The sequence below is a fragment of the Onychomys torridus genome, chromosome 16, assembly GCF_903995425.1.
Source record: "Onychomys torridus chromosome 16, mOncTor1.1, whole genome shotgun sequence".
NCBI lineage: Eukaryota > Metazoa > Chordata > Mammalia > Rodentia > Cricetidae > Onychomys > Onychomys torridus.
The window spans coordinates 45,613,662-45,757,840 of record NC_050458.1 but is presented as its reverse complement, the minus strand read 5'-3'; the positions used below and the strand labels follow the sequence as shown (position 1 = coordinate 45,757,840).

The following is a 144,179-nucleotide window of genomic DNA, read 5'->3' as shown; positions in this document are numbered from 1 at the left end:
CATAGGGCCAACAAGATGGTCCAGTGGGTAAAGCTCCTTGCCACCAACCCTGATGACCTGAATTTGACCCTTGGGACCCACATGGCAGAAGGAGAAACAGGCTGTCCTCTGTTTACATGCATGCACATACACATGCATACACACAAAATCATATATTTTAAATGTAATAAAAGTAAGTAAGTAGAGCCAGTAAGATAGCCCAGTGAGTAAAAGCCAAGCCTGATGCCCTGCGTTCAATCCCTGAGACCCACACAGTCGAAGGAGAGAAGGGATTCCTGCAAGCTGTCCTCTGACCTCCACTGTGCCCTGTGACACAGATATACAACAAACCATAAACACGCACAAAGACAAATAACTAAATAAATAATCTCTACTGCACTGCAGTACGGATCAGGTGCCGGTGCTGACCACAACCCTTTTATATCATCTGATCTGTCAGTGGACCCACACCAGCTCTTCTTACTTTATTATTTCCATTTTATAGGTGAATGAATGGAAGCCCAGGACAGGGAAGTAACTCACCCAGGTCACACAGACAACAAGTTGTAATGGCAGAACTGCACTTGGTGTCTTTGTTTTCCCTTACTGCCTTGCTAGAGGTTGAAATAGATGTCAGGCTTCCACTGGAGTCAAGCTCTAGAAAACTCCCTAAGTCCATGTGGCCATTTTAAGTCCACCTTCCCTCCTTCTTTTTCTCCTTGTTCTTGTTTAGACTTAGGGTCTCCCCATGTAGCCCAGGTTGGCCTCAAACCTGCAGTGAAGCTCAGGTTAGCCTTGAACTCAAGATGCTGCTATCTCGGCCTCCTGAATGCTGGGATTGTGAGTATGCACCACAACAGCTGACTTAGATTTAAACAAGGAAATTCTTGGTTATACCAAGAGTCTGTCATTGCTAAAGTAATTACCTCTTTTCAGGTAATCATTGTACGTGTGTGCGTGTGTGCGTGTGTGCGTGCGTGCGTGCGTGCGTGCGTGCGTGTGTGTGTGTGTGTGTGTGTGTAGAAAAATAAGAATATCCACTTTTCTATTTTTTTTCTTGGAATTGCCATAGGTTGATCTTGTCAAACTCCTGGGCTCAGGCGGTCCTCCTGCCTCAGTGCCTCAGCCTTCTGAGTAGCCAAGCTTGTAGACGCATGCGTGTGCTCTCTTCATTGGGCTCTGTGGAATCCTGCTCCTTTCCCCGTTCTTTATACTGGAGAGTTGGCTTACCAATTCTCATTTTTTATAACAAGACAGAAGTTGCTTTTTTTTGTTTTGCTTTGGGCTGTCAGGGCCTATATGTTTCAGCATCCACATGCGTGCATGTGTTTATAAGACCTGACATCAATCAAGTCCTATTTAGTTATTCTGACTTTACCTCCAGAGTGATAGCGCTTACTGTAGGGGCTGAAGGGCCAGCATCATCTTCCCTGATATTTATTTATTTTTATTTGCAAGGCAACTTTGTTTATCCTGCCTCGGGGATTTGCACAGCGGGGTCACAGTCAGTACAGAACAGGGGCAGCTTGTCATGTAACTCAAAGGCAACTCCAAAGTCTCTGCCAAAAGAGTAAGCCTTCATCAGCTGGGCGGAAGCCAGAGTGCTGAGCTGCACCGAGCTGCAGAGGCCTGGGGCCAATTCAGGAGAACTGCAGCAGCCCACAGGAGCCCCTCAAAAAGGGTGTAAATGAGTCACCCGACTTCTCAGGTTAACTGAGATAACTTCTGTAGATTCTCTTTGAATCAAGTCACATCATCAGCATCTGCACATTGGGCATAACGGGAAGAAGACTCCTTAACAGTCTGGACCTCAGCAGGGTGATGATAAGATGTAGGGTTAGATGTGACTTTGCAAGAAAATTACAGGCAGTGCATGAGTCCCTTGTGTGTGCTGGGGTGCAGAGGCAAGTGGGTCTTCTTGGGAGAAAACACAGTGTTCCTGGAGTGAGTGTCTTTGACATAGCCCCATTGGTACATCAGAAGGCAATGCTAAATTGTCACACTTTGACCTCATATTCTGGGAAAAGCACTTGCTTTTTAACATTGAGTTCCCAGGATAATCAGATGAATTACTGACAACCTGTTTAAAGCCTTGAGTTTTAGGAGTTCACATAATTTCTCTGGCCTCAGTTTCTCTCTCTCTCTCTCTCTCTCTCTCTCTCTCTCTCTCTCTCTCTCTCTCTCTTTCTCTCTCCAGATTCTCTTATGTAGCCTGTGTTGGCCTTAACTCACAGAGAAATCAGCTGGCCTCTGTCTCCTGAGTGCTCGAATTAAAGGTATGCATTGCTCTGCACAGCTGTTTTCTCCTCTTTAAAATGCAATAACGCCACTCTTCTATAGGGTAAGATTAAGTAGGAGCAGTGCATAGGAAGGGCCTGGGTGGTATCTGATAGATAGAGTGAAACTTGTATTATGAAGTACATATTGTTAAGGCAAATCAGTTAATAAGAGCCTGGAAAAAAAATAAAAAAGAGCTGGTCCTCTCTTAGGGTATTTTCATAATCATGGTCCTCAGCAATCCTAAGCCGACAGCCAGGAAATTCAGAACCTTACATGACAAAACTAGTGATCCAAGTCCACAAACAGAACTTAACTTTAATCAGCCAAGACCGCCCTTCTTTGCATGACCATTATTTGCATAGATCTGACTTGCATGCTGGAGATTATGTAACAAGAAATTAGGAGCACAGCTCATCTAACCTTCTAGAACTGTCACCAGCCAATGTGGACTGTTTTCTTTCATGTGGCACAGATTACATGCCAGGGAATGGTGCAGGAGAGACCCTGACTTAAAGGACTTTTCCCACATGGAGATGCCACGGCCCACTACCCTGTATTTCACGTAATGTGTTTCATATAACCTGCCCCTTCTAGAATACTCAACGGATTTTTCTCTAGTTGCTGCAGTAGCTGATATCAGCTGGCTGGATACATCTTTAATGAGATAATCTAATATCTGCTAGGGGAACATCCCCAAACCTATTAAAAACAGATGCTTGGCACTGAAGTCTGCAGTAACCCTTGAAGAAAGGGTGCGCTTAATGGAATACATGGTTTAATCTCTGAAGAGGGGCATTTCAGGACGAGCATCTCTGCACAGTGGGCAGGAAGGGAGACGAAGGTTATGTTGGCAGCAATAACAGCAATGTCACTGAAGAGGTAAGTTTCGGAGTGCCACACAGAAGGCAGGTAGTAGGGGCAATAACTCTGAAATAGAATCAAGAGATGGGTCTAATGTAATCAGAAACTTTAAAACTCCATAATGTATGCTATTAGTGACTCAGTACTGCATAAATATAAAAAAGCCAAGAGCCAAATCCCTGACCTGTAATCACCTTCTAGCAGCGGCCGTTCTTATGAAGGTGGCTTCAACCAGTAATGAACCATTTAGTATAAAGATATACAAGGAAAATGGAAAGAGCATAATGCTTTAGGTACTAAGACAGTATGTCAAAATTACCTTTGGATGAGGTCGAATCCTAGCAAACCGCCATTTTGGGGGGCTAAAAATTAGTCAGATTTTATCAATTTCATGCAGCTCCACCCAATACATTGAAGTTCATTGACACTAAATCAAATCACTTATATGACCTTGTCTTTTGTTGCCTTTTAACTATGACCATAAAATGAAATTGGCCAATTTTATGTCTTAGCCTCTTTGACCTTCCAGAATTTTTCCACACTAGATGCTAAATGTGTGCTTTTTTTAATTAAGTGGTATTTTCTGTTATCTCCTCTCAAAAGCTAGGTCTGAATTTTGCTGTGCTACTTAATTCTGAGGCTGTCCCTAAACTATAATTAATAAAGTTTTGGCTTCATTTCAGTTCTTATAATTTAGATAAATCTTTCCTGTTCCTTGTTTGGGCAGCTCCAGGAAGCTAATTAATATATTATTAATATATTTTATAGGCAAATAAGACCCTGCTTGCTCACACAGCCATGACAAGAATAAATTCAGGTCAGAAATTTTTTGGCAATTATGGGAAAATGTTATTACAATCATGAAAAATTATTGTTTATATAGCACAACTCTGCGCATTAAAACACATTATAGGCTAACAAACAAGGTGAAGGGCAACCAGGCAAGCTCTTTCCCAAAGGTGCCAATTACTCAGAGCCCAGCTGGAGCATCAGCGCGCCTGGCAATGAACTCAGAAAGATAACTTTTGGGCATCTCGGAAGAACTTTATTATTATCATTTGTCATTATTCATAAAGGGTTTACTAAGAGTTGTGGTTGATTCCAAACTCAGCAGCAAATTCTGTGGTAACTGAGGTGGTAGCATACATTCCTTTTCCACTCACGAAATAAAATGCTCCTGGGGCTGGGGAATGTAACTCAGTTGGCAAAGTGCTTGCCTAGCAGGCGTGAAGTCTTTGGTTTGATCCCTAATGCCGTATAAACTGTGTGTGGTGGTGCACACCTGTAACCTTCACCTTGGGGAAGCAGGAGGATCAGAAGTTCAAGTTTGAGGTTATCTTCAGCTATATAGTGAGTTCCAGGCTAGCCTGGGCTACATGAGACCTAGTCTCAAAAAAGTGGGGGTGGGCCTGGCAGTGGTGGTGCACACCTTTAATCCTAGCACTCAGGAGGCAGAGGCAGGTGAATCTCAGAGTTCGAGGACAGCCTGTTCTATAGGGCAAGTTCCAGGACAGTTAAGGCTGCATAGAGAAACCCTGTATCAAAAAAAAGAAGAAAAAAGTTTGGGTGGACTGGGAGTACATAGCAAATATCTCAGTGGCAGTATGCTTGCTAGCATGTGTGAGGCCCTGATTCCACTTCCCAGCACATCTACAGTGGTCTAAGAGATGTGGACTGGTCAAGGAAGGCTGACAACCCATGAGTGATATATAGCACCTCTCCTGGACCCCAGCTCCCCCTTATTTGTTAACTGCCTCCTAGAGAGCATTCATCCTTTGTGTCACTTCTTCTTGTAAGGATAAATGGCAACATCTTAAAATGCTGGGGGAGCCCAAGACAAAGAGCAGATTATTGGGGTTTGGTTGGCCCAGAGCTGGGACAGCAGCCATGCCACACACACAATTCTGAGAAAACAGAATTGCTTTCAGTTTTGAAGAGAACCACAAACCCCTCTATGTCTGGATCCCTTACATGCATCAAATCCATCCGCAAGAGAGAAGCCGAGACACCAACAACCTACCCATTTGAACTTCTCCCTCAAGGCCAAGGGTTCTCCTTGGCTTTTTCTTTTTGAGACAGGGTTGCTCCATGTAGTTTCGGTGCCTGTCCTGGATCTCACTCTATAGACCAGGCTGGCCTCGAACTCATAGAGCTCCCCGTGGCTCTGCCTCCTGAGTGTTGGGATTAAAGGCGTGTGCCACCGCCGCCTGGCTGGTCCTTGGATTTTTCTGTTCCTTTCTGGGCAGACCATTCACAATTCTGCCTGATATGTGCCATTCCATGAGATCCCAACCCCAGGTCGTGGGCTCTACAGCCACACGGGCAATGCCGATGATGATAGCTTAGACTGTCTGTGAGCCAGAACAGCTCCAAACACACCTAGAGCTGAGCAGTTGGAGCTGGGAGAAAAAAAATTAGTACAGTTCAGGAAGCAAGTTCCAGTGGTTTTGTTCAAGAGCTCTGATTCAAGTCTACAAAGATATGGAAAATACTGATAGAACTAGGTAATTCTGCGTTTCCCTTTTGAACTCACTGAAAGCTCCCTGATTTGAGGAGTTTGGGGGAGTGTCAGAGAACAAGAAGCTGTTGGCAGGTGATGGGGAGAAGGTGTGTTGTTAGGAAAATTGGCTGGGGTTTGAGGTTAGGGGTGTGCCAGGACTGTGTGACATAGAATTATTGAGGGCTGGGGATGCTGCTGCAAAGGCAGGAGCCGTGCTTCAGAAGTTGGCTCGTCGTGTGGGCTCTGGGCCAATCCTTTCTTACAGTAACAAGGCAGCTCTAATCCAGCATAACAATAAATCCCTCACATGAGTGCGTACCCCATCACGACCAACATAAGCACAATCTGTTCTCAACAATGCCGCTACTATAATACCCCTGGATCTTTTCTCCAACTTTCCATTTCTGAAAATGATTTCTAATGTGGACCAAAAGAGAAGCAATCAGAAGCCATTCTTGTCGGTTGCTGTTTTAAATAACTGAAGTTATCCTTTGTTTGGGAGTATACATGTACTGAGCACATATCATGTACTTGGCAGTCGTTCTATGGTTAATCTTTTAAAAGAGGAGGATTCCTTAAAGAGTCACCTGGCCAAAATAAAACATCTGCTTTGTTAATGCACTAAAATAATGAAACAGGGAAGGGGAGATGGCTTAGTCTTTAAAGCGCCTGCTACACAAACGTGATGCCCAATATCCATGTTAAATCCAGCTGTGCCTATAATCCACCAGCTGGGGAGGCAGAGAGACAGGAGGCTCCTGTGGCTTCCTGGTCAGTCAGGCTAGCTCAATCAATGAGGGCCAGAAAAATGAGATGGAGAGCAATTGAGGAAGACACTCACCGTCTTCCTCTGGCTTCTACTTACACTGTACATACACATGTACACACCCACAACCAACTCAGGGGTTTCCTTTCAGGTGTGTGTGGAGAGGATCTTGTGATTTTGTCCAGGCTGGCCTTAATTTGTGCTCCTCCTCTCTTTGCCTCTCAAGTGCTGAGACTACAGGGGTGCACCATCACACCCAGGTAAGGTGTGTGTGTGTGTGTGTGTGTGTGTGTGTGTGTGTGTGAGAGAGAGAGAGAGAGAGAGAGAGAGAGAGAGAGAGAGAGAGAGAGAGAGTATAGGTGTCCTCAAAGGCCAGAGGTGTCAGATTCCCTGGAGCTGGACTTCAGTGACTGTGAGCTGCCTCATATGGGTGCTGGGAACTAAACTTGGGTCATCTGAAAGAGCAGTTCCTGCTTTTAACTGTTGAACCTTTTCTCTAGTACCAGGATTATTTTAATTGCTAAAAATTAATGTTTTTTTTTCCCCCTGCAATCTGTACAAGTTCCTTTCAGTAAGGGAGCAGTGCAGCCTCAGAGCCCATGATCCCATGGGGTGCCACGTTCAGTTAGATAAACCACAACAAAACTGGGAGGCAAAGGAAGGCGCTCACAGTTCAAACTTGGGGAACTTTTAAGTTGAAAACCAAGTTACAAAAAACATGTACAACTTTAACTTTTAGATCTAATATGGTCTTTTTATGCTCAGCCCCAAAATAGAAAATGCACAGACAAGCACAAAGAATGATTTTTATGTTTGTAATATTTGTGTTTCTTTTGGAGACAGGGTCTTGCTATATAGCCTAGGCTGGCTTGGAACTCATTATATATGTAGCACAGGTTGATTTTGAATGCTGAGACCTTTACGTCTCTGTCTCTCAAAATGCTGGGATTATAGGTGTGCACACCACCACATCTAGATTGTTTTTTTTCTTTTAGACAGTCTTGCTGTATTTCCTGGATCGGTCTGTCTCACCCTCCCTAGTGCTGGGATTAAGGGTATGCAGCATCATGCCTTACTAGTCATAGGGTCTTATGTCTTTATTTCATAGATCCTGTTTGTTTCAGAGGTGGGGGTAAAGGTAAAGGCTTTCAAATCCAGGACCAACTCTTAGGGAAAAGCCCTTTTGTAGGACCCCTTGGGTCAACCCAGTTTTCTCTTTTCACTGATTGGAACTGTTGACTCCATTTACCTCCATTTTGGGGTACAGGAGCACTGGGGGGTTAAGGGCTGCGGCAGACGGAGAGCCCTCTGTGGACCATCAGCATTCCACAGCTGGTTCAGAAGTGGTACATATATGCTCAGCTGTCACGTAAGACTGAAAAGACCATCAAGACAAACAGAATCCTTCAGTCTTGGAGAGGGACAGGAAGAGGGCTTGAGGCTAGCTCTTGAGGCTGGTGAGGATTTTGGGAGGTATTGTGAGGGTGGGGGTGGGGGTGTTAAGCAAGAGCAGAGGCCCTTTGTTCTGGAGTAGTGAGCAGATGAGTTCTCATCTGTGTGTCCTCAACTCCATGGGTGTGCTTTCCACTGTCAAAGCTGTTGAGAAGCCTGCCGTTTATGGATGGAAAGGTCACTGTCCCCAATTCTCTCATTTTCTATTTCAATTGGGCTGTGGAGGGAGCCTTGCTGAATTTTATATATCATCCAGTGGCCTCCTAAACCGTAAAGTTGTATAATACTGTCATAATTTCTTTTGGAGGGCATGTTGCAGTTTACAAATTGCTTTCTTTTATACCCATTATTACATTTGCTCCATATGACAGCCCTGTGCCATCCCAGGCGCATCCCCACGAGCTCTGTCCTTTGACAGCAACTGCTGGTTCTAAACATACCCACCAGAGAAAGCAGAACTTTCCACAGCAGCCGTGTTGCACTAGAAGCTTGGGCCTGCTGAAGCCAGCAATCCAGGAGGGAGGACCCAACACAGACACTGGGAGTCCCCGGATGCTGAGGTCAGAGGGCACAAATGCAGACAGAGGATCCTTAGTGTGGTGCAAGTACACAGTAGGCACATGCCGAGTGCTCACCTCAGCTACCAGAAGGGCTAGTGTGTAGCTTGAACAGTGCCCTACAACAATTCAAAATTTTCGGAAACATATAGTTTTGAGACAAGGTCACATGTAGCCAGGCTGACTGAGCTTGCTAGCTCAGGCTGGCCTTGAACTCCTGACCCTCCTTGCCTGTACCTCCCAAGTGCTAAGATTACAGGTGTGCACTACCACACTCTCAAAAAGAACAACTTTTTTTTTTTATAATCATGTTAGGGGCTCAAGGACTGGACCTCAGGATCTGTCCAGAAAAATGTGCTCATATCTGATGTATCTGCCTTCTGTCTCATTCCAGAACATTCCATCTATCATAAAAAGCCCATCCTAAAGCGGTGCACTTTGGCAACTGCTTTGTGAAAGGGAAAACAATCAGGACGCTGTTATAGTTGCCATTTAGCCAGGATAAATCTGATGGATGTTGGCAGCATCAACATACCATTAAGCCTGCCGAAAATCAGTTTACTTTCCTACTTAGAGACATGATACGAGATGAGATTAATCCAGTTGCTGTAGAGTGAATTCAGCCGAACAAATCCCTCTGCAGCTCATTTGAATCGAAACCCACATGGCAGGTGGAGTGCTGTCTCTGGTGCCTGAGCAAATGCATTGATCTCCCACTTACAGTGGAATTCACATCAGAGCCATTGCTGACGACAGCGAACTCTTCCGTCCTTAGAGGAGGGTCATAGGAAAGACATTCGCAGGACAACCAAGATGTTGTAGCGAAACTTAGCCTAAGGATGATTGTACCGGGTGGACTATAAACTCAGCCAAGACCCACACTCCCTGGAGGAAGACGGCAGAGTAAAACCCAGCAAAGCTGTGGATGCTCTTTTCCTTCCTCGCTTCACTTTCCACGGTCAAAGGGGGCAGTCTGAACACAGCACACATTTAATAAATACGTTTTTGGTGGTAACACTCGCAGGCAGGCAAGACTCCAAGGGGGTCCAGAGGCTCACGAAGGGGTGCAAAGGCTGGCGAGAGATGCTTGGGGCAGCAAGCAAATGGAACTGAGATTCTGTAACCTGACCAAGGGGCTAGGGGCTGCTGCGTGGGGTGTAGTGGGGGTGGGGCTGGGAAATATGAAAGAAAGCTGCTCTGGTGAGGGCAATGTGGGGTCGGGATCCGGGACACTGCGGTCACTTGGATGGATTCTAAGGAACCCATGGGTCCTTGAGAAATCTTTCTCTGCAAAGTTTAAAGCTGAAGGGGAGACGATCTTTCTGAGATGTCTTAACTTCTCTGTTGGAGGGACATGACCTGGTGGGGGGGACCTCTCCAGTTCTCTCTGGGCTCTTATTCTGTGGCTTTGCAGTAGCCAGGGTTAGGACTCAGCTTGCTTTTTGGCTGCCTTTCTCCACAGCTGGGAGCACTCGACCCCTTCTTGCAAGTCAACCATATTGTGGACTCAGCAGAAGCCTCTCCTTGATGAGGAGGCATTTAAGAAGCTCACTGGACCTGAACGCTCAGCTGACCCTGCCTGGGGTCACCCTCTGTGGTTGGAGTGGCTTTGAGGCGACCCAGTTTTATTTAGCCAGTGGATTGTGCCTCCTCAAGTCTCTTCTTGCTGGATTTACCTGAAATCCCTCCTGCTATTCTCTGCTAAGGCTCAACACACTCTCTTGTTTTTCAGGCCTTACAAGATGTTGGGATCATGAGAAAGTATCCACTCTACTGCCTGCCCCTACTTTCCATCTCTCCATCCCATCCCATCCACAGCCCTTCTGTAACAATCCTCTGGCATAAGTGATTTGCAAAGACCTAGTAAGGCCAGGGTAGTTTAAAGCCAGTGATAGACACCTTGAGAAAAGGCTATGGACACTGGGAACATTGAAATCTAGCAATGTCGTAACTAACAACTCTCTAAACTCTCAAAAATGCCACAGGGGAGCCGGTAAACTGTGTCAGGATGCAGTGTGGGCAAACCCAGGTGAAATCTCTTCTCCCTACCTCGGGCCTTCCCAGAGGTGCTACTGTGCACGGGAGTCACCCAGAAAAGGTTTTTGAAGTTCAAAGTCAGATTCAGGAGGCTTAGGAAAGAGCCCAAGAGCCTCTCTTTTTATTCACTTATTTATTTTCTGGTTCATTGGAGGGAACTGACTTCAGATCTCTTCTCTCAGGCTCACAGAGAGAGAATCCTACCGATCTTGGATCATGTCGCTGTGCGAAGCACAGAGGCTCCAGGTCCCAATCTCTCATGACAGCTGAGGTGAGCTCTTCAAGACCACAAGAATAAGGTTAAGATGTGCATTAGAAGGACAGGTCAGACAAGTGGGGATGTTCCCTACTCCTTCCTGCCCTGAAGCCAAGTGTTCTCGGGACGTTTTGCAACAGACATTTGCATTAGCTTGAATTTATACGTTGTATAAGTTACCCATGAGCTCTCTGTTTCAGCCTAAAATGATGATCTTCAAATTTCTAGTTTGCTAAGATGTTCAGAGGTTTCCAGGAGTCGGACAGTCCCCGAAGCTTGAGATGTTTGGCGTCCATGTGTTGCTACTAACAGAAGAAGGCAGGGTTGGGATATGGGGTAAGTGGGGAAGAGTGAAGACAGCCTCTCAATGGAAAGTTTGTATTATTTAATTCATTCTTCTTTAATGTGGTTTGGGCATTGTTTTTTTCTTCTTTCTTTCTTTTTCCTCCTGAGTTCTGGGGATGGAATCCTACGGCCTTGGGCATGCTAGGACGGTGCTCTGCCACTGACCCACATCCTAGCCCAAAGGAGGTGTATAGATATATAGATATGTTTGTGATATATATATATATATATATATATATATATATATATATATATATATATATATAATATGTGTGTGAGTGTTTTGTTTGCATATATGTCAGTGTATCACGAGTATGCCTAGTGCCCACAGTGGCCAGAAGGAGGCACTGGATCCCCTGGAACTGGAGTTACAGATGGTTGTGAGCTGTCATGTGGGTGCTTGTGGTGGTATTGTGTTCCCCAAAATATTGTGCACCCTAATAAATTTATCTGGGGTCAGAGAACAGACAGCCACTAGATACAGAGCCAAAAACGGTAGCTAGAAAATGGGTCAGAGCAAGCCATAGCAGAAGCTGGGCGGTGGTGGTGCACGCCTTTAATCCCAGCACTTGGGAGGCAGAGCTAGGCGGATCTCTTGTGTGTTCAAGGATACAGCCAGCATGGAGATACACACCTTTAATCCCAGGGAGTGATGGTAGAAAGTAGAAAGATATATAAGGTGTGAAGACCATAAACTGGTTAAGCATTTGGCTGGTTAAGCATTTGGCTGGTTTAGCATTTTGACTAGTTAAGCTTTTAGGCTTTGGAGCAGCACAGTTCAGCTGATAGCCACTGGGATGAGGACACAGAAGCTTGCAGTCTGAGGAAACAAGACCAGCTGAGGAACTGGCGAGGTGAGGTAGCTGTGGCTTGTTCTGTCTCTCTGATCTTCCAGCATTCACCCCAATGACTGGCCTCAGGTTTGATTTCATTAATAAGACTTTTAAGATTCATGTTACAGGTGCTGGGAATTGAGCCTTGGTCCTCTGGAACACCAGCCTCTTGGCTGCTGAGCCCTCCCTCTTGCCCAAGTTTAGACGCTTCATTGCTTAAGGTATTACAGCTCTTGGCTGGAAGTGTTTGTGAAGTGTTTGCAGCTGTAAATAATGAGGACCCGAGCTGGGTCTCTCAGGACCCATGTGAAAGGCTGGGCATGGCGCCCTGTACCTGAAATTCCAGCACTAGGGAGGCAGAGACAAAAGAACTCCAGGGGTTTGTTGGCCCAGACAGTCTAGCCAAATTGGTAAGCCCCAGATTCAGTAAGAAACTGTCTGAAAATATAAGGTGGAGAAGACAATTCAGGAAGACACCCACCATTAACCTCTGGCTTCTACAAACATACATACATCTGTACACACCTGTACACCTGTGCATACATACATCTATATATACCAGTGTGCACACACATTCAGGAAGATAGATATCTGCCATTAACCTCTGGCCTCTGCAAACACACGCACATCTGTACACACCTGTACACCTGTGCACACACTCAGATGAGAGAGAGATTGTAGTTCTCTTACTTTTCACATAAATCCAACACCAACCCTATCTTCCTTTCTTTCTTTTTTTTAAATACATGGTCTCACTATGTAGTCCTGGCTGGCCTAGCATTTGCAATGTAGAGCATGCGTGCCTCCACCTTCCAACTGCTGCCTATTTTCTTATAAATCTGGAACCCCCAGTCATGTTGGAGAGTCTCCAGGCACACGACAAAGAGATTCATCATGGAAATTAAAGTACAGAGAGCTGGTGCTTTTGGCCCTGGTTACACGAAAGCCATTCCTGATTCACACGCTCTTTATACTATTCAAGAGTCAGAATCAATCTCATAAAGAAGAAAGGCCTTATGGCATTTAGTCAGTAAAATTTACTAAAAAATTATATTAACCCCACACAATGTTATTACAACACCAAATCGGACCACCCAGTCATACCTTTATAGTTGCTCGAATAAATGCCCACTAGCTGTAACACGTCGTGATAAGGGTAATCAGATCTTCTGAGTGCCTAGAGCCCACACACCATTTCCCCTTCTCTCACACTATACTGCCTGAGTTAACACTGACTTTGGGTTTTGTACACACCTAAGTCTTTGCGTAACCTCGGGAAGGAAATGGCCACTCACATTAGTAACTGTTTTAGAGTGTGGTCCCAGCCTGTCTAAAGACACAGATTTCTCCAGGACTGCGGATGACTTACGGCTAGGAAGGAGAACACAGTTCTAATGCCTTTGAGGCCAGGGATCAGCGTGAGATTAGCTGTGCTGCTACACTAGCTGATGAATACTCGCCTCCCTCGAGGGAGGGAGAGCTAATCTGCCTGTTCTGGAATATCCTGACAGGTGGCTATCACTATGATCAAATGTAATAAGGATAAATGTCCCTTTTAAGCCTCTGTGCCTAGTGTTCTCTGTCTCTGTCTCTGTCTCTGTCTCTCTCTGTCTCTCTTTCACACACACACACACACACACACACACACACACACACACACACCACACACGGAGAGGGAGTGTAGCAGGAACAAGGAAGATCTCAGCACATGAGAACTCGGGGGTTCTAACTGACCACAGTTTCAGTATGAGTCAGCAGCGTGACATAACTGCCACGAAGGCCAATGCAGTCGTGGGCCGTATTAATAGGAGACGAGGGAGGAGGTTCAGGGAAGAATTGCCCTGTGGTGTTTGCACCATCAGAGCTCTGTTCCATTTTGGGCACCTTGGCTAAAGAAGGGTTCTAAATTGGAATCCTTCCGGAGAGGGCCACTTCAAATGATGGCAGCATGCAAACCTGCGTCCCAGGAGTTAAAAGAGCCAAGGATATTTCTGTTTGAAAAAAGAAGACTCCAAGGGACATGATGAAGAAAGGCTCCTCTGTGAAAGAGCTCCTGGTTGTTTACAGGCGCAGGAACTTAATTTCTGGATCCCCAATGTAAAATACCTCATGAAGGCCTTCTCATATTTTGCTCGCAAGATAAACATTTTCAGCAAATTGCACCCCATTTTCCTCATGATTTCCTTGATGTGTAAGAAGTTCTGGATGGGGCCAGGGAAATGGCTCAGTCAGCAAAGTGCTTGTCTCTGAAGCACGAGGACCTGGAGTTCAGATCCTCATAAAAGTCACACATAGAGTCTGTAATCCCAGCACTGGGTGGAGCAGAGGCAGGAGGATCCTTGGAGCAAGTTGGACAACCAGCCTGGCTAGTCAGTGAGTGGGCCAGAGAGATGATGGCTCAGTGGCTAAGAGTGCCTTGCTCTTCTTGTAAGGGGTTCTGTTGCCAGCAACCCTGTGGGGTGGCTCACAAGTGTCACCCCTATAAATAATAAAATTTAAAAACAATGTAGCGAGCAACTGAGGAGGACATCCAACGTTAACCTCTAACCTACATGCTCTCTCTCTCTTTCTCTCTCTCTCTCTCTCTCTCTCTTCCTCTCTCTCTCTCTTTTGGATACATCACTGCCTCCTTATGCCTCCTCCAAGAAGCCTTCTCTAAAAATCCCCACCCCCAGCCCTTTTCTCTGCGGTCTCCTTGTCATGGACTACTGTAGCAGCTTCTTCCGCTTCTCCTACTTTCCCAGGGATTATTCGTTCTCCAGTGAAGAGGACTCTTTAATCGTTTTGATTTTTATCCTCCTAAATGTTCTCAGGTCATCCAGGTCCCGATCAACAAGAGACTGAGGGAATTTCTGCAGACAGCAGCCAAAAGATGGATGGAAGCACCTGGACAGGTGATCTTTTATAGCATCTACATGACAAAACATCACGGCTACTCTCTTGATGCTACTAACTGAATCAAGCCTCTGGTTTATGATGTGATGGGAGCTGACAAAGTTGGCTGTGGTGTACATCTTACTCCCTTACATCTGCATTTTCACATGCAAGGTGCTCGTCCAGGCTGCAGAGAACTAGCCTGTCTAAAAGCTGCCTCTCCCAGGCACCAGGGACTTCTCTCTAGCTATGGGGCTCCCTTGACTTCACAGTTACCCTTTGTTTATTTGCATATTTGTGGGGTACTGGGTGTGACAATGCTGTATGGATCCTTGGTTCATAAAATGTATTGTGATCTATTTATAAATATTGATCCAAGAAATCAAAATGCCACAGAATGAGTTTGTTTAAATAAGAAAGTAACTTATAAAATATTTCCCCAATGAGATGGTACATGTTTTGCAGTCTAGAAGAGATACACAAAAGCTTTTGAGGCAGTCATGCATGAATCTTCCAGAATCTCCTGTGAGTTGGGTTAAAGAACAGTGACACTTTGTTCAAGGACAGAGGCCGGTGGATGAGGCACCCTGAGCCACCTGAGAGGCTGAGAATAGAGTACAGCAGCCAGGAGCCCCACACCTGTAGGGTGGAGTGTTATCTCCAACAGTCCAAGGACCTGGCACGGTACAAATTATATGCCGATTTATTCGGAAGATGTGGATATGACCCCACAGCCTAAAGTCAAGTTAGAAACTTTAAAAAGCAGGATGACTGAGAAACACAACCTTGACTTCCCACCATCAATGGCAAATCACAAATATAGGCAGTCACCTCTGTGGCTAGCCAGCCTGTCTGTGCCAATAGCCCTTGGGGAAGGGATCTCTACGTCCTTCTTTGGTCTTGGGGCTTTTGAGAAGAGAGCTCATGATTCTTCAACTGCCTAGTCCATTTTAGAGATATTTAAAGGATGTGTATGTGGCAGGGGACAGGGATGAACATGTCCAGGTTTGAGCAAGTGTGTGTGTGTGTGTGTGTGTGTGTGTGTGTGTGTGTGTGTGTGTGTAGGCTAGAGGTCAATGTTAGTGTCTTCCTCAGTTGCTTTTCATCTTATTTTTTGAGACAAGGTCTTTCAATGAGCCTAGAGATCATTAATTCAGCAAAACCAGCTAACCAGTGAACTTTATGGGTTTTTTATCTCTTCTTTCCCAGAACCAGGATGCTAGGCACACACATCTACACTTAATCTTTTTTTTTGTGGGTCCTAGGGATCCAAGCCCAGGTCCTTTGGTTTGTGTGGTGAGCCTTTTCCTAACCTGAACCATCGTCTCAGCCCCAAGGATATAATTCTTAATGAAAAATCATGTGGAAGGCATTGTGTCCTTCCAAAAGAACAACCTCTTTAGGAAGACAGGGTCTATCAGCTCTAAATAAGTCCATCAGCATTACTTATGTCCATGTTGCACTCTGAACTGCCCGTGAGGGATAATAAAATAGTGTGCTACAGAGCACGGGGGTCAGAAGATAATTGCTGGAAAATAGCCCTGCAGCAAATGAAGTGCCCAGCAGAATGACACACAGTGGCCTGCAAAGGCACTACTGATATTTATTGTTCCTAATAAGATTTGGATCTTGCAAAGGAATCCATCAAGATAGAAACAGACGACAGCTCTCAAGACTTACAGGGAAGGGTTGAGGGGTCTTGCCATATAGAACAAAAAGAGTCATTTACTATCCGTTCCCGATGGGATCCTTAATTCTCAACAGAAAACCAGAGGGCATCAGAGAATGCATGCTATGACCTCTCCCTTGACCAGAGGAAGCTGAGGCCCACCGAGGAAAGTTGTGACCTGCTCAAGGTCAAGCAACTGGTTCTCTTAGGTAGAGCCAACAGGTCTGCAGAAGCTGGGAAGGGTTCCTGTGACAGGAAACTGGAATGCCTCAAACAACATGTGGGAAGAGTGTAAGGCCCGGCTGATGTCGGCCAAATCACCTTGAGTGAGGCACTTAAACTTTGCTTTTGCCTCTCTGCAAGGTTCAAGGTAAGATATGTGGTTTATCCGCCTAGAAGACCTTACCTAGATCAAATGAGATAGTGTGCGGAAACCTGTTTTTAAAATCCCGTCGGGCTCAGAGTAAAATAAATCTAGAGAAATGTTCCTGTTGGGCTTATATGAATGGACACTAGGGAAAAATCTGTGTGAAGGAGTAGGAGGCTGAGTGTAGCATGGCCACTCAGCCCCTCACCCCCTAACACTCCCCTCCCTCACCCCTCCCACCACTGAGAACTTGGTGCTGTGGGTATCAGCGTTATTTATAGGCAATTAAAACATTGACACATAAGGTTGAAATTTGCCAGTTTTCCTAGTTTTAATGTATGTTTGAGCTCTGCTTGCTGCAACCACTTAGTGATTCAATAACCCACCTTTTGGTAACAGTTCTATGTAGGGGGAGAGAAGTTTTTCAGTTGAGTGTGTGTGTGTGTGTGTGTGTGTGTGTGTGTGTGTGTGTGTGTGTGTGTACAGACATTAATGTGGTTTCTAGAGGTTAACATCAGGTGCCTTTATCAAGTGCTTTTTAAAAAATATATATATTTATTTATTTTATGTATATGAGTGACCTATCTTCATGCACACCAGAAAAGGGAACCAGATCCCATAAGACATGGTTGTGAGCCACCATGTGGTTGCTGGGAATTGAACTCGGGCCCTCTGGAAGAGCAGTCATTTCTTAACCATGGAGCAATTTCTCCATCCCTATCAACTGCTTTTTATCCCATTTATATTACATAGTTTGAGACAGGGTCTCTCACTGAACCTGAAGTTTGATTCTGTTAGGCTGGCTGGCCAGCAAGTCCCAGGAATCTTCCTGCCTCGGCCACCCCAGCTCTGGGATTACAGATCTGAACTGCCGAACCAGACAAGCTGGGAATCCAAACTCAGGGCCTCATGCTTCTCGAGCAAGCACTTTACCCATTGAACCATCTCCTCACCTTGACTTCACACTTCACCCCTTTCCCGAGGACTAAAATCTCCAACTTTAAAACGATGAACAGAAATCTCACATTACCAATCAACCAGGTTCTCCCCCATTCATGTTCTCCCCTGGTAATAAGTCTTAGTTATTTAAGTTCTTCCTGAAATTCGTACTTAACAAGTGAATGATCTATTCATTATTGACTGACTTCCCACAGATTTCTCAGCAGTTTGTGTCTACGATTTTCCCATAAAGCACTAGACAGAAGACTCAAATCATAAACCATGTGTAGGCTGACACAGTAAGCCCGTGGTTCTGGAAGGCTGATGGGTGGAGGGAGTGGGGGAAAGCCCAAAACAAATGAAAAAGTATTCTTTGTGATCAATTGATCAATTAGACTGCTTTTCATTAAAAAACATGAAAATGCAGAAGCAACTTAGCAATGATGGCCCTAGGAATGCATAAAAGCATGACGAAGGCTGGATTCCTTTGACTCACTTATTTTTTGTTCTCTTTAGAAAACTACACTTGAGAGCCTTCTGTAATGGCAATTAAGGGGCAGATAAGACCGACATAGCCCTGGAAGGGCTTGTAATGCTAATGAAAGGCTGAGACCAATGCTTAGCTGGGGAAGCCTTTTCTGGATAAAACTGTGTGTTTCTGAAGACGCAGACTGACGTAGGCAAGGTCTTGAGTGCCTGAGATAACCAGCCGCCAGCATTACTACCAACAGCAGATATCCATCTTCCTACAAGGAAACCCAGTGTGGCCTTTATGAATTGGACAAGGTTTCTACTCCAGTGTTTTAGTGCTAAAATCTTTTACAGTACAGCAATGTGAAAAAACGAGAAGGACTCCCCCCTCCCAACTCTATCAAAATATCATGTTCTGCCCTGAGGCTCTGAGGTCTCATAACTCCTCTGTCTTTTCCATTCCTGCTCCCTGCCTGCTAGTTCTTCTTCCTTCCCACTCGTCCAGGTTCTTATGTTCCTTGAAGAAGGTCCTAAGCAATGCAAATGCTGTCGGTATACCAATCTATGCTTCACAGAATGCCGTTCTTATTGGAAAGACCAAAGCTTACAATGTGTTTGGGTAGCCACGCTAGATTTTCAGCTTCAGCCCTGAGCATGGGGTGGCCCTTTTTGCTACTTTCCACGTACCTCTGGCCCATCATTCCTCTTTCCACACCAGTCATCACAGAGAATGTTCTGGAATCAGACTGCTTGGGATCCAACCCTGGCTCTGCTCTGGGTGGCCTCATGTGAGGTACTCTGACCTCCTTGCACCTTAATTTTCCCATACGTGAAGATACGATATCGCTAGTGCTTTTTTTTGGCTGCTCCAGGAGAAGCAAACAATGTAATGCCTGCGAAGGGTTAGATTGGCATGTGAGGTCCTGAGGTGGCATTTACAAGCAATAGGAGAGGCAGAGAAACAGATTAGCCAGGAGGCAGTAACGGTAACAGCAACACCACCACCAACACACTGTTTTGTACAAATTATTCAATCCTCTGACAACCCCAAGAGTACCCTCATTACTCTCCCTGTGAGGCTCCAGAAACAAAAACAGAGACTGAATTTTGTTCAGCTCACCCAGCAAGCAAATGGTGGGCTGGGCTCAGATTTAGGCTGTTTGGCTCCACAGCAAGTACTCAGGGAGTGTAACATTATTATTACTGCTATGTGAGTCTAGGCACTCAGATACCTCCAGTCTGTCACTAGTGCATGTCTCATGCATCTTCAAAGTGTCTTAAAAACAGATATGAGCACCGATGCGATATTGATTTAGGTAAAGACGAGGACCTAAAAATCATCAGATGGAAGCAGTTGGGAACAGGACGTTAGCACAGTGCCAAAGTGTCAGCCCCTCCGATTCCTTGTTAATTGTAAAAAGAAACAAGTACTTTTATAATGAGAGAGAGAGAGAGAGAGAGAGAGAGAGAGAGAGAAATCCCCAGAGCAAAATCAATGGCCAGAGCCAGGATCAAACTTGGCATTGTGAATGGTGGAACAATCTAGAATGATGTGCCTCCTGATACAATGCAGTATGGAGCACCCCATGGCACCTTACGAAAAAACGTCCAACCAGAATCTCAACATGAGCTGGCCAGAATGGGTAAAGATGCTTGCTGCCAAGCCTGACAACCTGAGTTCAATGCCTGAATCTCACATGGTAGGAAGAGCTCTGAGTCCCACAAGTTGCCCTCTGAGTTCCACGCCTGTGCTGTTACATGTGCATCCACACACGTACACACAGAGTAAAGAAGTGAACGGAAACACCCATCTTGATGTGCTTTTTTTTTTTTTTTTTTTTTTTTTGGTTTTTTTGAGACAGGGTTTCTCTGTAGCTATGGAGCCTGTCCTGGACTAGCTCTGTAGACCAGGCTGGCCTCGAACTCACAGAGATCCACCTGCCTCTGCCTCTTGAGTGCTGGGATTACAGGTGTGCGCCATCACCGCCCGGCTTCGATGTGCTTTTAGTCCTAACATGGTGTTCACGTGAAAAGCAAGAGGCACAGCGACAGATGAGCAATGAGGCCACAGCCAATTCAGAATGTGGGGCATTTCTGCAAGATCACTGGCCTAACCTGGAAAAAAAAATCCCCTGTTGAATAGAGAGATAATCTGGATTCTGGTTTCTTGAAATAATGGGATAGATGACAGCTGGGGGAAAAATTGGGAAGGTTAATATGGACTAGCCTTTAGGTAGTAGATATTAAGGTCTTCTACTTCCGTAGCCATAGTGATGGCATTGTGGTTATATAAGAGAATGTTCTTGTTTTTGGGCCTGAACTGAATTATTCAGGAGTCAACTGTCATTCAGCTGTGACTTCACAAGAAATCCAGAGAGGAACACAGCAGTCAGAGCAAGCGCGGAAAAGGTTATGTTAGTAAACCTAAGTGGGGCGTGCTTAGCGCTTCAACTTTCATTAAATTTGCAATTTTTTTTTTTGATAGGGTCTGGTGGCCTTGAACTTGCACCAATCCTCCTGCCTCTGCTTCCCAAGCACTGGGACTGCAGGCGCATGCCACCAGGCCCTGCTTAAATCTGTATGGAAATTCACTTTCCTCGTGAGTCATTTCTATCACTGTGTGTGCTGTTGCAATTTCATTAAATTCTCTAAAACTTTTGACTATGCTTGTACACTTAGAAAGAAAATGACTTTTAAATATTACCGAATCCTTATTGGCTCAAGTCTATTGAAACCCAACGTGAATTTTGTTAAGAGTCCTTGTCACCTTAGTGCAGGGTGTGGCACTAGTCCTGGCCCAAAACAATTGCTCAATAAATGTTAGGAAAATATTTGTTGAATGAAGCTGTGATTTCCTGAAAATTCTCCAGCAGTATAATAATATAATAATGAAGGAAAAAAGGCAGAGACACACAGGATTGAGGTGCCTCATTATATAAAGAGATATGAGGAGCAAAGACTTTGGTTATACAAAATGGGGCTAAACTATTTTACCTCTTGATTCAAATAACTATGCTAAGCGGCTACTCTTGGACTTTTAAAAATATTGGCTTATTATTATTTTATATCATTATTTACATATGCACCACATGCTTCGGCATGATTGTGGAGTTGGAGGAACACTTGTAGGAATGGGTTCTCTTCTTTTACCATGTGAGTCCCGGGGACTGAACGCAGGGTGTCATGTCAGATTTGGTGGCAAACATCTTTGTTTGCTGAGCCTCCTGGCTGCCTCCCTTCAACAGATTTTGAGCTTGCTTCATGGGAGCTTGAAGATTCTGTCCCTTGAATCAACCCAGCAGCAACTGTGACTTAGTGAAGAAACCCCAATGGAATCACACTTAATGGCATATTTGTGAACAATTACAGACTTTTTGAGAGCCAGGAAAAGGGGTGAGTTTTGCTCAAGTTCAGACATGAGCCCTTTAAGCCACCAACACCAGCGGGTGTTACTCTCTGGGAATCAATAAATACATGGAAATCAGGATCACCAGCAGCTCTTCCCCCAGGCAGTGGGTCCAAAAGAGATTGCTCTGGGCAGCAAGAGACGTGTTTTGTACAAGAGGTAGGAAGGAAAGTGATCAAGATTTAGAGAAATAATAATGTTCCCATCATGCATTTTCATAGCGCCTTTCCCTGAGGTACGTGGTATTTACGTTAACTCTTATTTTTATGCTGTCCCTATGAGGTGGATATAAAACAACTGAAGGGCTAAGACATGGAAGCTATTGTTAGCAACAGAGGACATCCCTTCATATTGAATAGATCAATCACCTCCTTCCCCTCTGCTTCAGTAAAGCCATTTATAAAGATGAAAGCTATCACAATTTAGGGAGAATAAGATTACAGCTCACTATGTGGGAGACCCTCCGAGTTGTGTCTAATAGGGTCGTTTTCTTCAGTGATGTGGGGCTGCCTCCTTTTTACAGAAAATCCTAACACAACACACACAAAAGTTCTCAAAAATGCTACAAGTCTGAAGATTTTTTTTAAAAACTACGCATGGAAAGACACTACTTCATAGTGACTGCTTACTTAATAGTGACTGCTCTTTGAAGTAGGACCTCTCTAAAATTAGCCTATGAACATCAAGATTTGTAGGCCATGGCGAGTCACTAAAGGAGACCGCATTCTGAAATCAAAAATGAAGGGGAAAAAATAAAGAAAAGGAACTCACTAAAGAATCAACAGTTTATGACAAAAACTGTTGGCACCATGTTGGCACCCTCTGGCACCATGAGCTCATGATTGCTTTTTCCCTATGGTGTTTTAGATTCTAAGCAGCCCCCTTTAATTTGACTACGGATATGTACTTATAGTAATATGCAAATGGTTATATATGCCTTATTAACGAGGCTGCATTTGAGGTAAGTAGACACGGTCATTTTTAAGCTGGTGGAAACCTGGTCTTTGCGTCCCTTCCTCACATTCTGGAACAGATGGGGACGGGAGCAGAACTAGAGATGGCCTTAAAGATGCCACAAAACTATTAATAAAGAGACATAAAGGGAGCAAACGCCGTCAGAACCAGCAGTTTGAACTGGTGCAGGAATTGAGCAGGAGACAGTTCCTGACCTCAGACTCTGGGCTCCAGTCACTGATGCTCAGTCTCTGCCACCTCCCACTCCTCAACTTGGATTAAACGCCGAACCTTCCCCGTTGGAGGGAGATTTTTACTTCTGTGACTCCAACATCCAAAGTCTTTTCCAGACTTGTTCTGATTTGCTACAAGCCCAGTAAAGATCGAGTCTTCTCTAGCTCATTTGACAGGAGTTGAATCCTATCGCTACCAACACAGGCAATGTGGATGAGACCTGGGCTGGCAGACTGAAGTTTTAACAGCTAAGTCTAGAAAAGCACTGGGACTAGCTCTTACTTGATTCATTTGGTTCACAGAGAACAGAACCTTAACATGCTCAAGGTTCCTAGAGGGTGTGCCCCCACGCGGCGTGACATACCTTTTGGAAGCGAAGAGGTTGAGTGTCTATCTTGGCTTTGACGAGTTATGGGAATCGCCTTTTGCAAGTGGGAAGTTGCATCCGAATGTCAAGATTACTGCGCTTCAGTGTACAGCTCTGCCTTGTGCTGGCTGGCTTCTGAGTACCACGTTGTAGCAGGGTGCGAGCCCCAGATCCATCAGAACAGCTTCCTCCTCCCTGCCTCTTGCTCTCCCTCCAAGCTACCCCCAGCCAGTCTGTAGGCAAACCACACAGGAACTAGCAGACACCCAGCTGCACAGAGTTGGGTGTGAGCCTTAGATTATGTGGTTTTGTTTTCTTGCTGCTAGAGTCACAGCAAAAGGCAAGAGGTTCACCGAAACGCGCGTATGCTTTTTTATGTTTCAGTTTTAAAAGTACCCCCCTGCCCCCAACGCTCCTATTCACATGAGATAACTTCAGATTCTGGATATGGCCCGTTAGCAAGCTGCTGCTGGCTTCAAGGGAAGCCCTAGCTAGCTTCAATCCCTCCATCCAGAGAAACACAAAGGCGGCTGGGAAAAAGTCCAAGTCACCCTGGTCCATTGCAATGTTAAAACCTCAGAGAAATTGCTTGCTTAGTGTATCCAGTCTATCACCTAACCCTTAGCTTGTGATTAAAATAAATGTTGACCCAAGAAAGAAGAAAGGGGGAGGGAGACTCTCCGAGTGAGGAGTTCTGTTTGCCACATGCACTAACCCACTGAGTTAACCAGCCAGTGAGCTAGGGGTTCTAAGCCCAGGTTTGCCACTATCACGAGCGAGGATCTTTCCTTACACCCATGGGACTTCACATTCTCTTGAGCAAGATGGACCCACAGCGACTGATGGTTTAGGATCCATCATCTCCCCCAGCTTTCCTAGTTCTGATCTTGGTAGTTCTAACCTGCCCTGCCCCCCACGCCACCTGCAGCCTGTGCTGACAGTGGTGTCTTCCTCTCTCTTTGTTCTCACACCTTCTGCATAAAAACGAGACATTTTTCAAATTGGCTGAGCAACACCTTTAGAGTCTGGAGGCCGGGCCCAAATATTGGGGTTTCGCTGGCATGAATCCTTGGGGGAGTTTTCTCTATTCGAAGTTCTAAAATTTTAACTTATTCTCCATTCCTGCCTCTGAGGGGGTTATCTCATTGCTTCTTTAAACGAGGAACTTTGCTGAAGAGTTACTTTTTAACCTCTTTCTCACTATAATTGCTCACTTTTTTCTTTTGGACAGGTTTTGTTATGTCATGTAGCACAGGCTATACCTGGAATTCTCTAACTTCTTGCCATAGCCTCAAGATGGGTCCAGCCTGCTCAAGTGCTGGGGCTATAGATGTGTGTTACCATAGCTGCTTAATCAAGCATTTTAGCTGAAATAGGAAAGAAGCCTGGCATAGAGCTGGCAAGCTACGTTGGTCATTGTAGGTGCTCAGTAAATATTCATCAAGTGAGCTAGAAGAAGTAATTTGCTGCCCCCAACTCTCTAGTAAAGGCACTTTAAAAAGATTTTATTTCAGTTTGAATTATGTGCATATGCGTGTAGGTCTGTGCTTATGAATGTGGGGGCCCATGGAGACCAGAAGACTGCTGGATCTCCTGAAGCTGGGGTAACAAGGCCGTAGCAAGTTACCAGACATGGTTCTCTGCAAAAGCAGTTCATGGTCTTCCCTACGGGGTCATCTCTCCAGCCCCTTTTCTTATTAATAAAGTCTGTACAATTTTCTTAAAGCTAAGTTGATTGTGAACAGGATGCCCATTATTTTCAAATTACAGAGAATTTTAAAGGGAACATGTCTCTGCTTTTACAGCAGTTAGCACTGGCGTCAGGGTCCCGCCTTTGTGATCTAAGGACTTTCTTGGGTTCCATCATTACATTAAAAAGCTCCGCTGCCAAGTTTCTGAGCTCTGAGAGCTTCTGGCCAGCATCCTTCTCAGTGGGAGTTCCCAAGGCAACAAACAGCATGCTACAGGTTAACCACACTTGCATGGCTGGGGTGGGAGCCAGAAGGGACAATGGCGAATGGTTCTATCCAGAACCTCTCAGGGGGCTTTCATCATGCACCCTAATGTGGAAGCTACTTTCCCACAGGGTACTGTTCCCCAGGGAACAGAATCCCTCCTCTTACAAATAAGAAGCTGAGTACAGAGCTGAAGAACCCCAAAGAGAATTAATTTTGCTAGCAAGTACTGGCTGACCGGCAAGTGTGATAGCACACAGGTTAGGGATGAAGCCACTTCAATGTTTTACTTCACCACAGCTCTGAGACTGAAGGAGGACCAGTCACAGCTTAGGAATAATGACCCTGATGTGAGGACATCTGCATTTCAGCATCAGCAGTATCGCCATCAGGAGATACTAAAAAAAAAAGCAAGTCATTGGGAGGATTCAGGAATGTGTGAAATCCCACTTATCCTCAACGGAGACAATTTCCTTAAAAACCACACTTGCTTTAAAAAAAAAAAAATCCAGCAACTCCTTTTGAAGGGTCATTTTTTTGTAACAGAGTTTATATGCAATTGTGCTTCATTTCATTTTTGCGTAAAATACATACTTCTGATTCAACAGAGTGCATTCAGACATTCAGTCCTTCAATTGAGTTTGGACACCTTCTCCATGCATGGCTCTAGAGGCAGGCTAGAAATGTACTGTAGGTGATCATAACACTGCCCTACCTGGCTGGACACTACGTTCTGGTAAAAGCAGAAACAAGGCCACACACTGAGGAAGTCAGCCCAGTGGAGATCTGGGGGAACAAGGACCCGCAGCTGTGAAGCCTCAGGAGGAGAATGAACTCGCCACATTGAATCAGGCAGAGAAGAGGGTTCACAGGTCAAAGAGGGCAGAACACCAGGCAGAGCCTGGCTGGCTGTGGCTATGCCTTGAGATTTTATTCTAAGTGCAATGGGAGCCAGTGGGAGACTCTGAACTGAGTGTAAGGAGAGCTGGCTTGAGTTTGGCATTACTCAAGGATTCCCCGTGACTGTCCTGTGAACGCTGTCCTTTGAGCCTCACAGTCATGGCCATCTTAACCAGGGCAGCTGTGATCACAGGCAAGCAATCCTCAACACCTAACTTACTGGTGTTTCTTCATTGCATTAATGAGGGGCAGGGATGGCCCTTAGAAGGGTCCAGTTGTTCACTCCTGCACCTGTCCCCTGAGCTGTATGGATGCTGCCCCAGCTGCATGTGGTCTCAGAAGATGAGCGTTTCATCAAAGGGGGAATTCCATCTATGCAGCTATGGGGAAGTCATGGTAATGAGACTGTTTCGGGGGTGGGTAAAGGGGTGGGGGCGCATGTTTCTGTCAGTAACCCCTCACTCATGGGCCTGTAAGTCAGCGATTCTCAACCTGTGGATTGCAACCCCTTCGGGGTGTCAAACAACCCTCTCACCAGGGTCACCTAAGACCATCGGGGAAACACAAATATTTGCACTGTGATTCATAACAGCAGCAAAATTACAGCTATACAGTAGCAATGAGAATAATTTCATGGTTGGGGGTCACCACAACATGGGTTGCAGCATTAGGAAGGTTGAGAACCAGTGCTATAAGTAAACCACATGAACTCACAGGTTCGCCAAGCTCAACTTGGGCAGAATATTTATTTTGGTCTGTTGTTGGCCCCTATGTGAGAATGTGGGGTAACAGATATTTATATTGTTCCAGGAAAGGCTTATATAACAAGCACTATACTGTAAGGCAGCGGTTCTCAACCTTCCTAATGTTGCAGCCCTTTGACACAGTTCCTCACGTGGTGACCCCTAAGCATACAATCATTTTAATTGCTATTTCATAGCTGTAATTTTGCTCCTGTAATGAGTTGCAATGTAAATATTTTTAGAGACAGAGGTTTGCCAAAGGGGTCATGGCCCACAGGTTGAGACCACTTCTGTAAGAAGAGAAGGAAGAGGAGGAGGAGGAGGAAGAGGAGGAGGAGGAGAAGGAGAAGCAGCAGCCCAGCACTGCCCAGGATGTTACTGTAGCGGTCCAGGTGGGAGTGATGGTGGCTTAGTGAAGGAGAGGGGTCAGGGGACCCCTGGACTCTGCACACAGACAGTGATTATCAAGTTTAGCAACAGACAGGTGTAACTGTAACTCGGGAGCCCAAGGCAGGAGGATTGCCATCAGTTTAAGGACAGTTTGAGGTACGTTGCAAGGCTTGGTTCCCAGAACCCACGTGGTGGCTCACAACTGTCTGGAACTCCAGCTATAAGGGATTCAATTCCTTCTTTGACCTCCTTGGGCACCAGGCACTCTTCGGTGCATAGATGTACACGCAGGCAAAGCACTCAGTGATGAGGCTTCTTGAAAGTATCTCACTGTACTGTGTTCACTTTTTTTTTTTTTTTTTTTTAAATACAATGCCTGTTTGATGGCAGGAAGTGAGAGGAGAAGGCATAGTGCAGTAGCCTTAGAGGAGCAGGCACTGTAAAGCAGATTTAGGATACCTTGTGGTTACTTGAACAAAGCACAGCCATGACTCAACAAGCCATCTGATAGCCATTACATGACCCATGGATAGGTAGTACATACAACCTACATACATTTCAGGTCCCAGGTGGAATGGAACGGGACATCCAGAGCATTATGCTATCAAAGTGGCATTGAATTTAAACTTTATGATTTTTTGTCAGAATTACCCACTTAGTATTTCTAGGTTATAGTTGATTGTGGGGAACTGAGAGTGAATTTGGAGCTGTGGTGAAGGAAGTACTGTATTTCTGTCTCAGGGCCTTCTCCGTTTATTCCCAGAATCCCCACAGCATTCTGCCCTTTCAGGTCTTCTGAACACATGCAGAAGACATTCACTCTAGAAAGAGAACACTGAATAGTTTTTAAAAATTACAATCTCAGGCCGGTGGCGGCGGTGGCACACACCTTTAATCCCAGCACTCGAGAGGCAGAGGCAGGAAAATCTCTGAGTCTGAGGCCAGCCTGGTCTCCAGAGCGAGTTCCAGGACAGCTAAGGCTACACAGAGAAACCCTGTCTTGGGAAACCCCCCCCCCAACCTTCCCAAAATTTTGCAATCTCTGGCCTCGCAAGTCCAGCAAATAGAATGGTGAGTGGAAATCTCAATGGAACTCACAATCAAGGACGGAAGATTGTTTTTAGATTGGGGGAGTGAGGACAGAGCAGGACACCAGTGATTAGGGTCGAGGGTCCAGTTAAAGCAGTGGATATCCTAAACAGTCCTTATGTACTCCTACAAGCTCTCCTGCTCCAGGAAGTCTTTTCTTTGCTCCCATTGCACTCTACGGCTGCCTTTGTCATGGCGACTTTTTATGCTGGTGCCTTTGCTCAGACTACGATTTCCCTGCATGCATAGCACAGTGACTGGCCCACAGCAGAGTCTTAATAATAGTGAATGCAGTTACTCGTATGTAAAGTAGGATGATAATGACCCATTTTAGCAGATCTTTGGAATGTACATAAGATGTATGTAAATTATAATGTAATGTATAAGGTTCTCATTTATTCCCTCAACTACTTCATTGGATAAAATCTAAATATCTTCGAATGACATCCAAGGCTCCAGACAATCTGTTTTCCAGGCTGCCTTCCCAGGCTGCTTCTGGCTACACCTTAATTATATTATTTCCAGTTAAGTAATATTTCAAACACACCAACTTCTTTCCGACCTCTCAGGATTTTATATTTTACTTCCTTATCAACATGTCAGTATCAATAACGTTGGCTGTTACAATAATTGAAGCTGTGGAGGGTAAAAACAATCAAACCTCACTTTTTACTACTAAGTATTTTCCCTACCCTCTGAGTCTTTCCATCATCGTCAAAATTTCATTCGTTAAAATTTCATTTTAAAACCAACGCGTTTTAAAACATGGACTCAATTATGCTGTCAGTGTCCCTAGGGATGAGACTCTCTGGGACTTGCCTGTCACTGACTTTCCCCCACTGTTGTCCTACTAACAGCTTTTTCTACAGTCGCGGTGACTAGAGGACTTGCAGTTTTACTGAGATAATAAGTGCTCACGCTTTTGTGTCTTTATACACGATCCATCCTTTGTCTCTGAGGCCCCCCTTCTTCCTCTACCCTGTGAACTCCCTGTCATCCTTCATGGTTTAATTCAGATGTAAAGTGTTCTGTGAAATCTGCCCTTAAATACACCTTGGCAGAATTAGATGCTCTCTCCTCTCTCATTATGCAATACACATCTTGTCACAATCTTCGATGACTGCGCCTGTCACCTCTGCTAGCCTGTACACTCATGCGGCAGGGAGCTATGCTTTATCTCTGGGTCCGTCCTGCCTGGCACAAAGCGTGTCCTCACTGCTGACGGGCTAAATACATCAAAGACTAGCCCTCGGTGAGACCTGGAGCTGTCCTTGGAGCGACTTCATCGCTGACCATTAGATACACTGGTTTACACCTCGAGGCTATTAGCCGCTTTCACGTCTTGAGGTGGCAGTCGGTGCTCGGAGGATGGCGTTTCTGGTCCATTTACAATAGTAACACAAATTGTAAAAATCTAGAAAGCAAAATCAGAACCGCGCCAGTGACCGAGATCGTATAACAAGGCCGTTTGCCTTCGATCTGTTTGATCCTCTCCAATCAGGACGAATGAACCGGCTGGAGACACCTGGCTAGAGGCTCTGCAAGTGGTGGGCACTAAGGGGCCGGAAGTGAGGAAGCGGAAGCAAGGAAGCGGAAGTGGGCAACGGCGTGGGCGCGCTTGGGTCTCCTTGGGGAGGCCGAAGAGCGTGGGGTTTGATTTTGATGGGGAAAAGGTCCCCAGGTAGGTGACCGAAGGGCCTGCTGCATAGTAGCCCTAGTGTGGACCAGAGAGTGGGTGGAGGGAAGCCGGTGGTCTTCCCGCCTAACTTTCCTGTCGCCCCCATTCAGCCCAGGGCACAGGACAGCCAGGCCGGAGGACTCTGAGGCTGCCGCTGCCACCGGATACCATGCGGCCCCTCTCACCTTCCAGAAATGTCCCAGTGACGTTCCCTCTCCATCCGAGGAAACTGTCCATTTTTGTGCAGTCTCAGGCTGGGTCTCTTGTGTGACGCAGTGACCTGACTCACTGTTCTGAACCCCCAATTGAAAAAAAACGGGGTGCCAGGAAAGACCCCGTCTAGTGGAAGTTGACTCCCTCAGACTCCACCCTCCATTTTTCAGAAGTCTCTCCAAATCCTTGCCTGCCTTCCTCTCCACAACCCAATGCGGTGGTGTTCTTTATGCTGTAAATGAGGGAAATAGACTCGGATGTCATTGATTGGGGAATGGACCTCAAATCCGTGCCGTTGGATCCTAACTGCCCTGAGGCGACACCTGCCAAAGCTGTGGTGTAGCCATTTCTTTAAGGAGGGTAGGGTGGGGACTGTGCCTGGTGCATCTGTTTTCCTCACCCCCTCGGTGCCTAGGATGGAGGTTGCCATGTAATAAGCTTTGGGGAAAATCACCGAACAGAGAAAGGGCTCAGAAAGTTTCTCTGCCTCTTTCAGTGTGGAGTTCTTGCCATCAAAACAGTAACCCTTTTCAATGCCACAAATATTCTCTGTAATGGTTTGATTAACAATACTGGCCAGAACCGATTTCCTCCTGAGCCAAACTCAAGTCTGTAGGCAGAACCCAAATGAACAAGAACTGCGCTTTCTTGCTAGACCTGTCTCAACTGTGTCTTTGCAGAGATGCCGTTGGGTGCAGGGTCTCTTAGATGTTATTGTTATTATTGTCCTAAGTCTTTGGGTAGTTCCTCTAGGGTTTTGTTTTTTAAGATTTCTTTTCTTTTTATTTTGTGTGTAGAGCAGTCAGTGCTGCTAACTACTGAACCATCTCTCCAGCCCGTCCCTCTAGTTCTTCAGTCCTTTGTTTTCGATTGTGAAATCTGAAGTTTCGAAGAACAGTTTCCCCTTTTCACCTAGTAGCGAAATCTGAACTGAAATGAGGTCATTTATAACCTCTGTACCAAATATCTACAAGTTTTTGTGGCCAATATGTTGGTGGGGTTTGTGGCTCAGAGTATCCCTACCCCTCACTGCGTGTGTTCTGTAATGGACGGTACAGGCACTGCAACGCCTTTTGGAACCACAGCAAAACTCCACAGTTCAACTGGCCTCAAGGAAATTGTATGGGATTGTGGATCACTGTCTAACATCACCTGACAAATGCTTTCCCGTCACCTTTCTGACAAAAAACGGCAGGGAAGGAACAATGTTGGGGAAGCGTGCAGATCACAAAAGAAAACCAAGAGACTTCCAGGCCAGGTGCGCATGACACATACACACACATACACACACACACACACACACACACACACACACACACACACACACACACACACATTCATGAGAGGGAGAGAGACAGATTTGACTTCATCATGTGTGTGCTTCAGAAATGTTTAATCAAGAAAATTCCTTAGCTAAACAGGAAGTTTTTGACCATAGGGAACGCAATGATTTACATTTCTTCACCAAACCGAATAAATAGCTCTCAAGAGATATTTGCTGATTGCTTCGAAAACATTTGCTCAAATTCTAGGCTTTTACATACATGACAATTACAGGAGCCAGATTTTTTTTTTTTTTAATGTCATATTTGAAATAGAAAGTTGTGGGATCATTTCCAGGTTATTTGCAAAGCAGGATCATGCAGTCATTTGGTTGTTCACTTCGCAAAGCAGGATCATGCAGTCATTTGGTCGTTCACCCCTCACGTGTGTCCCAGATCCCCACTGTGGCTCGGTAGTCCTTAGGTATAGGAATACAGTAGTTAGACAGTCAGATCAAGGTCTCTGCCCTCTGGGAGCTTCTAGTCTGGTGTTATTTGCTACAACCAAACAACAAGTAGTTAAGTACATATTAATTTAAATGTCATGAAAGAAATCTAAATGCCAAGAAGGAAATCAATTGGGTGTTGGAAAGGATGACCTTTACGGAGACATGGAAGTCAGAGGGATGATGAATCTGGAGCATGAATTGCCTTCTTCCTTCTTATTTCTCAATGTGATGGTGACGTGCATAGCCAGATGACTGAGAGTCAAGTGTGGAAGTTTGCCTCTTTGCCACTGATTTTGTCTCAGATGCCATATAGTCACGAGATGCTTGATGACAGGGGCACATTCTGAGATGGACACTAGTAGGTCTGCACAAACATAGAATGTTCTTACCCAAACTAAGATGGCTATGCCATCGCTAGGGGATATAATTCTGTGTGGCCACAGTCCTGTATGACATCCTTGACTGAAGCACCTGGGCAGCACATGACTTTAATTACAATCTCTAGGTTACCTCGGGGTATGAGTAAACAGCATCTCTCTACAGTTGAGTGTCTAAAACATAATAAGCTCACATTATTTACAACTGACACCAATTACTGAATTCCTTATGGTAGAATGGTGGCTCATTATGTGTTCATGTCACTATATGTGAGTAAGTGATATTAATTTAGCTACCTAGACTTTTTTCTTTGGGGCATTTGTAACAGTTGGGAGAGTATTTAGTTTTGGCGGGGTGTTGGGCACATCCATTATAAACTACTATTTTGGGTTAGAAAGCTCCTAATTTTTTTGGTGGGGGGAAGAAGAAAATTTGTCTAAGAAAACACTTTAAAAATTTAAGGATGCAGTTTAAAGAATATAGGAAAACTGAATAATGAACACAGTCTTTCCAAAATATAGATAGGTAGCTATAAAAACAAAAGGTTTTTAACAACTGTTCAATTCCAGCAAGTTATGATTCTAAGACAGTTTTTTTTTTTTAAAAAATAGATTTGTGAAGACACAGATCAATATTTGTTGTTCTATGCCAGTGATACAGTGCAGCTCTGCGATGAGTGAGTTTGGTAGAGGGGGAAAAAGGACAGTAGAAATCGAAAAGTTTAATAGCTTATTGAAACGTTATAAATCAGGTTTTTGCTGCAGGAGGAAGTTAGACAAAATGCTTGTGTTCAGGATGCAAAGGAGACATTCAGAAAGTCACAGACACACACTTCTCTTTTTCTTCATAGATGTGTTCTCTTTCTGAGCAATAGTAATTAAATTGATTATATTTCATTTATTCGAGAGTGCATTGGGTTTTTATCAAAAAGGGGCAGTGCAGAAGGGCTAATGATCTCCTGTTTTTAAAAAAAAGGTTATAGTTCATTTACCATGCATCTGAAGATTATGTCTTCCTTCAATACACAAATTAATCAGGCATGAGCTAGGAGCTGAGGAGGCCAAGACAACAAAACTAAAAATAACAAACAGTTGTTATGGATTTGATTTTTTTCTTTTGTATGTGTGCAGCTTCGATAGTAAAACCTGATTATAGTTCATCCAGGCTTCATTGGGTCTGGATGCTCATCAGGGCTTGAAATCAATTTGGCACAGTGCCTTGGTAGCTGTCGGAGGTGAATCACTAGAGGAATTGCAAACTAAGTGACTCACCTTCCTGCAGAGTAATGAAAAAGAGGAAAGGAACGGTTTCATGTAAATTATAAACTGGTAAGTCACCAGCATCCTGCAGATTCTCAGGGCTGCATACCCCTTTTAAGTTTTAAAGTATTTTTTTTTTAATTAACCTAAAAACCTTCCTTTTGGATGTATTTGGGAAGCTGTCAGACACATGTTAGCCACTGCAGATTTTAGGGAATACCATCACTTTGACACTGGTGAATTTAAATTCCACGCCTTTCTCCTGAACATGAGTAAAGAAAGTAACCAAACCCCTCTCTACTTTGCTAGCCTCATCTAGGCTGAAATATCGGTTTTGGGTACTGTGCATTAGTTGTAGGCCCAAGGAGGCCGAAGTTCTTGTCTTAGTGCCGACTCCCTGGACAAGAAAGTAGAATCTATGTAGGTTTGATTTAGTGCTTTGTAGTTCTAGAGGGAAGATGGTTAGGGTACTAGGAGGTTCTCACACTGTTTTCACCACCATTTAAATCATTTCAGGACACGATATTCCTGTAATAGCAGAATATGTTAAGAGGTGGCAGGGTGCAAATCCCTCCTTAAACACTCATTTGTCTGCTCTCTGTGTAAGCCTTTATACTCATTGTATATTTTCTGCCGGAATGTGTAGGAACAAATAGACTACCTACATTTCTTTGAATAGTGGAGGTCAACCTTGTGAGGGATTTTCCTATGCCCATCCTAAGAACATCTATATAGTCCCCTCCTCCCTAGACAGGCTACTTGGAAACTAAATCAAGATTTTTTTTTTCAGACTACTTGGTCTCCTGTAGAGATTTTGTTGTTGTTGTTTTTTTTTTTTTTTTAAAGGAACTTAGACATTTTTTGCACTTCCTTTGCAGGAAATCGATACTTTGTCATGTGGAGATGAGTCATTTGTGTTTGAGACCGGCAGAACCTGGGACAGATCTCCTGTCAGGAGCCCTATAAACCAGTCATTCCGGTCCCATCCCTCTCACTGCCCTTCACCCTCAGACTCACTCTAGTTATGGCTTTCAGAAGGCAAGTGAAAAACTTCATGAAAAATTACTCAGAGGCGGAAATAAAAGTCCGAGAAGCAACTTCCAATGACCCCTGGGGTCCCTCTAGCTCGCTGATGTTAGCCATCAGTGACATGACGTTCAACGCGGTCTCCCTCTCAGAGATCATGCACATGTTGTGGCAACGACTTGGTGATCATGGGAAGAACTGGCGCCATGTGTACAAATCCCTCGCCCTGATGGACTACCTCATCAAGAATGGCTCCAAGAAAGTTAGTCATTGTTGCAGAGAGGGCTTGTGTAACCTTCAAATGCTAAAAGATTTCCAACACGTAGACGAAGCTGGAAAAGACCAAGGTAACAGTTTGTAAAGAATTAGACAGTGTGCCTGTGAAGACAGGAGCGCTGGGCAGACTGTTTAAACCCTGAACTGGAGCAAGGTGGTTCTGGATTTTGAGAGTGTCTTGTTATGTGGTCTAGGCTGTCCTGAGCTTGCCCTCCTGCTCTAACCTCCCACCTGCTAGGATAACAGGTGCACACCATCACATTGGGCTTGAACAGTTGTTCTTCAATGACCCCGCCACCTTCCTGCTTGACGGTCTGGTTCTCATTTCTGTCCTCTGTGTTGACTGTGGCACCTGGGAGAACTGTGTTTGTTCAAAACACACTGATCCAGTGACACCTCACAGAAAAGCAAATACAGCAAATGAAAGGAGGTGGCAGGGCAGTTTGTATATTGATGCCACTATAATTCGGAATTATAACTAGATTGGAATTTAGTCATAAATTAGAGAAGTGTTTCTGGGGATTTGGAATCTTCCGAGGCTATTGGGATGAATGTACTTAACAGAAATTCGGGTCATGAACTAATTCTGGGCGTGGAGAGATGACATAGGACAGAGCTGTATAGAGCATTGAAGTGGACTGGTGCCAAATTATTTGCAAAGGTGAAGAGCCAGCGTTCTTTCCTTTGCATTGGAAATGGGAAGTTATAATTTATGTTTAAAGTGATAGGTTTTAAACCATGAGAGAAGAGTAAAGTTCACTATATTCTCTATAGTTACTGCAGTTTAAAACTATATATTTTTTTAAATACAAAAATTATACAAAAAATAGTTTCTACATACCCTTCTCCATCTACACGAACTATCTCTAATTACTAACATCAGTGAGGTACATTTGCTGCAAGTGGCAGCCGATATTGATAATGTGCATAGTTTATATGCGTCACACAGTTCTGTGGGTTTTGGAAGGGCATAATGTCCTCTGTCTACCACCCAGGGTTAAACAGACCCTTTCACTTCCCACCCTCATCCTCTTGGCCTGGGTACCATTGATCTTTATAGTTCGGCCTTTTCCAGATGCCATGAGCATCTCCTAAAACTTCTTTAGAGTGGTTTCTTTCACTGGCAGTATACCCCAGAGTTCCTCCATATCTTTCCATAGCTTGAGAGCTTGTTCCTTTTTGCTTTCCTCTTTATAAAAAGTTTTTTTTTTAAATATAAATCACATACCATACAAATTGCACACTTGGATATATACATACATATATATAATATGTTTTTATGTAAGTTACGTCTAATATATAATTATAAGGTTATTATATTATCTTAAAATATTAAAAATCCATTATATATACATATATATATATATATATATATATATATATATATATAATTTGTTCATTAGTACTGATTTTTTGAGTCAGAATCTCATGTGGACTTGAGTTTATTAAGGAGCTGAGTTGAGTTGACCTTGAATTCCTGCTCTTCCTATGCCCACCTCCCAAGTGCTGGGATTAGTGGTGTGTGCTGCCACGCCAGGCTCATGTTTACCTGTGTAAGTGTGCAGTTTGGCGGCATTAATTACATCTACTGTGTTGTGAAGCCATCGCCACTCTTGTTTAAACCCTTTTTTTAAAGTCACACTGTCAACATTAGGTAATAACTCCTCATTCCCACTCCACTAAGCTTCTACTTTCTGTCTTGATTAGCTTGACTGTTAAGTCCACTCATGTATAAGTGGAATTTTATTGTATTTTTCCTTTCCATCAGGTTTATTTCTCTCACTCTCTGGTCCTTGAGGCTCATCCATGTGGTAGGATGAATCAGAACGCCATTTTTTCATGGTTGAATAACACTTTATATTCTGTGCTTACCACATTCAAACAAATCTGTTCATCATTGATAGACTTGTGGGGTGGTTCTACATGTGAGCTCTTGTGAATAATGCTGCAGTGAACATGGTGTGTGTCAGCTCAGGCCTCTGCTGTCAGTTCTTTGGGGTGAATACAAAACAGTAGAATTGCTACAACACATGTCAGTGTTTAGTCCTTGGAGGAACTGCTAAATCTTTCCAGAGTGACTGAACTGTCTTACATTCCTGTCAGCAGTGCAAGAGGGTTTCATTTATGCTGTATCCTTGATAACACTTGTTTTGTCCATCTTAAAACTATTTTCCTGTGACCAGCAGCCCTTTGGTCCTAAATAAACACACAGAGGCTTAGATTAATTACAAACTGTTTGGTCTGTGGACCAGGCGGCAGCAGCTTGCAGCATCTCCTCTGACCCTGTCTTTCTTCTCCCTGTATCTCTCTTGGATTTCCTGCCTGGCTATAACCTGTCTTACCATAGACCAAAGCAGCTTCTTTATTAACCAGTGGTTACAACACATATTCACAGCACACAGAAAGACCATCCCACAGCACTTAATCTTGCTGGATATGACGTTGGACCTTGCTGTGCTTTTGATTTACATTTCCCTAAGAATCATGAACTCAAGCACCATGTTCTTGCTGGAGATACATCTGTTGTCTTTTAGAAGCATCTTTACAAGTCCATTGTCTGTTTTCAAATGAGTTCTTTTATTGCTGAATTTTAAAAGTTCTTTATATGTTCTGGGTACAAGACCCTTACCAGATAGGGGACTTAAAAGTGTCTTCTGCTATTCTGTAGGTTGTCTCTTTGTTTTCTTGATGTGTCTGTCCTCTGATGCACAAAAGTTTATTGTTATTTTAAAACAGAGTTTTACTATGTGGTCCCTAGCTGACCTGGAACTTTGCTGTGTAGACCAAACTGGCCTTGAACTCCACCTGTCTCTGCCTCCCTGGTGCTGGGATTAAATATGTGCACAACCACATCTATCTAAAAGTTTTAAATCTTCATGAAGTCCAATGTATCTATTTTTCATTTTGTTGCATTACTTTACATATCATATATAAAACAAATTATTGTCAAATACAAGGTCATGAAGGTTTACACCTGTATTTTCTTCTAAGAGTTTTGTAGTTTTAACTCTATGTCTTAGTTGGGGTTTCTATTGCTGCAATGAAACGCCATGACCAAAAACCAAGTTGGTGAAGAAAGCGTTTTATTTGGCTTGCACTTCCTTGTTCATCACTGAAGGAAGTCAGGACAGGAACTCAAACAGGGCAGGAACCTAGAGGCAGGAGCTGATGCAGAGGCCATGGAGGATGCTGATTACTGGCTTGCTTCCTATGGCTATTTACGCCTTTCTTATAGAACCCAAGGCATAGGCATGCACCACCCACCCTGGGCTGGGCCATCCTCCATCAGTCACTAATTAAGAAAACCCCCTACATCTGGATCTTCTGGAGGCATTTTCTCAATTTAGGTTCCCTCTTTCAGATAACTCTAGCTTTTGTCAGACTGCCATAAAGCTAGCCAGAACATTGTCTTATTCAGAGCTTGGATTTCTGTTTAGTTGATACTTCTGTATCTGAGATAGGAGCTGTCTTAGGGTTTCTGTTGCTGTGAAGAGGCAGCATGACCATGACAACTCTTATAAAAGGAAACATTGAACTGAGTTGGCTCACAGTTTCAGAGCTTTTGTCCATTATCATCATGGTGGGAAGCATGGTGGCATGCAGGCAGACATGTTGCTGGAGAAGAGGCTGCAAAAGGAGACTGAGTACTTGATGGTGCTGTTTGGGGAGGCTTAAGAGGTGTGGCCTGCTGGAGGAAGTGTGTCACTGGGGGAAGGCTTTAAGAGCTTAAGGCCGCACCCTTTGTCCAGTTGATTCTCTCTGCTTCCTGCGTGTGGTCGAGGATGTGAGTTCTCAGCTTCCTGCTCTTCACTGTGCCTGCTTGCTGCCGTGTTTCCCCATCATGGTGGACTCTTATCCTCTAGAACCATAAGACAAAGAAGCCCTTCCTCCTGTAAGCTGTCTTGGTCTTGGCGTTTTCTCCAGCAATAGTGGTGAGAGTAGACAACCCTCCCTTGTTCTGGCTTCAGGAGGAAAGGTTCCAGGCATCAAACATGATGTTAGCTATACATTTTCTTTTCTTTCTTTCTTTTTTGTTTTGAGACAGGGTCTCACTATGTAGCTCAGGCTGGCCTGGAACTCACAGTCCTCCTGCCTCAGCCTCCTGAATGCTAGGATTAAAGGCTTGTGACACCGTATTGGTTAGCTGTGGGCTTTATATTTGCTCAGGTCAAAGAGGTTTTATGTTCCTGATGTGTTAAGTGTATTTCAAATTTATTATTATTACTACTACTACTATAATGTGTGTGTGTGTGTGTGTGTGTGTGTGTGTGTTCTCAAGCATGCGTGTGTGTTTGCATGTGTGCCACAGCATACATGTGAAGGTCTGAGGACAGTTTTCAGGAGTCAGTTCTCTCCTTCCACCATGTAGATTTGGGGGATCAAACTTGGGTCATCAGGCTTGGTGGAAGGCTCCTTACCTTCTGATCCATCCCACCAGCCCTTGAGTGTATTTTAAAACTAAGAAACCATGTTGGCTTTTGTCAAATGCTTTTTATGCATCTACTGAGGTGATTATGTGATTTAAAAATCCTTTTAACTTGTAAATATGGTCTAAGACCTTGATTTTCTGCATTTCTAGCATAAGTCAGATTTAATTATGGTACACATCTTACTTTTTAAGTGTTTATTTAGACTAGGTTTTTGGCTTAATGATGAAATTGGAGAACTCTTCATGAGTTTTCATCCTGCTGTGCTGATTCATTCAGAAATATTTATATAAATCAACTTTCATGAAGATTAAGTTTTTATTTGCTTATTAGATGAGGTCTCACCATGTAGTCCAGGCTGGCCTCAAACCTACAATCATCTTGCTTTTGCTTCCTGAGTCCACAGCACCAATACCTCCCTCCACCCCTTTGCTGCAGTTAACATATGGCCTGAGTGTTCCCTGGGGACTAGTGCGCTGCCTAGACTTCTTCAGTCTGGCAATGCAGATGTGGTGGGATCTCTAAGAGGTAGGCCAAGTGGAAGACTTACGTTAACATGGGAACATGCTCTTGCAAGGGACCCAGCAATCTCTGGCTTCCTGCTTGGAGAGGGATTTATCCCTCCCAGTTTTGTGACTCCAGCTTCCATGAAGTCTTCTCTAGGGGTGTTGGTACCTCACTTCCAAATCTCTAGAAGTGTGAGCTAATGCACCTCTTTTCTTTATAAAATTAGTTGCCTTTGGTATTTCATTATAATAATAAAAATGGGATTAATATTTCCTCCATTTTCCTTTTTTCTTTTTTATATCATTATTTACAATGGTCATTTGAAATTGTTATAAATAATGAAACAATTTTTAAAAGGCAACTTCCCCTGCCCATTCATATAGTCCCTTCTTTGGGCCTGTAATAAGGAGGATGATGGACATTGGGACAGGGGCTGGGGCTGCCAGAGGAGCACTGCATCCCTACTGGGCCCCCAGGGAAGGCCACCCTAGTGAAGACCTGCTCTGAATTGTCTCAGTGAGAGCACATGTCCCAGGAAATGCAAATAATAAAAGGTTCAGTCCTAACAGTATTAGACTGATGGTTCTTCATGTGGCCGACTCTCAAACACGTCTCTAATCCTAACTACCGCTCTCTGGGCTCACTATGACGTCCACTTCACAAAAGAGAACAGCGCGGTCTAAGGTGATGAAGAAACTCTGCCCAGAGTCAAAGCATCGGTGAGCCAGAGAGCGGAGATGGGCTCTGTAAAATGACAAACGCGTACCTCCATTTCTTTGACTGACCTTGGCTTATGATCCAACGCTATTTTATTTGATGAGAATCCAAAGTGAGTAACTCTGTTGACACAGCACTGGCAACATTCGCCTGCTTGCTCTCTCTTTTCTGTTTGCCTTCTCTGTCGTTGCTGGGCACAGTAAATGAGGAGTACAGTGGGAAGACTAAATAGTTGGGTGAAGGTCACATTTAACTCTAAATGAATTCAAGTCTTGCTTCTTGCTCTCACAATTACCAATCCCACTATATTTGTCGAAAGGAAACAAAGGGCTAAAACATGACACTGTGTTAAGTAAAGGTACTTTGTTTAAATGCACAGTGATATAACTTAAAGCCACAGGTTCATGATGACCTAAAACCTGTAATGTGTTTGTCAGAGGGAATTATTTGTTCACAGAAATGGCTGTTCCAGGAAATCTCATAACTTAACTGTTCTATGTACTCAGGGAGCCTGTGTTACCTGGCCCACCGCCAGTGCACATCTCCAACTGCATCTATTAGCCTGCAACCACACGTCAGGTGTATGCTGATGAAAGTTTTGACTGGTGCTGTCTGACAAGAGTAGGGAAAAGAAAGTCTGGTCCACTCCGAAGCTAGATAGTTTTCCCCACAGTGCCTCGCTGTTGCATCATCTGGCTGGAAGCCATGCTGGAGATGTCAGCTCTCTGCAACCCCAGGTCTAGACTCCTCTACTTGGAGCAATACTCCCGAACTGCAGTTGTTTGCTTTTATAGCCTTGACTTGGCGAATCACATCTAAAGTAAATACTCCTGCATCTAAAAGACATTTTTCTTGCCTTTTTGGTAGTAAGCCTGGCTTTTAACAGCCAAGCCATCTTTCTGCTATGCATAGTAGCATACTTCTTTAATCCAGTGCTCAGGAGGCAGAGGTTGGGGGAATCTCTGTGAGTTCAAGCCAGCTGGATGTTCATAGTGAGTTCCAGAGCAGCCAGGGCTATCTAGAGAGACCCTGTCTTAAAAGAAAAAAGTGGCCAGGCAGTAGTGGCGCAAGCCTTAATCCCAGCACTCAGAAGGCAGAGGCAGGCAGATCTCTGTGATTTTGAGGCCAGCCTGGTCTACAAGGCCAGTTCCAGGACAACCAGGGATACACAGAGAAACCCTATCTCAAAACAAACAAACAAAAACAACAACCAAAAAAGAAAGAAAGAAAGAAAGAAAGGAAAGAAGGAAGGAAGGAAGGAAGGAAGAAAGAAAGAAAGAAAGAAAGAAAGAAAGAAAGAAAGAAAGAAAGAAAGAAAGAAAAGAAAAGAAAAGGAAAGAGGTATTTTTCTTCCTTTCCTTGAACTATTTGTGACCAGCTTGGGTCTTCCGAGCTACTACAATTGCTCGGAAAGGCTGCGGTCTTAGTTACGCCTTCCCTCCTGCCCACACTGTGTCTAAACCTTTAAGGAATCAAATACCTGGTGTGTTCTTTCCTTCTATGGGGTTCTGAACCCAACCCCCTACACACACACACACACACACACACACACACACACACACACACACACACACATACATGGGAGGTGGTAAGAAAAACTATTTTGTCTAAGAATAGCTTCTTCAAAGACTCATATCCCATGATTAGGAAAAAAAGGCAAATATAAATATGTACCACACTAATCAAAAGCATGAGTAGAAGCCTTAGAAAGCATAATTAATCTCAGACACATCAGACCAAGGAAATTTATCTAAGGTAAGAAGAGTACTGCATGATAATAGATGTGGCAGTTCTCCAAGGAGACAGACAGTCCTTAGTTAGTGTCTGCACACCAAACTAGAGCCTCCAAATCCACAGAGTAAGAGCTAATGGAACAGACATTTATAGGCTACTTCATTTTCATCAAGCTCACACAGAACATTCACCAAGACAGGCCACATTCCAAGCCAGGGCACATGTCAATACATTTAGAAGAATATAAAAGTCATAACAGTATCTGTTTTCAGACCACAACAGAATTAAACTAGACATCAGTAAAACTATAGCTAGAAAATCCAAAAATATCTGGAAATTAAACAAGACACCTCTAAATAATACATGGGTTAAAGAATAAAGAGAGGGGAAAGGTAAATTAGATTAATAGAGTGAAATTAAAATACAGCTTATTAAAGTTTGTGGAGGTGCAGTCAAAGTGGTGCTCAGAGGAAGTGGGAGCCTCCTACCTCCCACTGCTGAGCAAAGGGAACAACAAATTTAAGGGCCAACCAAGCAAGCGACACGTCTTAGTTTTTCCCGCAGAATTTGATGTCTTGATTTGTGTGTAGGATAGACTTCCAGTGCAATCACTTGGATCACTAAAGTGTGTCCTAGTACTTTCTCGGTGACTTCACACCATAGCTCTTCTCTATCCAGCAGCAGCATCTCTATCCAGCAGTTTTCAGATGATCACACAGCTTTTTTCCAGGTCTCTCCTTTCTCCTTTTTTTTTTTTTTTTTTAAATGTGCCAAGGTCTGAAGGTAAAAAGATGACTAACTCATGGCATGTGCCCTCAGAATCTGGTTAAGGAAATTATATATACATATATATATCACATATATACACACAACATGTCACAAAGGCACCACACTGATATGAATAAAATAGTATAGCAATTACTCTTTCTCAGTAAGGGAAAGAACAATGGGCTCACACAGGAAAAGCTCTCTGAGCTGAGATTTGAAGACTACATAGGAATTCATCAAACAGTAAGAAGTGAGTATTCTAGGGGAAAGAACTTCTTAAGTCAGTACAAAAAACACATGAGCAATGCTAGTTACAGAGCAACCTACACTGAAGGCTGGTGAGAGAAAAGCACCAAGACAGGTTAGAAGCCAAATGCTCAACTAGACATCCATCAACGACACCTTCCAGCACACCCACCATCCTCACAGGGGCACAGTTCAATAGCAACTGAGTTAGGTCAAGAGCTCCTCTTCTACAGTACAAAATGTATTGGAAAATAAACACTAAAAGGGAGATATAAAAGATAAGTTAAGATCCCCCGATGTAATTGTTTTCATTCATTAGTAAATATTCAGTTAATAAATGTGACATGTGCCGATGCTGTCAGTCAATGGCTGATACCCCTTCCAAAAGAACAGATAAACGCACTCTGCGGACATGTCCACTCTGATCTGCTCTTTGTTTGCTGTTTCCATGATAACCAGTCACTGAGAGAACTCACATTGTTGTTCACTTCGCTCACATATTTGGTCCTGAGCTCAAGGGTGAAAGAATCTGGAAAACCTTTATAAAGATGGACTTAAACACACATGGAGAAGCTCTAATGAATGTGTAAACAGGTCTGTCTGCATATTTGTAATCCTATATTTTTTCATTTCCTTCTTCAGAATAGCTCATGAGCTCTTTAGAGCAGGGACTAGCCTCTCTGCTTCAGAGTCATCCAAGTTCTTAGTCTACTGACAAAATAGCAACTCTGGAATTTTCAAGGGAAAGCCTGCAATTTTTAATTAGCATTGTTTTACCTTGTCATAATAAATTTATATCAGGATGCTCGTGACTTCTTTTAAAGTTTGCCGATCGTTAGTGCCAGTGACCAAGACCATTTTATTGTTTGGAGATTTTTTTCTTCTATAAATTTGCTTAATTCTTTCCTCTCAGATTCTGCTAAGAACATTTAGGGATTCACTTAATTTAGATTTATCTAGTTCAATTAGCAGTTGCAAATTTTATGAAAACTCACTCATACATAGAGAGGCATAATCTAGTGTTAAACGGCATTGTATAAATAACAAAGAGCTAAGTGGCAGGCAGTCAACATTCAGATGTTCTAATATCAAAGAGAGGACTTTAAAAATCAAGGCAGGAGTACGGAACATTGGTAAGTGCATCTAGGCTGGGGATATGGCTCAGTGGTAGAAGATTATTGCCAGATGTGTGAGGCCCTGAATTTGATTCCAGTTCACAAAAAGAAATGCTAATAAAACTGTCTCACTTATAACTATCTGGCCAATTGATGCCGTAGACAGATTCTTGGGATTTAGAGATTAAACAGCTGAGATTTATCAAGTAAAGTCGTTCTCCAAAGTTTAAGTCAACACACATGTGTATGTGTCCTAGTAAAAGTGTCAAATAGGGTTTTGAGGAAGTTGCTTGCTGTGCAAGCATGAGGACCTGAGTTCAATTCCTCGCACCCACATAAAAAAAGCCAGGCCTTGTGGCATATACCTGTAAGCCGAGCACTGAAGTGGAGACAGGAGGGTAATTCCTGGGATCCACTGGCCGGCCAGTCTAGCCTAATCAGTGAACTCTAAGTTCAGTAAAAGTCCTTATCTCAAAAAATGAGGTGGAGAGTACAGGAATGATGGTCATGAGCCATATATTTGGTACAAAGAGCACACTGTAAAGCTAAGCTATTGAGATGTGGAAGCAGAAGGATCAGGAGTTCAAAGCTAGCCTCAGCTACATAGCAAGTTTCAAGTCTGTCTGGGCTATATGAAACCCTGTCTCAAAAAACGAAACAACAAAACCCAAGTACTCTTGGAAGGCCAGCCTTAAAATTAAAGGGTGTAAGGCTAAGAGAGAACCAAGAGCCTCTACAGCCTTCTGTGCCTTCACTGTCTTCCCTGCACTCTGTGGCAGGCTCGAACATACTGCTGACACTGTTCTCCCACCTGCTCTGGGAGGCCCAAGGCCAGGGCTGCAGGAGAGGTAGGGCGGCTGGCTTAGCAGCATAGTGCTCCAAGGAAGCCCTGGAGCCCAGGTACTACAGGACTAAAGGGAATTTCTCCACTTTCCCAGGCCCCATTCCTTCCTGGTGTGCTGGGCACATGGGGGAGTATAAGTAGGGTACACGAGGACACATGGACATGTAACTCCATGATTTGATCAAGGAAGAGCGGTTTGGAACCTTCAGCCCTAAACAAAGCCCTCTTTGAGTCCAGTTCCTCACCTTCATTGTTTCCTTCTCCAAGAACCATCCTCTGTAACTCCCCCAGAACCTCCTTCGGTGGAGCTAGCTGGACCATATCGGACTCTGCCTTTAAGTCTCACTCACAACCAAGGCAGTGAAGACGAAGAAGCCACTGGAGGGTCCTCACCTCTGCTTGGTTACGTTTCCCCAGGTAAAGGAAGGGCCTCAGCCAGTTCCGGGCTTGGCCTTCTTTCCCTCCTCATCGGCTCTCTTTCTAATACAATACTAACAGGACTGTAACCTGTCACCTATAACTCCCTAGTCTCGTTTATAGAAGGGACAACTGCCTCCGTACTTTCTCAGCAAGAAGACAGATGTCCTAATGGGACTCCCATTGCAGTACCCAGAAACACGGTTTTGATGGTTGATGATAATTCTGAGCTAGCTCAAATGCCTCATTTTTCTTAGTGTGTCTGATTCACAATGCTCCCATTATCCCCTTACAGAATTATCTGGATATGTTGTCCAGAGACATTATTCCAATTCCCGACTTGTGAAGAGCCCTTCTCAATCCTACAGAAAAGTAGTACACAAGTCATGTTTGATTTTTCAGTATCCAACCACTGGACCCCAGAAGTTCAGCTCTGAAAATGTGAACATGTCATTGGAGTTAGGTGTTTCTTAGAACTCAAGCAGAGGGGCTGATGAGTCAGGGAGCAGAAGGTACCCCAGCTCTCACCCCACAGCTGAGTCCAAGGCCTCAACTCTAGAAGCGACTGGACTGTTAGGTCCTAAGAGAATTTTTCTATCCCAAGTATAGCGACTCCACTGAGTAGACTAACCAGTGTCCACTCTGTAAAGAGGAGGATCAACAAAGAGGAATAACTTTGTCCATATTTCCAAACAAAGCCACAGTCAATCAAGGCTTTGACTTACTCTCAAAAGGCTGAACTACTGTGAAACTAACTAGAGGAGCCAGAGGCTCTTCCCAAGCCACGTGGCCCCAAGGACCAGATTCTCAAGTGGCTTCGACAAGAGAACAAACAGGTTAATTTTGGTCATCTACATGGACTTAGACACCCAATGGGAGACTATAGCCCAAGTGATTGGTGTGGTTTGTTTTTAACAGTCCAAGGAATCTCACGCCACTGACAGTAGGCTTAACCATGAAAGATGATATTTAGACAACTATTCCTCACTAATAATTTTCCTTTTTAAGAAAATATTTATTTTATGTATATGCATGTTTTACCTGCATGTGTATCTGTGCACTATGTGTATACAGTTGCATGTTTTGTCGCCATGTATGTCTGTGCACTATGTGCATACAGTTTCTGCAGAGGTCAGAAGAGGGCATGTGATCCTCTTGAACTGTAGTTACAGACAGTTGTAAGCTGCCATGTGACTGCTGGGACTGGAACCTGGTGCTCTGGAAGAGTAAATGCTCCTAACTGCTGAGCCATCTTTCCAGCCACATAATTCATAGTTTTCTTAATAAGGAAAATGTTGCCCAGATATAGGACATCGATGACCTTGGCTTAATTCAATACTGCAGTACCTACCTACAGCTAAAGGAGACAGGCCTGCTATTGACTTCACCTCAAAATCAAGTGATGGTTACATTTCTCCTCTCTCTCTCTCTCTCTCTCTCTCTCTCTCTCTCTCTCTCTCTCTCTCTCTCTCTCTCTCCCATCTGGGGGATCTTACACTGTGCTTCTCCTATTTTTCTACAGTGGCTCTAGGTATAGGTTTGTTGTTCCTGGCTTTGCATGGTGGTTGATTCCCCCCATCCTCCTTTTGTAGTACAGGGAATGGAACGCAAGGCCTCTTACTTGCTGCAAGCACTGCCATTGAGCCTTTGGAATTTTTTAATTAAATTTTTTGGGTGGTGGCAGTGAAGCGGCTTAGTGGGTAACAGCACTGGCCGCCAAGCCTGGTCACCTGGTTCAAGCCCAGATCCCACACAGTGGGAGGAGCGAACTGACTCCTGCAAGCTGTCCTCTGTCCTCCACACTCACACCATGGCCTCTGGGCATGCACATACACACACCAAATACATATAATCAATTTGTTCTTTTTGTTATTCCACCATGTGGATCCTGAGGCTAGAACTTAGGTCACCAGGCTGGCAGCAAGCTCCTTTACCCATTAAGCTTTCTCAATTGTCCACCTTCAGATTCACTGTGACAGTCTTCTGTGTCACCCTGGCTGGTCTTGAACTCATGGTCCTCCTACTACAGCCTCCTGTGTGCTGGGATTACAGATATACACAAGTATGCCTGGAAGAAGACAATTGTTAATGTAATGCTTTATTATTTTTGAGTACTTCATACATACATACAATGTATTTTTACCATATTTACCCTTTTCTCCTTCCCTTAACTCCTGTGGTGGCACAGACCTTTAATCCCAGCACTCGGGAGGCAGAGGCAGGTGGATCTCTGTGAGTTGGAGGCCAGCCTGGGCTACAGAGTGAGTTGCAGGACAGCCAGGACTACACAGAGGAACCCTGTCTTGGGGAAAAAAGGAGGCGGGGGGCAAACAAAACTGAAAAACTCCTCCCAGAACCCTCCAGTCACTACTCCCTTCCCAACTTCAGCTCCTTTTTCTCTTTAATAGCCCGCTGATTCCAGTTTGTGCTAGGTGTTGGGTCTTGCACTAGAATGTCTACCTACAAGGGACCACACCCTGAAAGAAAACCGACTCTCCTCCCCAGAAGCCGTTAGCTGTCCCTAGCTCCTCAGTTAGGGGAGGACTCATGCTTTCTTCCCGCCTCCATGCTGGGGTATTGAGTGGCTTGATCGTGCACAGGTCTTGGTCAGGCAATCACAACTATTGTGAGTTCACGAGTCCACTTGTTGTGTCGAGAAGGTATCGTTTGTTCTCCCGGTCTCCTCTTCCTTGACGACCCTTGGGAGGAGAGGGTGTGAGACAGATGTCTCCTTCACGGTTGAGCCCTCCACAGCCACTAGTCCTCTGCACTCCATCAGTGTGCACCTCTGCACGAGAAGCTTCTGGTGAGCTCTGAGAACGGCACGAATCTATGGGCATAGATAAATAAATTCAGACGGCATTTGGATACTCTTGTCGGTTTAGTAAAATAATAGTGGTAGGTTCCCCCCTGGGCTCTGTGGATTCCCCAGCCTGGGATTCTTGGCCAGATCTGCAGATGATGACTCATCTGTGATTCCCAGGTCTTGTCTTTCTGAACACTGACTTTTTAGACTCTCTTCTTTGAGGCTTCTGGACCAGTATTGGGGTCTTGCTGTCTGTCCTTTCTGACTTTTAATTACTTTTTCTTGTGGCCTCTCTGTTGTACTTTGAATACATTGGTGCTGTTTACCTCCAACCAGTCTCTCTTCAGCTGTTTAAGTCTAAGATGTTGAGGGTGTTTTTGTTTTTGTTTTAATCTCAACTTTTACTGTAGTTCCATGCTGCGATGCTTGTTTGATTCCATCAGACCCATCTGTTCTCATTTATGCTCATTTTTTCTTTTGTTTCATAACTCCATGTTCTTATTTGTGTATGTGACTCTTGCATTTTTAAGTGTGTGTGTGTGTGTGTGTGTGTGTGTGTGTGTGTGTGTATGTGTGTGTATGTGTGCGCACATGCATGTGTGTGGAGGTCAGGACAACTTTTGGGATTCAGTTCCTTCTTTTCACCTTGTTTGAGGCAGGATCTCTCTTGTTTCCATCATTCTGCGTTGCTGTACTCCCTGGACCATGAGCTTCTAGTTGATTCTCCCGACCCCCTCATCCCATCTCACTGTAGGAGTGTTGGATTACAGATGTGCACTACCATAGTTCGCTTTTTATGTGGGTTCCAAGGATCAAACTCAGGTGTTAGGCTTGGGCAAGAAACACTTTTACATACTGATCATCTTCCTTGCCCTGTGTTAATTTCTCAATGATTTATTTAGGAATCTTTTAAGGAAAAATTTAAAATCCTGTAGGATATTGATTCTGTAGAAGATCGTATAGACACATTTCATCTGGAGCAGAATTAGTCTTATTGACTCTCTAATGTGCTTTGGAGAGATGGCTTCAGGCTCGTTGAGTAGGAGGTTCTTCCTACAGTTGTGCATGCTCACGTGGCCTTCATGTTGGCTGCTCATTTCATGTACCCTGTTCCCTTTCAGCCTCCAGTACAGACCTTATCAAAGTGACTTGGAATCTGAGCCCTGCAGTTAAAACTAAGGTGTTGCAGTCCAAGGCTTGAGCCAGTAGGTAACTTACCTCAGTTCCGTGTGTTAGACTATGTGTCAGACCTGCTGCCAGGTCCAAATAAATATGAGTGGATGCATCCCAGAGAGCAGTGAGTGCTGTCCCTCCCTCCCTGTCTTTTTGTAAATACGGACGCCTCATTATCAAAGGGAGAGCACATCTAGATCTCTGACACCTCAGTTGCTGACATCCTAGCTGCCAGATCAAGAGCCCAGCAGCCCTGTGGCTTCAGCCACGCATATGGCTTTCTCATTTGTATTTCTCTGGGGAGTTTTTTTGTTTGTTTGTTTGTTTTGAGACTGGAAGTGTCTGTTACTGTTGGCTGTTTGGAGTAGAGCAGAGCAGTGCTTTGAAGCATGAACCTCTCTGTGCTAATACCATGGATGTGGTTTTGTTTTGTCTATCTGGTTTTGCAGTGCTGTGGCTAGAAGTCAGGACCTTGAGGATGCTAAGCAGGTGCTCCATTTGAGTTTCCCTCCCAGCCCCTGACTGAAGGGGATTTTGTTTTTATATAGAAATAACCTGGTCATATACTGAAGTTGAGATGCTTCTCATTTTCTTCCTGTCCCTGCCTCCTTGGGGCCTATTAGAAGGTAGATTAGGAGGAAGATGAATAGGTAAATAATTTAAGCTACCATAAGCAACAAACTATCTGAACTAAGGGAGAAGAAGGATAGATTTAGAGGAGTTGGTTGGTAGACCTGATTATTGCATGGGGAGGCATTAAATGTTCCTATTCCTCGCTTAGAATATACATACAATTCACTACAAAAGGAATACAGGAAGAAGAGTGGATTTGGGTGGGTAGTGGCTCAGGAAAGAGACAGAAGTGTTAGCATATTTCCTAAGTGTTGTTAAGGCAGACGCGTCTTTCTACAGCTCTTATCACGCATTCTTGTAGTAACAGACCTCAGGGCCTAGGACTTCTGAGTCCCTCCTCCCCCAGCATTTGGGGAATGTTTCCTTGCCATGCTCATCCGTCCCACACACTTGTTAAGTGTTCTGAGGACACGCAGGTGTAGTTCTGGCCTTTGTGGATGTCGGAGTCTGGTGGAAGGACATCTATCAGATGGGCAACTCCAAACTGGCAGGACTCATAGGACGCTCTTGGCATGGCTGGAAGGAGGGCATGGCCAAGTCTGAGGCCAGGGTAACCTCCTCACTAAGACTTGCAATGACTGCACCCCACATTCGTGCCCATGTCACCCTCCCACACTTTCTTTAGAAAACTTACTTCGGCGTGAAATCACCTTCTGAGTCCTCCCCGGGTGTTTCACCCAAAAGAACCCGAGTGCGCATGTGCGCACGCACACTTGTCTCTTCCTCCTGCTGGTGTCCTCGGTGCTCAGAACACTTCTGAGCTGTTTGAGAGAAGATTAAATGACTGCAGAAGCCATGTGTGGACTCTCGGCTCTTCATAGCCGCCCTGGTGATCCTGTCTCCCAGTCTTTTACCTTGTGTTTGAGAGGATGCCCCAAGGTGACCCCTGTCCGATCCTCCTCCCGCCATATCGGTCCGGCCCTCCTTCTAGGTCTTTATTACCTTTATGTCTTTATTCATTAATATTTTGTCACATGTTGTCCTAATCTTTTCAAAAATATTTATCATCTTTGTGTGTGTGTGTGTGTGTGTGTGTGTGTGTGTGTGTGTGTGTTTTGCCTGCATGTATGTGTGTGTGCCATGTGCAGGCCTGGTGCTCAGAGGGGCCAGTGGGAGAGTGCTGGATCCCCTGGAACTAGAGTTTATCATGGTTTGAGCTGCCATGTGGGTGCTGGGACCTGAACCCGGTTTCTCTGCAGGAACAGCCGGTGTTGCTAACCACTGAACAATCTCCCCAGCCCTGTGCTGTGCTTTTCCATTGGGGGTTGCAGACTGTAGCCCCCACCCTCTGTCATGACAACACTTGCGACTTCTTCAAACTGGATCAGTCAGTTATTCTCATGGATTCTTTCAGTTCAGAGGAAGAAGAGGGAGCCCTCAGACTGCAGAGCATGGAGTGAATCTTGTTCCAGAAAGCCCATGTTTCTACCTGCCCCATTCCTTTCTTTTGTCGCTGCCTGAGTTTGTCTCCTGGACTGCTCTGGCTTTGCGCTGTGTCTGCCTTTGTGTCTTCTTGGAAACATACTTCGTAGTAGTGAATGGATGCTGCCCTGCCATGGCTGTTGTTTGTTTATCTCCTCCTTGAAACAGACCTAGGGCTCTTCCTGGCTTTCCTCACTTTTCACTGTGCTGCTTTAGAGTGGCCAGGCTGGCACAGAGGGCAGAAGAACGGGAGCCTGGGGAAACAGGCAGAGTTAAGTGAGATGCCCATTTCCAGGTGATTTCCTTCTTGTTTTGGCCCGAATGCAGTGGCCTGGCCTTCCTGAAGCTGCTTCTGCTCCCTTGGGGCGTCTGGTGCTCTGAGGAGGAAGTCTCCACCAATGCAGCCAGCTTTCTGCTTACTGTGCCTGCTTGCCACGTGGAGCCAGTTGGCTGCCCCACCTCCCACCAATCCCCACAGACTCCAAGTACAATGTTCCAAATCTAGCCCATAATTTCTAGTTTCTAATTGAGGGTGTTGCAGGAGGCTATTTTAAGCCAAGCAACTTTCTCAGGCAGCTAAGTTGTAAATTGGCTCCCAGCATCTTCCAGCAATCTGCTTCATTTACACCATAGCAAGGAGAACATTGGAAACTTTTTGATGATGTTTCTTTCCTGACTCATTCCCTCAGTAAATATTTATTGAATATATGGTGTGTGCCACTGGTGTCTGCAGCGAGACTTCTCTCATGGGGTCTGTATTCTAGGTGAGGAAGCAAACAAGGGAACACACCGGAGATAGGAGGCTGTGACAGATGCCACACCGAGAAGCTGAGCAGAATGAGATATAGGATGATGGGCGGAGCTTCTTTAGAGGGCAGCAGGAGGAAAGCTGCTGAGGAGAGACCAGATGAGTCAGGGATGCAGCCATGCAGAGTTCCTGGAAGAAGCAACAGCTGCCTAGAGTTCTGTGTTGTTGGCAAGAGGCTCAGGGCTGCAGGGTGAGGTTCTGGAGGAGGAGAAAGGAGAGGAGGCGGGCTCCTGAAGTTGAGAATGTGAAGACATGAGTTCCTCACCTCCAGATCTAAACTCTGCCCTGTTCCCAGAGCAAGACAGTGCCTGATATCATCCCCAAGGGCTCTGCCTTCCATGAGACTGAGTGGGTCCAGCACACAGTGAGCCTTTTCAGTTAGGGCCTGTGAGTGTCCACCAGAAATTAATGGTGTTTAGAAGAGAGTTTGGAGCAGTTACAGAAGAAATTTGAAAGGAGGAAATGGCGAAGAGATGAACGTGGGGAAACTAACCTTTGTGCACACAGTTGCTCCTCTGCGTAGGTGCTGTGGAGGCCAGAGGTTGCTTCAGGGCGTCTTCCTCAGTCACTCTCCACCTTACTTTTGTGAGACAGCATCTCTCACTGAAGCTGGAGCTTGCCAGCTTGGTTAGACTGGCTGACCAGTGAGTCTCTGGATCCTCCTTTCTGGGTTCCCCCAGCACTGGGGTTCCAGGCATACACTGCCACTCCTGGACTTTATGTGTTTTCTAGGGATCTGAACTCAGAGTCTCATGCTCCCACAGCAAATATTTTACCCACTGAGCAAGCTCCCTGACTTCATACTCAAACCTTTGCTGTGTGCCTGTGTAGTGGATTTATTGCAGAGTATGGATGGCTTTCCAAAGAAAAATCCAGTAATGCATTTAAAATGAAAAGTGTAATGCCAGAGAAGATGCAACTTCATCATGTGTTGATGATTTATTTGCTTAGTGGACACAGAGAGGAATGTGTTCATCAACAGTCTTCTACTTGTCTTCCCACTTCGCTACATTTCAACTTTGCTTTAATTTTATTTAGAGTAAAATTAATTATAGTGCTAATCCATTTTAAAGCAAATTCTTGGCTGTTTTTCAGGTCGCTATATCCGGGAGAGGTCTAAGCAAATCATAGCTCTGCTGATGGATGAGCAGCTGCTTTTTAAAGAGAGGGAAGTGGCAAGTTGGACAAGACAGCGGATCTCCTACTCCATGACATTTCCCAACAGATTACCTGCGGCAGGGAACTCACCCGCAGCGTGTGCTTCCGTCCTCATCCCAGAAAGCCTTACCTCCGAGAAGAAGCATTCACTCCTGACAATTCCGAGTCTACGTAATAAAAGTAGGTACTGTGAGCAGCGGCTTACAACATGACAGGTGTCTGTTGAGAGCAGCTAGAAACATAAAACACCAGGCACACACCAGATTGCCAACACCACATCAGCAGGACTATCCACGATTAGACTTCATATGCAGGGACCACAGACGAAGGAGGGTATTCAGTGGACAACTGTACAGATGTTTTCGGAATGCGTTGCTTCTGCATTCACACAAAATGGCTTTCAGCTAGAACTGTTAGCCTAGTGGCTATCCTGTTTGGCATCTTTATTCAGTTTAATATTTTTCCCCTAACTGAAATATGAAGGAGGTTTACTTTTTGAGAGTAGGGACCTGGGTACATGGGCATGTTTCTTTAAATGTGTTTGAAGATTCTAACATAATTTAAATACTCTAGCATGATTATTTGTAAGGCTTTCCTTTGTTTAAAACTTGAACTCTGTATTGCTGAACTCTAAAACCAAGGGTGGGAGGAGATATAATGCTACCAGGGAAATAGAATGATCTTTCTGATTAATCTTGTTACTCATCCAACAATGTCATCTTGCCATAGCTTCGCCAGCACCCACTGATGAGCTGTGCATAGAGAGGGGCCGTTAGGAAAAGAAGAACACGGATGAAATCTGACTTAGTTGCTTTTTGAAAGCAACTAAACTCAGGGCTGAAAGTACATCCGGGGGTTTCAGAGATCACTTCTTAGTCTCAGCAGCCATGTCTATAGCAGTGGACTGAAGGCTTGCGAGTGCGTGCCCCCACCCCCCATGTGGAAATGTAATTCCCAATGTGATGACCCAAGGTGGGACCTCGGAGAGATGGTTAGGTCATGGAGTTGAACCCCAGACAGGATTTGAGCCCTGAGACCCTAAAGAACCCTCCTGCTTCTGGAGCTCCTTAGGGCCTGACCTTGCAGACACCCTGACTGAAGACTTCCCGTCTTCCAGGGCTGTTTGGAATGATTTCTGTTGTTTCTGAGTCGCCCATCTTGCAGTGGTGGTAGCAGCCCAAACCCACAAAGACCCAGAAGCACTACAGGACTTCAATATGAGCAGTGAATTCTAGTTGTTAGTGAAGCGCAGAAACTTCAAAATATCAGCAATAATATTAACACAAACCAATCCTAAAATCATCCTTCCTTGTCTTTGTCAAGCATTTGTAAATGTTCACTCAGTTACCTGTGGGCCAAGATGAAGAAAGATGTTAGAAGGGGGTTCTTTATAATTGTAACAGCAAACACCAAATCCTTCTAGAAATGGTGGAGCATCTTTGTTAGGGGACCCATTTATTTTGGATGAAGTCCTCCACAGCAGAAACGAAATCCTCCACAGCGGACACGAAGTCCTCCACAGCGGACACGGAAGTCCTCCACAGCGGACACGGAAGTCCTCCACAGCGGACACGAAGTCCTCCACAGCGGACACGGAAGTCCTCCACAGCGGACACGAAGTCCTCCACAGCGGACACGAAGTCCTCCACAGCGGACACGAAGTCCTCCACAGCGGACACGGAAGTCCTCCACAGCGGACACGAAGTCCTCCACAGCGGACACGAAGAGCACAGTACCCATCTGTGACTCTTCAGAGTTTCTTCACCCTTTTCCTGTGTTCTGTCCTCTTTCTTGTTCTTCGGTGTGTGTGTGTGTGTGTGTGTGTGTGTGTGTGTGTGTGTGTGTGTGTGTGTGTGTGTGTGGGGTGTATGTACATGTTCATGTAGGTGTGTGCATGTTGGGAGTACATGTGAATGTGGAGCCAGAGGTGAATGCCAGTATCTTCTTCAATCAAGCCCCACCTCGTTTTTTCTGAGACAGGGTAGCTCACTGAGCCTGGAGCTCTCGGAGTCAAGTAGGGTGGGTGACCAGGGTCAACTTGCATCCGCCCCACACAGTACCGGGGTTACAGACTGGCCTTTTACAGGGCTTATGGGACTCCTCATACTTGGTGTCTGGGTGCTGACTACTGAGTCCAGCTCCAGACTGTTGGCCTTTGGCCCTCCATCCAGCCCTGTGGGACAGAGGCGGTTGTTCGCCGGTCATAAGTATTGTGTAGGCCCTTCCTGCCACTTCCTGACTCACTCTCTTCTCGGGCTTCAGTCCTTGACATTTGAATGGCCAGAAGAAACTTGGAGCATCTGCGGTGTAGGAGTCAAAGTTCCCTTCATCACGGAGCTTATGTGGCAGAGGCCGGCTTAGGGGCACATATGTACAGAATAACCTGAACCATGCCAGATGGTAATTCATCCTTACCAGAAGGGAAAGCAGTCAGGGACAGAGTGACAGGATGATTTTTGGGGGGGCAGATATAGGGTGGGGCAGCATTTGGGAAGGGGAATTTAAATAGAGACCACGCTGCAGTGCTGAGGCCTGTGGCCTGGGGAAGGAGCAGCAAGGTCACATGCTCCTGCCCTGAACCGGACACAGCCTGAGTGACAGCCAGCTAACAAAGTGAGTCCCTGAGTCACTGCAAAAGTAACTCATCTCTGAGCCATGTTTTTGAGGCACACAAGAAATTCCAGTTTGTTACTTTGTAGTCATAGAGTAAGTTGTTTTTAAAACCAAGTGGCATCTTCCAATGTTATGACACATCTCAGTCACTGGGAAGAGCTCTGAATGACTTGATTTTTCTTCCTGTCATGAACCCAAGGCACAGTGGCCCACAGCTGAGACCCTAGTACTCAGGAGCCCAATCAGGAGAATTGAGAGTTTGAGGCTAGCCTGTGCCACTCAACTGGACCTGTCCTCAAAGGAAGAAAGTCACGGAGCTTTGTTACAGTGTATTTAGTAGCACACCTGTATGAAGAATGGCCTGCTGTCTTCCAGGCGCTGCACTAGGCAGGGTGGGCAAATCCTATGTTTCTGCTGTGATGGAAGTGACAGCGGGAGATAAACTGTGCCCTCAAGTCAGCTTCACAACACCAGGCTCCAGGAGCGGGGAGGCTGTGGGAAGCACTGCCGGAAGTGTGTGTTCAGATGCCGAAGCTGCTGCAGCCCTGTCAATAGAAACTCAGCCAGATTATCTTTCCTTCTGTGCTAGATACAGAGATGTATGCACTTATGTCTAGAAAAGAGCAACTAGGTTGAGTAAGTTTAGCTGTAGTATCATTTCCATAGTCCCACCATTTCCATGAAAGTGTTGAATCTCAAGCTATACTTTAAAGGAAGAAATAAAGCAGACATTTTGGGGTAAGAATGAAGAAAAGAAAATGAGTTGGGCAGGAGCCTCTTTATGGGACAAGGGAAGTAGCAAATGGAAGCACAGAGGTGGAGAGATGCTTCTACCCTGGGTGGTCACAAGTCTCGAGCAATAGCGGGAAATTCTAGTGGCTTTACCGTAGTGGGGTTTCCTTTCTTCTATAGTAATGCAGTAGAAGTGTTTGAGAACTCCTAGGGCTTCCTGTGATGTCAACTGCTCCAGGTTCTGTCTGTCTCATTGCTAAACCAAACTCACGATGCATAGCTACCTAAGTGCCAGCCGCCACACCTGCCTTCTAGCTAGGAGGAAGAAAGATGTATTGAAGGTATGAGTGCTGCATCCTGCTACGCCGCCACATCTACCATTTTGGCTTACATGGGGCCTATCACTTAGCCACATGGACACTCCTAGTCGCAAGGGAGATTGGATAGCTGTATGTTTATTTAGAAAGAAGTCAGAAGGAGGAGGGGAGAATACATAGAGGAGACAGTAAAACAATCTCAGCCACAGTGGGGAAGAGTACAAGCAGAAGGTGGATTCAGCGTGTGAGACCTGCTTGTGTACTAAATGGAATAGAAACTGAATTTGAATATGCAGAGACATGTGGGCAGATACTTGAAAGTTTTCCGAGCAATTAACAAAAGGCAAAATAAATGGTATTTGGAAATTTCAATTTGCTAGGAAGCAGTTCAGGTCTTGAACAGGAGGGTGTTTAGCTTAGTCACAGAACTTCACTTTCTTATTACAGAAAACAGCTGTTTGGGGGAGATAATTCTTAGTGCTTTGTGAGGAAATGGAGGAGATGTGGGTTGTAGGGAGACTTCGAGGGATAATTGTTTCAGTCTGGGCACAGGACCTGCTCTGGGCGGGAGAGAGGAGGGGACAGTCATGTTTGAAGACAGCACCACATAAAGAGAGGCAACAGACTAAATGGATATCATACTGGAAAAGAAAGGGAGCAACTGAAACTGACTCCCACATCTGGGTTTGAGCAAAGAGAGGTAGGCAATGGCAGCGTGCAGGTAAATTCCCATCCACGGGGGTTTAAAGACGTCTCTGCCTTATTTAGTTACAGCAAGATGTGAAAGAGAGAGAGCATCACTAGAAAGCCTAGAGCTGAAGCAGCTGCTCTGGCTGCTTCCAGGTAAATTAGCAAGGGAAAAGAGCACTCTGAAGAAGCCTTTCCATCACCACTTCTTGGTTTTCATTCCTACTCTTGGATGTTTCCCCTAAGTTTTAATTCTCGTCAATTGCTTGGGTGGTTTTTGTTTGGAAGGTTTTGATTTTGAAGGAAGTGATGCACTAAAGGCTAATTGCTGAGTGATGGCGAGCAGCAGGCTGCAGAGAGCATCCCCAACCCAGCTCTGGCTCTGCGGGTCACTCAGGGTCCCTCTCTCTAGAAGCATTGCTTACCCACGCTGACACCTGAGCTCTCTGGGAGGTGTCATCTTTGTGGTACAGGTTCCTCTGTACTCAAGGAGGATTCCTCTGAGCAGATGCCAGAAGTAACAGCATCATATGTCTTGAAAGCATTCCTGTGCAAATGACACATAATGGCTGTGGAGTCAATGACACTGCTGTCCTCATTGTGCCCTTATAGTCACCGCCAGAGGCATGGATGCCACTGTCTGTACCGACAACCTTGATGGAGAGTCAGGCTTGCTCACCTCTGCTTACACACAACAGATGAGGGGTCTCATGACACACACTGAGTGCCACTGAAACACTTAGGCTGATGAGCCTGCCGGTGAACTTTGCCATTTTAAAGGTAAACATAAAACCCTATCATCTATGTACTGCCTTCCCAAACCAACAGATTTTACTAAGAATACTGACTTCCAGTCTGCCTTTCTTTGGTTTTTGTTTTGCAAAAGTTACTTTGTTCCTGTAAAATGACACAGGCTCATTGTAAAGATCTGGTCACTTTGGACAACCCTAAGTAGTCATCAGTACTTGATGAACATAATTCTAGGCATACATACACATAGAGTGATTAACAAGACCTATGGACAGCTTGAGAGGAGGGTCTTTTTTTTTTTCTTTTGTGGAGAAGAGGAGTCCAGTCTCACTGTGTAGACTGCTTACCTTGAAATCAGTCCTCCTGCCTCAGTTTACCAAGTTCTGAAATTACAGGTGTGCACCAACCCAATATATGCTAATTCATGGTAAGTTTTTTTTTTTAAATGTCTGCTTCTAGCAGTAACTCTAGGGGCCTTCTACTGCATGATCACCAGTGACCATAAAGGATGTGCGAGGATTCACTGTCCCCACACAACTATGGGAATCCCCAAGAACCTTTACTTCCAAACGTTAATAGTAAAGTAAGAAGAGGATGTGCGAGCTGAAGTCAGGAGGACAGGGAGTTGGTACCAGTGGCCCTTTAGGGACTGACTCCCTTTTGAGATCATTGGTTAAAACAATGAGTTCTCTGTAGGCCTTAGGCGTGGAGAAGGAGAGTCTTGGGTGCCTTCCCAGGAATGTGAGAAGCACTGAATGCAGGCCCTCAACAGGAGCTGCAGAGAAAGGCCACCTCGGGTTCACAAGCGAGTCCCTGGGATTTTCACAGGTGAAGTCAAGCAGTGAACCGACAGGCCAGCATCGTCACAATAAGCAAGGGACACTCAGTCCCCTAAGGATAGTCAGATACAGACACTGCACAGACACGTATTTAAACACACACACACACACACACATACACACACACACACACACACACACATATATATGTATATATATGTATGTATGTATATGTATATAAAGGATAGAGTCACACACAATCAGTTTTAAAGAAATTATAAGGACTAAATGGATGATTTTTTTAAAAGAACTTGGAAAAATTAAAAAAAGAAAACTACTTTCACAAATTATATGTTGAAAAAGAAAAGTAATTATTTCAGAAGCAAGGTTGGAAAAAAAGAATGATGAATGAATGGTAAACATGTATACAGAATTAAATATTTTCAGTATAAAATAATATTGCTTAGCTTTTTAGTTAAAAATGACAACTGAGTCCCAGCACTTGGGAGGCTGAGGCAGAAAGATTGCCAAAAGTTTGAGGCTAGCCTGGGCTAGGATGAGAACCTACCTCAAAAAAAAAAAAATCTGAAATAGTGGGTGGCTGTGGCACCTAGGTCGAAGGTAGCTGGCTCTGAAGGTCCTTGCGTGGTTCTGAGAGTTGAGAATGACTCCAAACCTTCACAAGTGAGTGTGTAAGGCGAGCTCTCTAGTACAAGTTCCAAACAGAAAGAGAATGCGCAAACTCCCACAAGTGAAAAAATGTAATAAGAAAAATTAAAACCTTTACAAGTGGAAGAAGCACACGTTAAGTTGAGTAGAAATTTAAAAAGTAAACTGATACAATTAAGCTTGGATATATTAATCAAGACAGACATCAGCAGATGGAACTCCGATTTGAAAGCAGGGACTATCAGATGAGAGCAAAGAAATCCGGACATACGCTGTGATTTAAGTTCACACTGAGGGTGAAAGCAGATGGATAGAAAGAGATACCATTAACTAACTAAAATAATAAGGGTGAGGAAAAGCAGGGGCAGTTGAGATGGCTCAGGGAGAAAAGTGCCTGTCACTAAGCCTGGTGACCACAACCTACAATGTAGAAGGAGAGAACCAATTCCTGAAAGTTGTCTCTGATCTCCACATTCACACAGTCTCACACACACACACACACACACACACACACACACACACACACACACACACACAAATGAATTCAAACCAGTATAGTTATAGTAAGATCTGGCCGAACAGAGTAAGAAAGGTAATGGAAAATTTTCAATTCCCCAGGAAGATAAAAAGCTTTTAAATGTGAATATTCCCAGTAAAGTAACTTCAAAGAGTGGAAAGAAAACTTTGGTAGGGTTGCCAAAGGAGACTGAACTACTATCATGGTATAATTTCCAGACATACCTTTGAATTATCTATAAGGGGAATGCATTAGATATTCCAAAAAACCTGTATCATGCAATCCAGTTTTCCTGACCAAAATGCAATTAAATTTGAACACAAGAAAAAAATAGACATGAAAAATTTATATACATTTGCTGTAAAAGTATTTCTTTAGGGTAGAGCAGAGAGAGTAACTCCATCCTTCCTGCTAACGTGGCTTTGTGTTGGGGGTTCAGCCATCACAGCAAACAACAGAAGTTAAAGCGGGCACTGGAAATGGTAAAGTGCTTGCCAGAAACCTGTAACCCAGTGCTGGGGCAGCAGAGACAGGAGAGGGGCCCCCGTGGCTCCAAGGCAGCCTGTGCAGCTGAATCAGTGAGCTGCAGCTTCAGCGAGAGGCCTTGTCTCCAGAAGGTGTAAAGTGAGTGAGGAAGAAACTGGGTGCATAATGTGGTGCACACACATCCATTGGTGAGCGACACACACAAACACACATGCATACACATGCAAGAAGTTAAATACATGAAGGAACAAACCTTTCCATGTAGAAAACTAGAAAAGTCTACAAAAGACGAACAAAAACAAGAGCTTTGGTAAGATGGTAGTTGCAATATCAAAATATATGAAATATCAAATAAAAATAATAAAAACAAAAAACCTATCTAGTGTGTGTCTGTGTCTATGTTTCTCTCTCTCTCTCTCTCTCTCTCTCTCTCTCTCTCTCTCTCTCTCTCTCTCTCTCTCCCTGTATGTATGTATGTATGTATGTATGTATGTATGTATGTATGTATGTACCTACCACATTTGTCCAATTCTTACAGAGGCCAGAAGAGGACATCAGATTCCCTGGAACTGTTGTTACAGACATTTGTAGACTGCCATGTGAGTGATGGGAATTGAACCCCAATCATCTGGTAGAGCAGTTAGTACTCTTCAACACTAAGCCATCTTTCCACTCCCAATATGTAGGGACATGGTGTACATCTAGTGGTCAGACAGAGGACAGCTTTTGGGGGATCAGTTTTTTTTTACCATGTGGGTTTCAGGAATTAATTCAGGCTGCCAGTCTTGGTGGCAGGTACCTTTATAGATGGCCAAATACACATATTTTTAAAGACACCATTTATAATTTAAAAATCATGATTACTTAGGAACAAATCTTAGAATCTATGAGATCAGTACATTGTGGATTATAATGTGTAATTGAAATACATTAAGGAAGACCTGTGTAAATGGGAAAATATGCCATGTTAATTGGAATAATGTAAGGATGTCAGTTGTCTCCAAACTGAAGGGTTGGTGAGGGTTTTTCTATCTTGGTACCACTGTTATTTTGATCAGGTTGATTCTCTTATGACTGTTGTACATTGTAGATATTCTCCTTGTCCCCCACCCCCAGATGATATTGGTACATTCTTTACTGTTGTGAGAATCAAAAACGTCTGCAGACATGGCCAGATGTCCCCTGTGGGCCAAAATTGCCTCCAATTGAGAACTACCGATTCAGTGCAATTACAATCAAAATTTCCAGAAGGATTTTTAAAACTGAACATGATGGGCTGGTAATAAAATGTATTTGGAAAAATCAAAAAGTCAAGAATAATACATGCCCCACATATGCATGCACATGTGCATACACACACACACACACAAACACACACACACACACACACACACACACACACACACACACACGTACACACACATCAAGAATAGCCCAAACAAACCGTGGTTCATGGTAGTTCACATCACATCTGTAATTTCAGTGCTTGGGAGCCTGAAGCATGAAGATCCTGAGTCCCATAGTGAGAGCCTGTCTCAAAAAAGAAAAATTGAACATTCCCAAAGAAAAATAAGCTTCCTTCCTAAATAAAGCTAGAAACATGGTAATCACAGCATGCTATTGAGGCAGGCAGGTGTGTATACAAATGGGGTAGAACACTGTGCCCAGAAAACAGCTGCGTAACTGTGCAATCCTAATAAACTGACAGTGACGTAATTTCAGATTTATGGAGGAAGGATGAATTACTCAATAAATAATGCCCCCACACACACACTAAAGAAAATGAGGTTAGGTTTCTGTCTCAAATCTTGCACACACACAAAAATTGTAGATAAATCAAGGACTTAGAGGTATAAAAGCAAAAATTTTAAATGTTTAGAAGAAAATTTGGGAAAATGTATTTTCTGTAATGCTAGGCTAGAGAAATGCTCTTTTTAGACATAACAGAGAAAGTGGGAATGGGTTCTTACTTCCACCACGTGAGTCCCTGGGGTTGAACTTGGGTACTCTGGCTTAGTGGCATGTGCCTTAACCCACTGAGCTACCCAGAGGGACAGAAACTGTTTTTTTCTCTTCTGTGGTTCTGGGGGTTGAACTCCAGGACTCATCCATGCTACACAAGCACTTACTTCAGAACTGTGCCCTCAGCCCTAGAAAGAGTGCAGATTATAAACACGACAACAAAGGAGTTAGTGAGCGAGCGAGCGAGCGAGCGCTGTGTGGTAGGCGGTATTCTGTGTTAGCCCAGTGTCCTGTGTTTCTGTCTAATCTCCCCCCACAAGGGTAGAACCTGTGGATAATTACCCCTAATTGCTACGTTATATGGGGGAAATTATTCAGGTGGGCTTAATCTACCCACAGGACTCTCGGAAGCATAGCATTTTCTCCAGCCAGTGTTAGAGGACAAAGTGAGAGGTTCCGAGTCGGAGAAGGACATGGCACACCACTGCTGGCCTGAAGATGAGGGGTGAGGATAAAAGTGGCTTCTAGGAGCTGCCAGGAGGCCCCAGTTACCAGCTATCAAGGAAATGAGGCCTCAGCCAAGAGCGTTTAATTCCACCAAAACCTGAATGGCCTTGGAAGTAATTCTTCCTCAGTCTTCATGGGGATTCTGCTGGACTGACACCTTGATTTTGGCCTCAGACTCAGAAACAGTTCAGTGTGAGGAAGTGTCTCCTTGCTCCTCCTGCTGCTTTTGTGTTGAAGTCTGAGTTGTGTTGATTTTTGCGCTGTAGTGAAGTCGGGATCTTAGTTCGTTCTTCTGCATGTGAGCATCTGGTTTTCTCAGCCCCTCTTACTGAAGCACCCATCCATCCTCTCCATGGTGTGTGTTCTTGGCACTGTTGATGCTCAGCTGACCGTAAGCGTGTGGACTCATTTCTGAGCACTCTGTTCTGATCCATGCATCTATATGTCTGGTTTGTTCTAGCACCAACTGTTCTCATCGGTTTCTGTGGATTTTTCTGTAGTAGACTTTGAGATTAAAATCCACCATATAGAAAATAGAAAAAGCATGGGAGATCTTTCCATTTTCTTCTTTTTTAAAAATATATTTATTTATTAATTTTTTTTTCATTTTACACACCAACCCCAGTTCCCCCTTCCTCCCCTTCTCCCGCCTCCTCACCTCCCTCCCACTCTGCCCCCATCCACTCCTCAGAGTGGGTAAGGCCTCCCATGGTAGTCAACAAAGTCTGGCATACCAAGTTGAAGGAGAGCCTAGCCCCTCCCCATTGTATCAAGGCTGAGCAAGGTATCCCACCACAGGGAATGGGCTCCAAAAAGCCAGGTCATGCACCTGGGATAAGTCCTGGCCCTGCTGCCAGGGACCCCACAAACAGATCAAGCCACACAACTGTCACCCGTATTCAGCAGGCCTAGTTCGGTCCCATGCAGGTTCCCGAGCTGTCAGTCCAGAATCAGTGAGCTCCAACTAGCACCAGTCAGCTGTCTCTGTGGGTTTCCCCCATCATGATCTTGATCCCCTCTCTTCCTCCTCCTCCTTTTTTTTTTTTTTTTTTTTTGAATGCCGAATGCCGTTTATTGAAGGAGGGAGGAGGTCTTGAATATAGGCTTACAGCACAATGGGAGAACCCTGGAGGGCAGAAGTTCACTTCTGATTTTTTTTTTTTTTTTTGAGCTGAGGATCGAACCCTGGGCCTTGCACTTGCTAGGCAAGCACCCTACCATTGAGCTAAATCCCCACCCCCCCCCCCCCGCTCCTGATGTTTTACAATCTTGCATCTAAGCTGGTAATGCCCAATATGCTGGATACACAGACAAGGAGCTTCCCTTAAGCATTCAGGAGGGTGGAATCTCGAAAGGAATTAGCATAGGGAGGATATCAAGATCAAGGTCGGCAAGCAAGGCAACAGTTACCCAAAATGGGGGCCTGGGTCCTACAGGTCCCCCCTCCCCCTTTTACTAAAAAAATGAGCTTCTGACTTAGGTTGCATGGGACGTCAGCAGATCACCTTACCCATCATGGAGACACCTGTCCAGGCCACACAGGTGCTCTGTCTTGGGTTGGTGAGCGCCCCCCAGGCATTACCCATCTCTGAATACTCATTATCATACAGGCTCAGTTGTGTGAGAGCTGCAGAGTTGACTGTTGCCAAAGATCTCTAAGTGGCGCTGGGCTTGCAATCTGTGTGTTCGACACAGCAAAGACCAACAGAAGTCTTAACCCATCCATAGCCGCTAGGCTAAAGGCAGCTGAGCCATTCCCTTCCTTAATGAGCCTTACTGAAAATTGGAGTCCTTGTAAGATGGTATCCCGAGAGCAAATGGAACTTGAGTTTGTAAATTTATAACTTTCAAAACCAATCGAAATGTATATAACTATTGATTTAAATTTGTCCTGTCCATTTTCTAATATCTTCTTCACTTTCTTTCTTCAGAGACTTAAAGTTCTTATCATACAGATCTTTCACTTGCTTAGTTAGAGTTACCCCAAGGTATTTTATATTATTTGTGGCTATTGTAAAGGGTGATGTTTCTCTGATTTCTTTCTCAGCCCCTTTTTCATTTGTATATAGGAGGGCTACTGATTTTTTTGAGTTAATCTTGTATCCTGCCATCTTACTGAAGGTGTTTATCAGCTGTAGGAGTTCCCTGGTAGAATTTTTGGGGTCACTTATGTATATTATCATATCGTCTGCAAATAATGAAAGTTTGACTTCTTCCTTTCCAATTTGTATCCCCTTGATCTCCTTTTGTTGTCTTATTGCTCTAGCTAGAACTTCAAGTACTATATTGAATAAGTATGGGGAGAGTGGACAGCCTTGTCTTGTTCCTGATTTTAGTGGAATCGTTTTGAGTTTCTCTCCATTTAATTTGATGTTGGCTGTCAGCTTGCTGTAAATTGCCTTTATTATGTTTAGGTATGTTCCTTGTATTCCTGATCTCTCTAGAACCTTTATCATGAAGGGGTGTTGGATTTTGTCAAAGGCTTTTTCAGCATCCAATGAGATGATCATGTGTTTTTTTTTTCTTTCAGTTTGTTTATATGGTGTATTACATTGACAGATTTTCATATGTTGAACCATCCTTGCATCCCTAGGATGAAGCCTACTTGGTCATGGGAGGGAAGGGATGGCCAGACTGCAACCCACAGCTCCAGAGAGGCTAGCTAACAGGAACAGACCCTAGGAGGGACACATGGATGACCCTGTGAAGGAGAAGTAGATGAGATCTATATGAGTGGACTGGGGGGGGGGGTTGGCAGAGGGCAAGGAGTGGGGATGAGAACATAGGGAAATGGGAGGGTCAAGCTGGCACAGGGACAGAGTGGGAGGGCAGGGAGGAAGATACCATGATAGATGCAGACATCATGGGAATAGGAAGAGGCAGGGTGCTGGGGAGGCTCTCAGAAATCCACAAGGTGGACCCCACCTTGGTCTGCTGGCAGTGGTCCAGAGGGTGCCTGGACTGGTCTACTCTGGTGACCAGCCTAACAAATAACCTAGCTGTCATCATAGAGCCTTTGTACATTGACTGATAGAGGCAGAAACAGAAATCCACGGCCAGGCACCAGGCTGAGCTCCAGGAATCTAATTGATGAGAGAGAAGAGAGATACAGCAGATGAGGAACATCAAGATCATGATGGGAGGACATGCAGAGATGACCGGCCACACTAGTGGAAGCCCATGAACTGTGGACTGGTGGCTATGGAGCCCACATGGGACTGGACTAGGCCCTCTGGACATGGAAGATGGTTGTTTGGCTTGAACTGCTTGGGGGGCACCCAGGCAGGGTGATCGGGATCCATCCCTGGTCTATGGGCAGGCTTCTGGAATCCAGTGCCTGTGGTGTGACACCTTGCTCAGTCTTGGTGCAGTGAGAAGGGGCTTGGACCTGCCTAGGCTCAGTGTGCTGGGCTCTGCTGATTCCCCATGGGAGACCTCGATTTGGGGGGTGTGGGGATGCAGGGTGGCTTGGGAAAGAGGGCTGAGTGTTGGGAGGAGGGAGGAGGGAGGAGGGGTGGTGTCTGTGGATGGCATGTGGAGTGAGTAGAAAGTTTCTTAATAAAGAAAAATGAAAAAAAAAAGTAGAAAATGATCAGAAGACTATGGGAAATTTCCTAACACATATAATTGAAAAAGGATTAGTGTCCAGGGTACATAAAGAATTCCTGCTAATCAGTATAAAGCGGGGAGAGGTGGACAGAAAATGGGCACAGCAGACATTTTCTAGCGAAGTGGGAGCACGGTTCATGATGTCAGCAACAACAGCTGTGAAGGGAAGACTTCATCCATCTGCTTCTCCATCCCGCCTCCTCATTTCCTGTTGTGGCATGAATGCATTTGTTTACTTGCCTGGTTATTTACTTACAGTCATTTGGCATTTTGACATGCTATTGCCATCTACGAATGCGTTGGGCCACACTCACAACTCTTCTGGGATGCACGTGGCCCATGGGCTACAGGTCGGACGTGCCTATTGAGGGCAGTGGTGTTAATGGCTATGAGTTCTGGTCCAGGAGCCATGTGATCTGGATCTGGTGTGGTCTTGGCTGTCTTTTTAGCCCCTCCCCTTGCAAATGTGCTTCCTGACGTACAGATAATGTAGACTCTTGTGGGGCTGGAGCCTGAGGTAAATGAGCAGATACAGCTACAGCACCGTGAACTTGGGCTGTGGCCTGTTCCACTCTTCCCACCACATCTGAGACCAGCTTGTTCTCCCCACCAAGTTAGAGTTTGGGGGTACTCCTTTCTGTACAGAAGAAGGGGGGAAAGCTGAGCTGAAGCCATGTACGCCTTCTCTAGAACACCCAGACTCTGCTTTGTTTCTTGCTCTCTCGTAAAGGGTTCTGCCCGTTCTGCCCCCTTGGGATTTGTGTCCTAGGTCTACAGGGCAGGGAAGAGAGCCTTGCACTTTAGATAATCTGCCCAACTCAGTGTGAAGCTGGCTGTACCTGCTTGCTCTCAGTGTGGCAGCGTCTTCGCACATCTCTCGTGGGTGGACAGTCAGAAGAGCAGCATTGTCCATTGCGTTTCCAGGTTCCAGACACGCGCATACTCACAAGATCTGGACATCGCAGCTCCCGTACAGAGTTGGGGGAAGACAGGCTTCTGGGCCTTGTTTCTCTTCTTGATCATCAGCCGTTTTAGTTTCTTTCTTTTAAAAGTTAATTACTTTTAGTCATGCCTGTTTCCATATAAGGCTTTTGTTACTTTTTGTTTGTTTTTGTTTTTATATCCCAATCAAAGTTTCCCCTCACTCCCTTCTTCCCAATTCTCCTCCACTGTTTCTTTTCAGATACAGGTAGGCCCCACATGGATATCAGCCATGGTATATCAAGTTGCAGTGAGACTAGGCACTTAGGAATCTCAGCATTTGGGAGGCAGAGAGACGGGAGGGTCCCCAGAGTTCACTAGTCACCCGGCCTAACTGAATTAGTAAGGTCTAGGCTCTGTGAGAGACCTCATTTCAAAAAACAAGGTACAGAGTAATTAAGTGCACACTGCTGGACCTGGCTTTTTACGTGGGCCCTGGAGATCGCACCTCAGGTTCTCCAGAGTACATACATAGCACCTTAACAACCAAGCCATCGCTCCAGCACCTGGGTCTTTTCTAAGATAGAATAAATTACCTTTTATAAAAACTTTTTTAAAAACTGAGTCTCACTGTGCTGCCCAGAATGGCCTCCAGAGTTGGGTCTTAGCACCCTTCCTCTATCCTCCTTAGACTACAGTGTATGCCACCATCCTGGTTCTGAAGAATAACTTGGAGTGACTGACAGAAGTTTACTTAAATCACAACTGAGAGGACCCTGTTAATCTTTGATGACAGTGTTTGTTAACACGAGGGGACAGTTTGGATTTGTTGGTTTTCAGGGCATCTCAAGTCCAGAGTCACAGTTGCACTGATAATGTCTTGTAGCCAGTCAGTTCCATATCTAGTCTCAGAGCTGTCACGGGGACCATCAGTTCTGCTTGAGATATTATCTGAGTGCTGCAGGCTCAACAGGATCTCCTCCCTCTCCAGATAGTCTACACAGTTCTGCAGCCACAGTGTTGAGCCGCTCACCTAATCTAACGAAGCACATCTCACTTCCAGTGTGTGCTGTCTGACATCAAGGAAGGAGGACCGTGAACGTCCAAAGGCTTTCTGTAGCCTGGCTGCTTCTCTTCTTGTCCATAGATAGCTTCATAGTATCTTAACCACTGTGTTGCCTTTTTGAACTGTCAACCTGATACAACCTACAGTCACCTAGGAAGAGAGTCTCAATGAGGGATTGTCTAGACCAGGTTGGCCAATGGGCATGTCTGTGGAGGAATGTCTTGCTTGTTATTGAGGTGGGCAGACCCATCCTTGTGTGGGCAATGCCAGGGCCTCGCTTGGCTTCGGAACTGTGTAAGAGTGAAGAAGGCTCACTGTGTACAAGCAAGTACTTTCATGTCTCTGCTCTCGACTGCGGCTGTGATGTGACTAGCTGCTTGACTTCCTGCCTTGACTTCCCCTAATGACGGGCTGTGATCTGGAATTGTAAGCCAGCTAGCCCTTTCTTCTCTTTTGTTGTTTTGTTGTCAAGGTTACAGAACAGAAGTGAAACGAGAGAGGTGATTCTGGGCCAGAGTGCATCTCAAACCGAGCATGAGGTTTTCCCTTCGTGACTCGTTCTGTGCTCGACTTCTCTTACAGTTTCCTCAGAGGGACCTTCTGAAATGCTTATTCATCTACCCCTGTGCTGTCAAAAGCCTGGAGCCATGTCATTTCAGAGATAATTTTGCTGCTGAATACTGAAAGAGCAGTCATTATAGTTTCTGATTAAACCTAGGGAAAGCAGATAGACGATGGAAGCTCCGAGTCCCCACTGTTTGCCAGGATTAATTGGAAAGTGTCCAAGTCAAAACTAAGTCCATTTTAATGACTCATCTTCATGTAATGCTGCAACAAAGTGAAAAGCTACAAATGTAAATGCGAAGTCCTCGGTATTTCTTCAGGATCTGGCACCAATGTCCTTGTGCCTTCTGCCCAAGAAATGATTTCTGACTTCTGTGTTTACTGGGATGCATACCACCCCTCAAAGCCCCTTCAAATTTCACCCCTCCTTGAGGCTGCTCTATAGTTAGTTAGGGAAGTCAGTTCTTCCCCATCAGCCTGTCTGTGTGCAAGGCTTAACTTCCTTTCAGGCTGTGGACTTGAAGGCAGAGCCTAACTCATGCAGACCTATTGCCTCTAAGGCATTTTTCTTGCATGATCCCAGACTTACATATATCTTGCAACTTTTGGGGTTTGAAATTTGGGTTATTTTGAGTAAATAACTATAAAGTCTGGCATGTTATAAATGTAGACATAAAAGAAGACAAGAAAAACACGTCTAGCAGGATGGCATCTAACTGTTGAGGTGTGAAAAAAAATGCCCCCATAGGGAGTGACGTTATTAGGAGGTGTGGCTTTGCTGGAGTAGGTGTGGCCTTGTTGGAGGAAATGTGTCACTGTGGGTATGGACTTGGAGGCCTCCTGTGCTCAAGCTATGCCCACTGTGGAACACAGACTCCTTCTGCTATCTGTGGATCAAGATGTAGAACTCTCAGCTCCTTCTCCAGCTCCATGTCTGCTTGCATGCCACTATGTCCTGCCACAATAATGGACTGAACCTCTGAAACTGTAAGCCAGCTCCAATTAAATGTTTTTCTTTATAAGAGTTACAGTGGTCATGGTGTCTCTTCATAGCAATAGAAACCCTAACTAAGACGTCTGTAATTCCAGCTACTTTGGAGGCTGAGGCAAGGGCATCATGAGTTCAAGGCCAGCCTGAACTACAAATGAGACTGTTTCAAAATAAAATATAAAGAGTTCTTGCCTAGCATGCATAATACCCAGTTCAATGTCCAATACCAAAGGGAGGGGAGGGGAGAAGAAAATTACACCCCATAAATGTTGTCACTTTTTTATTTTTATTTTTAATTATGTGTGTGTGTATCTGTGTCTCTGTGTGGGTTTGTGCACATGAGTGAGTGCTAGTGGAGACCAGAAGAGGGCTTAGTTCCTCTGCAGCTGGAGTTCCAGGCTGACACCTGATGTGGGTGCTGACAACCAAACTCAGCTCTTCTGCAATAGCAGTACGTTCTCTTAACCACGGCCTGCTCTCCCCACTCCAGCTCACATCCTGAGGAGTGTAAGGCCCATTCAGATTGAGACCTGCAGTCGTTCACTTAAAACACTTTGTGGCAGTCCTTTCTCTTGGTGAAGTCGGAATTGCTTTCACATCCCTCACTGAGTCTTATTTTTATATGTAGTGTTTTCATGCTTGAAAGTCTTTTTAAAATACCAAATACATGAATAAATTGTGGGGTTTTTTTTGAAGCCAAATCTCACCATAGAGCCCAGGCTGAATATGCAGGCTGACTTCAAACTTAGCCATGCCCCTGTCTCTGCCCCAAGAGTGGGCATACAGACATGCAGCCATCATGCCAGGCTAGATTGCCTTCTGGTACACAATCTACCAAAACCACTGAATTCATAATACATTCTTATAAGTACTTATCACATGTAAAGAGTCTAACTTAATTGGAAGCACATGCTTTTATGTGCTAAGAGGGACCATTCACCCACATGTGAGTACCACTCATTGCGCGCTGTAAGCATGTCGCAATATCCATTTTAGTTCATGATTCTTATAGCTATCAGTACAGTGAAGACTTGTTCACATAAATCACAGCCAGGACAGGAAGTGCTTTATTGTAGCACTGTCAATCAGTCCTGTGAATTCCTTCCAAGTAATGTGCCAACAATCACCTAGTGACTCATTATAGAAATATTTCCTCTCTTGTCGACTGTCACTTGGTGAGTCTTTTCTTCCATGCTTTTGAAAGCAAAGAGTTGGGAACACATTGTTTGGGGAAAGATTTTTCTAAACAGTCATTAGCAGCAATTTACTTTTTTCAATTTCTAGGAATAATAATAATAAAAAACCCCACTTTACTAAAAATCTATCAACTATTAATTAAACTTTTTCTCTAACCTAACATAATCAAAAATTGCAGGGAAATGCAAATCCTAACTGCCTTCTAACTGTCGGTGTAATGTGTTTTCCAGAAACTGATTTTATAGTTTACACCTGAAATGTTTTCAGTTCTTCAAAACAGCAGATTTGGTTTATGCAACTTTTGGGAAATATCTACCATATAATCTACTTGGCAAATGCAACCCTCACTGTGAAAACAATAAATTGAATTGGATTTCAAGTGTCCTTTTCTCCATAAAATGTCTTATTTATTCTAATAAATACAAGCATTTATCCTCTTTCCTTTGTGGTGGTTTGAATATGAATGGCCCCCATAGACTCTTGTGTTTGGATGCTTGGGACGCATTAGGAGGTGTTGGAGTAAATGTGGCCTTGTAGAAGGAGGTGTGTCACTGTGGAGGCTGGCTTTGAGGTCTCATGTGCTCAAGCTATGCCCAGTATGGTACACAGTCTCCTTCTGCTGCCTGTGAATCAAGATGTAGAACTTCTCCATCACCGTGTCTGCCTGCAAGCCGCCATGATGAAAATGAACTAAACTTCTGAATTGTAAGCCAGCCCCAATTAAATGTTTTCCTTTATAAGAGTTGCCATGGTCATGGTGTCTCTTCATAGCAGTGTAAACCCCAACTAAGACAACCTTCAAATCTCTACATCTTTTATAATTATTATATTTTTATTTACTTATTTTGGGTGCATAAGTGCATGTGTATGTGTACGCATACCTATCATAGCATGTGAATGGAGGTCAGAGAACAACTTGCAGTGCCTTTACCTGCTAAGCCATCTTGTTTGCCATTATGTTGCCCCATTGAAGGCTAAGTCATGGCAATATGAAGTACTTACACTGGTATCTCATGGAGCCCAGTCTGGCCTTAGAATCTGTACATAGCAGATACTGACCCTGATCTCAGGATCCTCCTGCCTCTGCCTCCTCAATGCTAGGATTTCAGGCATACACCACCATGCTGCCATAGGACTCCTAAATCCTTTCCTAAGGTGACTAGCTCAGGCTTGGAGCCTTGTGAACTGTTGCAAGGATAACATAAAGATGCCACCCCCCCCCCCTACACACAGGCTTTTATTACTCTGCTCTCAGGGGACTCTTCCTTAGGAGTGATGTGTTCTTTGATCATAGCTGGGGATGTTAAATGAAATTGGTCACCTGTCCTGCTGTTCCATGCTATGATACAATTTTTCTGAATATCAGGTGTCCTTGTTTGGACTAGTCTAAGTATCCCATATCACCATTACTTTGCCTTCAAAAGACTATGTGTGGGACAATATACTGGGATTTCCCTGTCTTGAAATGGCTTGCTGGTTTTGCTGTTTCTACTATCGGTACCTTATATTTGAGGAAGAAGACTCATTCTGATGTGGATGAGTGGATGGATGATGTGTCTTTGCTTTGTGAAGTAGGGGAGATGATTAATGGCAAAGAGGAGAGAGCTGGCCAAGCCCTCCCAGGCAAATGGGCTTTTGGAAGAAAGATCTGCAGATATTGCAGAGCTGGAAATTGATTCCTTTAAAAAGGTCAGTGTGGCTGGGTGGTGGTGGCACATGCCTTTAATTAATCCCAGCACTCGGGAGGCCAGCCTGGTTTACAGAGTGAGATCCAGGACAGGCACCAAAACTACATGGAGAAACCCTGTCTCGAAAAACAAAACAAAATAAAATAAAATAAAATAAAAAGATCAGTGTGATCTTAGCCCCTGAGGGGTACTTATGTTCCCCCACAAGTGTGCAGACACCAATATGAAGACAGCTATCTTATACCTCTTATTGTCTACCATAGCATGCCAAGATAGAGTAGCTTTAATACTTTTAGATGTTTCCCTTTTTAGTGTTCATGTATGCTGGGTGAATGCTTTACAGCTGAGCTGCATCCTGGCCTAAAGGTTCATTTTTAGAGCTGGTACTAATAGACAGCAACTAATCCAGGAAGGCAAAGCATATTAAACTGAAAAGAATGCCAAATGTAATAAACAGATGCCAGTTTACCCGGTGTATTTTCTCTTTTATACTTAAAATTTTTGTTTTCCATTAAAGGCTTATTTGCCTCCTCAAATAATCTACACATTTCCAATCACATGAAATTCACTTTGCAGGATAATGACTCCTTAAATATTCTAATAATCATGGTCATCATTCTTGCAATGCTGAAATTCCCTTTGAATAATGTTTACCTTTTGAAGTTCTAGTTTGTTATATGTTGCTATGTGTTACACTATAGCTGCCACTACATTTTACATTATTTTGAAATACTTCAGATAACAAAACTATAACAGAATTGCTGAGGTAAGACAGGGCCGTGGACTTCAAATAGATTTTGGACCCCTCTGGGCTTGCTAATGTTGTAAAGCATTGAATCCTCAGAGGTGGATGTTGGTGTGTGGTGTATATTTAGTAGGCAGAATTAATCTTCAGAAGTAATTAAAGTTATATACAAATATAAAAGTAACACTTTTTTTCCCCCAAAGTAAAACCTGAGCGTTATGTTGTTGGCAGAAAACACCTCCAAGGCTAGGCTGAGGCTGGAACAGTGCCAGGATATCCCCTCGCCTGCTGGACCCTCCCTGGCCAAGGACTCTCATCCACTCAGGATGAAGAAGTGGAAATCAACAGAGGTGAGATGCTCCAGTTCCCTTTGCCACTGTGCCAGGTAACCAGACATGCAATTAAAACCCGAGTGCATTCTTTTGCAGCTTTGGAGGTCAAAGCGTCTGCAAGGCTACCTGTCTGCTCCAACTTTTCCGTCTCATCCTTGGCATTTGTGTTCTAGGTTACTCAAGGCTGAAATATCAGCAACATAAAATTGAGTTGAATTTGCCTTTATCTTATAGTTTGTGCGGTTCATTTATCTATTTTGTAGTGCTGGACATGGAACCCAGTGCATGCTGGACAAACACTCTACCACTGAGCTATAGCCATAGCCTTAAAAAGCCTTTATTGTAACTTTACAGGAAGTTGACAAAACAGTACAGCCTTAAGTGATCTTCTCCCTGCTTCCCCCTATGTTGACAGATAATGAAATTTAAACATTTTCATCCCCATTTTCCTTCCTTATCCCCTACCTCCCATGGAGCCCTTCTTCTCAGCAAGTCCTGCCTGCACAAGATTAGGTCTGACAACATTTCATCATAGATGGGGGAGGAGCCCATGATGCCCCACCCCTCCTCCATTCATGTCTTCTGTTGTGTGGCCACTGAGTTTACTTTCCCAAGCACGAGTGGGAGATGTTTTAGTGGAGCAAGGGCAGCTTGTCTGTGGCTACATCACTGAAGAAAACGATGTCCCCCTCCCTCTCCACAACAATTGACAGTAGTGCCTCTGGAGGGGTGGAGCCTCATGGTTAAGTGGGGGCATGGAGGTGGGAGCTGGATTGTAGGGTGGGGAACACTTCTCTCTGCCCCAGTACAAGAAGAGGGTCACCCCTGAAGGACTGAGGCCCACAATGATTCTTTGTCTTTAGCACCCCCAAGCAGCCGCAGCTTTAAAGGGAGACCTGCCTCTGGGGGAGTTGAAACAGGATTGGGAAAAGCATATTCCCAGGCCTGCCTGGTCATCACCACTGAGCATGCTCGTCTCCCAACCACTCAGGGCATCTGCTCTGGCCAGAGGGACCTCCAGAGTACAGCTTCAGACTAAAGTGTGGAAGCAAGTGCCAAGGCAGCTAACAGATGAGGCAGCCTCCTCCTCATTTCATCCCACCACTGTGCCACTTACCCTCTGCCTCATCCATGCACACAGAGATCCATTCCCAAGAGCCCAGGTCTCCATTTTCTTCTCCTTTTCATGTTTTTCTCCATAGTACTCTACTGTGCAAAGGAGCCACCAGAACCAGAGCCAGCACCGGCTGTATCCCTTCCGAGTTCTCCGACCTCAGACCCACTCCTCATCCTCATTAGGCTTGCATGGGCCAACACATATTTCTGGTTCTGACACAAAGCTCTTCAAATGCTACTTTTTTCTATTGCTTTGGAATTCTATTAGGTACTCATTTGGTCCATTTAATCTGTCAGTTATTTTTTGTCTCCCTCTTCCTGATGCACTTCTGGCTGTCTTCTAGTCCCTGTGTCCTTCCTTTCCTTGCTGGGGCCTGTCCTGGGAGCTGTTTTCACTGGAGTGGCCGGCTGCCTTCACTCCCAGGACCTCAGACTGCTTCTGGTCACTCAGCCTCACTCGGGCCTCTTCCTGTACTTGTCTGTAAGTGGCAACCGTAATAATAAGAGTTTTTCCAGGTTTGATAGAAGCACAGAGACAGATTGCAGGTGAAAACATCCTTTAGAAACACCCAGCATTTGGAGTGGAGAGGGCTGGGAGAGCAGGCACAGCAGCAGCAGCCCCTGCTTCTCCTTCAGGACCATCCTCTCCCTTGTCTTTTTGAGGCATCTGCACATAGTTCCTTTTAGTGCTTTTTAGATTTGCTTCTTCTCATTTGGTCAAGAGTGACCTGTTTTTTGGTTTTAGAATATTGGATCATAAGCTTTTCTCGCACAGGTCATGGTGTGTGTGTGTGTGTCTGTCTGTCTGTGTGTGTGTGTCTCTGTGTGTGTGTGTGTGTGTGTGTGTGTGTGTGTGTGTGTGTGTGTGTGGTGTCTCTTTTACCCCTCCCTCCCTAACAGGCCCCCCTCATCCTGCCCCCTGCCCTTCTACAGTGCTAGCTGCAGGACTCACACCGGCCGCTGAGGTCCCCTCTCCCACCGATGTCAGAGATATTGCCTATCTGGTCCAGAGAACACAGGGTATGGAGGGCCAGCTGCTAGGGAAGCGTGTCCCGTCCTGTGGTCAGCTGCTGAGGGAGGGAGTGTGTCTCCCTCAGTGGCGTGCTCCCTCGGGCTGTTCCTGCTCCTTCCTTGATGAACAGAGATCTAGTTCCTAGTGTGCTGCCTGCTCTTCCTTCCCTGGGGAAGCTGCTCCTTGACCACCTGCTGCTTTTCCTAGGAAGGGGGTTTGAGTTCCTGACTGACCTCTGTCCTCAATCCTTTTAGGTACTGGATTTAAGGGCTTTCCTAGGAATTGGGGAAGGGATTTATATAGTCCAATTTTACTGTTTCTTAATGCATATCAACTTACAGATGAAAAAAACTAGATAATTTTAAAAGATAAGGCATGATTTTAAAATTCACTATTAATTTCTTTGGTGCTGATGGCTTTTCAGTAGGAAACTGACTTGACTATCCCTCTGTGTAGTAGAGCCCAAGACATCAAATACCACCTGACTTCTTGTACCAATCTTTAAATCTTGACAGTTTTACCTTGTTTTAGAGGAACTCTCAGTTTGTGGTCTACAAAACAATATATTTTGTATTGGTAAGACAATGATAACTACTTTCACAGGGAGTATTCCAGAAGCTGAAGGCATGATTGTGTGCTAACAGCATCCCATTACCCTCTTGCCAAGCATGATCGCCTGTTACACTAGGGACATTCAGAGCAGTCCAACGTGTCTTCTCTAGCTACGTGTTCCTGTAGCGGAAGACAGACCCTAGCAAGTTGAGCAGTAGAGCTAATTGCTGTTGCAGTGAACTACCTGCACTTGCCCATCTGCACGACGGCCAGCCCCTTGTTTCTCCGTGCATAAGGGAGCAGTGTTGCCCAGGGCTTGGACAGAGAGAGGAGGCTTTAAAATGTCTCTTTAAAAACTCAGATAGAACTATTTAATTATTCTCTTTCTACAACTGAGAGAAAAATTATCTTAAAAAAACAAAATTATTTTAAAATATATTTTAAAGATTTATTTATATGGGTGTGTATGCCTGCTTGTATGAGCGAGTGTCTCATGTGTGCAGTGCCTTGGAGGCCAAAGGTGTTGGATCCCCTGGAACTGGAGTTACAGACAGTTGTAAGCCAGTAGATGCGGATGCTGGGAACTGAACTCCAATCCTCTGGAAGAGCGCTGATGCTCATGGCCACGCCCAGCTTTTTTTAACATGGGTACTGGGGATCTGAACTCTGGGTCCTCATGCCTGTGCAGCAAGTGCTCTTGCTGACTGAGCCACTGCTCCAGCCCCAGGCTTCATTTTTATTTTGGTACTATTCACTTTCCATTAGTTCTCATTATGTAACTTAAAGCTCCTAGTAAAAATAGTGGGGAAAATTAAAATCAAAAGAAATGAGCTGGTAATCCATAAAGACACGGAGGAAACTTTAATGCCCATTAGAAGTGCAAGAGGGGGGCTGGAGAGATGGCTCAGAGGTTAAGAACACTGACTAATCTTCCAGAGGTCCTGAGTTCAATTCCCAGCACCCGCATGGTGGCTCATAGCCATCTGTAATGAGCTCTGGCACCCTCTTCTGTGTACATAATAAATAAATAAATCTTTAAAAAAAAAAATCCAGGCGGTGGTGGCGCACACCTTTAATCCCAGCACTCGGGAGGCAGAGACAGGTGGATCTCTGTGAGTTCGAGGCCAGCCTGGTCTCCAAAGTGAGTTCCAGGAAAGGCGCAAAGCTACACAGAGAAACCCTGTCTCGAAAAACCAAAAAAATAAGTAAATAAATAAATAAATAATAATAGTAGTAAGTGCAAGAGGCCAGAGAAAGTGTATGTATCACAGGAGTCCAGCAATAGGAGTCTGGGAAAGACAGAGCTCTGTAGAGTACAAGGATTGGAGTCTCCGGGGTGCAGGAAGGGGTCCATAGACAGCTCAGGGAGGGCTTTTAGGGAAACTACTCTGTACAATAATGACCAGCATATGTCATTAGACCATTGCCCAAACCCAAAGCATGAAGGGCAGCAGGGTGTATCCAGTGCAAACTACAGATCCGAGTGAGTGTGTGTCTGTAGTCGGCTGCCACAGCCCCACCATTCAGGGACCATGCCACAATATCACTGCAGATAAGATGGACAGGGTGCACAGAGAACTCTGTACCTTCTGCACAGCTTTGCTATAAACCCCTTTGGGTTTAGCTCTGAAATATATTCTGTTTTGTTTTTTTTTTAAAGGAGACTTTTTATAAAGTCTTAGAGTAAGACAATATTTCTGAGAAAACTTAAACTCTAGAAGTAATAATGGAATGATAAGTTGATTTGGCTACATAAAAGTTAAAGACTTCTATAAGGCAAAAAATAAAGTAAAAATTTTTAAGAAGTTAAAAACTGAAAATGAACAATAAGCTGATAATGAGATACTTCTTCAATAGCTCAACAGTTTTATAGAGGGCAGTCAGGATGGCTCTGTGGGTGAGGGTGCTTGCTGCCAATCCTGGGACCTGAGTTCAATCCCTGGGACCCACACGATGGAAGGAGAGAACGAACGGACTCTGACAAGTTGTGCTCTGACATCTGTATGTGAAGTATGGCATGCGTGCTCCCTCCCCTACACCCCAAAATGAGTAAATGAATATAATAAGTTTCTTTAAGAAGCTGCAGCTGAGTGGTAGAGAATGCTTTATGTACTTAAGGCCCTGAATCCAATCTATAGCACCAAAAATATACACATGAAAGGATGAGATACCTTCAAGGTAACTTTCAGTCTCACATGTAATGAGGTCGAAGAAAATTGTGTGCCTTTCCCACTAATGCACAACTGTTTCATTGCTACCAACCTGCATTTGCACCGAGAGCAAGAGTCACTCCAACACGCTGCTGGGTCCACGCAGGTGCGACTTTGGAGAGCACGATCTGGCGCCGTTCAAACTCAGAACAAGCCCACCTGAGTATGCAGCAATGCTACCGTGAATGTACAGCCTGAAAAGGTGGCTGGATGAAGCCTTTTCATTGCAGACATTTTAATAGCTAGAAACAAGAAAAATCCTGAAATGCTTACCAATAGGGGATGATTAAGTTAATTTACACATCAGGAATCCAGCTCAGCTCTGTCCCGAGAGAAGCACATTTGTAATGCATACTTCAGTGACAGAAGCCTGTGTGGGGACAGCACTCGGTGATGAACACGGCTGAGTGCTTACTTTAGTTGTCCAAGTGGAGGAACTCAGCCCCTTTGGAGAAGTGAGCCATGTTGTTTGGTGGTTTGCAGCGAGTGTTTTCTAATCTGAGAAGTGATACTGAAAGCACAAATATAGGCATTCAAATGGACTTTATCATTTTTTTCAAATGGACTTTATCATTTTTTTCAAATGGACTTTTAAGCAGAAGCAATGATGTAGCAGAGATGGGAAAGATGAACAAACATAATTAGAATAAGCATAATTTCCACTTCTCTAGCAACTCTGGTGAGTTCAAATTTCTGCAAATAGTGTCGACAAATTGCACAGAAATAAATCAAAGGGCAAAATTTGTATGGTCTTCATTTTGCAAAATACTTAGCGGAAGCATCAGAACAGACATTTATCATCCATCACTATTGATTTAGCAACTCACAGCAACATAGAAGGTTTTGGTCAGCCTTAATTTTGTGTGAACCACTTCACAACATCCCTATCAGTTGCTATGGAAACAGCTGCAACCAAAAAAAAAAAATTGCAACCTTGTTTTTTTTGTGTGTTGTTGTTGTTGTTGTTGTTGTTGTTGTTTTCCAGTCTCCTCAAGCAGGAAAGAAGGGTTTGTTTGTTTGTTTTAGCTTTAGTTTTTGAGGTAGTAAAAGCTACAAATAACCTTATTATCCAGCTTAATTATAAAAACCCTGGAGAGTATGAAGAAAGAAAACAGACCAGCGTCCATTATAAACATAAAAGGTTTCCTCAGTTTTGAAAGTAATGCTCTGGTGAGCCCTGCTCTACTGTTGAAAGCTCTGTTCTGCTAAGAATTTTATTTGTGGGGCAGAAGAGATGGTTCAGTCAGTGAGAACACTTGCCGTGCAAGCATGAGGATCTGGTTTCAGATCCCGAGTACCCAAAGAGAGAGGGGTGTGTGACCGTGAGCATCTGTGAGTGCAGCGCTGGATGCAGGGATTGGGGGGTGCAGAGACAGAAGTATTCTACAAAACCATGAGCTCAAGGTTCAGTGTCAAGAGACTATGTCTCAAGAGAATAAGGCACAGAGCAAAAGAGGACATCCACATGATCCTCCAACTTTCAAATGCTTGTGCATACACATTTGCTCTTGCATGCAAGCATACACACAATTCAATGGACATGGTTAAATATGTAGAAGTGTGCATTTCTTTTTAGCACTAAAAGACATGCTACTGTCTGGATGTAGCATTCACCCGTTTATCTACCAAAGCTTGCTTCCGAGTTTTGTCAGTCATGAATAAAACGGCCATGAACATTGTGGTTAAATAAACCAGACTCAGATATCAGATAACACGTTTTCTCATCAATGTAGGATGTAGATTTATACACACACACACACACACACACACACACACACACACACGTGTAGATTTTTTGTCCTTGAGAACGTGGAAAGCTTTGTATCATTATAAAATGTAATTACTAAAGTATAAAATGAAATTAACATGCCTTGCATTCATTTGGGTTTTTTCTTCTGTGATGATAGTATTTTTGCTCTGAGATGATGATGAGTTTAATGGGTGCAAAATCCAACAGGTAACCATGGATACACTGTTTGCATTATCTTTTCTATCCTTAGCATGGAAGAAAGAAGACACAGATACAAGATAGAAGAGATTGTCATAATCTGATAGGCTTGACTTGAGTTGGTGGCATGTCAGTCTGAGTTCATATAATGTGTCTTGTCAGTAAGCTAAAGAAAAAAATCATAAGATAATTTCACTTGATAGAGTAATGCATTTGATAGAGTCCAGCACCCATTTATGGAAAAGCTCAGCAAACTTGAAACCAGATGGTGGGCAAACAATATGAATAGTACCTCAGCAAATATGGATAGCAAAGAAATGCTGGGAGAGATAGCCAGCCCTGTCAGCCTGGAGGCACGTACAGTGACATATCGGAACGGCTGAAACAGAAACAGTGACAGGACCACATACTGATGAGGATGTGGAGGGATCGGACTGCTCCTGTTTTGCTGGTGGGAATTTAAAAAGGTGAAGTCACCACAATTTGGTAATATCTTATAAAATGGAACACATGGGGTAGAGGCAGGGCTTGTGGTTAAAAGCACTTCCTGCTCTTTAAAGGACCCAGGTTTGGTTCTCAGCACCCATATGGCAGCTCTCACCGCCTGTAAGTCCAGTTTCAAGGGATCCAACACCCTCATCTGGCCTTTGGGCACCAGGGATACAATGATGTATTGATACACATGCAGGCAAAACATTAATATACAATAAATAAATAAATCATTTAAAATAGAACCAACTAAATATGTGTCTGTGCTGGATACAGTTAATTCCAACACTCAGGAGGCAGAGACAGATGGATATCTGAGTTCCAGGTCAGCCAGGGCTACATAAAGAGATCCTGTCTCAAAAACAACAAAACCTGAATGTGACATCCATCCATATACTCTGACAATGTCACCTCTAGCCATTATCTCATAGATATGGAAATTTACTTACATCATATTAAAAACCTGCACCCACCAATTTTATCTGTAACAGCCCAAATTTAAAAAGAAACCAGATGTATTTGGATGGGTTAAACATCAGTGTGTGGTGTACACCTCAGCAGTGAAGAGGAAGGGACTTTGGATGTGTACAACTTGGGTGCATCTCTAGGAACTGTGTTGGATGAAAAGAGCCAGTCCTAAAGGGTTGCATACTGTTTGGTCCCATTTATATAACACACTTTGAATGTCAAAATTATAGACAGGCCAAACAGATTTGTAAGAGTCTGGGATAGAAATGCTGTGTCTCCTGGCTGAGTTCATGTCATACCCCAAACATGATGTCCTAGTTAGGGTTACTATTGCTATAATGAAACACCATGGCCAAAAACAATTTGGGGGAAGAAAGGGTTTATTTCACTCACAGTTCCATGTAACAGTTATCACCAAAGCAGTGAGGGCAGGAACCTAAGCTGGGCAGGATCCTGGAGGCAGGAACTGATGCAGAGGTCATGGAGAGTGCTACTTACTGACTTGCTCCACATGGCTTGCTCAGCCTGCTTTCTTATAGACCCCAGGACCACCAGCCCAGGGGTGGTTCCGTCCACAATGGGCTAGTCCCCCTTAATCACTGATTAAGAAAATGCCCTACAGGGTTGCCTACAGGCTGATATTATGGAAGCATTTTCTCAGATGAGCCTTCCCCTCTCCAGTGACTATAACTTGTATCAAGTTGACTAGCCAACACACACACACACACACACACACACACACACACACACACACACACACACGATTTTCTTTTGATCCTATGTCTGGGTATGTGCACATGAGTGCAACTTCCTTCAGAGGCCAGAGGCATCAGTTCTCCTGGAGCTGGAGTGACAGGCAGTTGTGAGCTGTTGCATGCACATGCTGGGATCCAGCGCCAGTCCTTCCAAGGACAGTACACACTCATAAAGGCTGAACCATCTCTGGTGCAGTTTTTGTTTTTCAATGCATGTATCCCTTCTTGTTTCTGTCAGGACCTAACATTGCTGCATGATGAGTGTCCGAAGCACCCTTTGCCCGCCACACCTCCTTCCATCACCTCTCCCACGTCCTGGCTGTCAGAAGGGGAAGCAGAAGTCTGCACCCTCTGGGATGCAGGTAATTGGGTTATGGACGGAAGTTTCTCCAGAGACATGAGTACAATTCACTGGGAGAGAAGTCTACACAAATATAAGATTTGATTTTGAAATATAGCAACAGTTGGCTTCGTTTGTCATTGATAATCTGGGACAGGATTATATGATAAATCTAACCCATGCATGGCCATTTTGTCAGTCACTTGCTTCACTGGTTTATAGTTCTTTCACTTCTTTATCATTTTGTTTAAAAATTAACTATAAACTTTAAACCATTTTTTGAAAGCTTTAAAGAACAGAACTAATTTTCTGTACTTAAAAAAGATTTATTTTTATTTTTTAAATATGTATGAGGATTTTGCATGCATACTTGTCTGTGCACCACAAGTGTGTCTTTGTGCCATGGAGGCCAGAAGAGGGCGGCAGATCCCCTGGAACTGGGGTTAGAGACTCTTGTGAATCACCATGTGGGTGGTGAGTATTGAGCCTGTGTCCTTTGCAAGAGCAGCCAGTGCCCTTAACTGTTGAGCCACCTCCCCAGCCCAATTTTAGCATGTTTTTTAAAATGTAACTTATTTTTGATGAAGTTTAATGACTGAGATCCTTCTAAAGTAGGCATTAAGTGAAAATGTGAATAAGCATAATACATAGCTCAATCCTGCAGCTTACTTAATCATCTCTTGATTAATTACTTAATCATCTCTTGAATAATTAACATTAGAAAAGGATACAGTATAAATCTAGGTGTGATGGCTAACAGTTGCCATCCCACCACTCAGGATGGTGAGACAGAAGGATTACCACAAACTTAAAGCCAGCCTCATCCAAGCCAACCTGGACTGCAGTGTAAGACCCTGTCTCAAAAACCTGGAGGGCAAGGGCACAGGATAAAATTATACAAAATGACCCAAAGTCACCTCCAATACATGACAATGTTGGGTCCCACCTGGGCTCTGCTGCTGTCAGGACTCTCTGAAGTCTGGCTCGGGTTGAGCTCTCCTCCTGTCTCTGCTCTGCATGAAGTCCCAATTTGCGATATAGTTTGGAGCTGAGGATGGAGACCAGGCCTCGTGGCATGCATGTTAAGTGCACACTATACACAATGCTGCATCCTCGCTGCAACAGGCTTTTCCTCTAGGCTCGCTTCGCAAGTAGGGTGGACCATCCTTCACCAAGATGTGAATGAGACGTCCTCAGTACCCCTCACCCCTTGTCTGTCTTTTCTGTGAATGAGACATCCTCAGTACCCCTCATGCCTTGTCTCTATCTCCCGGTCATCCTCTCTTGTCTCACAGAGGCCATTCCTCATGGTTTAGGTTCTTTCTGCTCCCTGTTCTTGGACCACAGTGTCTTAGTATAGACTTACTTTCCTTACAAGCACATGTTTATAAATAGTTTTTCTAAAGTCTTGTAAGAACTTAAAGAATACTTTAATAAATACAATAAAACTTGAGGTTGTGATGATATTTGTGTGGGGTGGCATTTGCACAGGTAATTGTTATAAATGGCTGTAATCTTGGGACAGTTTGCTTGACATTTAAATTTTGTAGTTAATTAATTAATTTTTGAGACAGTGTCTCACTATGTAGCTTTCGCTGGCCTGGAACTCACCATGTAGACCAGGCTGTCCTGGAAATAACTCACAGAGATCCACCTGCCTCTGCCTCCTGGGTGCTGGGATTGAAGGTGTGCACCACCACATCCACCTTGCTTAGTGTTCTTGTAACACCCTTTACAGCAGACGCCCAAGTCCAACAGCTTGAAGGAAGAGCAGTAGGGAACTTACTTGAATTCTAACGTCGCCTAACATTTTTTCCTCCTAGCATTTCAAATCTAGACTTTCTTTTTGAGAGCAGTTTTAGAGTCCAGCAGAGCTCAGTGGAAAGTGCAGTGTCTCCACTGCTGTGCAGAACATACACAGCTTGTCACTATCCACATTTATTGCAGTCAAGCTTGTGTTGATGCGATGGCCATTCTAAGTCTGTAGCTCTGTCCCAGTTCACTCTTGGTGTGGGACATTCTGTGGGTCTGAATAGCATGGCAAACATACACTATTGCCTCCCTCAGCCCTGTCAGCCAGGGACCTTTTTACCGTCTTCATAGTTTTTCCTTTCTTAGACTGTTAGGGCATTGGAGTCATGCATCAGTAACCACTTTAGGTTGGCTCCTTTGAGGTTCTGTCCTGATTGAAGGTTCTCCTCATGACTGGATCACTTCTTTCTTCTGAGTGCAGAATAAGATGGGCCAGCTTATTGATTTGCCCACTGTAGGACAGTCTGGTTGCTTTTGGTTCTGCAGATACCAATAAGTAAGCAGCCAAGGTGGGCTTTTGTATGGATATGTATTTTCCCTCTAACACTTTAACACAAGTGAAGTTGAGTATAGGTGAGAATCAGAGGCTACCCTGAGGAGGAGAAACCACAGAACGTGCTACATGAAGGAACGCCTCTGCTGTTGTTCTTAGCCAGAACCCATCTAAGTCAGGGGAGCTCTTCCTGTTATTTTTAATGTATGAGTATGTGGGGTATGTGTGTGTGTGTGTGTGTGTGTGTGTGTGTGTGTGTGTGTGTGTATGCACACACCGTGTGTAGAAGAGGCTTGAAGTTAATGTCAGGTGTTGTTCTCAGTGGCTCTCCACTTTGTTTACCGAGGCAGGCAGGGTCTCTCACTGAACCCAGAGCTCACCACTTCTACTAGTCTTGTTAGCGGGCTTGCCCCAGGAACCAGTCTTTGCCTCCTGAGTGCTGTGATTACAGGCAGGCTGCATGCCTACCCTGCTTTTATGTGCAACAAGCACTTTATCTACTGAGCCATCTCCCCAGATCCTTTTCCTATTTTTAAGCCTTTCTTTTCTCCAGCCTTGCCCTAGCTTGCTAAAATGCAGATCCTAGCATTTCGCTTCCCAGCTTTACAACTGTCAACAGCTCTCTGCTGCCAGGGAGATAAATCTAATTTTTTTCATATTGTCATATGAACTTTCCATAGTTTGATCCCAGTCAATCTTTCTGGACCCATCACCCCAAACAGCCAGCACTTTCAGGGTTCTGCAACATTCCGTGTGTGGTCCCCTCTCTTTAGACTGTCTCTGCTCTGGAGTAACACGCTGGTCTAAATTTTGTGATGTAAACACCATTATTATGGTTATGGATTCACTGGGTCAGGAATTAGGACAAGGCACAGTGGGCAGGCATGGCTTGCCTCTTCCATGATGGATAGATGTCTGAGCCTCAGCTGAGGAGCTCAAAGGCCAGGACAGGGATCTTCTGCAGGCTTGCTCCCTCCTGTGTCTGGCCGTCGCTGCTGGCTGTCCACTGGGGGCCTCAGTTTCTCTCCACATGAGCCTATTTAAGTGGTCTTTCCACATGGGCTAGTGAGAGCTTCCTCACAGCATGTCGACTGGGTTCCCAGGGTGAGCATATTCTGTCCAAGCAGAGCACAGAGACCCAGTAGACGCTGTGTAATCAATCTCAGAAGTCATGCCATCATGCTTCCAGTATGTTCTGTAACCAAGTCAGAAGACAGGAGAGTAGACCTCTACCTCTCCATGGAGGGCCATACCACATTTAAAGAAAAAAAGCAGTGGGTGGGATACACGTTGGTAATACATGTATGTACCAGTGCGTGAGTTTGGAAAATGTCTATCAGCTTTCTATCACATTATAAATATTTGACAAAATCCTACTCAAATAGCAAGACCCAGTGAAAATGTCATGACTGTTATAAAGTCTGTGTGCTAAGTAACTTCTCCTTTCAATATGGTCTCACATGACTTTCCCAACACCTCTATTATAAGATGTTTCAATTTTTTTTTCCCCCCCCGAGATAGTATTTCTCTGTAGTTTTGGTACCTGTCCTCGATCTCACTCTGTAGACCAGGCTGGCCTTGAACTCACAGGGATCCACTTGGCTCTGCCTCCTGAGTGCTGGGATTAAAGGCGTGCACCACCGCTGCCTGGCTTAAATTGGTGTTTTAATCTGTATAAATTATACCTGATTTATAACTACATGAGTTAATAAGTTAACATACTCACTGAAAACATTCTAACATTGGAAATAAAGCCACACTGCATCCTGACTATTCCTTGTGCAACACAGTCATCTCCACAGGGTTAACAGTTAATCAATTGGTAAGAAGTTTTAGACCTTTCTCTGTGTATTTACACACACACATATATGTTTTGAATTGTATACAGCTAACTTTATTTTGTTTTAGAACATTATTCTTTATTTTTCCTGAAACTATGTGACATGTAAGAATAACACTTTGGTGGGGAAGGAGGGCGGTGTGGTGGTGGAAAGATTGCTCAGTGTTTAGAGCACTTGCTGTTTTTCAGAAGATCGGAGTTCAGTACACACACACACACACACACACACACACACACACACACACAAAAGAGTCTTAAGAAACAAGAACACCACTTGATCACTCTTCTGTGTGTGTCACTCTGCAGAGATCTGTCCTGATCTTCTGTGATGTCTGGGTAGACAGTTTACATGTTCATCACCATGCAGAGATCTGTCCTGATCTTCTGTGATGTCTGGGTAGACAGTTTACATGTTCATCACCATGCAGAGATCTGTCCTGATCTTCTGTGATGTCTGGGTAGACAGTTTACATGTCTGTCACCATGCAGAGATCTGTCCTGATCTTCTGTGATGTCTGGGTAGACAATTTATTCCCCTATGGTCGACATTTGGTGCTTTGTATTTTTCACTCATAATCATGTTTTTGGTGAGTAGCCTTGTAAACATATGTGAGTATTCTTCAGGGTGGATTTTTAGAAATAGCTTTCCTACGCTGTGTTGTCTGACCATCTTTGTCTTCATTGTTGCTATCAGTTAGCTCCTCAAATATCAGTGAAATCCAAGCTTGCAGAACACCAGAGCCCAGCCCCTCACACCCTCACCAGCACTTGTTATTTTCAATCCTTATATTTTTATCACTTGTATGAAAGTTGCATTGCATAGCTGGTATAATTGGACTATTTCCACATATTGATTGGGTGTTTTTATTTCCTCCTCTGTGGCTTGCCTATTTATATAATTAACCCATTTGTCTTGTGTATTGTTTGTTGTTCATCTGAATTGATTTTGTAGCATTACATATATATGCACATATAATTTATGTCTGTAATTTGTGTTGCAAATCTCTTCCAGGCTGTGGCTTGTCTTTCAGCTTTCTCAGTGATGTGTTCAAAGAAGTTGTAGGTTGTGTATCATACTTTGTCCTTCCTAGCTTGTGAGTATGTGTTTCACAGGATGAAAAGCAGCTGTTGGGTTATAGGTGTGGCTCAGTCAGTAGAATGCCTGCCACACAATTGTGAAGACCTAAATTCGGATCCCCAGAGCCTGGCATAGAGTAGATTATCTAACAAAAACCCCAACAAGGCATGAGAAGCTCTCTTTTGGGTTGTTGGTCGGGATTGTCCAAGGGAACCCCAAAGCATACAGCCCATTGCTGTTGCCCTTGGTTGACCCCAGAGGTGGAAGGTAAGGCCTTGTTCCTGAAGACACCATGCATTTTGGACATAGGGCCCAGAGAACCTCCCATGGATCTGATCTGAAAGCCTCTGCCCTGTGGACTAACTTTCATGGTACCAGAAGGTGCCATGCATCCCCCAATCAACAGTGCTGTCCAGCTATGATGCCCAGGAGACATCAACAGCCAGCATGGAACAGTAATGCTAAGGGGGTGGTAGTGGCATGCATACCTTGGCAGAAACCATTCGCTCTCTAATTGGCCTAAGGCCCACTCAACAAATAAACTGTACCTGGGTCTAGAATCCTAGCCAACTACTAAAGGGTAGTGAAGTCATGGATCTTGGAAGAGAACCTTCAACTGCCCTTTAACTAAAACAGCAGAGTCCCCAAATAAATGAGAAATATTTATCTTCATACCCACATCTAAGCATAGTTCTCACCCCTCAGCAAAGAAACTTCTCTTTACAACAAAGGGAGACTATTGCAAAAGTCCACAGCCAATCAAAATGCAGAGTTGTGCAGCCCAATCTTAACTGATACAGCTACAGCACAACTCCTGCATCTAAGGCTCAGGATCATAACAGAAGAAGGTCAGAAAGATTGTAAGAGCCAGAGGAACAGGAAGTTTGCTGGGAGATGATGTCTCCTAGAAATGTCAGAAGCTACACCCATGAAGTCTCACCACCATGGCTGCCTAAACAAGATTTGAACATAGACAATACTGATAGCCATGCTAACATGGAAAGGAGAAAGCTTATGAGGCCTCAGCCCTAGACAAAGCACTCCAGGTAACTAAGGAATGCTGAGAGCAGGAGAAATAGTCTTCACCAGAGAAGAGCCACCAGTGGTTATCCAGTACCAAATGGTTATCCAGTACCAAATGGTTATCCAGTACCAAATGGTTATCCAGTACCAAATGGTTATCCAGTACCAAATGGTTATCCAGTACCAAATGGTTATCCAGTACCAAATGGTTATCCAGTACCAAATGGTTATCCAGTACCAAATGGTTATCCAGTACCAAATGGTTATCCAGTACCAAATGGTTATCCAGTACCAAATGGTTATCCATTACCAAATGGTTATCCAGTACCAAATGGTTATCCATTACCAAATGGTTATCCAGTACCAAATGGTCAGCTCTGGAAAAGTACATACAAGGAGAGAGAGAGAGAGAGAGAGAGAGAGAGAGAGAGAGAGAGAGAGGATTAAAGAAAAAGAGGCCATGAATTTGAGAGAGAATACGGGAGGGGATGGGGGTACATGGCAAAGTTTGGAGGGAGGAAAGGGAAGGGAGAAATATAATTGTATCTCAAAATTTAAATTATTTAATAGGGAAAAAACCCTGATATAGTGCATGCATTCTTATCCTGGCCTTAGGGGAAGGGGGTGGAGACAGGTGGCTCCTTAAAGCTCACTGGCCAGCCAACTTGGCTTGGCAAAAGTGCTTGCTGCCAAGCCTGACAGCCTGGACTTGGATCCTGGAATCCACATGTTAGAAGGAAAGAACAGACTCCCAAAGGTTGTCTGTCCTCTGAGCTCCACATACATGCCAGCATGCTCACACCCATTTGTATTTTTAAACATAAAAGTGTATACAAAAATATAAAAGGAAAGATGGCAAAAGATGAGGGAAGACTACATACCAACCCCAAGCCTCCACACACAAGGACATAAGCCCAACATGCACACACTACACACATACACAACACTAAATACACACACTCCAAGACCGTTGTCCTCAATTTCGTAGAATGCATTTACCCAATTATATTTTCAGGGCTTGAGTTATGTAGTTCTTCTTGATTTCAAGTGTTTGTGAGTAGTTGTAGACAGTAGCCTGTCCAGCCAGTTATCTCACAGTACTTATAGATTAGTCCATTTCACCCATTCTACATGTGTACACACACACACACACACACACACACACACACACACCCACACACACCCATATGTATTTGTCTGTGCATGTGCACCAAGAGTCCAGAGATCTACATTGGATGTATTCCTCTATGTTCTCTGCCTTATTTTTGAGACAAAGTTTCTCACTTAACTTGGAGCTTGCTGTTTTTGGCTAGTCTGGCTGGCCAGTGAGCCCCTGGAATACACCTGCCTTACCTTACAATACAGACAGATGTGGGAACACCTGGCTTTTATGTGGGTACTGGGATCTGAACCCATGTCCTCATGCTTGCACACCAAGTGTTTACCCAGTGAGCCATATCCCCAGCTCCTTGATCTTATTCTGAAATGGTTCTGTAACCTTTAGTGGTTGTATGAGTTAAACCTCTCTTCCTGGTCCCCATCACTCTGTGCAGTGGTTAAGACTGAACTAATACCACCTTAATAATCCCTTAATGCTCTTGTGGGTGACATCAGCACTTTACTATTATATAAACGATGGTGAGGTAACACCATTTCCTACTAGAACAAAGCAGGATTTTATTTCTGTTTCTGTGATTTGATGCAGATTTCAAAACACTTTATTCTGAGTTTCTTTCTGTCCAGTTCACTTACTTATCCTGTCAACAGATGGTTCTGATTTCCACGTTCCGATTTTGGCAACTTCAGCCCATGGCAAAAATAAAATAAGAAAGCTATTCTGGCCAGGCCTTCCATTCTGTTCCTTTCTCCTTGCCTTTTGTCCTGGTTATTTCTTTTCTTTATCACCTGGTATTAGAACTTCAGGATTCATCTCCGTATGTGGTTGTCATTCCCCTTCACTGCTGCATAGTATTTCCCTGCAGGAACATGCTGTCGTTGGCACTGTGTATCATGTTTGTTTCTTTGCTTTTGTTGTGTTTTGTTTTTAGTTATACACAGGGCTTGTATGAACTTGTCCAAGACTCTTGGACCTTATGGACAAGAAGTTCTGCAAGCCAGTTATGTGTCAGTTAGATATGAGCTCCTGGAAATCATCTAACATGCTAGATTATTTTCCAAAGACCTAGTTGCTACAAGTCCCTGCCAGCCCCTGATCTTGTGTTTGAAAAGCTGCCAAGGTAGCGGGTGAGATGATCTCTCATTTGTTCTAAACTGTTTTTTTTTTTTTTAATGAAATTGAGCATATTTTCATGTGTAGAAACATTCCACAGTCTGACTCACTCTTATTTCCTTGGGTAAAGCATCTGCACAGATCTTTGGCCATTTTTCTGCTTGTTTGTCTGTTTCCCAGTTGATCTGTAGGAGTCTGTATCTGGGCGGGAGGCTGAGCACACCATCTCATGTGTGGTTCTGCAGCTCACGGGTGCTCTTTACACTTCAGATGGAGGGTTCGCAAAACAGAAGTTCTGAATTTTAATGAGGCAGAACTTTATTCTTTATGATCTGTGCTTTTGTGTCTCCTCTAATTTGGGAACTGTCTTCCTTGTCCTGAAAGCAAGAAGATCGCTCTATATAGGCTAATTTTTCAAAATGTTTGCTTTCCATAGTTAAATCATTAATACACGATCACTGGTGGTGTGTGATTGAAGTCGGAATCCTGTTTCTTTCCTCCCATAGATGGACAGGTGCCCAAGAACCATTCATTGAAAAGTCTGTCCTTTCCCCCAGTGAGCTGAGGTGCCACCCATATTCTAGAGCACCATCCACGTGCACAGATGTGCTCATGGCTCTGTTTGGAGCCAGCAGGTATGTGAATGCACATTTACAACCAGCAGCTTTCCTTACCCTGTGTTTATAACAGCTCTTGACGGACTTCCCTTCACACTATTTCCATCCTTCTGCTATCTGCATGAGAGCTTCATGAGTCCCTTAAAAATTCCACGGGAGTTTTAACTGACACACTACTGAGTTTTAAATCGAGTTGGAGAAGTGAGTCTTCACAGCAGCAAATCATCCCACTCAGTTAATTCTTACCTACTGCGTTTATATTTTTTACATATAGGTGTCTTGTCATTTGAGCTAGATTTGGTTCTATGTGCTTGATATGTGTATGTTCTCAGTTTAAGGTGATGCAATTATGACTTTTCAATTTAAGAAAGTGTAAAGCTTGGAATTATGGTCTTTTCTGAGATAGTAATCTGCCACATAATTGGTGCTGGTGCTGGCCAGCAGCTGGGACTCTGAGTCCCCAGTGAGCCCTGTGATCTCTTGGGGCTATCATTGGTGCTCTGCCATGTTCCAAGATGCCAGGTAAGCGAGGCATATTAATGTGTTGTCAGTTGGCTATATTGTCAGTTTACAATGGCTTGACCAAGTCTACCTCCTCAGGAATTGCCTCAAGTCTTGAGATGTGCCTCTGTTTTCATGGCCACTCTAAGAAGTTTCATTTGGTAAATTTCATTTTCTGTTTGTTGATGGTGCAAATGAGTGGAATTAATTTTTGTATATTGATTATTATAACCAGCCAGTTTATGAATGCTAAGTAATTTTCCTGATTTATGTACAGAGTCTTCTGAGTTTCTCATATTGAAAAACACATCATCTGTGAATAATGGCAGATTTAGTTCTTCACTGGCCAACTCTGTCCTTTGTGTTTGGCTCTACGCCCTCCCCACCACCAGCTTCACTCACCTGCTGGATGACAGCATGGCCGGGGCTTCTGAGACCTAGTCCACATCTGCAAGAGGTTGATGCCAACCCAGATAAATTCACTGTAGGTTTTTGTAGATTCCCCATCACTAATTTATTAGCAGTTTTATCAAGACTGCATTTCAAATGTTCTACATGTAGTATCTATATTGATATCTACAGATTTCTCTTCTTTAGACTATTAATTTTTTTTCTTGGTTTTTTGAGACAGGGTTTCTCTGTTTAGTTTTGGGCCTTCCTGGAACTCACTGTGTAGCCCAGGCTGGCCTCAACTCACAAAGATCCACCTGCCTCTGCCTCCCAAGTGCTGGGATTAAAGGCATGTGCCATCACCGCCCGGCTAGACAATTAATTTTATAAATTATTGATTTCTAAACATTAAAACACCCTTGAATTCCTTGGGAACCCCTAATTGGCCTGGTTTATTGTCTTTTCTACTTACTTCTGGATTTGGTATATCAGTGTTTTGGTCAGGAGTTTCACATTCATGTTTTGAGTGATAGTAAGATTGTCTTCTCTCCAATTCTGGTTGTTGTGCTTTGGTACTGAGGCTTTGCCGCAGAGGACTTGGGAGGCGTTTGCTCCTTTTGATCCCCTGGATGGGACTGTGCAGGGCTGCAGGTCACGTGTTGTGAGACACATGGGAAGACCTGTGAAAGCGCTGACAGCGGAGTTTGTCCTCCAGACTACAGGTGGCGATGGCATTTTGATGTGGAGCCTACCTTACAAGGAATGGAAGGGGCCCAAGTGAATCAGCCCTGGCACCAGGTGATCAACCCTTTTCTTCTCTCAGGGTGCAGTGTAATCCCCCACTCTCAGCATTCTTGATCAGGGGATCACCCTTCATGGTAAAGAGGTCATCCTAATGAGGGAAAGTTCTTATTGCTGAAGGCTCATCTGCTGGGCAGTTCAAGGTCATAGCATCCCTGTTTCTCAGCCACAGCCCACTGAGCAACCCAGCCATTGAGAGAACCCTGCCTCTGACTAAATAGAGCGTCTTCCCAGCTGATGCCTGAGTACCTCCTCCACAGTGGATGTATTCTGGCAGGCATCATAGGGTCCTGAGTGTCTTTGCCTCAAGTACATGTCCTCAGAGTCCTGTCTACCTACCTTCTTGTCACCAATCCTCTCCTCTTATCCTTTCCAGGCCCCTGACGAGGACCCTGCAGCCACTGCTCAGGAATCCTGTTGATTTCTCTTAGGCATCTTGCCTTTCCCCTTGTATCATATGCAGATGTGCAGACTGCAGTTCTGTCTACGGAGAAGATTTCCTACTGACGATCAGCAGCACTCTGCGTGGGGCTGTAACTTGGCCCCTTCACTTCTGAGCAGTGCTTTGCAGGCTTACTTAGAAGTCTGTCCTTGTCCCCCCATAGCTGCAGTGAGGAGCTCGCCACAAGTGTGTGGGTGTCAGCTGAAGGAACGGAAGCTGTAGCATGGCATTTGCCACCTGCCTGTGCTACTTTTCAGGAGCCCCTGACCTGGCTTCACCTTGTGTCATATGGACCGATCTAATTTGGTAATGGAGTGCTCCTGTACATGTCCATCTTTGTGCTCTGCAGACCACATAAGAGTCACTATGTGTTGCTTGTTGTTCTGTAGTCAGGCATTCAGTCTCTTATCAGGGCCCCATCACAAGCCAAGAGTTGTTTTTCAAGTGTGCAGTAATCACAGGCACAAGGCATAGCCTTCTACCAGTGCTAGAGAGGCTAGCCCTGTAATTTCCTACCGGGGGAAGGAAGAGGTTCCAGAGAGCATGCCTGTCTGCCTCAGGCACTAGGCTATACAGCTCAGTGAGGCTTGTCTAGTAGCCCAGACCTGCTGCAGAGCCTTGCCTTACTGTGGCCTTCACTCAGTGCGGGCAGTGACCAGTAGAACAGTGTGCCATGTCATCCAGAGCCCAGACAGGCTGTGGATGGTGTGATTCTTCCTTTATGTTGGGCAACTGAGGGTGCTCACAGTTTGCCTCTCACTCGGGCAGAGGCGGGGTGGGGTGGGGGACGGGACAGTCTTCTGAATTCTCATTGTCCAGACCACTGAATACTCTTAACCTATCACAGGCATGGCAGGCCCTGAACTTGAGTGCATATAGCTCCGGAAGTGCCTGCCACTGGCAGCACACATTGAATTAACATCATGCCATCAGTGGAGTGGCCAACATAATGCTTTGTGAGTTGGAATGAAGGAGGTTCAGTCCTTAGAAGATTCAGCAGAAACTGGGCATGGTGTCTCTGCCCCCATAATCCTAGAACCCAGGAGGCTAAAAAGGTAGATTGTTGTGAGTTTGAGGCCGGCATGGACAATGGAGTGAGACTTTGTGTTGAAAGAAACAAAGGAAAAAGGCAGCAGCAGATTAGCATGGCTCTGAGGCAAAATGGTGAAGGTATGGCCATTGTCTAGGTCACATGAAGGCTGATAATTGTGTTTAATAGGAGGTTAGCCCTGAACATTCAACACTGAGGTTGGGCTGATCTGCTCTGGTATGAACTGAGCTGGAGCCTTGACAGACAGCACGACCCAGTCATAAGCAGCAGCTATCCCACAGTCCACTGGCTTCTTGCATAGGCTCATTGTACTGGAAGATGTAATACTTGCCACTGCAACTTCCACATCTTTGATGTCTGTGCTAATTTCTGTAATTTTCCCAGAAAGATGGGATGGTGTAATTACAGGTGTCTTCTTGTTCTCTCTAGCCATAGTAGCCTGCCCTCCATAGACTACCATAGAGGTCTGTCCATTATGTATGTTCCCTACATATTCTGAGGCCTTGCAACAATAGGTCTTGTGGTGATGTAGATCCCAGACTAAGATTCCTACACTACCCATAAATCCCCCCAGTGGCCAGCAAACTGTTGGGGCTCCAGAAACCAGTGTCCTGTCAAAGCCAGTGTATAATAAAATACAGGAAGCATGTGGATTTCTCTTTTTAGGACAGCTGTAAATGACTCCTGGTGTCTCTGGGGATGGCTGTGTGTGTGTGTGTGTGTGTGTGTGTGTGTGTGTGTGTGTGTGTGTGTTAGCACCTACTCCTACTCATGAAGCATAGTCTCACACTTTCATCCCACCGTGATGCTTCAGATGCAGGGAGGCCTTCCTGTGTATCAGAAATCACCAGTCACCTCCCCACCACTAGTGGCACCTTTCTCTCCCCATGAATGTTCTCTGTAGCATATCTCAACATCTGACATATGATTGCTTTTGAGCCCATCTAAAGGTACATGGCCCTCAGGTATCATAGTGAACCTGCCACTAGTACAGATTTGGACCCTGCTCTTAGGCAATTCTAAGTATGTGTATGAAATTTGCATGTGTTTCTCATGACCCAGTGCATTTCCCAATGCCTTTTACTTGAGGGCAGTTATTATGTTTATCTCTTTCCTGAAAGTGCCTTTACACCAATCATCAGAGCATAGCAAAGCATGCCTGGGATTATGAACTGAAGTTAGGGGTTTTGTTGTTGTGAGGAGACACCATGACCATGGCAATTCTTATAAAGGAAAACATTTAATTGGGGGCTGGCTTACAGTTCAGAGGTTCAGTCCATTATCATCATGGCAGGGAGCATGGCGGGCAGGCGTGGTGCTGGAGCAGGAGCTGAGAGTGCTACACTCTGATCTGCAGGCAGCAGGAAGTGACAGTGACACTGGCCAGGCTTGAGCATCTGAGACCTCAAAGCCCGCCCCCAGTGACACACTTCCTCCAACAACACCACACCTACTCTAGCAAGGCCACACCTCCTAATAGTGCCACTCCCTATGGGCGTATGGGGGCCATTTTCTTTCAAACCACCACAGGTAGAAATATAGGAAGTTATCAACATAGTAACTGTAATGTGGTTGATATTAAGAAATCCAATTAAACCCATTTAAAACTCACCTTTTCTTTCTTTTTTACTTTAAAAATATGAGAACAGATGACTTACATGTGCAAAATGACTATAAATTAAGTGATTAAAGGCTCTCATTGAAATGAGTGAATAGGTAGGGACAAAACACCAGCCACATGAATCCAAGACGAGGGCAGTAACTACTTCAAATGGAGGACTTGCAGGATGGGTATGATCCAAATACACTGTGTTCATGTATGAAACCACAGAGAACAGACGACACGGATTTGTGTTAAAATGCCGGTTCTCATTGCATACACCATGTTTGTGGTGTTCGACGGTCTCATCACCGTGGTGGGGTGAGAAGTGCTGAGCGACGCTGACTTCTGAACTGCTGTTGAATCTTTAGGTCAAGAAGTGCTCCAGCCTAAATCATTTTGCTGAATGTGTACATTAGAAAAATGTCATACAAGCCCCATTGACACTTCCAATCAGGAGAATCAAGTTTAATATAAACTAAGTTGACAGGCTTTTTATCAAATTGACCATGCTCTCCAGGTGTGTAAGTCCCAAGTTGACTTTATTTGAATGAAACACATGGTGACATGTTTATTATCAAGAGTGAGTACATTATCCACCCCACAAAAGTTACAAATGCCTGCTGTGGGTCAGGCCTTGCACACGTGCCAAATAGCCTGTGATTAGCAAGAGCCCTGCTGGATGGCACTGTGCACCTGTGACCTAGCCCTTGAGAAGCAGAAGCAGGAGGTGGGTGGTCTGATCTACATAGCATGTTCTAGGCCAGCCAAGGCTACATGTCGAGGTCCTGTCTCAGTCAAAGAAACAAACAAGGATTTTGCTTTTCGGGAACTTTCGGGCCAGTGGGAGGTGACAGCCTTAGTCAGAGCAGAGTGGACAAATGGGTTTCAGAACGGGAGGGCACCCAGCCTTGTGTCGGAGATCCAGGAGGCTTTTAGGAGGAGGTACTGTCCAGGCTAGAACTAGAAGAGTGGACAATGACCAAAAGACTGGCCGACCAAAGCGTCGAGTGCACTGCAGGCTTTGGACTGTCTTTCCTTCTCATTTGCATAACAGTTTCCTGAGATAAATGGGGAAAATCCACACAGAATGTTTAAATAACCTGCCCAAGGTCAGGGTTAAGATCTAGGGGAAAAGAAGACGGCCTCGGGCAGGGGGATAGTGGGCGAGAGGCCGGAGCAGGAGGGCAGGGGTCAGGGAGAGCTGGCAGCTCTGAGGAACTGGAAGCAGTTTAGGGAGGCCTTAAGATTAAGTGGGTAGCAGGAGGGATGCCAGGCAAAGCCAGAGTATCAGGCAGGGCCCTGGGAAAAGGGAGCCATATATTTAGTGTCCAAACTAGGACACTCCAGACATGACAGAACACAATGAATAGTCATCTTGGCCTTGGTGTTGGCCAGGATAACCCATAAACCTGGATATTCCTGGGCAGCGAGCGTGTCTTGGAAGCCCAGTGTCCTGATAAGCCCCACTGAGGACTTTCCATACAGTGGAGCCTTTCAGGTGCTTTAACTGGGACAGGATACGGCCTGATGCTTGTGCTGGAAGACGCCCTCTGCATTGCAAAGTGAAGGTGGACGTCAGTGAGTTAGACTGGCAGTGGGAGAAGCCCCAGGCTGCGTCCTGCACTGGCCTCCGCTCACCTGGAAGAGCCACCTGGCACTACCTCCCTCCTCGTCCCACATGGAGGGCCAGTGTGGGCACTGCTTCCCAGACACTGTTCTCTGGCCTTGTCCCTATCTGCCACTCCGCTTCATTTGTCTCACTCCTGCTTGTCTGGGTTCAGCGAGGATGCCACCCCCCCCCCCAAAGCCTTCCCAGGCATGCCGCAGGCACAGCTTGCTCCTGCTCCTCCTCCCCAGGCTCCCTGGCCAGGTCCTGCTTCCTCACACTGGACCATAATTCTGGGAGCTAGGTCACACCTTGCTCAGCAAGACACTGTACCTATACCCTTTGCTTAGCACACAATGAGTACTCCCTTAAATGCTTCTTGGTGAGTAAGTGGCATTGGAATGCCCCTAAGTAGAATGGCAGCCATGCTTGGGGTTTTCATCCTGTGCTTTCTGCATATGCTTTAAAAGCATCTTCAAAGAAGATCTATGACAGCTTTAAAAGGAAGGTGGCCTGCGCCGCACAATGGAAGTGCTTGGAGTTCACGGTAGGGTTGGTTGCCTGCAGAGTTGCCTTTTAAAGCTCCAGAGAGTTTCCCTATCCCTGGCTGACGCTTGATTGTTATGCTAGCTAAGGTTCTGTGTGAAAGGCGAGAATGCACAAAGGCAGTGAGTAGAGAAAGTGTCCCGAGCACAGCCAGGGTGTGTGCCAGGACCTTGGCCAGATCCAGGTAGCGTCCACTGAACGACTGAACGCTTCTCTTTCAGTCTGCCCCAAACTCAGGGACTGTCCCTGAGGTGGCAGGTGCCAGAGATGCCTCATCGAGTCCACCTCTCCCCCCACCCCCAACATACCTGTTTCCAGATGCTGGGCAGTCACTCAAGCCAACAGGGATGGGAGGGCTAAGGTGAGAGGGACAGTGTCACTAGCAGCTGGAGGACCAGGACAGTGTTCATGGTGAGTTGGCAGAGGCAGGACCCTCGGAGGCGGGGCCCTCATATCTTGCTCTTGCTTGACTGTAAGCATGGTATTTTCAAGCTGGACTGTTAGTATGCAAAAGGGATAGCTGTTTTTGTCTGTATTTCAAGATAACCTTAAATCTCCTTGGCTATTCTGGGAGTTTATTTATATCCATCTTGAACTCGGATCAGTTTAGGGGTTTCTCTCCTCCCTCTACGTCCCCAAGGAGGCTTGTCACTGTGGTTTGTAGAGGGGGATACCTGCTCCCTGGTGTTTGGGCGTTTCTTCAGTGTGGCCTCTGGTGAGCAAACTCTCCTGGCATGGTCCTCGCCTTGCCTCTCTCTGTCTGTACACACTGACCTGGTGTAGGTCGGCAGGCTGTGCAGGTCCATTTCCTCTTGCCCCATCAGGTATGCCCCCCCTCCCAGCTGACTTTTCAACCCCAGAAGCTGTAGGAGTTGCTCCTACATCTCACATGGCAGACCACGTGGCTCATGGTCACCCTCCCTCTCCCTTCCCTTCTACTAGTGATATTTCTTCTCCACTGCTCTGTCCTGCTCTGCTGTCAGGTGAATAGGGCGGGCACAGCTCACTGTCCGGCTTCACTTGGAAAACAGGCAGAAATCCTCTTCGTCCTGGGAATGGAAACAGCCCGGAAGGAATTTCTCAGTTTTGTTCACTGCTGAATGCTCACCGCCTAGAACAGTAGCTAGCTAATAGGCTGAGTGGTGCTGGCTGACTAGGTCCTCCCGTCTCATCTCTAAGGTTTCTGGTTCAAGAACCCCACCCTGACTTAGGCTGCCTGACTTCCCTCAGCGGCTCAGTGTAGGATAGGAGCTTAGTGTTGGGAACATTTTGCAGAAGCTAAGCCAGTCCGCTTCCTCAGAGCCTTCTCTGTTACTAATCTGGCTTGTGTCTGTTATTAATTGAAGGCTTCCATCTCTGAACCATCCTGTGTCTGGTTGGGCAGCGGTGATGTCATACAGATGGCTGTGCTTGGAGGAGGGCTTTGCAGATTCAGGGGTTCTCAACCCTCCTAATGCTGTGACCCTTTAATACAGCTCCTCATGTTGTGGTGACCCCAACTTTGAAATTATTTCATTGCTACTTCATAACGGTAGATTTTTACTGTTATGAGTTGTAATGTGAGAATCTGATACTCAACTACTGTGAAAGGGTTGTTTGACACACACACCCAAAAGGGGTGGTGACCCATAGGTTGAGAAACACTGCCTTAGGGATTCAGTGGGATGTGGAGCTGTGGGGACAGAGCTGGTAACATTTGCTCATTCTTCTTCTGCCTTTGGATCCCCAGTTCCTAGCACCCAGCACCCAGCACCCAGTGCCTGTTGACGGGGTGTCTAGTGAATGCAGAACTGATGACAAGAGAGAGAGAAACAGGAGCTTGAGGATAACCTGATGGTTAAGACAGACTGGGACTCAGAGAAGGGGTGTTCAGGCTGATGAGATCCTACTCAGTGAAGCTACATGAGTTATTTATTGAGATACTCTTTATCGATGGGCAATATGGTCAGAGCTGTCCTCAGGCTAATACACCAAATTAAAGGCAAAGCCCAGAGATTGTTACCTTTCTGTAAACATAAACTACAATAGCTACCAACTAGATACCACTTGCAAAACAGATGTAAAGTTCCAGAAGGAAAGAAAGATTAAGAAATTAGGTTTTAATTCAACAAATTAAAACACTTGGGTTCCTGCCAAGTGTTGGGTGCTAAGCTGGGCATGGATGTATAGGTAGACCCTGTCTGTTCTCTAGGACCTTCCATTCTGGCTGGGGTAGCAGACAGTAAACAAATAAAGTACTTCTAACTGTGATATGAGGAATGAGGAAAACAGACTGGGAGCTTTGTAAATCAGTGATGGCTTGCATTGGAGCGTTTCTCTGAAGAGCAACAGGAGCTGAGGTGGGAGGGTGGAGAGGCCTGGAGAGGAACATTCTGAGCAGAGAAAACAGGAAGTGTGGACGCCCAAGTGGAGAAGGTTAATTTTTCCTTGAGGAGCCACGTGGCTGGAATGTAGCACAGGAAGCGGGTGGTGTGACAAGGCAGTTTAATCCTCAGCCCATGAGATGTGTGTGGGGGTTGCACCAACCGCTGAGTGCGCAGGGGGGAGCGGAGAGTGGAGAGCAGGGGCGGGGGGACCAGAGGAGCACGGGTGCCCAACATGGCGGTTGTGGTAGGAAAGAGCCCTTGGCTGTGGAGAAGAGGGGATGGGCTGGAGCCGGGTTCTGAGCACTGTCAGCATTTCCTGATGAGCAGGTGTCAGAGGAATGACAGAGCTGATCTTGCTTTGTGGCCTGGATGGCGACTGTCTGTCAGCTGTGCGTTTAAGAAGTCTAATCATTCCATCCCACTGAATACAGGCCATCACCAGACACGCCTAGCCTTTTAATAAGATTCTGGGAGAAAAACCCCTAGTAGTTGACCCTGTCCTTGCTGATTGTAGTTCCTATTCAAGCTGTTGCTTCTTTTTTCCAAGCTGGCAGTTTTAGGAAATGTGAGTGGTCCCTGGCTTATCACCTTGGTGTTGCTGTCTTCCTCACAGTCAGAGGAAGTCAGCCTTCAGAGAGTCCAATCAGCCTTCTGCCACTGTACCAGACACCCACAGGACCAGCTCATAAAGAGAAAGGGCTGCTTAGGATCACAGCCTTGGTGGTTTCAGTCCATGGTCAGTTGGCTCTGCTGCTTCAGGGCCTGTGATGAGATGGCACATTGTGAAGGGAACACACGAAGGAGAGAAATCTCTGACCCTTGTGGTCAGGAAGCAAACGAGAGGAAGAGGAGGGTGAGTCCCACAATCCCCTTCAAGGGTGTGCTCCCCCATGAGAGGAAGAAGAGGGTGAACCCCACAATCCCCTTCAAGGGTGAGCCCCCATGAACGAAAGTCTCCTATTAGGCACCACCTCTTAAGGATTCCATCACCTCTTAGCAATTCCTCTCTTGAGGACACAATCATCCGGGCCTTCGGGAGACACTTAGCATCTCACTGTGGCCGAGAACTAAGCTGCATATATAGTGAGCTGGTCTCTGATATGTTGACTAGGCTTGCACAAATGTGGTTTTGTTTGTTCCTTTCTAGAGTGTGTGTCGGTAATACAGTGGCATACTGTGGCTCTCCAGAGCTTCTGTAGATAACCTAGAGAGTTCTGCAGCAGATTCCTTTGTGTTGCTGGATGAGCATGCAGTCTGGCAAAGCGAAAAGCAGAGGGCTGTGGTAATTACAAACCTTGGTAAGCAAAGGTGGTGGTAACAACAGAACTTGCCTGACTCTTGCCAAAGTCAGCTGTTTCAAGTGAACGTAGATCAGAAAAGTGCTTCGCTTCTAGGCAGGTGTTTGATTCATTTAACTTAGAAAATAAAAACTCAGAGAGGAGTCCGTCATAGTTAATGCCTGTTGCCACCCCCTTCCCACCCACCCCCCACCCCCACCCACCCCCTCACCTTGGAAAGCTTAGTTATTCCTAAATTCTCAGCCGTAGAATTGTGACAGTTCTCTGCTGATCACATCTTCGCAGCCATCTCCCTGTCTCTGTGGAGCCTGGTCACTCCTGCCTGGACGTCTCTTTTCATGCCCTCTCTCTCTGAGCCTTACATCTGTCCATCATCTCATCACTTTTCAGAACAGCCTTCCTGTTCTCACAGTTCCCAAAGTGAGGACCAGACACTGAGGTCTTCCCACTATTCAAGCAGATGAACAAAGCGAGGAGGCAGGGTCCTGGATGAGAGAAAATGTTGTGTGCATGGTTGGGGGCTAAAGGAAAATTCTAAGGGCAGACCATAAGAATGACAGACAGGCCTGAGGGCTGAACCATGATTGGAGCGTTAACTGCAAATGTCCCCTAAGCCAGCATCACAGCTGGAGAACTGCCTTGGGCCGGGGAACAAAGGCAGACTCTGGACCTCAAATTGCCTTACATTGGAGCTCCCAAGGGGACTGTAGATCCACATGCCCAGTTCCCGAGATAACTCAGAGCTTCTGGACTTACAGACTAGCTTGAGCCCAACCTGATGTTATAGTCAGTGACCACCAACCAGAAAAGGGAGTAGGGCTGGGTAAGTGAGAGTCTTAAAAGATGAACCAAGGGCTTGCCTCCAGGGACTCCAGACATGGATTACTTCCTGTAATGTTGATGTTAATCCTGTAAAGGATGCTAAGCAACTCAGTGTAGAACGTTTTGTTGTTTTGTTTGTTAAAGATAGAGGCAAAGGGCTAGGGAGATAGCTCATCAGGGAAGTGTTTGCTGTGCAGGCAGGGAGACCCAACACTCATGTAAAAACCAGGCACAGTGAGTGGTCCACGCCTGTGAGCCCAGTGATGATAGAGAACAGAAGGGTAATGGGTAGGACAGAAGGATCCTGGGGATTTGCAGTCAACCCAATGGGGCAAGCCTATGGTTCACTGAGAAACCCTGTTTCAAAAAATAATATGGAAATTGATAAAAAAAAAAAAAAATGAAAAAATAAAAAAAGACTCCTGGCATCAACTCTGACCTGCAATATGTACATGAATTGATGAACACACACAAGTTCACATGCATGTACTACACATGCATGCACACAAAAGGATGGAGTTAGTGAGAAACGTCCAGAGAGATTTGAAAGTAACCAAGGAAAACTTTCAGACAAGAAAGGGGAAAACAGGGTCTGGGAGGGTTAGGCAACAGTTAGCATGGAAGCCAAGTGAGAACTGCAGATTCCAGGAAGAAGCCAGCGTGGCCAAGGAGGTGGGAGAAAGGAGAGCTAAGACACAATGGATAATTAAGCTTGGCATATCCAAGGAGAGACTCACAGAAAGGGGCCACATTGTAAGATGGCAGTAGATAACGTTTCCAGAATTGGTAAAAGACACAGGAAGGGCACGGTGCACCAAGGACGATAAATAACTGGGGAATTGCTAACTCACGTGTCAGGGTGTAGGAGACAAAGACAGCCCCAGCAGCCAAGTAGAAGCTGCACAGAACAGCCAGGCCAGGAGCAGGCTTCCCAGTTGCCACAATGGAAGCTGGGACCCAGAGTCTTCCAGGCACAGAGAACAATCCCTGTTCCCTTAGAATGTGCAGTCACTGGTGCAGGTGGGTTAAAGAGTGAAGAGAAGGCTTTGAAATGGATAAAACATATTACCCATAGACTCTCGGGACTATGTCACCCTGAACTTCAGGAAGAAGGGAATAACTCCAGAAGGCAGATCTGAGATATAGGAAGCAGTGATGAGCTTAGGAACTGATAAAGAGTTGGTAAGTGTAGACACTGTTTACAGTAATGAGAGCCGAGCAGGAGGTCACAGTGTACCTGGAAGTGACTTCAGAAATGAATGGTGTTCAGAAGGGCGAGGAGAGATTCGCTAAGCATTGTGGGAAAAGAAGGCAAACAAGAGAGGGCCAGGTCTCTGGTTCTAAATGGACCAGACCCCTGAATTCTCCAGTGTGGACACCAACAAGAACAAAGGCATCTTCCTGGGAGGGGAGACCCTGCTGGAACATTTGGAGACTCAGGAAATTCCTCCCTGGAGCAGAAACCATCTTGTCTGGTGTTAGGAAGAAGGCAGACAGGCAGGCTGCAGGACTTCTGTGTGTGCAAGCTTGCTGGTGGTGCCTCTGCCACTCAGAAGGACGGTTAGAAAGATGCTCAATACACTTCTGTGAATCACATGATCAAAAGGCTTAAGGTAATTAAAAAGAGAACTGATCAGTTGAGAAAGAATTCTAACACCTAATTTGTGGTGTTAGAATGAGGACTAATCTGTCAGGTGACTATAACATGCACCTATTTGAGGACCCTGAAGACTCAGAAAGTCAGTTCATATTCAAACTTTAGACACCTGGGCCTAAATGTGTATGTTAGGATGTGAAAATGGGACTCTTCCAACCCATCTGATTCTGCTTGAGGTACTACTAATAAAGTAGACTCCAAGATATCAAGTCTCTGCATGGAGACTTTACACAGAGAGGGGAAGGGAGAGAGAGAGAGACAGAGACAGAGAGAGACAGAGAGAGAGACAGAGATTACAGAGGTGCAATGTAGTAGAAGAGGAAGAATCTAATGAGGAGGCCATGGTCAGGTTCCCTGGGAAGGTGCTGAATCTCATCTTCCCCCTGAAGCCATTGCCATCATGTGGGGTCTACTTGGAGAGCAGAGAACTCAGAAGAAGGATGTCAGAAGTCTGAGAGGGCGTTCCTCCAAGAGATGCCTAGAATAGTGGCATCTACCCCAAGCCTCATTATAATCCCAGACTCATCTCAGCAGTGGGGAGGTGGTCATTGCCTGACCCGACCTTATGACAGGCTTTGAGGATGATCTTTGGGTTGGTGGCCCCAAGGCTAGGAGCCTGACTCATGCTGAGTGTTATAGTCAGGATCCAACTGCAGGAGAGGGACTAGGTGGCTAGTGATGAGCTCCTGTGGCATGGTGAATGGGACTGGCCTGTGCCCACAGGGTGGGTCAGAACATAATTGCACCCATGTGGGAGGGGGCGGATAAGGGGATCATGATTACCTTGGGTCTTGTCTTGGAGGGCAGAGAAAGACACCAGAGGCCAGAGAGGAAGGTGCTACCTACAATTAGGTTGTCAACTCAAGCCTCAGAGTCAGTTGTGACTCATGTCACCTCCTATCACCTTTGCCTCCAAAGCGGAAAATATGTCAGAGTCACGCTATCACTGGCATCTATCTGGTCCTGTCCACCATCGAGATCTCTATGGTTACTGTGGAAGCCTCTCCCCTGTGGCCTGGCCTCTCCCCTGTGGCCTTTCTTCTGCTCTCTTTCCTGCTTGGTCACTCTGCCACAGCCATCTTAGATCATTGATATCCCTGGAATGTGTCAAGCATCTGTAGGGCCTTCTCTCTCACTGGAACATTCCAGACTTCTCTAATGCTCATGATCTCGTCTCCCACCTCATTTGGTTTGCTGCTCATGTGTCACCCTAGCACCGAGGCCCCTCTGATGGTCCCCACCAGCCTGCTCATTCCCTGGCTCTGCCTCTGCCCCCGAATGGTTTTATTTTCCTCCATGGGATTTATCACTGTCTGACTAGCTAAATATAAATCCTTGTTTAATTATTCATTTCCCATCCCCCCACCATGTAATCTAAGCTCTGAGGGGGTACAGACTTCATCTTCTTGTGCACTGTCATATTTTTAGTACCTATAATAGTGTGTGACACAGCACCTAATAAATATCATTTGAATGAATGAGTGTATGAAATGAAAGGGGCAGAGAGGAGAGGGGCTCGTCAATCTTAAATGCCACAGGAATGTCCTGAGACGGGACTGAAAATTTTCCACTGGATTCAGCAATGAACGGGCCAGTGCCGGCCGCCCCAGGGCAGCTCCATCAGAGAGGAATGGAACCGTGCTAGTGTTGTGAGGAGCCGGAGAGCAAAGAAAAAAGGAACTCAATGCAAGCAGGGGTTGGGTGAGTGGGTGGAAGAGGAAGAGGAAGAGGAAGCACAGTGGCAGAGGGTCTCTGAGGAGGGATTTAAAGTGGAGGTGACCGGCCTGAAACATGGAACTCTTGCGTGAGCCGGCAATCATGCCTCAGGGAACCTTTGCAACGGAAGTGAGTGAGATTACTGTATGTAGGAGAGATGCCTTCCCGTGTCCAGTGGTGGAATGGATACAGAAACTGTGGCCCCTGAACACAATGGAATGCTCTCAGCTTCACAGAAGAGGGGTCCCTTGTCCCCTGAAACAGTGCAGCCGAACCCAAAGGGCATTGTGTTAAATAGGATAGGCCGGGACCTGTGATTCCACACATGTGAAGTCTTCCAAACCAGAACTCAGAAGCAGACAGTAGAATGGTGCTTCTGGGGTGTGGAGATGTTGGTCAAAAGTAAAAACATTTCGGCTAGGAATAGGCTCTGAAGACCCACTGCACAGCATGGAGCCTGGATAAACAGCAGTGGAATGCTTGAGGACTTCTAAGGGAGGAGATCTGAAATGTTTACAAAATGATTAGTATGTGAGGTGTTAGGTTAGTTAGCTTCATTTAACTTCACATTGTATCTCTAAACATCACATCATATACCACAGACAAACACAGTTCTCATGTGTTGAGCATAGCTTAATAAATATGGATGTGCTGGTATGGACAGGGCAGACACCTCCACGGGCCAGGGAGCAGCTAATACAAGGCTGAAGCCAGGAAGAAGGGCTGACTAGAGGGAGTCCCAGTGACAGCCACAGGACAAGGAGTGGGCTGAGAACATTGCTCCTGACCCTCTAGGCTGCCAGCAGCTCAGCTGGTTAGCATGAGGGAGGGCTCAGTTGACAGTCTGTCTTTCCCTCGTGCTCGGGGCAGAAGATCAACTCCTGAAAAGCAAGTGGGAAAGGTCAGGTTGACAGAGGCGCCTGAAGACAGCAGTGAGGATTTGGGATTGTGTGGGGGAGAATGAGAGCTAAAAGACCAGCCAAAGGAAGGGCTTCTCCCAAAGCTCCAGACAACTGCCAACCGTGAAGTGACAGTGACGTGTTTTCTCCAGCTGTGCTCAGGCGGAAGCCCGGCTTCAAGGTGATCTACAGCAGTGACAAGTCAGAAAGTGCAGAGAGTTGGAGGAAGAGTCCCACACAAGGGAACCACAGCAGAGGGTGGCCTCGGTGGCATTAACTGTCAACTTGACACAGCCTGGAGTCACCTAAGAAGGAAATCTTAGTTGAGCAGTTGCCTGGGTCAGACCTGTGGGTGTGTCTGTGGGGACTGTCTTGACTGTTAATTGACGTAGGAGGGCTCTGCCCACTGTGGGCGGAGAGTCATGAGTTCTCTAAGGAAGCCAGCTGAGCATGACTGCGGTGAGCCAGTGAGCAGCATTCATCCATAGTTCCTGTTTCAGCTTGACTTCCTGCCTCGACTTCCCTCGGGGACGCGCTGTGATGTAGAAGTGTAAGCCAAATAAACCATTTCCTCCCCTGTGAAATTAGAACAGGCTCTTGAGAGAACCTCAAAGGACTCTCAGATTTCGACACCCATAGGACAGGACACGGGACAAGAAGAGATAAAGCAGACCTGAGGATGAGTCAGGAAAGGAGGGGAGCGGTGGTGAGGGCCCAGGTGCATGTGGGGATTCAGAGAGGCCAGCAGGCAGGCACTGGTCAGGCCCATGAAGCTGAAGGAGCCAAGTGCCCATCAGTGATGCTGGCCTCACATTCTGCCTGCCATATCTCTCTCAGACTCACTGCTAGATTCCTTTCCTGTTGACTCTGCAACCATCTTCCAGCTCTCTCTTTCCTGCCACCCACTGATTCATTAACATTTCTTCCAGTTTTGAAAGAATTTTAGGTACTATATTTGGGGTTTTTAATGAAATCTGCTTAGTGTAGGTTTTATAATCCCTTACTTTTCACTCATCTTTGAGAAAGAATTTTTTTCTTCTTAGCCAGTGTATCTCAGATTTTATTTCCATGCTTAACAATTCCAGTGACTGAAGTCTTTTCTGGCTTTTGCCTCCTCAGTACAACAGTCTATCTGAAAAGTGATATTTTGTGAATGAAAATATGGAGAGGGTGCTGGGATGAGACAGAATCAGCAAAACATAGATAATTTACAGAATCATGCTGCAAATCATTCAAGAAAAATGTGAGCAGAGAGCTGTAGGATCCAGGACCACGCAGCAGTCTCTGTCTAGAGGAAGGGATGGTTTGCGTTGTCTCTAGAAATCAGTAAGGTGATCCCAGAGGGACATGATCTCGGGAAAATGTTGATGGTTTTAATGGGGGTCTTCTTGGCTTATTTTGAATAAACACACAGTCATGCTTCATTAAAAGTAGCATTTCTTCTTCATTCACAATGTAAATGGTATTTAAAGGCTGGTTGCTGTGCTGTGGACCTACCCAAGATTTGCTGTTGAAGTAAAAAAAGTTAATTATTGGTGTGCATGCTTAATTTTGAAAATGTTGGAGAGTTACCCTTCTCTGTCTTACCTTCATTCTCTGCATCTCAGATGCCACCTGCTGAGGACCAGTGGGCACAGGCCTTGCACCATGCCTGAGGTCTACAAGAGCAGGGCTTGCTCAGGTTCTGATCACTTCCAGGCAGAGCTGTGGCAGGGACTATGTGGTCCACTGCCTCAGCTGGCTCCAAATGACAACTCTCCCTACCTGGTGGTGAGACCCTTGGGCCAGGCACAGCGTAGTTTAAAGACGTTTTCATTCTGGCTAGAATTCAACCTCTCATCTAATTTAGTTTAACGTTCCACTCTTCTGGGGTCATTCATTGTTGGCTTGTCATTGTAAGTCTGCGGGTCACCACCACCTATGCCTTTGTGCACATGCTTATCTCGCAGAGCCTGGTGTGTGCTCGTAGCACAGGATGACCTTTCCATGGCAGAAAGCGGCTTCCATTTCACCAGAGCCCTGGAGACACAGATGCTGAGATGGGCGGGCAGCGATGACCAGCTCACAAAGGCCTTTCATCCTCCTTTTCTGTAGCTGCACTCTAGTGAGGGAAAGTGTGGTTTTTATTACTGGTGGAACTGTAGCTACGACATAAAACGTAGTAATGAGCACTCTGTGCCAATTTTATAATCCATTCATTATAGTCCATTTCCATGGAATGAAAGCTGTTGGCTGCCCTACTTGAAGATGCTTTTTCAAAGTCCTTTTCTGTAGGCCCCTATTCTGGTCCTCCTGTTAGAATGGGGCTACTCTGACAACTCATTCTGAAAGGACCAGTCCATGTATTTGTGAGTCTCGGGGTTCCTGCTTTGAACATGTCTCTTCTTTCATACTTGGTTGTAGTTGCAACATAGTTGGATGTGATCATGCAACTATTCTACACTTAGCACAGACCCTAAGAAACTGGTAGCTGTTCAGATTTATAATTATTTAGGATTTTGTGTGTGCACCACAAGAAAAAGAACACTACAAATTTTTTGTGTCATGCATATGATTTAACTTTACATGCAATATCCATTTTAGGTTAATGACCTGCCTATTTTAAACCAATACATTAGTAAGCAATTTAAATCATTTCTGTGTTAATAATTTGTAACTGTGGCCTCTTAGCAAAATGACCTCATTATAATCTTCACATCCTATTTCCTCTGATTAACTTAATTACTAAAAGGAGAAAAATCCTTCAGTTATGCCTTTTTAAACTCCAGAAAGCTGTATGTTGGCATCCATCTTCGGGCATGTCTGCCAGCTCTCTCCTTTGTAGCTGTAATTGGATCCTCTGCGTCAGACCAACAAGAGAAGGAAGCACGGTGCTGCCTCTGTTGGACCAGAACGCCCATTATTAGATCTATAATAACAAATACATAACAGCATGCTGTGATTACAGTCCCCAGAACAAGCCCATGGGATTTCTGAAGAATAAAAGAAGAGTCACATGGGCTGTTCCTGTCTGTCAGCAAAGTTTCTCCACTCCAAACCAAACTGAAGTCTGTCAGAGTGATCACGCACTTGCGAACTCGCCAGACCACTCCTGACCCACTGACAGGCTGGTCTCTTTGGCATGGAGGTTATTGCTGTTTTCTGGCTTCAGGCATGTCCATGTTGCTCTGTGTAGAAATCGCAGCCCGGTTTCTTCCACAGAGAACGTGCTGCTTCCTGAAGGATAACTATCAAGCCTAGGACAACCCGCCTTTCAGGGTCCCATTTTGTATTAATCAGGTATATTGGCAGGTGACTAAGGCGAGCTGGTGCCGTCTCATGATTTAATACTGAGCCTCCTATTGAGGAGTCAGCTGGATAGATGCTTGAAAGAAAGCTCTGACATTCAGGTTTAAATTGAAAGAAAATGAGAAACCAGATAAAGCCAGCCAGCCAAATTAATTCACTCAGAGCTCCTCCCTGCTCTTTCAGAGGAATTCACAGAAATTCTCTCCTGGAAAAGGCTGGGAAGCCTTCTGGAACAATCACATTGGTGTTTGCAGTGTATGCATTCACATATTTGTGTTCCAATATAGAAAGGCAGTACCAGTGTTATACTCCATCAGAGCCCTCATATTATTGAGAGCTTTAAAAAACATCCATGAATGCTGTTCATTCTTCATGTGTTCAAGCAACCATCTTCCCGAAAACCCTCTTCTGGGAGATGATGAGCAGGCTCAGACGCATATGAACCAGCTTGATCCTGCTCACATGCCCTGCATCTCACAGATGAACAAAGTGATCCTGAGGAGAGTCTGGTTCATGTAGCAGTGTGGACACAAGCACACGTCCCGGGCATAGGATTGTTAGTGAAGAACAACCTTATGGGCACAGCTGGATCTGCCAACCTTCATAGTCCCTTCTTCAGTTCCCCAAGGCAGAAGAATATTGAATTCATGAGTCTGGCATCTATTCCTCTGCCCTTGAATCCTGTATGATTCCAAATAAGCCCCTGGATCTCTAGGTGTCTCGGTGTCCTGTGTCTCAAAGGACTGTATCAAGATATCCTGTCTTCCTTCTCCTGGATCTACAGATGAATTGATTTTAGTGGCCAGATCTTTGGGACAGCAATGACCACCAGACACTCGGCCAGTTGCCTGTAGGTTGAACAGCTTCAACAGGGTTTGTGCTCTGCAGGTTTGTGCTCCCACTGTACTAGAGGTGACAGGAAATTAGACTGCGTTAGAAACAACACATTGGTTTAGTGCTGTGATCCCTGAGCTAAGGATACTGCTGGACACATCCTCACAGTTAATATGTGTTTGTCAAATGAATGGATACATTTGAAATAATGAGATTGGCTAAAGAAAAGTCAGTATTCATACAGCATTCATTATGCAATAATGAATAAGGAAAACAGATTCATTTTCACTTGAACGGTTAAAAATGTTTTTCATCAAGAAATTGGATTGGGCCCTGAAGAATGAAATCATCTTTGTCAGAGTGGGAGAGAATCCTGCAGGCTGAGGCATGCCCAGGAGCAAAAGCATAGACCCATCTGAGGGGTACCAACCTGGAAGGTGGCAATCCTTGGCCAGATGTAAGAAGGGGAGAGAATTTTAGGCAAAAGGAACAGCTGGGTGGAGACTTAGCACCGGGAGGGTGTGGCATGTGAAGACAGGAAAGCATTGCTGGGCCCCAGTTTTACCAGGGTAGTGATGGAGATGCAGCAAGAGGGCTGAATTCATGCAGAGCCGTAAACTGTATTAGATAGTTTGAGGACCAGTCCTTCTGGAGGGCTGTGTGAAATAGACCAAGTGAGCAGATGGGAAGATCCAAAATAACCCAAGTGCTGGGGAAGTTGATGACCACGTCAGTAGTGGGAAATTAGAGATCAGGGACAGGTCAGGATGATGAATCTCCCCAAAGGAGCAGCCGAACTCAGCAGAGACCGGGGTTAAAAATGTGTGAATGGATTGCAAACAGACCATCCTACTTGTAGCTAAAGTCTAGCAGTGAATGATACTTTATTATAGATCAGAAAAGTGAGGTGTTGAGGATATACTGCCTACATTTCAGAGGAAAAGAGGGCTGGAGAAGAAGGCGAGGCGGTTGCCTGGAGAACAGGAGAGCAAAGTTCCCTCAAGGAAACTAAGAAACAAGCTTCCCAAAGTGTCCCATGATTTGTTTTCTTCCTCCCAACTCCTGCTTGTCAGTGAAGAGGTCCACAGCCCTGACTTTTTCCTGTCTTTCTGCTGAAGCACACACACACACACACACACACACACACACACACACACACACACACACACTAAAAACTACTGACACTGAGTGGCTTATGCCTGCCCTGCTGGTTCCAGCCTTTCTTTCTTGCTTGCTTTGCTGAGTTCCATTAGCTTGGGCACTTCCCCGTCTTTCTCCTCTGCTCTGACTTTTTACTGTATTTGTATTGCTAGATGATTGGCCTCCTTAGTGTCTCTCCAGAGCCTGTCTAGAGCCCGGAGTAAAGAGTAGGTATCAATTAGCCAGCCCTCTCTCTCGCTTCATTGCCAACTCCTTTCTTTCCCCTGCTCCTTCCTAGTTAGTTTTCATGATACTCAGAATCAAACACAGAACTGTCCTTGTTCTAGACAAATGCTCGGTTGCTGAGCTGAACCTCAGCCCCAACAGTTGTTGGACTGAGCATTCTTGATTTTAGGTTTGACACAGAGCCTGCTTGATGGCCAGGACCAGCATATAAAGCTGGTGTCAGGGAGAGAGGTACATTAGGGACTAGTTAAATTTAGCAGACACTTGAGTTCCTTCCCTGTGCAAAAGCATCCTGTAGGCTGTAAGGTCAGAGTTCAGGAACTTTACATATATTGTGTATATTGCTATATTGTATGTAATTAAGTAAAATATTGAGTTCATGGAAGTGTGTCTTATCATTTTGGAGAAGGCATGGATCAGGGTGGAGTGCTATCTATTGGAAATAGCTTCTAGAAGCAATAATTGTTTGAGGTGGCTCTTGGGTGTTGGCAGGATTTAAACCAGTGAAGCAGGAGGGTGTTGGCTGGTGGGCAAGATGCAGGGATCAGGAGGCCTGGGTCGGTCTGAAAATGCAACACAGCCTGGCTGTGGGTCATTTCCTGGTAAGTAAGCCATAGAGAGCCTTCAGAACCCATGGAGTGTGGAGCTGGTCACTAGCATAGGAAGGGACATCCACACACAAACTATAAATAACTAAAGCAGTGATTACAGAGAATAGATTTGGCAAGTTTCACAGAATGGTGTGTGTGTGTGTGTGTGGAATTGGGCTGACAGCAGAGAAACCCAAGGCAGCTTTGTTCCAGAATCTTCAGAACGCTTTCATTTTCTGTTCAAGTAAACACTTTTCTTTTCAAGATAATGTGCTATGCATTTGAAATCATTTTTCCCAAGCATTCTACCAACTGAGCTGTATCCCTAGCCCTTGTCATCAGGTCTGGGAATACATCAGTTCAATTCCCGACATAGCTAAAAAAAACTTACTAGTTTTAATAAAAGTCCAAGCAACCAGTTTGCAGTTTATTCTTCCTAGACTATCAGGAAAGGGGTTGATAAAAGTAGGACTTTAGTCTAACTTGTGATGTTTGTTTGTTTGTTTGTTTGTTTGTTTGTTTGTTTTGGTTCTTTGAGGTAGGTTTCATGTAGCTCAAACTGGCCTTGAACTCTCCATGTAACTAGCCCTGAACTCTCGGTTTCCTGCCTCCACCTCCCAGGCAGAGTTTACATCATGAGCCTCTCAGCGAATCCCTCTCATCAGACCCTGCCATCTCATTGAATTCTTAAGCTTGTGTTTAATTTTAAGCTTTTGTACTAAGTATTAACATGGAATCTCGAGTCTTTACACACGACAATGCTGATATTTGGGTCGAGTGTTCTTAGGATATTTTCATGGGAAAGCCATTGTCATCCTGGGCTGTCCTATTTTACATATCACTGAATTTTAAAGTGATTTCATTACATAAAGAGCAAAATACTTTTCCCAAATATAATGGAGAATCAAGGGAAATATTTAACTAAAATTCCCTTTAAGGAGTACTTTAAAGCAAATATAGTAACATACACATGCATTCTGAAATACCATGAATCTAGTTTCCTACTAGGATATATTAGTGCTTCTAACAAAGCCTTTTACCAACTAAATATAACTGGGTCATATGCAAATTAGTAATATTTCAGAAGAGGTTATTTTCATCTACCAATTTTCTGTTTCCTTTTATTGTTATTAAGTTGTTAAACTATGTTAAATTTAGAAAAACAAAAGCATTACCTTCTCTTTGGTTCTTGTGTCTGGATTTTTCCTTCCATTGAAAAGACATTGTTTGAGTACGTCCTCCAGGACTGGCACCGTTGGGTGCTGGGACACAGACAACTCAAGGTAACTGTTATCCTGGGACAAGGCTTGACTGAACAAAGTATTACAGTTGCTCATCAGGCCTCAGTCTTTGGTAGCAGAGGCCATAATAGACAAGACCCAGACAGAAGGATCAGGGCAGGCATTGGAGAGGAAGTGGTACTTGAGTTGAATTTTCAAAGATAGAAGCCAGATACTACAGTAGAAAGCTGGAATCCCAGGATTAAAGAGACAGAGGCAGGAGGATCCTGAATTCTAGGCCAACCTCAACTACAGCGTCAGACATTGTCTCAAAACTCTAAAAAGGAAAAAAAATTAAAAATGAAAATTTGAGATGACTAGAATAAGTATGATTCCTGGTAGAAAGCAAAATCTCTCTCTCTCTCTCTCTCTCTCTCTCTCTATATATATATATATATATATATATATATTGCTTTCTACCAGGAATCATACTTATATATGTATGTATGTATAACACACACACACCCATATATATATATATATATATATATATATATATATATATATATATATATATATATATATATAATTTGTATCTACCTTTTAAGGCAGAATGTGACTGGGTACTGTATTTCCGTTCACATACCTTATTGAGTCACAAGAAGCTTAGATTTTATTCTTGGTACTTTACTTTGGAAAACAAGCCACATAGGACTTCTTATTTAGTTGTTTCAGCTTGTGTTCTTACCTCTAAGACTAGTCCAGGCAGAATTAACTACAGGAATGAAAAACTTACAAAGTAGATTCTAGAAGTTGTCATTCAAGGCCTCTTACCAGTTTTTTCCCTTTTAAACATGAAGCTTTATCTCAGGACACTTCAGTGACAGATGTTTGGTCTACTAAGGAATCCAGCTCAACAGCTTAAATAGTTGTGATTGCTTACCTTTTGTTTTAAAACAAACGTTCTACCAACCTGTTGAAACAAGCTGACAGCACCACAGTCTAAGAAGCAGAAAGAAATCTTAGCTTTCCCTTAGTTTTCATGGGACACAGATACTTTAAATGTTAGCCAAACCCTGAAGCTGTGTCATTGGAAGGACTGTAGGAAGCACTGAGCACGTGGTTCTTCTGATGAAGCTCAGTTGCTTCTTCACGGGCGCTGTGTGGCCATCTCCTTCGAGGAGTGGCATTTCTTCAGCTACAGCAGCACTGGTATCGTCTGAAGTGGGATCGTCTTCATCAGTTCCTAGACAAGGCTTGATCATCCTGTAGATCCTGTAGGCGTGTGTCTGGGGATCTTCCAGGCTGAAGCTGGAAGACAAGAGTGTAGCTCATACACCAAGATGACCCGATCCTTCCCAGACTTGTCATTCTTGTCGCCTCTGCCTTTTGCCTGAAGGTCTCAGTAGTGGGGTGGTCAGGGTTTATCTCCAGGCATTTCTTTGCTGCCCTGTAACCTCTCATTGAGTTGTCCTTGCGGGCTGGAGCTCCCATGATTCTCTCCATGTTTGTGGTTCCATGTGCTATGACGATACCACGTGGGGATTTCACTGATCGCTTTGGCCTTTCTCAGCCTTCCCCTCTAAGATTTCTTTATAATTGTGTAGAAGCTTTCAAACTTTGTCTTTCTCTTGCTGTTTTCTTTTTCTCCTCTCCATCTTCTGGAAGTTCCAGTCCTTCTTTGGTACCTTGCCCTCAGAACCCTTCAACTGTGACACTATACTCATTGATGGGCTCAGACAGTCAGATCACTTCTAAGCCATGCTGTCAGGGACAGTTCACAGAGGCCGAGTTAGCTACTTAGTCCTGGGCTCAGCTGTGATGAAATGGATGTGTTTCTGGTTCCTCCATTCTGGGGCAGTAGTCCAGGGGAGAAACCCCCTCATCCCAGAAGCAGATGTGCCGCATCTGAAAGCTTCTTCCGATTCTGAGAGTCTTCATGAATTCCAAGCTGTGTATTTTTTAAGAACTGTTCATCAAACTTTTTGTTGTTCTCTTCATCTTCTGCCAGTTCAGTGGATAGCTCAAGCATTTCTGGACCGAATTCTTTCCGATAATTTTCAAATTTTTGCTCTGCTGCAATATTTCATGGGGAGACACTCGGAATCCACCACCCCTCTAATGGTTCAGATGCTTGGCGGGTGGGAAGAGGGAAGAGGGGAATCTGTGGTTGGTATGTAAAGTGAATAGAAAATTTCTTCATTAAAAAAAATGAAAGGAAAAAAAAAAGAAATTCAGGTACTCAGGGACTAACTCCTCACAGTTACCCATGATGAAAACTCTGTACGTACAGCTTGGTGCTGTTCTTTTTCTTCCTGTTTCCAAACAGATCAAAAGGAGGGTGTCTTGGGACAAAAAGAAGGGTCCAGACCTCGAATTGTCCTTCAACAGAAAACTGCTTTCCTGCCGGATGCTCTTCCCAGTCGTGGGCTAAGCTCGTGCAGAGCTCTCCATAGTCCCCATTAGCAATGTCACCATCTTCTACTTCTTTTTTCTTTATCTTCCTCTTTCTCTCCTTTTTCTTCAGCCTCAGCATCACTGACTTTCTTATCACGTTCCTTCTCCACAAAGAGAGTCACAGAGTAGCCAGTAAGCTGAGACTGTTCCTTCACAACTTCCTTTATTCTCCTTTCCTCCGAATACTCGGCTTGCTCTTCCTTCAGATGTAAGATAACCTTTGTTCCATGGCCCATGGGTTCACCGGGTCAGTCCTCACAGGAGTGATGCCCCTGCTGAGGATCCCCGGGCATACTGCTCATCATCATGCTTGGTGATCAGTCACTTTCTCAGCAAGCAAATCCACAGAGTAAAAAGCAACACTGAACTGGTCAGTCATTGAGATGTCTGCACCAGCCTGCAAGGCCTGCAGGAAGGCTTGGGTGCCAGACTGGGCAGTAGTGCCAAGGTTATTGATCAAGTCAGCCTTGGCCATTCCAGTTCCACTATCAGAGTAGTTTACCAGGGTCTGTCACACTCTCATCTCGGATCTTACCCAGAGCATCTAATGAATTTGAAATGGCTCCCTCAGAAATATCTCTTCATTCAAATAGAAAATATTGATGACCAAGGACGTTAACTGGAAAATTTTTGCCTGAAAGGCAAAAGTCCTAACCTCTTCTTCCTCCATTGGCTGGTCTGGGTTTCCTCAGGCATCTTTGCTGAGTGACCACACAAACCTCAACTAGCTGTGCCATGACACTGAAGCAACTAATATAAATTTCTTGAACTTTCTACTTATGAGTAAATACCAGAAGGTTTTCTCCAGCCTCTGGAGGTGCTGAGAGCCTGCATGTGTGCATTCTGAAGTGTCATATGGTGTACTTTGTGATGTGTATAATTGCCAACATTGAACTCCACAGACTGTGTCCTCCTTCCTGGTGGACGCGCCAGAGAATACACACACCCCTCTCACTGTGTCATGATTCCAATTTCAAGAACCCGAGCTCTTAAGAAACATTTTTTTTTCATATTCAGATTAGAATGAAACTCCCTGAGAACAGTTCCTCACACTGAGGGTTGGGAGCCAGGCCCATCTAGAAAATCAGTCCAGATATGTGGGTTCACCAGAGGTTTGGGTTTCTTACACTGCTTCAGCCCCTCTGGTCACACTATCTGGTCTGTCCCAGGCTCTCCTGGTGCTTTGGCCTATTAGTGGTGACTTAGTGACAAGATGGACAGAAACTTTGCCTTGTAGTAACCATCAGAACAGCTCTGTAAAAAAATGTGTTGTCCTCCACACAGACAAAAGATTCATTAAAATGATGCTGCCCCTGAGGTGCTTCTGAATGTGCCTCCTGGAAGGAGACAGCTTTAATTCCAGGAGAGATGAGGGTTCCATAAGGATAGATAATGTATATTTTGTCTAGTTGATTGTGTAAAGGACGAAGGTTTGAAGGAACTGAAAATGTAGTGTCTCAGAGACAGATGAGTGGATGAAAGGAGAAATATTTAAAGGGAAGTTATTTGAAAATTTCTGTGCCTTGTGTTTTAGTGCCTTTGAGAGAGGCAGCCACCAAATGACTAAGGCATCAGTTATAGCCTGGGGATACTTGAAATAGAACATACCAGCCTAGTAGGAAAGCAGAAGACTAAATAAGAAAGCTCCTATTTATTAAAATGGATTTTAAATGGAATGTTTCAGTTTTAATTTGGGGCTACTTGCTATTTTACAGATGCTGTGTCTACTCCCTCAGAAAAAAGACCATCGATGCAGACAAATGTGAGTTTAGGCAAGAGATTGGAGAAGACCATCACAAATACTCCCACAGAAAGTCCCCCCCACACTCCTCAGGAAAAGCAGCCAGCTTCGAAAAGCTCTGAAACCCTGACACCTTTACAGGCATTTAGGCCATCAGGTAAAGATGAGTTCGTCAGCCTGGGTGTGAGGATATCCAACTCAGAGTCCATGTTCCACAAACAGTCCTCTGTGGAAACACTCTACATCTCACCCTCATTCAAAATTGTCAACCCAAAGAAGGAGACCAGAACCAGTAAGGACCTCCAGACACCTGCACAGTCCAGAATCTGCTGGATTGAAGATGTGAGCCTCAAGCCTTTAGCCATGCGGGGTGAGTGTACCCCCCCCAAACAAGCCAATAATACAAGTGAAAATGCTCTGCAAAGGCGTTCTGTGACCTCTCTGTCTTCTGTCCTTTTCTTGTCTCCTCTGCTCACTCTTGGTCAATTCTGTTAGCATGTACACACCACTAAAGATCTTCTTGGGTGGTCATGTGTACTTCAAGCAATACTTGATTGAATATATTGACATCAATTCTGAATAATTCCTATGTAAACCAAATTAGATGTTCCTGGCATTCAATGAAGCTTCCAGTTAAACATGTAGGGAACTCATGAAGAGATTGTGTGTAAGAGAAGTGGTATGTTTTGTGTACAGGCACAGCTGTGTATACAGCTGTGCATGCATTCTTTAAGGCTCTGAAGCACCAAAGGGTCAAGGAGCCATGTCCTTTCTCTGTCTTTGTAAAACACTGAGGGGCTGACACAGCAGGATGTACCTGTTATCCCAGCACTCTGCAGCCAAGGAAGAGGATTGAGTTGAAGGTGAGCAGGACTGTATAATGAGCCCCTGTGTAAAACAAAACAGAGTGAAATGGGCTGCGGTATTATTTAGACTATGAGATAGAGAATCAAGCCTGGCTGTTGGCTGTCAGCTATTAAATCTTGCATTATGCAATTAGGCTTTCTTTTTCCAAGTTAATTAGTAAAAGAATAGTTTGTTTGTGCATGAATTTTTAAAAATCTAAGTGGTGGTTTTGTTGGTGCTTCTGTATGATAATGCTCACCAACTCGTATAAATTCAAAGATTTCAGCATTAATCTTTTAAATTGCTTCAAACGCAAATCAAAAATGCATATAAACAAAAGTAATGGACGCCAGCATATAAAAATACATATAAATAAGAACAGTGGGGCAGTGCAGGGGTTAAGTGGACTGACCTTTGTCTTGGGCAGTGAATTATAAAAGATTCTCTTTGAAAAAGAGGTTTCAAAGATTACTCTGTTTAAAACATTTTGGTATTGAACAGCCTAAACGTAGTAAAACTGAGACTTAGGGCTGCCAAGATGGCCCAGCAGGTAAAGGCACTTTCTATCAAACCTGATGATCTGAGTTCAATCCCCAGGACCCCACACACTGGAAGGAGAGCATCTTCTAGTACATGTTTTCTTTTGACTTTCATACACACCATGGCATAAGTGTGCATGCACACACATGTATAGGTGGATGGATGGATGGATGGATGGATGGATGGATGGATGGATGGATGGATGGAAACAAATAAATGTACTTTTTAAAATGCATCTGTGTTTTGTCATCAAATTAACTTTCTTACTGAGACTACCTGCTGAGGAAGACACCAACTGCTGTGCTACGGTAGCCTCTAGGCTTGGCTGTGCTCCAAAAAGCTGCCACGGTGATAATGATGTCAACAGACCATCCAACTCCACCTCTTCTAGAGGTGGTGGGACCTGGGGGAATAGAGCTGATAAATGAGATGGACTAAAGCCTCATGCAATAGCAACTTTATTCAGAGCACCAGACAATTTATATTCTGAGGGCTAAAGAGAATCACATGAGTAAAGTGTACATCCCAAGGACAAGTCAGAATTGGCAAAACCATGTTTTTCCATAGAGGCAGTTACTGGAATAACACCAGCAAGCAATAATGAGGAATCTGAAATAAACTATCCACTACACCCGGGAAGAGCATGAAAAAGCATTCCAAGAACAGTTCTGTGTTTTGAAGAAACTGAGGTCACAAGGCTCATCTTGTTTTCTTCGAGTATTCTCTCAAGCTCTCAGAAGTCTCCTCAGACGACTCCATTCTTGGACCATTTCATGGCACACCTCCAATAATATTAAAGCTGAAAAAATTACTAAATGCTACTTTAAGTTATCAGAAGTCCGCCAAGAGAGAAACACTGGTCTGGACCCCAGGAGGGAGAGGATTTTGATGAGTCCCAGTTGGCCTCAGTCGTCCCCTCCTTGGGTCGGAAGTGGGTTCCCAGTCTCACTGGGCTTTGGAGATTGAGTTTGGGGGTTCCAAAGTGTCTCAAAGTCCAGTGAGAGAATGAGGAACCACAGGGAAGTAACTCTTTGTCTCTGCAGCTGCGTGCTGCAAAGCTGTATGTTCTCAGAGAGAAAGAAACTAAAGTGAAGGAACTTCTAAGAGACCAGCAAGCTAAGCAGAGCCTCTGCTAACCATCTGATGTCAGGAGACAGACGGCACTCTGTGAATGTTCCTCTCATTCAGCTTGGCCCAGGGGACCTGACAGACTATGCCATTCAGCCATACTCTAGGAAGAACACACCAGAAGGAAGGACAGCAACGTCCTTACAGGCAGAAAATCCGTGTAGAGTCTAGACCACAGTGCCTGCCTTGGGCTCCATTCAGCACCTAGAAAACAGACCTTTGTGGTGATGTAGTGTGTACCCTAATAAATTTGCCTGAAGATGAGAGAACAGAAGAAGCCACTAGATTAAACAGAGAAGCCAGGCAGTGGTGGCACACACCTTTAATCCTAGCACTGAGGAGGCAGTGATCTGTCTGGATCTCTGAGTTCAAAGCCACCCTGGACTACATGAAATTGACTTGGTCTAGGAGAGAAACAGAGTCAGGCAGTGGTGGCACACACCTTTAGTCCCAGTACTTGAGAGTCACATGCCTTTAATCCCAGCACTAGGGAAGTTGAGTCAGGAAATGATATGGGTGGGCAGAGAAAGGTATATAAGGCGTGAGGAGACAGGAACTAAAGCCTTCTCAGCTGAGGAAGCTCCTTCAGCTAGAGGCCTATCGGCTGAGGCTTTTCAGGCTGATAAGTCCTAGAGGTGAGATGTGGCTTGTTCCTTTGTCTCTCTGATCTTTCAGCATTTACCCCAATATCTGGCACTGGGATTTTTTATTAAAAGACCATTTGGATTTTTTATTAAAAGACCATTTAGGACTTCTTGTTACTGACCTTTTTGTGAAAGCTACTATAATTTTTCACACACACACACACACACACACACACACACACACACACACACACTTAGGCATTTAACAAAATTCCCAGGTCTAAGAAGGAGTGAAAGTGCATGGAAAGAACACAGGAACAGTCAAGATGTCTAGACTCTAGAGTCATAGATGTCTAGACTCTAGAGTCACAGATGCCTAGACTCCAGAGTCACAGATATCTAGACTCTAGAGTTGCAGATGTCTAGAGTCAAGATTTCTAGACTACAGAGTCACAGATGTCTAGACTCTAGAGTCATAGATGTCTAGACTCTAGAGTCATAGATGTCTAGACTCCATCGTCACAGATATCTAGACTCTAGAGTCATAAATGTCTAGACTCCAGCGTCACAGATGTCTAGACTCTAGAGTCATAGATGTCTAGACTCCATCGTCACAGATGTCTAGACTCTAGAGTCACAGATGTCTAGACTCTAGAGTCACAGATGTCTAGACTCCAGCGTCACAGATGTCTAGACTCTAGAGTCATAAATGTCTAGACTCCAGCATCACAGATGTCTAGACTCTAGAGTCATAGATGTCTAGACTCCGTCATCACAGATGTCTAGACTCTAGAGTCATAGATGTCTAGACTCTAGAGTCATAGATGTCTAGACTCCATCGTCACAGATGTCTAGACTCTAGAGTCACAGATGTCTAGACTCCATCGTCACAGATGTCTAGACTCTAGAGTCATAGATGTCTAGACTCCAGAGTCACAGATGTCTAGACTCTAGAGTCATAGATGTCTAGACTCCAGCGTCACAGATGTCTAGACTCTAGAGTCACAGATATCTAGACTCTAGAGTCACAGATGTCTAGACTCTAGAGTCATAGGCTTATAAGGCAAGTGCTTTAGAATAGAAAATAGACGTATATCAGACTGTTCCTATCTATGTTGTGAAAAGCTGAAAAATTACAGTCCTGAAAGGAAGACTCTGAGGATACTCTGATCTACATGGCCCAGCAGGCATTCCTAGCCTTTGTTATTGTCAATGCAATGTCATCTGCAAAGTTTACACTTCAGGAACCAAGGCTGGAGCCACCAAAAAACAAAACCAAGAAACAAAAAACTCTCGTATGTTAAGTAAGTTTATGATTTGTGTTGGGCTGGCTTCATAGATGTCCTTCACTGTGTGGCCACATGCAGTTTAGGGCACAGGTTTGACATCCCCAGTAGACAACAGAGACACGGCAGGGTGGGGGGGGGGCAGAAGTCTTGAGGGAGACTGAGAAGGGTGAACTCGATAAATTGTGTATACATTCTACACAAATCCTTCACTGATCACTAACTAAACTTGTAGGGCCCCAGTGAGTGGCCTCTGAACCCTGCTGGAAACCAAAAGAGAGAGAAAAGGCCTTCAGCTTCTGTCCACTGCACGGGTGGCAGCTTGAAGAGTCAGGCCAGTTATCTGCCCACAGGAGTGAAAGCCAGTCTTTGGGGACAGTCCCAGAATCAAGGGCCCCCCAAACGTGTACTACAACAGTGTCAGGGGACTGTCACAGAATCAAGGGCCCCCCAAACGTGTACTACAACAGTGTTAGGGGACTGTCACAGAATCAAGGGGCTCCACAAACGTGTACTACAACAGTGTCAGGGGACTGTCCCAGAATCAAGGGCCCCCCAAACGTGTACTACAACAGTTTTAGGGGACTGTCACAGAATCAAGGGGCTCCACAAACGTGTACTACAACACTTTTAAAAATGCCCAACAGGGAGCTATAGACATGACTCAGTGCTTAAGAGAAAGTAGGGCTCTTGCAGAGGACTCAAGGTCAGTTTCCAGCAGCTGCACTGGGCTCCTCACAGTGGCCTGTAACATTTGGCCCCTAGGTACATGGATAAGCTGGTAAATGACTGAATCTGACCTGAGATAAACGTGTGCTTGTCAAAGGTCATAGATAGATCTCTGTGTGTGTGTGTTCCCATGTCAAAGGTATATATTATAATACATGCATATATATACTTATGTTAAAGGCATATGTATACGTATATATTAGGGAAATACATACATACACAAACACATATACCCGAGCATATTACCAGAACCATCTTAAAACAATGTCTCAGTCCCATGTAGTTTTACTGGTCTATTCTAAGGAAGGAGAAGCATCAGGCTTCCATTCATTCTTTCTGAATACTGACAGGGCATTACCCCATCGTTTCATAAAGATGGCTGATCTGCTACCCAGGTCTGACATACAGTGTAAGAAAAGAAACTTAGAGAACAACACAGATTAACATCAGATGCAGAAGTTCTTAATAAGATGCTAGCAGATCAAATCCAGCAAGATCCAGAAGTGGCAGTGTTCCATGCCCCAGTGGGATTCTTCCCAGAGCTGTAGCATTGGCTTGACGTTTGCAAATGAATCCCTGCAATCCACCACATTAATAGAATAAGCTTTAAAATGATATAATTATCTTGATCCATGTAGAAAATTGATACAATTCTACATTCAATTATGATTATAAAAAATGTAAGCAAATTAGGAATAAAAAGGAACTTCCCTCAAGCTGATAACGAGCGTATTTTAAAACTCGACTGCAGACATAATTAATGATGAAAGAGCAGATGCTGTTCTGACTGGGTCAGCAAGCAAGGAGGGGCGTGTGTCTTTCTGCACCACATTGATTCAGCAGTGTGCCAGAGGCCCAGCCAGGCAAAGTAGGCCATAAGAAGAGACAGAAGTCGTGGATACTGGAAAGGAAGATAGTATTGCCTTTGTTCAGTGATAACATGATTCTTTATGTAGGAAACCCACACAGACACACCAAAACAACAACAAAAAAAACCTGCCAAAAATAGTAGCTAGATCTAACGGGTCTAGCAAGAGCTCAGGATGAAAGATGAGTGTATAAAATGAATGGGCAGCAGAGCAAGGGGCTGTCTGGAGACAAAATAGAATTTGTATCACTGTTTACAGCTACAGACAGTCGTTGAAGGGACTGGAGAGATGGCTTAGCAGTTAAAAGCCTGTATTGCTCTTGTAGAAGACCAAAGTTTCCTTCCCAGAACCATGCTGCATAGCTCCCAGCTGCCTGTGACTCCATCTCCAGGGGACCCAACACCATCTTCTGGCCTCCTCTAGCACCAACACACACACACCCACACCCACACCCACACCCACCCACCCACCCACCCACACACACACACACACACACACACAAATAAAAATCTTTAAAAATTTAATTAAAAATAGCCAGGCAGTAGTGGCATATGCCTTTAATCCCAGCACTCAGGAGACAGAGGCAGACAGATCTCTGTGAGTTCAAGGCCAACCTAGTCTACAAAGCAAGTTCCAGGACAGCCAAGACTACACAGAGAAACCCTGTCTCAAAAACAGAACAAGACAAAAAAAAAAAAAAAAAAAAAAAAAGAATGGTACCATGTATCATTTACAGTAGTAACACTTGAAAAAAATCTTGCACTGAAGGCTAGAATGTGCCTCAGTTGGTAGCATACTTATCTAGCAGGTAGGAAGCCCTGGGTTCTATCCTGAGCACTTTGTAAACCAGGCGCGGGGGAACATGCCTGTAATCCCAGCACTCGTGAGGTGTAGATGGATCAGAAGTTCAGGATCCTCAGCTACTTAGTGGAGGATACCCTGGGATACATGAAACCATATCTCAGAAAAACTGAAACAGTCTCTAGAGCACTGAGAACTATGGACTGTTTCTGAGAGCAGCTGAGGGCCTGAACAGATGGAGAGGTGCTCTGTGACCTCAGGTTAGAGAGCAGGCCAGGATGCTTTCTTCCTCTCTGTCACGCTGTTGACTCAGTGCAGCTCCAGAGGGTTCTTGTAGTTGGAAGGGGTCTTAGAAATGAACAATCTTACATTCATCTCCATTGGAAATGTAAAGTGTGTAAAATAGCCTAACGCTTGAAAGCAGAACTGTTCAAGAGGCATCATAAAGCAAGACACCATAGTGCATATATTTGAGAGAACAAGAGCGTTGATTTTTATGGTGTGAAACTCTTACAGCTGTTAGAGTGCTGGCCTGGGTGGGAGCCCCTGGGCTGTCAGTCAGGATGACTGACAGAATAACAGAGTTCATCTTTCCCTCCAGTTGAGGCCACAGTACTTAATCTGCCTGCTCCATTTCTTACCCCATTCTTAGTTATAATCTATATTTTATTTCTTTAAAAATTCATTTGGACCTTAATTTCTCTTTCCAATTTTGTTAATAGAAGGGAGGAAAGGGTAGGTAGGTAGATGATAGATGGAGAGGTAGATAATATATTTATGTGACATTGATAGATTTCACACTTATTGCAAATTGTTAAAACTTCTGTTACTAAGCACTAAATTAGGTTCGTGTTGGTTACTACTTTGAAGTTATTGCATATACACATCTGCTTACTTTCTTATTGTGTATGTGTGTAGGTGGTCGTGTGCCACGGCTCAAGTATAGAGGTCAGAGGACAAACTTCATGAGTTAGTTCTCTTCTTGCTCCGTGTGGGTCCCAGGGATGGGACTCAGCTCATCATGCTTGGCAGCAAGTGCCTTACCCACTGAGAGATCTCAACAGCTAGAGAACCCCAACAGAAGAGACACTGTGAATCTGCTAGGGCATGATGGTGGCATTCCCAGTGCTGGAGAGAGACTGGGGAATAAATCAAGCACCTAGACCTCACCATGAAGCCTAATTGGGGCTGGTGATTGGCTGAACAGCATCCCTGTGACAGCGCAGGCTCTAGAGTCAGAAAGTCTGGGTTGATGACCCCAGCTCCTGTGCCACTCACAGCACGGCACCTGGCTGAGGCGCCTGGCCTGCGCATGTGCCAGTGCCTGGTCCCTGAGACAGATGAGGATGGTTCTGCCACATGGAGTTCACAGAGGCCAAGCCCTCTGAGTGGGACCTGGCACTCAGCACAAGCAATCACTGCTGTGTTACTCAAATGCACCAGTTATTAGGACGGCACACCTTCAGCCCACTCCTAACCCTCGGGATCTCTCTGTCAGCGTCCTGCTCATCCCTTCTCAGGAACACCTGTCTTCGTCAGGGTTATGTTGCTGCAATGAAATACCAGGACCAAAAGCAAGTTGGAGAGGAAAGGGTTTATTTCAGCTTATACTTCCAGGTAACACTCCATCACTGTGGGAAGTCAGGACAGGATCTCAAACAGGGCAGGAACCTGGAGACAGGAGCTGATGCAGAGGCCATGGAGGATGCTGCTTACTGGCTTGCTCAGCCTGCTTTCTTATAGAACCCAGGACCACCAGCCCAGGGATGGTTCTACCCACAATGGACTGGTCCCCTCCCCTAGAATCACTAATTAAGAAAACGTCTTACAGCCAGAATTTATGGGGACATTTTCTTGAGGGTCCCTCCGTTCAGATAACTCTAGCTTGTGTCCGTTGACATAAAACCAGCCAGGACAGCACCTTCCTCACAGAAGAGGCATTCCCAAGCCCCGAGCAGCCCGGCTTCTGCCTCTCGCCATCAGACAAGTCTTCCATTCTCCCACAGTTCCCTCTCACCGGCATTCTCCTGCCTCACCCCTGCACCTTTCCCATCCGCCCTTCCAAGAGTATCTCAAACACGTGACCTCGGGGTGCGGATGTTCCCACCCGTTATCATCCCTCACCTTCCACAAGCCCTTCTGCTGTCCTTGCTGAACAACAGCCACATATAGATTCAGTGGTTGGGCGCCTTCCTCCCCACCTATTGAAGGACCCTTCCTGCCCTGTTTGTGATCTTCTCCCCAGCACCAGGCACAGTTCCCTGCACGTCGTAGTTGTTAGTGTTTCATACGTGAACTAAAGCCAGTTGAGAAATGGTGCAGGTCCGTGAGAAAGATAGACGGGCACACTGGTGCAGTAAGCCAGATGACATGCTGAGCCTGACGGGGCAGGTTGAGAAGTTTCAACTTCAGGCCTGGAGAGATGGCTCAGCAGTTAAGAGCCTGTGCTACTGTTACAGAGGACCTCAGCTTGGTTCCCCCACACCCACTCAGACAGCTCAGAGTGACTAGAGACCACAGAAGTGCAGGGAGGTAGCCAGGGGTCCTGGTGGGGCACGACCCTGGGAAAGTGGGCCTGAGGCCAGAACCCAGAAATAAAAGGAAGTACGTTTTTGGAGGAGAGAGACTGTTTCACAGGGCTGCTTGCTGTCGTGAAGCAGCAGGCCTCTGTGTGCCCCACGTCTGAAGTCACAGCTTCTTGCTGAGGGGCGGCACCCGTGGTGGTGATTAGCAGTGACTGACAGCTTGACAGGATCTAGGATCACCCGGGAGACAAAGCTCTGGGCACCTCTGTGAGGGAGTCTCTAGACTGGGTTAACTGAAGTGCAAAGACCCACCCTAACAGTGGGCAGCACCTTTTCGTGGGCTCGGATCCTGGATGGATACAAAGCAGAAAGCAAACCAAGCACCAGCATGCCTCACTCCCTGTGTCCTGACGAGGGATTGGAGCAGCTGCCTCATCTCCTGCCACCATGACCTCCCCACCACAGTGTGCCACTGAACTGTAAGCCAAGATGAACCCTTCTCTCTTGAGTTGTCACAGAACCGGAAAAGGGACTAAAGACCCAGGCATGTGGAGCCTGGAGGGTCTGCAGCGAAGAGACATGAAGAGTGCCTCCCGGGAGAAAATGCTGAGGAGACGCTGGTCCTGCAGGAGCAGACACTGTGCCCTCTGCTTCACAGAGCTCCGTTCTCCAGGAAGTGAAGCCTGGGTGCAGGACCAGAAGGATGGAGATGTAACTCTTACAGAGTCAGGATGAGGCCAGCAGGAGAGAGCCTCTAGCCACTGCTGGTGTTGGGAAGAGTGTGCCTGGCATGCAGCCTGCCTGCCTGGCTGCCTTACGGACACATGTCAGGAGCTGTTATACCCCAGTGGCAGTCAACACAACCCAGGCCACACGGTGCTGGAGACCGCAGTGCTTAACATCTGGTCCCACAGCAAAGGAGTGCAGTCAGCAGATGAGGTAAAAATCACAGTGGCGTGGTGTGGGAAAGGCAAGCTGGTGGGAATCTGATGAGAATGGAGACAGAGTTGATCCTGGGGGGAGCACAGACGGGCCACTGGTTCCGCAGCCTCGACAGGGCTCCTGTGGATGCCTAAGAGTGATGGGAGGGCTGGATGTGAGTGAGAAGTAGAGCAATCTGGGAACCTTGAGAGCAGGGCAGTTCTGAGCACCCACTTGTTCCAGGTGGCCAACGGTCACAGCGGTTGAGGAATTCAGGAACGGAGCCTGAGGTGGACATCTGGTCTCCACAGACTGACGGACGCAAGGGATGATGGAGAATGAGAAGGTGCTCATCTTCTCTTAAGAAGTGTTGCCAGGGGGTGGTGGTGCACGCCTGTAATCCCAGCACTCGGGAGGCAGAGGCAGGCAGATTTCTGTGAGTTCGAGGCCAGCCTGGTCTCCAAAGCGAGTTCCAGGAAAGGCGCAAAGCTACAAAGAGAAACCCTGTCTCGAAAAACAAAACAACAACCCCCCCAAAAAAAAAAAAAAAAAAGAAAAGAAAAGAAAGAAAAAAAGGAAAAAAAGTGTTTATATGAAAGGTCCTGGTCTGACATCATGAACTCTCTGGAGTAATGTGCTGAGCAAATTCAAACGCACTTGCACATGTTGGAGCGTACCACCTGCATGCTCCAACACCCTCCTGAATGCCAGCTCCTTCTGACCTTTGACACTGAAGAATGACCCTGGGGCAGCCCATGCACTCACCTCAGCCTGATTTTGTTACTATCTGTAGCTCAACGCTCTGGTTTCTCTTCGGATCGTATGAATCTTTCGCCTTTTACTCTCTGTAGCTCGGACCACTGTTTTCCGTCATGACCTGTTTCCTCACCACACTGAGCAGACAGGGAACTGTGGGTGCCAGAACTGCACCCAACAGGCAGTGTTCACGCCTGCTCCCGGGTCACGGCAGCCTGCGGTGTAGCAGTCTTTTCAGAGATGAAGAGCAGTGGTGTGTGCTCTGGCCTCGGCCTGTTCCTGGTTTTGATCCACAGCTGTCCTGTGCAATTCTTTTCTGGCTCATCTCGGCTGGTGAAATAACCAAATGAGCGCTGCAGACTGTGAACCGAAAGCCAGCGGTTCCCATCCTGTGGGTCTCGACCCCTCTGGGGGTCGATATCAGATAGCCTGCATATCAGATGTTTACATTACGATCTATAACACTAGCAAAACTACAGTTAGGAAGTAGCAGCAAAATAATTTTATGCTTGGGAGTCGCCACAAGAGGAACTGTATTAAAGGGTTGCAGCATTAGGAAAATTGAAAACCACTGGAAAAGCCTTCAGAGGAAAAAAAAAATTGAAATTTTCCCTTTTAAAAAAACTAGGAAATGTGGGGCTAGGGAGATGGTTCTGTGAGTAGTAGCACCTGCTTGCTGCAAAAGCTTAAGGACCTGAGTTCAAATCCCCCACAGCTGTGTGAAAAGCCAGGTGTGGCCACATTCATCTGTAATCGCAGCACTGGGAGGTAGAGACAAGAGCATCTCTGGGGCTCCCTGACCAGCCAGCCTAGACTGATTGGTGAGCTCCAGGTTCAGTGAGAGATCCTGTCTCAGGAAATAAGACAGCGGCTGAGAAGGATACATGTGCACACACACACTAATGCATGAGCCACACGCACAAGCATGTAGTTCAGTGCATTTTATATCTTCCCAGCGTTGTGCAGCCGCCCACGTTCCATAATACTTTCATCGCCTCGGAAAGCCCTATGCCCATGAACAGCTCTCTCCAACCTCTCCATGGCTGCTGGCCACCACCAAGCCTCTCTAAGCCTGTGTTCTGCCTTTTCTGGACATTTCATAGACACGCCACCATTCCACATGAGGCTCCATGTCAGTGTCTTTCTCTCTGCATATTTTCAGAGTTATAACATGCGTCAGTCCATGTCTTTTCATGACCAAATGGTTTTCCGTTGTGCAGATGCAGGCTACTGAGCCATTCATTAACAATCAGGGGACATTTTAGTTGTTCCTACTTTTTTTTTTAAGATTTATTTATTTATTATGTATACAGAAGAGGGATCTCATTATAGAGGGTCATGAGCCACCATGTGGGTACTGGAATTGAACTCAGGACCTCTGGAAGAGCAGTCAGTGCTCTTAACCTCTGAGCCATCTCTCCAGCCCTCTACTTTTAACATTATATATATATATATAAAGGTCCTTTACAATCATTTATATAAAATATTACATTTCTTAGCTGGGGGTGGGAGAGAGGATGAGAGTCCTTTAGTTTGTGTGTATTGTTTGTTTGGAAATCATTGTATGTCATCTGGGAGCACTGAAAGAGATGAGTTAGGGATTGAAAAAGAGAAATCTGTTTAGCCATCCAGGGCCTGCTGCTCCAGATAAAACACATGTACACTAATGGAAAATTTTAATATCCCTAGAAATGGACTTTTTTCATCTTTGCAACATAGTTCTAAGTGCTATTTAAATTGAAAGCTATTGTATCTTAATTAGCAGGTCTCCCGCTTTTGCAGTATAAACGTTACAGATAGCACATCAGCGTTTGGAATGAATTTGTCAGTGCTGTCTTTGAGCAGCTGACAACTGGTCCATGTGTACCGCACGAAGAGCTTTTAAAACACGGCCACTTCCTGTATCTTCCTGCACAAAGAGGATGGGTGCCAACAGGATGCCCACATCGCTTCTGTGGGGAGCCAGAGCAGGGGGAGAGAGGGGCAGTGGAGGAGTGCCCCAGGAGCAGATTGAAGGGTGCAGCACAGCTGCAGAGTGTTTGGAAACAAAAGGAAATTGGTGTGTGGCAATTAGCGCTGAGTGGCTTTTCACAGGCGCTGAGCCTGCAGATCAGAGCTGGAGCCCACATGACACTGTCACTCAGCAGTGGTGGCACAAAACCAAAGGAAGGTGGCCAGAGTAGGACTTGCTAGTTCCTACTTTAGAAACACCTGTAACCCGGGAAAGTCAGCTTTTCTGGACCCAGGCTTGCCTCTGATTCACCAGGTCCAGGGAAGGCCCAAGAAGCACACTCTTAACCAGATGTTGCTGTCAGGAACACAAAGTTAAGTACCGGGAGTTTTAGTGGCCTGCGTATGTGTGCACATACCTGTGCCCTTGTGGAGATGGCTCCGCATCAGTGTTTGAGTCCTGTAATCGGTTCTCCTCTTGGCTCCTTAGGGGTTTCCTCTGCGAGCCTTCTTTCTAAACACAGCAAGCTCAAATTCTCCCGTTTCCTCGTTCCCATATCCACTCAGTCCCCTTCCTACCCAATGTTGTGTTCTCCCCACCCCACCCCATCCGGGTCAGTTCGTGCTTCCCAAACATTACTGGGTGTGTTGTGTGGCCCTCCACTGAAGCCTGGTTGACTTATGGGGCTCCACTGACCTTCCCGCTCCCAGCAGCTAAGAATTGCCATTAGCTCTTGGCTATGGGTGGGACCTCATGCCAGCTCTCCTCTCCACACTGGGATTTGGTCTCACTTAGGCTGGCACAGGTCTTGTCCATACCATCACAACCACTGTGAGTTCAGATTTGCAGAGCTGCCAGATTGTCCAGAAGACAGTCTTTCCGTATCAGCCACCACCTCTGGCCTTCCACTCTTTCTGCCAAATACTGTTTCTGAAATAATTCCCTAGAACTCTGGTAAATACATTTTGGGCCCCAGAATCTCCAGATTTCATCAAGAGGCCATCGGAGGCATGGCCTCTTTGCCAGGGAGTCCTCCATTTCCTCGGGAATGCACAGCTCATGTGGAACACCATTAATAAGTGTGTTACTGACTGGTCACTGTTGTGCTGTCTCGACCACAAAACCTGCCAGAGCTGTCTTAGGGGAGAAGGGATTTATTCTGGTTCATGGTTTCCAAGGATTCAGCCGTGGGAAGGGGGGAAGCATGGCAGGGGAGATCGGCAGAGTGGAGACCTGTGGAGGAGGGTCACATCATGATGGCCAGAAAATTGTGAAACAGGAAGTAGGCTGGGGTAAGGCCCTCAGGACCCCATCCTAGTGGTCTACCTCTGCCAGTGAGGCCCCACCTCTGAAAGGTCCCCCACCATCTAAAACAGTACCTGGAGAGAAAGCATTCAGAATGTGAGCCTGGGGCACCTTTCAGCTCCAGACCATAACAGCCTTTTTCATGGACTGGGTTAGAGCCTGCTTTCCTATAACTTCCACAGACGGCCCACAGTTCTAATTCATGCACAGTAAAAGGAAAGAGAGAGAGAGAGAGAAGTGGGATCTTCTAGTACTGAAATATGGTTTCTTTCTTTACTATCTCTTTTGGATAGAGATTAGCATATCTGTCAACTACTCCACGTCCCCTCACCATCCTGATTATTTTTTTCTAAATTTTATACCCATAATGTAACATAATTCTGTAACAGAGTGAAGCCAGTCCCTGCACAGTGGAGTGGTGTGGAAGTACAGTGTACTGGTTAAGCTCACAGTCTGTGGCATCAGACGTCCTTGAATTTGAGTCCCACCCAGCCCTCTTTTTAACTTTGTGATCTGGGAAAGATTTCTAGCCATTGAATTCCTTTGCATCATGTTTAAAATGAGGTTATAAAACCTATTCCACATCAAGTGATGTATTAGTCAGTGTTCTGTTATTATAACACAATACTGGAGGCTAGATGCTTTGTCAATAAAAAGAGGTTTACTTAGCTCAAAGTTTTGAATTTCTAAGAGCGTCTGATCAGCTCTGGTGAGTGACAGCACCATATGGGAGAGAAAGATCACATAATAAGAAGCCAGAGAAGTATGTGAGGGTCAGGAGTGAACTTTATAATATGTCACTTTCACAGGAACTAACCTTAGTTCTATAAGAAATTCAACAGTCCTTTCCAAGGGCAGTATCCCCAATGACCTGGTTACCTCCTACCAGATCCAACTCCTTTAAGGGTCCACCACCTCTTGGCGACACTGGGAAGCATACTTCCAACACATGAATGTGTGGGGACAAACCACATGTAAATCAAGGCATGTGCTAAAGAGAACTAGAGAACAGCTGTTTAAAAAAGGGTTCTATGCTGGGCAGCGGTGGTGCACACCTTTAATCCCAGCACTCAGGAGGCAGAGCCAGATGGATCTCTGTGAGTTTGAGGCCAGCCTGGTCTACAGAGAGATCCAGGACAGGCACCAAAAATACATGAAGAAACCTTATCTCAAAAAAAAAAAAAAGAAAGAAAGAAAGAAAAAGAAAAAAAATGGGTTGTATAATCCCAACACCCAGGGCACGGAGGCAGGTAGATATCTGTGAGTTTGAGGCCAGTCTGATATACATAGTGAGTTCTAGGACAGCCAGGGATACATAGAGAGATTCTATCTTAAAACAAACAAACAAACAAAACCACCGTCATCTAAAAGAATAAAATAAAAATAAAAATGAATGATATCCTTGGACTTCACCTTGAGGCGATCAGTTACCTTGAATAGCCACCCACCCCTCTAACACCCAGGAGGAGGGGTCTGGAAGTCTGAAGAGAGTAGTTGATGGGTCTCAAGAGGTAGCCAGATTATGTGGACTGCTCTCACGGCGGCAAACAGGAGACTCTGCTGAAGCCAACCTGCCTCAGAAGGAAGAACCGCCTCGCTGGCATCTGTCGTCCGGTCAAACAAGCTGCCCATGCGACTATTCACGGGGCCTCAAAGCTGGCACCTCACGCTCATTTCCAAGGTTTCCACCAGCTTTCACCCTCTGTCTTAGCCACAAGCAGACACAGAATAGGAGCCTCCTGAAAGGGCCTCTCTTGTGGAGCAGAGTGAGAACACAGTGGAGTAAATTCCACTCTGACAGGAAAAGAAAATACTTTTAAAATGTATCTTTAAGCTCTCCAAAAGATAAGAAAACATGATGTGTCTATAAAACAAAAACAGGCTGTTTTGAGAATTTCCGAGAACAACAAAAACCTCTTCAAAATTAAAAACAGCTAGCAGAAACAAGAAGGTCAGAATTTCTTGTTTAGAAGCTAAAACTGACAAGGACCTCCAAGAAGTAGGGCAAAGAGTCAAGGTTAGAGAGAAAGAGGAAGAAAAAAACATAGGAAGGGGACTGGCAAGGTTGCTCAGTGGGTAGACACTTGCTGAGCAAACCTGACGGCCAGAGGTCAATTCCGTGAACCCACATAAAAGTAGGAGAGAACTGATTCCATCAAGTGCCCTCTGACCTCCACACATGTGCTGTGGTGTGCTCACACACTCTGATAATAATCATTGAAAAATGGGCTGGAGAGATGGTCCACTATCCTGCTGCTCAAGTATGAGGACCAGAGTTCAGATCCCCAGAACAGGGATGTGGTGGTGCGCATCTGTGATCCTGGTGTGTCTGTATTGAGATGGGAGATGTTGGACAACCCTGGCAAGCTCACAGAGCAGCTGGGCTGAACACGGTGGTCAACAAGAGGCCTTGTGTCACAGTGGAAAGACAGGACCCACAACCAAGAATGTCCTCTGACCTCTACATGACTGTTGGGGGCACACGTGCACCTCCACCTCCACACATGAGTGTGTGCACACACACTGCACACATTAGAACACTGGAATGTGCAAACCAGGAGTTCAGAGAGAGAGAGAGAGCAGGGACACCAAGGGCCATAAGCTCACTGATGGAAGCCTTGAGAAAACATTTGAAGCTGAAGAAAATGAGTAGCCTGATTAAAACACGCTTTTGCTTAACCTCAGTCAATGAAAATTGCCCCGCTTCAGCGCACAGCAGCGAGGATTCCAGAGCACTGGCGATGAAGAGGAAATTTGCTAATAGCTCAGAGGTGCAGCAGGCTCTGTGCCATGAGTAAGAATTGGAACAGCAGGGGCTGGAGAGGTGGCTCATCAGTTAAGAGCACTGGCTGCTCTTCCACAGGACCTGGGTTCAATTCCCAGCACTCCCATGGTGCCTCACAACCATCCATAACTCCAGTTCCAAGGGATGGATGTTCTCTTCTGGCCTCCGCAGACACCAGGTTTGCACCCAGTACACAGATATGCATACAGGCAAAACACCCATACACATAAAATGAAAACAACCTTTTTTTTTTTGAAGGAGAATGACTATGGCTTAGCACTCATAATACTGGAAATAGGAAGAGTGTGGAAGATAGCCTTCAAGTCCAGCAAGTGCCATGCCCTCATGGAGACCTGTGTTTGGACTCAGAACTCACAGGGGCCATGCATGGAAGTGAGCATCTGTAACCCTCATCGTGCTCCTAGGTAGAGATGAAGGGCAGAGACAGGAGAATGCCCAGAACCTCTCAGGCCGGCTAGCCTGGTGTGCACAGCTGTGAACATGAGACCCTGTCACAAACAAGGCGGAAAGGTGAGGACCAATACCCCACACTGCCCTGACTTCCAACTGTGGCATGATGCTTTTACGTGTGTGTGTGTGTGTGTGTGTGTGTGTGTGTGTGTGTGTGTGTGTTTTAAAATCCAAAGGAAAAGACTTTCTGCCTAGAATTCTTCATGAAAACTATCATGAAGCCTGAAGGTAGAAAGAGCATTTTCAGACATGAGTATTCCAATGCCTTGGCCCCTTGGGACTCCTTGTCATTGGCCCACAAACGACAGCAAAACAAGAAAGAGGGACATGGAGGCTAGAGAGCAGAGAGCCAGCCCAGGGGGTGAAGGGTGCAGGAGATGAACATGTGAACACATGTGTTCAGGGCTGCAGCGAGCCTTTCTTCGTCCACATGCCCACTAGCACGGCACCACCCTCCAGGCCCCAGGACAGAGCGACCAGATTAGCCTGACCCAGATTCTCTCGGCTGGCCTTGACCATGCAAAGCAGCTGAGTCCCTGCTTTCCTTTCATCCCTGTTGGCACACCAGCTGAGAATACTCTTGGCATCCAGAAACAAGTTTTGTGACTGGAACTTTCCCTGAGAACTGGAGATAGGCCTTGAAGAGCTTAAAGGCAAAAAATAGAGAGTGGCCACCTGCCCTGGCCATTTTTGTGAGTTCCAGTTTAGTTCAGAAGGGACATGAATATGTAGTCAAATCTACCAACAAAGCAAAGCCCCCGAGTGCTGAGTGGCAGGCTTCGGCTTCCCTGCTGTGCGCCTGGCTGAGTAAATCTTTAAAGTAGAAAGTTCAGAGCGGATCACAGACACCTGAGGACTAGATTTCACCAATTTGTGCCGTATATCCCAAAATAAATCCAAGTAGGTATTCCAAGAGGATAAAAAAAAAAATGTCCTGGGGTTGGGGGATTTAGCTCAGTGGTAGAGCACTTGCCTAGCAAGCGCAAGGCCCTGGGTTCGGTCCTCAGCTCTGGAAAAAAAAAAAAAAAAAAGTCCTGTGTCCAAAGATGTTTGGAAAACATTCGGATAAGATGCTTTAGGGCTGGGGGTCTAGCTCAGTGGGCAGAGGGCTTGCCTAGCATGCATGAAGCTCTTGGTTTGATTCACAGCACCCCATAAACCTAGTGTCATGACACACCTGTAATCCCAGCACTTGGGAAACAGGGGCAAGAAGAACAGGAGTTCAAGGTCATCCTCCACTCCATAATGAGTTTGAGGCCAACCTAGGCTACGTGAGACCCTGTAAAAGAAAGTACTGTAGATTTCGCATCACTTCAAATGTGCGGGTACACATAGTCAGTGTCCTAATGGGAGGTACAGTGTGCAGTGAACTGTCTCACTGGACCACAAAGCCCTGTTTTTACGAAATACCTGCATGTATGTACACCTGTGTGCATGTATGTACACCACATGTACGCCTGGTGCCCATAGAGGTCAAAAGAAGGTATCAGATGCCCTGGAACCAAAGTTACTGATGGCTGTGAGCCGCCATGTGGATGCTGGAGCCCAAACCCCAGTCCTCTGCAAGAGCAGCCAGTGCCCTTCAGCACTGAGCCATCTCTCCAGCCCCAGCAGCTGCTGTCTTTTGTTTTATTTGATTTTTATTCATCTATTTATTTCACATCCAGCTGCAGCCCCCCGCCCCATCCTCCCCTCCCTCTCCCTCATCCTCCCCCTCCCCCCCCAACCCCTCCTCTTCCATCTCCATCCAGGAGAGGTATCTGCTATCTTAAGGAACACGTTGTGACAGTTTGGGAATGAAGTAAGACAGGAGAAGACATTTCATATGACTTTGCCTGAAAGGAAACGAAATTGTTCTCAAGTCTTTAATTGTATGAAATGGGTTTCAAGTGCTTTTGTATGCTTCTTACAGATCCTTGGTAAGAAAAGTGGGTACCTGTGTGCTACAGTGCGCTAGATCTAAGCTGGGCTGGACTTGGTCTTAATTGTATTTGACCACAGAGAGGAAAAAATTCATGGTACTGGAGTCACTGGAGTTTACTTTGCTATAATAATATCTGTATGGGGAAAAAGGTGAAAGACTAAGTTAGGACTTTCTCAGCCTTCCTACTTTAAATGCCTACATAAAACGCTGGCAGGCAGGACAGTTTAATACCTTCCTCTCGTGGATGAGGCCTACAGTGGTGTAAAAATATGCTGGGCAGGGTTTGGAAGTCTGGATGAATATTGATCATTCTATTTCAGGTTCATTTCCATGGCATTATTGGTATATAATACATCTGTAGACTTGTCTGTTTGCTGCTTTGGGTTTTTCAGGTTTGTGAATTTTTAACTTAAAATTCAGAGTGGTTTATGTCGAGACCTTCCAGATAGGTGTTTATGTGACGCGATTATTCTAGCTGTTACTCTTGTTCGTGTGTTATATAAATCTCTCTCCCTTCTCTTTCAGTCTCCACCGCCTCTGAGGTCGTATCTTCTTTTTCTACTTTGTCAGCGTCGTCTCCTGACTTGGCTCGTCCGGAGAAGTCAGCCCATCACTCTCCCCCGGTTCTCACCAACCCTTCCTTCTGGACCCGGCCCCATCCACAGTCCTCTTCTGGCCCCTTCGCATACAAAGATGAGGCAGCCAGGGTTCACCACCCCTTTGCCCCCAGGGACCCGGCATCTTCAGATGACGAGGACTACCCCGATCTTCCAGATAACTCCTATTCAGCTACAGAGAAGCCAGAGCACATTCCCAGAAGTAACCAGGTAGTGTTTTCCACCCCAACTAGAACCTACTTACCCTCGGTGTCCCAGGCTATTTTTCAGACAAGCGGAGGCTTGTCCAGGGAATCCGAGTCAACTTCTATTCACACTCTTCTAGGCGAGGTGAGGGGTGCTGTGCTTCGCCTTCATGAGGACCTGAGCCTGGTGATCCAGGAACTTGGTGTCATCAACAGCCACCTAGGCAACCTGAGTGTCAGCAGCCAGGCAGCCAGCAGCGCTCTGCAGGACCCCCAGTCTTCCAGGGGGAGCACAGATCCATAGTAGCCGAGCCATTTTGCTGGAACACAATGGTTCCATTGTGTAAAGACCTGGACGTGTAACACGCCAGAGGTCCCCATCGCTGTGGGGAAGAGAAAGGCAATGACTTAATTTTTCATTTTCAAGTTTATCAGCACATCTTTCAAACCAACAGAGTCATTTGGGTGCTGTATTTTTTTTTTTCAAGAGAAAGAAGTCACTTTTGATCATTTCAGGTTTAGATACTAGTTCTTTTGAAACTGAAGAGTATGTCTTTGATTCTTCACATTCCAGTACCTTACCCCTAGTGAGGTAAGCCTTAGTGAAAGTTGTGGGAGGCTTTAAACTTCAAATAGCTGTTGGAGGGCTGTTGGGTAAGCAGGGGAGTCAGGAGAAGCCTGGTGCCCCCACCCCAGTGCCGACTTGGGGCTGCTAACATGCTAGCATGCCTGATGCTTGCTCTTTCAAGTCGAGGCCCCGCAAATGAAGAGCCAGCAATCTCTCTGCTGCTACCGCCACAGGATCAGGAGTGAGGAAGCTGAGGTGGGTGGGATGTGGAGCACATGTTTTTGTGTTGATTTTTCAGAGAATTCAGGTGCATTCCCTTCTCTTGTCTTTCATAAATAAATTTGATATTTTCAACTCACTATCTTTTTCTAATTCATTAAAAAAAAACTTTTCAAACAAAAATGCTGTCTTTACTTCGTAGACAAGAATGACCTGCCAGGCAGTGGTGGCGCACACCTTTAATCCCAGCACTTGGGAGGCAGAGGCAGGCGGATCTTTGTGAGTTCGAGGCCAGCCTGGGCTACCAAGCAAGATCCAGGAAAGGCGCAAAGCTACACAGAGAAACCCTGTCTCAAAAACAAAAAAACAAAAAAAAAATGACCTAGTTTGACTATTACAGTCCAGTGCTCCCCACCCAGGTGCATGCTGGGATCAGTAAAGAAGCCTTTGTCTAGTTTGTTGTTGAACCCAGAGGCTCACACATGCCAGGCCGGTGCTTTGCCAGAGGCCTTGTTTAAGGTGGGGTCCTCTGGGCCCAGGTTAGTTGGCCTGAGAGATTTGGGGTGATTCTCCCCTTTCTACCTCCCATCTCACCACAGGAATGCTGGGATTACAGCAGTGGGGTGCCTCACACAAGGTGGAAGGGGAACTTGGGGACTGTCCTTCGGCCTCTACATGTCCATTGTGGTGTGCATGTGAACTCACTCACAGACACAAGGAAAGGAAGCTTTTAAAAGGGACCACGGAGACGGCTCGTGTACAGTCTGCTTCAGAGGGTTTTTCATAGTTAATGAAATGCTTCCTGAAGATACTTTCTTTTCCTTTTTCCCCCCATTTCTATTTACTTGTCCATGGGGGTGTGCATAGCACACATGAAGGTCAGAGGACAACCTACACGACCCCGTTCTCTCCTTCCACTAAATGGGTTCCAGGGATTGAACTTGGGTTGTCAGTCTTGGCTGCAAGCCTCTTTACCCACTGAACCATCTCCCTGGCCCCCCTGTAGGTATTTTCAAGCATATCTTCACGAAGAAGAACAGTAAGCAGATATTCTTACTAACAAGTATAGCATTTTTGCAGTCCCAGTAAGAATACAGAGTTAACTAGGACATATGCAAATAAGCCAGTGAGTCTGCATCCCACGAAGTTTAAAACATTGAGATATATGTCTTATATCTGAAAAAAAACCACGAATTTTGCCCTTTTCAGACTACAACTTAACAAGGCTAAATGGCTATCACCTGCTTCTAGAACATTTTCCTCACAGCAAAACCCCAACCAGGACCTGCAGCAAACGCTGCACTCGCCCAGGTCCTTCCTTTTCCACGTTGTTTTGACAAGAAGCAGTTTAAGGAAGGAAGGGCTTATTCTGGCTTACAGCTCAAGGGGGTACAGTGCATCATGGGGTGGCAGGACAGCTGCTCACATTGCATTGGTAGTCAGGAAGTAGAGTGCAAACAGGAAATGGAGTCCAGCAGTAAAGCCTCAAAGCCCACCCCCACCTTACCCCCAGTGACCCACTTCCTTCAGCAAGGCTCCACCTCCTAAAGGTTCCACAACCTTCCCAAACAGGGCCACCATCCGGGGACCAAGTGTTCAAATGCATGAACCTATGGGGACATTTCATATTAAAACCCCCAACACCCTTCTCTTGTGTAGCGATTTCCTCCTAGATAAATTTCCATCTGGTGGGGAAGCTCCTTATTGGTGGAAGTTTTAAGGAAACTCCACAAAGTTAAAAGGGAGGTTTATTTGGGGATTACTTACAACAAGTAAAGGGATAGGTTAGAGGATCTGGAAGAGGTGAAGTGCAGTCTAGCTGTATTCTCTGGAGAACTCTGTTTGGTCTACCACCCAACATCCATGATTACCAGGAACCAAGAGAGCCAGCACATTCGAATCTAGGATCTTAAGGGCTCCCATCTTGGCCCCACTCCAGGGGCAGGCCATAGGTAGGCGTGACAGTTACTGGGAGCCTCAATAGGGGTAGTACATCCAGGTCAAAGCTGGAACAGCTACCCACTATACCTTATCACTCAGAATGTTATAAGGAAAGGTGAAACATTCCATCCTGGGGGAAGTTTACTAAGCTCAGGAAGTCTCTGAAACTGACCAGAGTCATCACACATATGCTGAGCTGCCTGGAAGAGGCAGAGACCAGCAGAGATGCCTAGAAAGGACACTCTAACTGTCCAAACTACCTACAGGCTGTGCAGTGTGCTCCAGGTTCCCAGTTTTGTGAGTTATCACTCATGCTGGGGTGGGCCTCGGTAATGCCGCTGCCTTTGAATCCTTTCTACCCCTGTAAGTGATCCAGTAAAACACACTGGTCACCAAGTTAGACTTTAGTGGCATTCTTATTTTGGTCTGCTGTTAGTTACTTGTGTGAGGTAAAGTAGATGTTTGTTCATGTAGCTCCAGGAATAATATCACATAGCACCCACTCCTGCAAATTCTTGACAACCAAAATGTATTGTCTACCACCATGAAATTTTATATATATGATACTTTATATCAACTGAATCATACAGGCATCTACTCAGTCAACTGCACTGCATCCCCAGCTCAGGGAGGAATCATAAAACATGAGGGTCTTCTGTCACAAAGCATCCTATCTGAGCATCCATTCATGTCATAACACAGGTCAACACTTCATTTATTTGGATGGTAAAGGCACATCGTGTGTAGACACCACGTGTCGCTTGGCCATTGATCATCAGGTTTCTATTGCTGTTATGAATGGTGCTGCTGCAGATGCTTTGTGCATGTCCTGTCCACCTTTGTGCTGCTGTGAAGAAATGCTTTAACTTGAGGAGAGAAAGGTCCTTCCGTGTAGGGAACTCAAGGCAGGAATGTGACGCTGCCACCCACATCACAGACAAGAACACAGAGAGAATGTATGCATGTGCTCTCTACACTTGCACAGTCTGGGATCCAAACCCAGGACAATTTTAGGCTGTGTCTTCCCACATTGGTTAAGATAATGAAGACAGTTCCCCCCAAGACTTGCCTTCAAGCCAACCTGATCTAGTCCCTCATTAAGCATCCCTTCCCAGACGATTCTAGGTTAGGACAAGTTGACAAAACTAGTTATCACAGAGTCTCTTATACCATGAGATATACCATAATTGCTGGTCAGAAGATACCATCACACTGGTTAGGTAAGTCAAGATCACAGTTGAGGCTCCAGAAAAACCCAGGTTAATCTCAGACTTAACTTCCTCACTGGGGAGGGTCATT

The 144,179-nt window shown here is 45.1% G+C and overlaps 1 protein-coding gene and 1 pseudogene across 1 annotated transcript; one reads left to right on the top strand and one right to left on the bottom strand.

The window, feature by feature from the left end:
- Nucleotides 1-34,547: 34,547 nt before the first annotated feature.
- Enthd1 (ENTH domain containing 1) lies at nt 34,548-140,456 on the top strand. Its single transcript, XM_036207527.1, has 6 exons — nt 34,548-34,896; nt 53,538-53,780; nt 74,632-74,750; nt 83,521-83,644; nt 119,904-120,335; nt 139,876-140,456. Exons 1-6 carry the CDS (start codon nt 34,548-34,550, stop codon nt 140,454-140,456), a joined length of 1,848 nt encoding a protein of 615 aa, XP_036063420.1.
- Nucleotides 117,427-118,858, bottom strand: LOC118597052 (annotated as a pseudogene).
- Nucleotides 140,457-144,179: the final 3,723 nt, after the last annotated feature.

What these genes read in the sequence shown, in the direction of transcription:
- Enthd1 (XM_036207527.1), top strand. Translation starts at nt 34,548, where the DNA reads ATGGCTTTCAGAAGGCAAGTGAAAAACTTCATGAAAAATTACTCAGAG. An exon ending in TCCGAGTCTACGTAATAAAA is followed by an intron (nt 53,781 to 74,631) that starts GTAGGTACTGTG and finishes TGTTGTTGGCAG; the next exon opens with AAAACACCTCCAAGGCTAGG. An exon ending in AGAAGTGGAAATCAACAGAG is followed by an intron (nt 74,751 to 83,520) that starts GTGAGATGCTCC and finishes TGTTTCTGTCAG; the next exon opens with GACCTAACATTGCTGCATGA.